This window comes from Drosophila ananassae (genome assembly GCF_017639315.1).
Source record: "Drosophila ananassae strain 14024-0371.13 chromosome 4 unlocalized genomic scaffold, ASM1763931v2 tig00000061, whole genome shotgun sequence".
In the NCBI taxonomy this organism is placed as follows: Eukaryota; Metazoa; Arthropoda; class Insecta; order Diptera; family Drosophilidae; genus Drosophila; species Drosophila ananassae.
This window is the reverse complement of record NW_025319038.1, coordinates 4,171,259-4,315,437: the sequence shown is the minus strand read 5'-3', so window position 1 is coordinate 4,315,437 and position 144,179 is coordinate 4,171,259. Positions and strand designations below refer to the sequence as shown.

Here is a 144,179-nt window from a genome sequence, read left to right as displayed (position 1 = left end):
AATAATAAACTCATGACTCATTAAATCGAAGCAAAAGCGGGCACCGTTTGAATTTATAGGATCTTTATACTATATTTTGTTTGGAGGAATGGATGTCATCTTCATCTTCGAGTTCAAATGGAAGAAAATATGAAACATTTTTTAAGCAACCAAGAAAATTTGAAAAACTTAAGCAACAAACAAACTTCCTGCTACCAATATTTTAATGAAAACTACGGAAGAAGTCAATGCATTTCAGAAGTATGAATAAAAGAATAGATAATATGACTGTAATACTGCTAGAGTTGTATTACATATACAAAGAGTCTATTAAATTCTTTATGGTAACAAAGGAATTGAGTAGTTTGATCGATGAATGCGATAAAATTCAAGCAGGCATCATAAGCCTTTTAATTGCTATTAACCATGGAAGTATTCTTTTTCCAATTAGAGAAGAAAATCAGTTTGATTAATTAGGAAAATCAGGAATAGTTATTCCAGCTCAAATTGACTCCGAATATTTTGTGTACAGCTTTGAAATAGATTCATACCACCTAATGACGGAGTCTACAATAAGTAAATGTCAAAAGTGGCAAAAAAACAAAAGGGTTTGTGACGGCAGCTGGCCATGAAGAAATGGCAACGATAATAGTTGTCAGCTAGGATCCCTTAAAGTCTATTTCCAATTGCTTTTACAAATCTATCTATCTATCTATCGAAAAAAGAAGTAGTTGGTTATTTAAATTTGAGGAAAACACTTAATTGAGGCTCCAATGTGGCCAATCCAAAATATTCAGATCATTGATTTGCCGGAGCAAGACATATTAACAAGTAGTTCAGAATTTAAAGCTCGGACCGATGATAAAATTTTAATTGGTCAGCATATTATAGAAACTGAAATTCAAGAAGCATTAGCATCGGCTTATAAAGGAAAAATAAAGAAAATTCAGAGAATTTCTTGGTACCCTCTTAAACCTCCTGTTAATAATCATATAGTAGAAATGTCTCACCTGGCCAAACAAATAGAAGATTTGAAAGTACAAAATTTTAAATAAAAAAATATCGATTTTCATCATGTGTCAGGTTATAGTTCCATATTTTCGGTAATAATAACACAGGCCGACAATTTCCAACTTTTTCTTTCCTCCACGCATAATTTTTCCTGCTCCATAATCTTTAGGCTCCCCTGAACCAAAGTCCAGAACAAACATAGGTTCTATCACCCACAGTTTCCGCGGTACACCTAAGAGAAGAAATTGATCAAATTTTACCATATATTGAATTATGTAGGCCGTGTAATGGCGATGACCATCATTGTTTCTAGTACATATCATTTTTGAAATGTATGTGTACCAACTAAAATTAGAAAATGGTATCTAGCAGTTACCATATCTTTGGAATACTCATCCAAAGTTGAAATCTCAGATTTTCTACATTAATTTTTGGTCTTCTATGATTTTTCCCCAAACATTTTTATATGGAAGATTTTTATTTTCTTATTGAAATCAGTAGATCATACCATGTTTTAATTTTGGATTTAAGGAAAAACTCGAAATAATTTTATTGAATTTAATATAGGTGGTTCAACAATATTTTCTTCAATTAAATTGGAGTTTTTAATCTCATATTTTCAAAAAGTCATGGCTATCTACAACTTCTTTAGCTTTACTTTACTAAAGCTTTACTAAACAAGCTGAACCTGCAATAGATACGTTTTGAATATAGAAACAGTTTTAGATAGCCATGACTTTTTGAAAATATGAGATTAAAAACTCCAATTTAATTGGAGAAAATATTGTTGAACCACCTATATTAAATTCAATAAAATTATTTCGAGTTTTTCCTTAAATCCAAAATTAAAACATGGTATGATCTACTGATTTCAATAAGAAAATAAAAATCTTCCATATAAAAATGTTTGGGGAAAAATCATAGAAGACCAAAAATTACTGTAGAAAATCTGAGATTTCAACTTTGGATGAGTATTCCAAAGATATGGTAACTGCTAGATACCATTTTCTAATTTTAGTTGGTACACATACATTTCAAAAATGATATGTACTAGAAACAATGATGGTCATCGCCATTACACGGCCTACATAATTCAATATATGGTAAAATTTGATCAATTTCTTCTCTTAGGTGTACCGCGGAAACTGTGGGTGATAAAACCTATGTTTGTTCTGGACTTTGGTTCAGGGGAGCCTAAAGATTATGAAGCAGGAAAAATTATGCGTGGAGGAAAGAAAAAGTTGGAAATTGTCGGCCTGTGTTATTATTACCAAAAATAAGGAACTATAACCTGACACATGATGAAAATCGATATTTTTTTATTTAAAATTTTGTACTTTCAAATCTTCTATTTGTTTGGCCAGGTGAGATATTTCTACTATATGATTATTAACAGGAGGTTTAAGAGGGTACCAAGAAATTCTCTGAATTTTCTTTATTTTTCCTTTATAAGCCGATGCTAATGCTTCTTGAATTTCAGTTTCTATAATATGCTGACCAATTAAAATTTTATCATCGGTCCGAGCTTTAAATTCTGAACTACTTGTTAATATGTCTTGCTCCGGCAAATCAATGATCTGAATATTTTGGATTGGCCACATTGGAGCCTCAATTAAGTGTTTTCCTCAAATTTAAATAACCAACTACTTCTTTTTTCGATAGATAGATAGATAGATTTGTAAAAGCAATTGGAAATAGACTTTAAGGGATCCTAGCTGACAACTATTATCGTTGCCATTTCTTCATGGCCAGCTGCCGTCACAAACCCTTTTGTTTTTTTGCCACTTTTGACATTTACTTATTGTAGACTCCGTCATTAGGTGGTATGAATCTATTTCAAAGCTGTACACAAAATATTCGGAGTCAATTTGAGCTGGAATAACTATTCCTGATTTTCCTAATTAATCAAACTGATTTTCTTCTCTAATTGGAAAAAGAATACTTCCATGGTTAATAGCAATTAAAAGGCTTATGATGCCTGCTTGAATTTTATCGCATTCATCGATCAAACTACTCAATTCCTTTGTTACCATAAAGAATTTAATAGACTCTTTGTATATGTAATACAACTCTAGCAGTATTACAGTCATATTATCTATTCTTTTATTCATACTTCTGAAATGCATTGACTTCTTTCGTAGTTTTCATTAAAATATTGGTAGCAGGAAGTTTGTTTGTTGCTTAAGTTTTTCAAATTTTCTTGGTTGCTTAAAAAATGTTTCATATTTTGTTCCATTTGAACTCGAAGATGAAGATGACATCCATTCCTCCAAACAAAATATAGTATAAAGATCCTATAAATTCAAACGGTGCCCGCTTTTGCTTCGATTTAATGAGTCATGAGTTTATTATTTTCCTCCAACTCTCAAATCTGTTTGAGCGTGTTCTCTAAAATAAGGAGCACTGAACCCATGACGATTTTCATAAACTAATCTCATTTTGGTGATAATGTTTTTTTTAATAGGCTATTAAGAGCAACCAGGCTCTACTGACCGCTGAAAGCCAAAGAGGACAGTTTTGCTCACCCGCTCTGCTCACTCCGACTCCAGCGTCAGTGGAGTTCGCAGTGTAAAACTCCCCCTCCAATGGCGGAACTAAATTTCGCACCAACAACAAGCAATGCTGCAATTTCTGCAACCACAGCGACCTCTGCAACTTAAAATACCGCGACATCACTGATTACAGCGAGTACAAAAACAATAACTTCGGAAAGTACCGAAGGGCACCGGTTACACAGACTGGAATGGATCGCTACATCCAAATTAAGCGCAAGCTCAGCACGCAGAGTAATCCGACAGGCAATAAAAGAAAAATTAACCGCGTCCAGAAGATCGACAAAGAACCAGGCAGATCCAGTAGTAACAGATTTGCCCTACTGGCGGAGACCAGCGCAAGACACCGCACAAAAAGCCAAGCCTCCTCCAATCTATATCAGGGAGAAAAACTTAAGTACCCTGGTCAACCGAATTGCGGCGTTGAGCGGGAACGGTGACAACTTTCATGTTTTCCCGCTTATCAAAGGGAAAATTCATGAAACAAAGGTGCAAACCAAGACTGAAAAAATTTGGAAACTGCGGAGGCAACCAAACGGCAACTATAGGGGATGCATGGTGTACAAGGAGTTGAAGAGTCGCATGAGTCAAGCGACCGCAACGCGCAACCAAAATCCGCAAAATGTGTACATTGCATCAAAAGCTACGCCAGACGTCTTTTTCGCCAAAGCTGCGAGGTCCTCATTCGGTCCCAGAAAACACCACCACCGGCTTGTCCTATGCCGATGCTCTACGATCTGGAATGGAAAATCCAATTCAGCCTAACTCAGAAAGCGCTCAACAGGCCCTAGAACAGCCACATAGCAAAACGGAAACTATTATGCTTACCCTCCAACAAAGTATGATGGAGCTTATGCCATTCATGAAAATGACCATGCAAACACTTGTTCAAAACCATAACATAGTAATACAGCTGCTCGTTGCACAACAGTCTAAATAATCTATGCAGACTCTACGAATATGAATGTGGAACGCCAATAATGCCTTACAGCATAAACTAGAATTGTCAAGATTCTTAATCGATAACCATATTGACGTTATGCTACTGGTGGAAACGCGTCTTACAAGCCAATACAACTTTCAAATAAAAGGCTATAAAATCTACCGCATAGATCATCCAGATGGGAAAGCCCACGGCGGAACTGGAGTTCTAATCAGATCGCTGCCGTTTACTGCCCTCCTCGTTTCTCAATCTCGGAAGGACAATTTATGGACTTCTACAATTCACTTGGGGATCGCTTTATAGCCGCAGGAGACTACAACGCCAAACATACGCACAGGGGACTCCCAGAGGAAGGCAATTGTACAATGCAATTATAAATGTGAGAAACAAACTGGACTATGTTTCCCCTGGAAGTCCCACATACTGGCCAACCGACCCACGCAAGCTCCCAGACCTTATTGATTTTGCGGTGCAAAAAACGTACCTTGCACTCTAATAAGTGCCAAAGCAGTCTCGGACTTATCATCAGACCAATCGCCTGTGCTTTTAACGCTTCTTCAAAGCCCAGAAATAGCTGAACACCCCCTCAGCCTGACATCGCCAAAAACGAACCGTCTTAAATACAAAAAGTACGTGAGTGCCCTCATAGAACTCGCCCCGGAGTTTAACATTGAATCGGACATCGATTACACTACGAGCGTCCTGGAAGAAGTACTCGTTGTGGCAGCAAAAATCTCTCCACTTCAAGGGAAAGAAGTAGACCGAAACAAATACCACAAATCTAATCAGCAAATTGAACAGCTCGTGCGAGAAAAGAGGCGCACGCGTCGTGATTGGCAAAACAGCAGATCACCAGCTTCACAGAAACGCCTTAAGGAAGCAACACGATCACTCGACCAAGCACTTCACCAACAGGAAGAAAATGCACCAACAAGCACAAAGTTTCCTCTGTGGAGGGCCCACCCAAATCTCAGCGCCTCAATCGAAACGACCACCCCTATAAGCAACTCTTCGGGATGCTGGGCTCACAGCGACGAAGACCGAGCTGAAACATTCGCTACACATCTCGAAAGTGTCTTCCAGCCAAACCCTGCCTCAAATTCATTCCTCCTGCCAGTCATTCAGCCAGAGGATAGCCCTCAGTCATCTGGACCTTCATTCCGGCCGAATGAAATCGAAAAAGTCATAAGAGGGCTAAAACCAAAAAAGGGTCTCGGTGGTGATTTACTAACGCCAAAGATGCTGATCGAACTGATCGAATGAAAATGCGCTATAGAGATCGTCTTCAAACTATTTAATGGTATCTGTTTGGTCATTGACCATTTTCAATGACTTTTTTTCCTTTTTTCCAAAATAAAAAAAAAGGGAATTATCTGTTTCACAACGTTATAAAATGTTTATTTATTCGCATATGAAATAGAGTGCCAGAAAGCTCCGATTTAGAATGCGCATGCACTGAGATAGAGAGTACAAGTGGGCCCGCCTTTTAGCATAGGACGGGCGAAAGCTCGTTAACTTAATGAGAAAGATAAAATAAAGCCAAGCGGCCGAGAAGAGTCGGCTTGCGACTAACAACAGCGATGAGGAAAATGATTATATGCTAAACTATAATTATTACATTTATATATATATATGTTACATTTATATTAAATTTATGCAGTGGCTGCTGCCTGACCCGACATAATCCCCCCAGTTGAGGCCTGTCCTTTAACTTCATCCTTATGGGGCAATAGGCAAAGCTTGGTCACTGCGCGCTTGGTAGTTCCAGAAACGGTTCTAACCACCGCCACTCGAGGCACTCCATCCCGACCAGGGACTAGATCCAGAATTCTAGCCAACGGCCACTTCATGGGGAGTAGGTTCTCGTCCTTGACTAGCACCACATCGTTCATCGCCAAGGCAGGGCCGGACGCACACCTTTTGGAGCGCTGCTGAAGAAGGCTTAAATACTCCTCCTTCCATTGGGCACAGAAAGACTGCTGCAGGATAGACACACGCTGCTAGCTGTCCATACGGTTGAAATTCAGCTTTGTGACATCAGGCTCGATAAAGCTGACTGACGGGTCACCAGTTAAAAAATGGGATGGCGTTAGAACATCAAGGTCTGCAGGTCTCTGAAAGAAACAATAAAGGCCGTGAGTTTATGACAGGACCAGTGTGACAGTGTGTGCGAACTCTGCGCAGCTCATCAAATCCAAGAACTGAGGATCCAACGGCCCGGTAAAAATGATGCTTTGCGGTTTTGACAGCCGCTTCCCAGAGTCCACCAAAATGCGGAGACCGAGGAGGAATAAAATGCCACTCGATGGACTCAATCGCGCAAAACTCCAGAAGCGCTCGTTGATGCTCATCGCTTATGAAGAGTTGGAATAGCTTCTTTAGCTCGTTTTAAGCTCCAACAAAATTGGTCGCATTGTCAGACCAAATGCATTTTAAAGCAGATGTGGATAGATCCTTTACAAGCTCTAAGTGCACGGCTTTAGTAGCATCTGATACTCTTGTGCAATGCCTTCGTCACCGTTTTCCTCCCCCCGATCGGCCAGTATTGGGATCGAATAATAGCCAGCAGAGCACGAGGCCCCGTGTGTAGATTACGCTCATGGAAATCAACAATTATAGCCCGAGTAACTGGATGGCTTCTTGGCAATAAAATTGGATGACGACTATCAAAATCCAACGAAGATTAGCAGAACTCTTGCCCTTAGCTCCAGAGTGGATTTTTCAGGTAGCACCGCTGCTGGCTACTGGTCTTGAAGTCCAAGAAGAAACGCAGGACCATGGGAGCACAGGTTGTCAGTAACTAACTCCTTGATTTTTGAAACTGGATTGGCGACGAAAACATTAAAACGAGCGGGCTCCTCCCGAATCCAGGACAGCGCCACAGCAGAATCTCACCAGCAGAAATAACTCCCATCGTAGACCTTCAACTGAGCTACTTCCGACATAAGCCGAGCCAGCAACTCTGCTCCAGATAACTCCAGTTTTGGTACCGTAACTGTTTTTAGAGGAGCGACTCGGGACTTTGAGCAGAGTAAATGACTTTCTGACCTTGTACCCTCCATAAGCCTCGATGCTGGCGTCACAAAATCCATGAATCTCCACTTCAGACTGTGATGATAGTGACCATCTAGGGAATTCAGCACGCTGCGTCATGGCGAAGCTGGAACAAATCATGTCCCGATCGGAGTGAAGAGCTTGAGGTAGACTTTCATCCCAGGACAACTTCTCACGGCATAGCTTCTGAAGAAAAATCTTCGCCTTTGTAATAACAGGTCCAACAAGCCCTATCGAATCATAAAGGCAGGCGATTGAGGAGAGGATGGTGCGCCTAGTGGACTTCGAGGGTGACTGAAGCCCTTCAACCGAAAATAGCAAGCGATCAGTAGAAGGATCCCAAGCTAGACTTCGTAAAGTCAAACCTTAGGAACGACTCTCGATCCTCTTCCGATACGCCAGAGAGCACTTCAGAAAAATTGGAGCACCACTTTCTCAACCGAAATTGGCCCATGGCAAGGATCGCCGATGTTTGCTGCATTATGTTGGTAGCCTCCTATATGGAGTCACCTCCGGAAATTAGATCATCAACATAAAAATCGCGACGCAGAATTTCGGCACCCTTTGGAAACATAGACTGCTCATCCTCTGCCAACTGATGCATTGATCGAATTGTTTAAAATGAGGCCGGCTTTGTCTCATAAGCGATCCTTTAATTGAGGCTGACGGCAAAGCTTCCTTTTGAGTGAGAGAAATCGCCGCACGGCTCGTGAGTACGATTCACCCAGCAACTCAGGGCTGACCTTCAACGGCAGCTTCACCGAGTAGGCGCCTGACTCGAGCCGAACAGAATTCTGCACGAAATGCGTCTCGCAATCCAATTCCTCCTTCGTCCACTTCACAATGGGCTGTGGCTACGAACGACTTTCTCTCCAGATGTGAACCACCGCCACACACAACCCATCCAAGCCGGGTTTACTGCAGCACCGGTAGGCCAGCTGAGAGCTGGATTTGACCAACACACAGCAGATCATAGAACAGATTGGCTCCGATAAGTAAATCGATCCGCTGCGGTCGAAAGAACTTTGGGATCAGCCAAAGTGAGGTTTGACGGAATATTCCAGCTGGACACATCCAAGCTAAAACTAGGCTGGAGGTCCGTGATGTTGGTGGCGATTACAGCGTGGACGACGAATCCGTCTGTCTCGAAGCCAGTGTCGCCAGTGCCCGACACTGCCACGTACGATTTGCGTCTGCGAAGCTGCAGCTGACTAGCCAGTCGGGACGTAATCACGTGCACCTGCGATCCAGAATCCAAAAGAGCCCGGCATGGAACAAAAACCCCAGAACGACTCCGAATGAGAATGTTCGCTGTGGCCAGTAAGGCTATCTCACCGCTGCGACCCTGGGCGACTAGTGCATTAGCCGCGGATGGCGAAGCGCCTATTGGCTCGGCGCATTCGGCTGCGGCTGATGTAGACGGCACAGGAGAAGGCTGGCTGCTGGAAGACTGTAACTCCAAAAAATGCAACAGAGTGTGATGCCTCCTTCCACAACTGCGACAATTATCAGCGAGGCACTCACGCAGGTGATGGCCAGTTTGAAGACATTTCCGACATAGACCTAGTCGCCTAGCCTCGCCAAGGCGGCTCTCAGGGGGCAATGACAAAAATCTTGGGCATGCAGAAACTACATGGGACCACCCACCGCCTAATATACAAGCAGAGGCAGGTGAATTAGTAATAATAAAGGAGGCTCTACTGTTATCTGCGACTCTACGTCTTCCCACCTGAGTGCCTGGCGCGTAAGCGGCCAAGGCCACATCCATAGCCTCCAAAGTCCTGCAACGCTCTTCCAAAAACTCTGCCATCGACTCCCAAGTAGGGATGAGATCCGAGTTCGAGGCATTTTGACCTTCCTCCCACTTGGCCTGAGTAGCTGGATCCAACCTTTGAAGAAGTACCTGGACAATGATGCAGCCGGCGATCTGAACTGTCGTCCTCTAATTTTTTAAGGCTCGCATATGGGCATTGAACTTATCGGACAGCCGTCGAAACGGTGCCACTGAGTCACCTTCCAATAGATTGAGGCCCAAAATCTCGTTCACATGAGCCTGAAATATCAACCGACGGTTATTAAATCGAATTTCCAAAAGCTGCGACATCATAATTCTCCTCGGAGATTTCCAAGAAACGGACTGCCTCTAAAGCGGAGTCCCGAAGACAAGATCGCAACCTCTGAAACTTTTCCACCTTACTTATATAAGGATTGCAGCCTACGATCGTCGAAAAGACCGAATGAAACTCAGCCCACTCTGAATATCCTCCGCTGAAAGTAGGAAGAGGAAGAGAAGGCAAGGCTTGAAAACTCCGACTGAGCGCTGGTTCCACCTGGACACTGGAAACTCCGCTGGCAAGGGTGGAATGGGCAGCAATTCGAGCAGAGCGCAACGACGTCTCGTGCTCGATTTCGGCATGCATCGTAGCTACAAGCTCAGAAACTGTCCATCGCAAGTCGCTGCTTATTATATTTGATTATATTTGAGCGCTGCGAACACGATTTATCCCACTGTGCGCTCAGAACCGTACACTGAGTTGTGGAATGTATATATATATGAACGCTTGTGTGCGTCGAATGCACTTGCAAGTGGAACGTATGTATGTATGTATGTATGTTGGCGGAACGGATAACAATTGTATGTATTGTATTTATTTATATTATTAAATGATTTATGTATAAATACAAAATAATTGTTTCACTGATGCACTGTGAGCCGTTTATGTTCAAAAATGCACATATGTACATATGTTAATACACCGCAAAAACTGAAACGGGTATGTTCGCACTGTTTTATGCTCGTGGAATTCTTTTCGGGGGTCACTTTTCGGGCCGACGTCGGGGTCACCAAAGTTTGGTCATTGAGCCTTTTCAATGACTTTTTTCCTTTTTTCCAAAATAACAAAAAAGGGAATTATCTGTTTCACAACGTTATAAAATGTTTATTTATTCGCATATGAAATGGAGTGCCAGAAAGCTCCGATTCAGAATGCGTATGCACTGAGATAGAGAGTACAAGTGGGCCCGCCTTTTAGCATAGAACGGGCGAAAGCTCGTTAACTTAATGAGAAAGATAAAATAAAGCCAAGCGGCCGAGAAGAGTCGGCTTGCGACTAACAACAGCGATGAGAAAAATGATTATATGCTAAACTATAATTATTAAATTTTTAAATGTATCCGTATAAATGTATGAATATGCGATTTTAGATTTAAATTTATAGATTGGCTTTGTTCTCCACGGGGAATTACGAGAATAAAAAAGGAGTAATGGATAGCTAAAAAATACAAGTTTACTATTGGACACACAATACAAAAAAATTAAAAATTACAAATGTAAGCATCCATCGTATAACTTTGCCGTAAAACAGCATTTTTCTTTTCGTCCCTACGTATGCATATTTTTTGTTAATATGCACCCTCTCGGTTCGTCCGTTGTCATGCGGGTGTTCCTATATCGATTTTAATATTTGGTTTGGTTATTTCCAATATACTCGAGTTCAGTTTCCCTTCATTCTACTTAGCTTTATATATATATTATAACATTTATATATATATGTTCATTTATATTGAATTTATGCAGTGGCTGCTGCCTGACCCGACAGTATCATTAATCTTGGCTATTTCCCAAAAAGGTGGAAGAAATCTATCATAATAATGATACCGAAGCCTGAAAAAGACCAATAAGCCTTCTATCTTGTTTGTCTAAATTGTTTGAAAAATGCTTTCTAACTCGAATAACACCACATCTGGAAGCTTGCAAAATTATTCCGGCACACCAATTTGGCTTCCGAAGAAACCACGGAACGTATTTAAAACGTATTTGCCAACATACACCCACAAGCTACTGGAATCATACCTCTACAATAGGGTATTCTCAGTGAGATGCAACGCAGCTACTTCGAGCGACTACATCATCGAAGCTGGAGTTCCACAAGGAAGCGCACTAGGCCTGTGTCTATATGTTTTGTATACTGCGAATATTCCTACAAGCACACAACTAACAACGTCAATGTTCGCCGACGATACCGCTATCCTTAGTCGCTCCAGATGCCCAACGCAAACAACAAACCAACTGGCTAATCATCTAATAGTAGTGGAAAGTTCGCTGTCCGACTGGCGCATAAAAATAAACGAACAAAAGTGTAAACATGCAACGTTTACTCTTAATAGAGAAACATTCACTCCGTTTTCACTAAACTGCATGCAGATCCCTCAAGCTAACGAAGTAACGTACCTTGGCGTCCACCTTGACAGACGACTAACCTGGCATAAGCACATCGAATGCAAGAAGATGCACCTAAAACTGAAAGCCAGCAGCGTCCACTGGATCATAAACTCACGATCGCCACTGTGCCTGGACTACAAGCTACTACTCTACAATTCAGTCCCAAAGCCAATCTGTATGGCTCCCAGATGTGGGGAAACGCGAGCAGCAACGCGCACAATCAAAATCTTGAGAACTATCACTGGGGCACCTTGGTATGTTCGCAACGAAAATATCCACCGGGACCTGGGCATCCTCGCAGTGATAGACGAAATCCAGAAGTAAAAAGAGTCCTACAAAGAAAAACTGTGTTCGCACCCAAATTTCCTCGCTTGGGGATTGGCTCAGGTTAGTCTCGCAAAGAGAAGATTCAAGAAATAAAAGCAACGTTTAAAAAAAAAACTGTAGAATATAGTCGACCGATCCCGGCCGCTCCGACCTATATAGGGCCTGCAAATAAAAAGGAATGTGTGCAATGTTTCAAGTCGAAAGCTTTAAAACATGCATGCTTATAGCATGCTTATATCGACTCTGGAGTTGATTCTGATCAAGAATATATGTACTTTATAGGGTCCGAGATGTCTCCTTCACTGCGTTGCATACTTTTGATACCCCTTTTAGTCACTTTTGACCAAAATTATAATATCCTCTCCAGAGGTATAAATTTTAAATAACTCATTAAAAATACTGTTAACTTGGGAGAGACCCATATAAAGATATTAGCTGTCCCGGCAGACTTCGTACTGCCAGCTGTTGTTTTTTTTGTTGCGTTCAGAATCTTCTTTTGTGACAAAATTTAAAATTTTTCAAACTTAAAAAAATTATCTGATACAGTAAGAACTGAATATAGCTAAAATTAAGTTTCGCGGAGCTATCATTTTAATCATTTTCAATCCCAAAAATTAAAGAGTACCCTCTTATTTTATTCAACTTCATTTATTGAATAAAACCATGAAGTTTTATTATTATTTTCGATACATCATGTTGCTTACTTACAAAACGGAGTTTTCCTGAAAGACTGGCTATTTATAAGATTTAAATTTGATATTTGACACACACTGTCTCTATCTCTGTCTCTGTCTCTGTCTCTGTCTCTGTCTCTGTCTCTGTCTCTGTCTCTGTCTCTGTCTCTACCTCTGTCTCTGTCTCTGTCTCTGTCTCTGTCTCTAGCAGTTTTTATAGCCAACAGAGACAGAGACAGCCGATTTTCTATCCGTTTTTATTGATATATTAGAGATGATTTTCTAGCCGTAATAATTGATAAATTAGAGATAATTTTGAAGCGGTTTTTATCGCTAAATTAGCGATGATTTTCTAGCGGTTGTTATTGTCAACGTTACTACTACACTTGATGCATAAACAATAATGATGGCCGACAACTGTGTAGGGAGTGAAAAAGAAAGGGGACCGGCTTCGTTCTCATCCCTACTCCTTGCTGTTTACTGGGTCAGAAGTGACACCTGTAGACATCTGGCGGGGATAACTAATTAAATGACGATTGATCAGTTTTCGACCGGAGAGGAAAAATGATTAAATTACTAAAATGGCTATTAAAAAATAAGGGTTGATCGTAGAAGGGTGAAAATTGAGGATTGTATGTATTTTTGTATGTTGTATCATAAAAAAAGAAAAATTAAAAATTTTGTCTAAAAAATAAAAATAAAAATTTAAGGGTGGACTACCCCTAACATTTCGGGGGATGAAAAATAGATGTTGGCCGATTCTCATAGATACCGGATAAGCACAAAAAATTTCATCAAAATCGGTCAAGCCGTTTCGGAGGAGTATGGTAACGAAAACTGTGACACGAGAATTTTATATATTAGATCATCCTAGACCAGCATTCAATAGAATTGATGAACATTGCTGGGTAACATGCAAAGTGACTCCGAGTCTTGAGACCAAGCAAACGAGCTCAAGTCGAAGTCGCCAGCTAACAGCAAAGACCTAGAGTCCTCCGTTCTAGCACAGACACTGGCGATGTTTTCCATATGTGCATGATAGGTACTGAATGCACAGTATTTCGGTCTTCCCGAAATACTTGATACAAGCTGGGCTCAAAGAACTATGAGGAACAAAAGTTGCTATTTAGTAGTAGCCACGTTTCCACAAAAACGATTACATCAAAATCGCAGACGGAAGAATTCGAGAGCACCAAGTGGGACTTGCTCCTCATTCCCGATATATTTTGGAATAAAACTTGTAAGCTCGTATCAGATCCCAAGGCGACAAGAAGGTCCACAGTAAAAGTTTGGTGGCTGGGCGGTAATGGTACCAAGGGCCACAGTAGACGAAGATGAACAAACTGGTTACTGGAGTTCCACAAGCGAAGAAAAGATGTAAACAGCCCACCTAGGAATCAGAATAAATACCGGAGCAGAATATCGGGAGGAATAGCCGGGAGGTCAATAAAAGGTTCTCTAAGACCAAAATGAGCTGGGTACAGCTGGGTGCATTTGTTAAGGTTATTCCGCTTCTTTCGCGGGACAGACGCAATTGATGCATTAGGAGCTTGGCAAGATATAGTCTCTTTATTTCCAGCACTAGTAGAATTAATATTAATCTCTATTTATTAAATATTAAACTTCATCTCTGCTCTCAGTATAAACGAGAGGCGATACGAGCAGAATCCGAACGTCCGTACGCAAAGAAAGCAGACTAACCGTTGTCGAATGTTAATTTTTATTTGTAATTTTTTTTTTTAATTTTTCTCTCTTTGTACAAATTGTGCAATAAACCGATTTCATCGCCCCAGACGAACATTTTTTATTTTGTTTTGACACGAAACGTGTTTGTCGTGTCAAGTAGCCGCCGGAAGGAAGTTTGGCCGGCAATAATTTATTGAATTCGTGACGTCATTTTCTTTTATATTTATGTTCGCGTCGCCCGCTCTGCCGTCATGCTCTAGCTTTTGTCTCGCTCTCTCGCGATATCTCTCGGTTGCTCCGCAGCATCAAGCGTTGAGCCGCCCTCCCGCATCTTAATCTAATTCGGTCTTCAACCCCTTCGCAGTGACATATGTACATTTGTCATTTTTATAAACCCAAACAAATAAATAAATTTTATTAATACCTATAAATGGAACTGTGCTTGTTTTTATTAAAGCCAATATTTAGATCATTAAATAAAGCTCCCGAAAACGCTCGGTACCTGAACATTTGGTGAACCCCGACGTGATTGTGCTTAGGGAAATAATTTAACAATATAATTTATTAAATTATTTTCCATTGAAAATTTGAGCTGCGCGGCTTAAAATATATAAACAGAAACAAATTAAACATTAAAAACCATTATTCGGTTCGTGATTTTTGCGCGCAATATTTGCATCTGTTGACATACATACATACGCTGTTTGCAGAGTGTTTCAATCGCTCATACAAATTTTACCTCGTTACATAGAAGTTGCACAGTGGGTCGTGAGCTGACAATAAATAAACAAACTAAAATAATATTTTTGTTGCGAAAATGAATCCGTTTTTCGATTGTGCCTCTCCTGTACGGAAAGAATTCCTGAGCCAAAGTGCAGTTGTCCTTTTTGAGGACCTTCAAGGATTGCTGTCCTCCTTGAAAGAAGTGGAAAAATTTCCGGAGGCGATGATAAATGTGCGGCTTAGCGAATTGGAAGGCATCGACGCGGATTTCAAGAGCACACACATGGAGCTGTCCGAGCTGAATTTTTCAGAACTCAGGAGCGATCTGCGCGTCAACTTTAATGATGCGGCGAGGGAGGTACGACTCATCCTGGACCAGGAGATTATGCGGCGCTCCAGTTTGTTGCCGGCGAGTTCGATGCTGATCAACGCTACTTGTGCCATCAATTTTGATGCGTCGTTCGGCAGAACTTTTCAGGCTTTGCCGCCACTGTCACTTCCTACTTTTAGTGGAGGTTATGCGGAGTGGCATGAATTTCGGTCACTATTCTCAACCATGGTGGACACAAACGCATTCATAAGTCGGGTGGAAAAGCTTCAACGGTTACGGTCCTGCCTTCGTGAATCTGCCTTGGATACTGTTCGATCGTTGGAGCTCACGGACAAAAATTATGACGTCGCATTAGAGCTTCTAAACAAAAAGTTTAGTAATCGCAGGCGTATTTTTCAGATATTTTTCAGAAGCAGATTGCTAGCTGTTAAGAGGAGCCCCTTAAATAATCGTGTTGCTCCAATAAGTTCCGTTTAAAAACTGTTTTTATTTCTTACAATTCTCTTACAAGAAACATCCATGAAAATCTTAAATCTATTTAAAACTACTTATCAACGGACTGCACGCTGACATGGTATGTGACCCTTTCTTAAGTGCTTTAAGTGCACCACATAAATATTTGGTTAGACTGCAGGAGATCGTCTTTCGAACCATGCTGTTGGTTACTTATTCCCATGAGTCCGATCTCTTACATTCTATGTTTGGAATTCTTATCGTGCTTCAAGTGCACCACATAAATATTTGGTTAGACAGCAGGAGATCGTCTTTCGAACCATGCTGTTGATTACTTATTCCCATGGGTCCGATCTCTTACATTCTATGTTTGGAATTCTTATCGTGTTCAATGCTTGAACATTCTGCAAAGGGCCACAAAAAAGGTGTACATTTTATATATTTTAAATTCATTATATTGTCCTTTGATAACGCTAGATAGCGGACTATATATGTATATTCTGCTTTTATGTATATGTGTATTTCTGCTTTTGTATTAAATTTATAATTTTCTTTTTTCAATATTAGAAAATATTATTATTATGATTCTTCGATAACAATATGTTGTTAATTATATCATTCTATTACATATTTTTAAATATTTTAACATTGTTTAAGTTATTTTATTAGCTCCCATGTTCAACTTAATATTTGAACATCCTGCAAGGGGCCACAAAAGTTCTTGACTTGTGTTTACATTTTTAAATGAATTATTATTTTTGTTCGATTTTTTAGTGGACTGTAATATATATTTTTTTAATTTTTGTTTTTAGTGGACATCTTGAAAACTTTATTTATTCGATTTTTTAGTGGACTGTAATTTTTACTTATTTTGTTCCTTATTATTCTTTAGATATAGCTTACCTTTTTTTTATTTGCTTGATTACTTAATTATATGTATAAAACTATTACATTATACAATAAACATTGTTTTTTAAACAACATTCGGCATTGGGGTTGGCAATGCTATAGCCATCAATTGTCTTCTCGACTTTAATTTTCTTAAATAGGATATAATAAGTACAGTTATGATTATCATTACCAAAATTAAGGAGCTATGACCTGACACATGATGAAAGTCGTTCAAAGTTCAATTCTAAATTTTGTGCTTTCAAATCTTCTATTTTTTTAGCCAGGTGAGCTATTTCCGCTTTATGATTCATAACAGGAGGCTTTAGAGGGTCCCAAGCAATTCTTGGAATCTCGTTTATTTCTCCTATATAAGCCGAAGCTAATGCTTCTTGACTTTCCTAGAGGCCACCTCGCTGGATGGCAACTATCATCTTTTAATATAACTATTTGACCTTTGTATATTCGAAGAATTTCTTTTCCATTTGTATCTTTGTTGCAAATTATTTAAATAGTCATCCGGATCTTTTTTAGTAACTTTTTTAAAATTCGTTTCACCTATTTCTGTTTTTATGTCATTACTATCCTCTTCTTCTACCTTCCAATATCGGTCCATTTGTTTGAGCACGATACTGGTTGCTACGATTGAATTACTACCCCTGGATTTCGTCGTGGATAAAAATCCGCACCAATTACCAGATCAATTCGACCAGGTTTGTCGAAATTGCGATCCGCTAAATAGAATCCTTTCCAATCCGACTTATTTATAAAAATTTCATTTGTGGGAAGACTTTTCATTAATTTTGGCAAAACAATTGCGTTTGTGGTCACTTCTTTTGAATATTTGGAATTATTCCTGATTGTCAATTTTAATTTGTGATTTGAAACACAGGCACCTGTTGCTGATACTCCGCTTATTTCAGTGTGCGCTTTTATTTTTGGCAACTTAAGTTTTTGTGCCGCTTCTTCAGAAATTAGAGTGCTTTGCGACCCATTGTCAATCAATGCTCTAAATTTCCCGAATTTACCATCTTGACCGTTAATCTGAACATACGCCGTGGCCAACAACGCTGGTTCAGAGGTCATGCATGCACTAGCGTAGATAGGGGGGGGATCAGGGGGATCAATCCCCCCCCTTGGGTCTGAGAATTATAAGATGATATAATCTCAAAATTGAAAAAGAAACACATTTTTACGCGATGACTGTGCAGTACAGCATTATTATTATTATTATCGCAGATTGCGGATTATTATCGCAGTGTAACATAACACTTACAAAAAAACATGATATTATTCTGAGTCATATTTCAATTTTTTAACCATATTCGTTTTTTCTTGAGGACTTAATGGTTTAAATTTATAGCAAAAAATTAATTGATGCCCGGGCATTTTGCACATCGGGCTTGCTTGGTTATTTGTGTAATTATTTTGTATTATTTTTCGAGGTGGTAACTCATTTCCAACTGATGTCAACGAACTAAGCCGTTGATCTAAAAATTCTATGTCATCTTTCAAGTTTTGAATGTCATTTGACTGTTTTACTTGGCCCTCATATTGTTGCAGAGCCTCAATATTAAATTTCTTTATAATAATATGCGCAAAAATGCAACCTGATTCTTCGGTCAGATTTGCTTTGTGACGCATCATATAAATTGATTCATTTATAGAATGAAAGGGGGCCCCGTAGCCTAGTGGGTAATGTAACTGCTCGCTAAGCGTGGGGTCGTGGGTTCGAGCCCCACTCATGGAAACTTTTCATGACCTGCTTATCTTTCGGCATAATATGTTTAATGGAATTTTTCTGGTCCCATTACACATACCATGTTGGAAAGACGGCATTCCCGGACGTCGTCAGATGGCAGCCCCATCTCTGGGATAGGTCGCACCCGGCTAATCACCGGATCGACTGAAAATAAATGATTACAGAAACAAATACAAGGAATGAAGAAAATAACCACCCCCCCAACCCGATGACGACCATTCGCATTATGAAACGGACACGAATTGGACAATGGAACGTGAGGACTTTAATGGAACCAACCAGACTGGCGCAGTTTGAAGGAGAAATGGATAAAATGCAGATCGCAATTGCAGGCATCAGTGAAATGAGATGGAGAGGGAATGGCACAACAACAACATCAACTGGCAACCTAGTGATGCACAGCGGGAGCAATGATGGTGGCAGGAATGGAGTAGGAATTTACGTGTCCAAACAGTTCAAGCAGACACTAATCTCCTGGAGCCCAATATCCGACAGAATCATCAGTGCCAGATTCCGATGCAATGCTAGGCACATCACCATCGTACAGTGCTATGCCCCAACAGAAGACGCCAGCGATGACATCAAAGATGACTTCTACAACGCCCTCACATCTTCACTCACCAGGATTGGAAGAGGAGACGTCAAAATACTCATGGGAGACTTCAACGCAAAAATTGGCCCCAACAACAATGGACTAGAAACAATAATGGGAAAACATGGTGTTGGCTCACGCAGCAACAACGGTGATAGACTTATCGACTTGTGCCAAACATTCCAACTGGTCATTGGTGGCACAGTATTTCCACACAAGGAAGTCCATAAATACACATGGACATCTCCAAATGGGTATACACGCAACCAAATTGACCACATCTGCATAAGTAAGAAATGGAGACGCTCACTAATGGATGTAAGAAATAGGAGAGGCGCGTCAATCGACAGTGACCACGAGTTGGTAGTCGGAGAGCTCATCATCAAGCTCATACGAAACCACAACACTGGCACCAGGAACACAAGAAGACCGCCTCCTCTTAACCTACATCGACTTGGCGACTCCACTCTATCTACCAGAATGGCAACAACGCTACGTGAGCAACTAGGGCCGCAGCAGGAGGAGCACTCATGGGAGTTGACATGCAAAATACTGAGAAGCACAGCGGAGGAGGTGCTTGGCACCCGACAACGCAGACAAGTGGAGTGGATATCGACACACACATGGGACCTTATCAACAGACGGAACAGCCTCAAATCTAGAGCGGATCACGACTGCAGAGTTCGAGGTGAATACAACGAGCTATGCAAGTTGGTGAAAAAATCTGCTAGAAATGATAAGAGGAAATTACTGGACAGGCTTGCTGAAAACGCAGAAAGCGCAGCAAACGCAAACAATATGCGTGCACTGTACCAGATAATTGGACAACTATCCGGAAAATGTCAAAGGCAAACCCATCCAGTGCGAGATTCAACCGGAAAACTCCTTACAGAAGAGGAGGCACAAATCCAAAGATGGCGACAACACTTCATGGAGATCAGTTGCACAGAACAACCAAGCAGCATACAAGAAGACTCCTTAAGTGGCATGTCAAGCAATAACATCAGGATATCACCCACCGCACCATCAGTTAGAGAAATCAAGGAAGCAATCAGGAAACTTAAAAACAACAAGGCGGCTGGAGATGACGGCATATCGGCCGAGCTTCTCCAGATAGACTCGCAACTAATGGCCGAAACATTGCATCCACATTTCACCAACATATGGGAAAGTGAGCGAATCCCAGCATCCTGGAAAAAAGGAATCATCGTCAAGCTACCGAAGAAAGGAGACCTCAGCGACTGCAACAATTGGCGAGGAATTACCCTGTTGAACACAAGCTACAAAATACTTGCCACCCTATTAAACGAACGTCTTCAGGAAAAAATCGAGACAACACTGCGAGATGAGCAAGGAGGATTCAGACCACACAGGAGTTGCGTAGATCAGGCAAACACACTACGCGCAATTACCGAACAAGCTGTGGAATGGCGATCACCCTTGTATCTCCTGTTCATCGACTTCCAAAAGGCATTCGATTCAATAGACAGAGCAGCGATATGGCGAGCACTTGCAAGGAAGGGAGTGCCAGTGAAGATCATCAGCATAATAAAAGCTATGTACGATGATGCGGATCTGGCCGTACTGCACAACGGAAAAATAAGTGCACCCTTTCAGACAAACACTGGAGTAAAGCAAGGATGCCCCCTATCACCACTTCTGTTCAATTTGGTAATTGACGAAACTATGAGAGAAGTATGCAGACCCAGGCGCGGAATCACATGGAGCTTCACCCGACAGCTTGAAGATCTGGACTACGCGGATGACATCTGCCTTCTCGCTCATAAATTCGAAGATATCCAAGCTAAAGCAAATGACCTCGAGACCCGAGCCAACTCAGTCGGACTAACAATCAACGCATCAAAAACAAAGGCGATGCGCATCAATAATTCCAGCCAAAGCAACATAACCATTGGAGGAAAAACTATCGATTTCGTCGACAGTTTTAACTACCTGGGATGTGTCATAGCAGCCAATGGTGGAGTGGAAAGAGATGTAGACAGTCGACTGAGCAAAGCAAGATCTGCATTTGGAAGACTACACCGAGTATGGAGAAACCAGCAAATAAATAGAAAAACAAAGCTACGCATCTTCAACTCGTGTGTTAAATCCATACTACTGTACGGATCGGAGACGTGGCTGACCACACAAAGAATGCTGATGAAAATACAATCATTCATCAATAAGTGCCTAAGAATAATATGTGGTATATTCTGGCCTACCAGAATATCCAATGAAGACTTGTGGCACTGCACAGGTGAGGTCCCAATCCACCAACAGTTAAAGAAAAGAAAATGGAAGTGGATTGGCCACGCACTCAGAAAGGAACCAGGAAGTATCGTCAGGATGGCGCTAGAATGGAACCCACAGGGAAGTAGAAGAGTGGGACGCTCCAAGATGACCTGGCGCCGTACAGCACTCCGCGAACTGTCCTTAGGAAGAATTACATGGGACACAGCAAAGCAAACAGCACCAAATAGAGTCCGGTGGAAAGCCCTTGTAGAAGCCCTAAGCTCCCAGGAGGAGTAAATAAGGAAAAAAAAAAAAAAAAAAAAAAAAAAATTTATAGAATCAACTGTATTTTTTAAATGCCTATATGAGTCCAAATTAATTTTTGGAAGCTCAATCAGGCGGTTCAATTGGTCTGAAAATATTTTTATCGGAAAGGTTTCAGCTTTCCTTTCCTGGATTTCTATATAAGTTTGCTCGAGGTAATCCTCGAGATTCTTTATGGCACCCTCAAGCCTAGAAAATAGCTCATCCTGGCCAATAATTCTTTTAATTTTTTCCTTAGCGGACTTTAATTTTGATAGCATGCTATCGAAATGATTTTTAGTAAAATATTCGTGCTCTACAGCACCAAGTTGAACCAAATGATTATGATTCGTACAGGCTCTAAGCTCCATGTTTTTAAGTGATTCCCTATCCTCTTCTAAATAAGAATTTTTTGCGAGAAGCGCACCTACTTGCCGGGTGAGACGCACCTGGTCTTCTATAATCGCGATTTTTTCTTTAGACATATTGGTTTTTTTTTAATTTAAAAAAATTTTTTTTTTTTTATTAAATTTTTGTAGATTTTTTTTTTTTTTAAGTTTGTTTGTCCACAATCAAGTAATAACAATTACTTCTTCTTTTTAACTTTTCCAATGTAGGCCTCGGATACGCCAACACACAAGTTTAATTTTTTATATATTTTAATATATATATTTTTTTATTATTCCGGTAGGATAGAAGGAAACAAAATTATTTATTTATTTTTGTTTTTCCTTTTTATTCAATTATGCTCATTGGCATTTATATTATTTTATTCTCTGTGTTCCTTACCTCTTGGGGGGAAACAACAGAGGACTACGATATTTAAACTGGGCTCTTTTTTACCCAGATCGCAGCCTTATTTTTTTTGCTACCCTGGGCTGAGAATTTTAATTTTTTCTACGGCCACTTATAGGTGCCAGTTTTTTAAACCTTGAGTCTCTTACCACAGGGGGGAAAACGTCAGGGTGTCTCGATGGGCCAAATGTTAAGAGGAGCCCCTTAAATAATCGTGATACTCCAATGAGTTCCTTTTTAAAACTGTTTTTATTTCTTACAATTCTCTTACAAGAAACATACATGAAAATCTTAAATCTATTTAAAACTACTTATCAACGGACTGCTCGCTGACATGGTATGTGACCCTTTCTTAAGTGCTTCAAGTGCCGCACATAAATATTTGGTTAGACTGCAGGAGATCGTCTTTCAAATTATGCTGTTGATTACTTATTCCCATGGGTCCGATCTCTTACATTCTATGTTTGGCATTCTTATCGTGTTCAATGCTTGAACATGCTGCAAAGGGCCACAAAAAAAGTGTACATTTTATATATTTTAAATTTATTATATTGTCCTTTGATAACGCTAGATAGCGGACTATATATGTATGTATATGTGTATTTCTGCGTTTGTATTTAATTTATAAATTTCTTTTTTCAATATTAGAAAATATTATTATTATGATTCTTCGATAACAATATGTTGTTAATTATATCATTCTATTACATATTTTTAAATATTTTAACATTGTTTAAGTTATTTTATTAGCTATTATTTTCATTCGATTCTTTAGTGGACTGTAATATTATATATATTTTTTTAATTTTTTGTTTTTAGTGGACATCTTGAAAACTTTTTTCATTCGATTTTTTAGTGGACTGTAATTTTTACTTATTTTGTTTCTTATTATTTTTTAGATATAGCTTTTCTTTTTTTATTTGATTGATTACTTAATTATCTGTAACATTCGTCATTGGGGTTGTCAATGCTATAGCCATCAATTGTCTTCTCGACTTTAATTTTCTTAAATAGGATATAATAAGTACAGTTATGATTATCATTACCAAAATTAAGGAGCTATGACCTGACACATGATGAAAGTCGATATTTTTCAATTCTAAATTTTTTGCTTTCAAATCTTCTATTTGTTTGGCCAGGTGAGCTATTTCTGCTGTATGATTCATAACATGAGGCTTTAGAGGGTCCCAAGCTATTCTCGGAATCTCTTTTATTTCTCCTATATAAGCCGAAGCTAACGCTTCTTGACTTTCCTAGAGGCCACCTCGCTGGATGGCAACTATCATCTTTTTTAGTAAATTTTTTAAAATTAGTTTTACTTATTTCTGTTTTTATGTCATTGCTATCCTCTTCTTCTACCTTCCAATATCGGTCCATTTGTTTCAGCACGATACTGGTTGCTACGATTGAATTACTACCCCTGGATTTCGTGCATCCTGACACTGTCCATCCAAAGATAGTTTTTTGCCCAAGAAGCATACCCTTTTTGGTTATCTGCGGCAAAATTTGTGGATATAAATCCGCACCAATCACCAGATCAATTCGACCAGGTTTGTCGAAATTGCGATCCGCTAAATAGAATCCTTTCCAATTCGACTTATTTATAAAAATTTTATTTGTGGGAAGACTTTTCATTAATTTCGGCAAAACAATTGCGTTTGTGCTCACTTCTTTTGAATATTTAGAATTATTCCTGATTGTCAATTTTAATTTGTGATTTGAAACACAGGCACCTGTTCCACTTATTTCAGTGTGCGCTTTTATTTTTGGCAATTTTTGTGCCGCTTCTTCTGATATTAGAGTGCTTTGTGACCCATTGTCAATCAATGCTCTAAATTTCCTGAATTTACCATCTTGACCTTTAATCTGAACATATGCCGTGGCCAACAACGCTGGTTCAGAGGTCATGCATGCACTAGCGTAGATAGGGGGGGGGATCAGGGGGATCAATCCCCCCCCTTGGGTCTGAGAATTATAAGATGATATAATCTCAAAATTGAAAAAGAAACACATTTTTACGCGATGACTGTGCAGTACAGCATTATTATTATTATTATCGCAGATTGCGGATTATTATCGCAGTGTAACATAACACTTACAAAAAAACAGGATATTATTCTGAGTCATATTTCAATTTTTTAACCATATTCGTTTTTTCTTGAGGACTTAATGCTTTAAATTTATAGCAAAAAATTAATTGATGCCCGGGCATTTTGCACATCGGGCATGCTTGGTTATTTGTGTAATTATTTTGTATTATTTTTCGAGGTGGTAACTCATTTCCAACTGATGTCAACGAACTAAGCCGTTGATCTAAAAATTCTATGTCATCTTTCAAGTTTTGAATGTCATTTGACTGTTTTACTTGGCCCTCATATTGTTGCAGAGCCTCAATATTAAATTTCTTTATAATAATATGCGCAAAAATGCAATCTGATTCTTCGGTCAGATTTGCTTTGAGACGCATCATATAAATTGATTCATTTATAGAATCAATTGTATTTTTTAAATGCCTATATGAGTCCAAATTTATTTTTGGAAGATCAATCAGGCGATTCAATTGGTCTGAAAATATTTTTCTATTATTCTCATACCTTTTTATGAGCAACTCCCAGGCTGCATCATAATTATTGCCTGAGCCAAGCAATAAATGGGAGACCACATTTCGTGCTTCCCCTTTTAGAGCACTTTTAAGGTAGCTTAGCTTCAAGGATGGGCTTAAATCCATTCTTGAATGCACAAGCTCCTTGAATAATTCATAAAAATGGTCCCAATCTTTGGAGTTTCCAAAGAAACTGGGAACCTCAATTTTTGGTAGGGTAGGTAGTTCGTCCATTTTAGGATTACTACCTTCTACCTTTTCTAATCGACCCACTTCGATTTTATTATTCATGTGTATTTGTGAGTAGATGTAAGCTCAATGTGTATTTCCACATCTTCTCTGAGCTCTTTTATTTTTGGCATATATTTATTATTAAGCCCTTCAATATTTATTAGATCGGACACCGTTTCTACTCTGCTGAGAAACATTTTTAATTTTTTAACTCTTATCGGAAAGGTTTCAGCTTTCCTTTCCTGGATTTCTATATACGTTTGCTCGAGGTAATCCTCGAGATTCTTTATGGCACCCTCGAGCCTAGAAAATAGCTCATCCTGGCCAATAATTTTTTAAATTTTTTCCTTAGCGGACTTGAATTTTGATAGCATGCTATCGAAATGATTTTTTGTAAAATATTCGTGCTCTACAGCACCAAGTTGAACCAAATGATTATGGTTCGTACAGGCTCTAAGCTCCATGTTTTTAAGTGATTCCTTATCCTCTTCTAAATAAGATTTTTTTGCGAGAAGCGCATCTATTTGCCGGGTGAGACGCACCTGGTCTTCTATAATCGCGATTTTTTCTTTTGTCGACATATTGGATTTTTTTTTTTTTAATTAAAATTATATTTAAGTTATAAAACTAAAAAGTTATAAAACTAAAATACCAAACTTGCCGATGAATATAGTTTCTGCTGTTGGTTTGGTGATTTTGTTGTCGCTGCGCTGTTGATGCTGCTTCTCCTTGGGATGTTGTCACTGTTGCTGGCTGATGTTGCTGTTGAACTTGGTGTCGCTGCGGATGTTGCTTCTGCGTCACTGGTGCTGTTGCTTCGGCTGATATTGCTCCTGATGTGCTCCTGCTTGGGGTGTTCACTGCTGCTGTGACTGATGTTGCTTCTCCTTGGGATGTTGTCACTGTTGCTGGCTGATGTTGCTGTTGAACTTGGTGTCGCTGCGGATGTTGCTTCTGCGTCACTGGTGCTGTTGCTTCGGCTGATATTGCTCCTGATGTGCTCCTGCTTGGGGTGTTCACTGCTGCTGTGACTGATGTTTCCTCTGCTAGTCACGGCTGATGCTGATACTGATGCTGATGTTGTTTTTTTTTTTTTTTTTTGATGTTTTCCGATTTAATAATTATATTTATATTTTTTATATAATATATAGTTTTTCATTTAATTTTTGTAGATTGTTTTTTTTTTTAAGTTCGGTTGTATTGTAAGTATTCACAATTACTTTTTAACTTTTCCGATGTAGGCCTCGGATACGCCAACACACAAATTTTATTTTTTATATATATTTTAATATATATATTTTTTATTATTCCGGTGTCGTTTCGGAACAAACACGATAGAAGGAAACAAAAATATTTATTAATTTTTGTTTTTCCTTTCTATTTAATTTTATTCTCTGTGTTCCTTACCTCTTGGGGGGAAACAACTGAGGACTACGATATTTAAACTGAGCTCTTTTTTACCCAGATCGCAGCCTTATTTTTTAGCTACCCTGGGCTGAGAATTTTAATTTTTTCTACTGCCACTTATAGGTGCCAGTTTTTTAAACCTGAGTCTCTTACCACAGGGGGGAAAACGTCAGGGTGTCTCGATGGACCAAATGTTAAGAGGAGCCCCGTAAATATTCGTGATACTCCAATGAGTTCCTTTTTAAAACTGTTTTTATTTCTTACAATTCTCTTACAAGAAACATACATGAAAATCTTAAATCTATTTAAAACTACTTATCAACAGACTGCACGCTGACATGGTATGTGACCCTTTCTTAAGTGCTTCAAGTGCACCACATAAATATTTGGTTAGACTGCAGGAGATCGTCTTTCAAACCATGCTGTTGATTACTTATTCCCATGGGTCCGATCTCTTACATTCTATGTTTGGAATTCTTATCGTGTTCAATGCTTGAACACTAGCTGCATCATAATAATAAGTGCTGTTTCAGAAGGTTGATGATGCCACGCAGTCTAAGTGGAAGGAAATGCAAGCTGACGCGGATTCCTTGGATTCCATTCCAACGTGGGAGTCCATAGCCAGTTTTCTTGAACAAAGGTGCCGGACTTTGGAGAGCATGGATGTGCCGACGACATCCTTGCGGTAGGACGGCGTAGACCTTTTCATCCAGGTAACTCCGCATTTGTGATTACCCACTCATCCGCATGCATGATCTGGACGCAGGCATCATAGTCTGCTGCATTTTGGTAGCAATTCGCCAGCTCAAGGCCAACACCCCTCTCCCGAGGTTTCCGCATCTAGCGACGCTGTTTCTCGTTCAGCGTCCGCCGCCGTCAATTCTCTCGTCGTCAAGGATCGTTTTGGTGATGTGGTGCTGCTAGCCACTGCCAAAATTCTGGTCAGGAACCGCTTCAGAGTTCTACTGCCCTCACGAGCGCTGCTCGAACTGGCGCCGGCGAACCAGCTGCAGCTGCGAAAGATAAGATCCCGGTGTCTGTATCCGGTAAACGTGACGCAGGCGTTTTCTGTGCAAGTCAGCTTGCAATCCCAATGCTCTGACTACTCGGCGCAAGTAACTGCGATCGTAGCCTCCAACATCACTGACCTTCAGCCCAATTTTGCTTTTTACGTCAGCTCGTGGAAAATTCCCGCCAATTTAAAGCTAACAGATCCTCATTTTCACCAGCCTCAGCGAGTTGATTTGCTAATTGGGGCTGGATTATTTTACGAGATGCTTTGTGTGGGGCAAATTCATCTGTCTCCTGGTTTGCCCTCAATCCAAAAATCTTTCGTTCTTTCGGAGATTTCGTTCGCATCCAGTAGCGCCAACTGGCGACATTTGTAAGATGTACCGTTGTGTGAGGATGGCTTCGTCCGAAAACTACTTGCAGTGCATTTTGGATGCACTGCCTTTCCATATGTAACAGTTTCCAATTTATATGTTTGCAGCTCTTCCAGACGGGAGGTTACATATGGAACAAAGCCGGCGTATCTATCTGTGCGAGCGTTGTACCAATTGGTTAACGAAGAGGTTAAAGACTTTCCAGTGGGATTCGAAATCTCGCTTCGAGATTTTTACGTCGATGATCTTATTTCTGGTGGCAGCTCCAAGGAGGAGGTTTCTGGCATTTTAGGACATATTTCAGCGCTTTTGCCCAAGGGCGAATTTCAGCTACGAAAATGGTGCTCCAATATCCCTAGCATGTTGGACGGCGTGCCTAAAGACGATCGGGAGCCTTATGTAACTTTTGATGACGGCTGCCACTTTACTAAATCGTTAGGATTGGCTTGGGATCCTTCTGATCCACTGATCAGCACTGTCCTATCATCAATAGCGCGGTATACGTTCCTCTGGGCCTTGTTGGTCCAGTTGTTCCTAAGGCAAAAATATTCTTGCAGAAGCTGTGCCGAGAGCATCTTGGAGAGCATCGTGGAGATTCGTGGATTTTGTGACGCCAGCATTGAAGCCTTCGGAGTATGTGTCTACATAGTTTCCAGGTCGACAGGGGCTGAAAGCCATCTTCTATGTGCGAACTCTCGAGTATCGCCTCTTTTGACCTTAACTGTTCCGAAGTTAGAGCTGGCTGGAGCTGAGTTGTTGGCGAGAATGATGGCAGAGGTTCGCAGTCTATGCGCTTACAAAGGGAAGTATTTTTGTTGGTGCGACTCTTAAGTTGTGTTATCCTGGATTCGGGATGAGCCTGCCAGAATTAACGTCGCCAGAATTAATTTTGTCGCTAATTGCGTGTCAACCATCCAAAATCTAAAGAGTTTCATGGAGTGGCGTTATGTGCTACGTCGAAAAATCCAGCTTAAAAATCTTATCTTGTGGAGCCCTTCCTGCTGAGTTGAGCGGATCTAGTTTATGGTGTCAGGTGCTTATCTTTCTATCTTTTAAAAACACAGGAGCACTGGCCTGCGCTTACAAAGGGAAGTATTTTTGTTGGTGCGACTCTTCAGTTTTCTTATTCTGGATTCGAAATGAGCCTGCCAGGATTAACGTTTTTGTCGCTAACCGCGTGTCAACCATCCAAAATCTTACGAGTTCCATGGAGTTGCGTTATGTGCCTTCATCAAAAAATCTAGCTGATATCTTATCTCGTGGAGCCCTTCCTACTGAGTTGCTCGGATCCAGCTTATGGTGTCAGGTGCCTATTTTTCTATAAAGACACAGGATCTATTTTAAAGACACAGGAGCACTGGCCTGCGTCGATAATAATCGAGAAGCCACATGTGGCGACATGCAAATATGCTAACTCCTTTCCAGCTCTTCAGCGAGTGTTTGCGTACGTCTATAAGTTTGGCAGACGCGTTCGGCATTAAGGAATTACCGTTCATAATCTCAAGGCGGGGACTTGCATGCTTTTGCGGGCAGTTCAGCGCGCTCATTTGGGTGATGAAATAAGGACGTTGCAGACAAAGGGAATGGTTGCCGACTCCAGTTCTCTGACTTCGTTATCCCCCTTTTTAGATCAGTTTGTATTGCTTCAAGAAGACGGGCGTCTCAAGAATTAATCTTTGGACTACGATGTTCGTCACCCAGTAATTTTTCCCAGGAGCCATCCGGTAACGCGAAGCATAATTCTTAGCTTTCATTCTCCATTGAAGTGGCCCCTGGCGAGGATGACAGATATGGTCGTCGGGGCCATCGGATACACGGAGTGTGCCATTTATACCTATAAATTGAACTGTGCTTGTTTTTATCAAAGCCAATATTTAGAACGTTAAATAAAGCTCTCGATAACGCTCGGTGTTTCATATGCCAAAAAAGCTGGTATTACTGTATCTGATTTCGGTTCCCGCCGAGTTGGTCTTCATTATTGTTGCAGTGTTCCTTTATGCGACAGACGACAGATCGTTGGTTGGTTGTACCATTTGACCCGCTCATATTCTTTCGCACCCCAAGTTCAGGAACGGTAAAAAAAAATTCGGCTCCCTAATTTTTCGTTGGTAAGTAAAACTTACTTCGGTCCAAAGAGTTTGTGAGATGACTCCTAGGATGCCTAGCCTAGAAAGGGTCGAAGCTTGCGGATAGCTAATGGCCTTTTTAGTTAAGGTTAGCTGTGAATAAAGCAAAGGATCCCATAGGTCGAGCCTCCTCGGGGATTCTCGCAAATAACCAGCCCCGAACCCACCCGTCCGGCTAAGCAAGCTAGGCAGGGTCCAGACGGACCCCGCCCCAAACTCGATGTGGCCAACGGAAAGCCACCCACTACCGGCCCAAGTACCCTTATGCCTCCTGCGGGTGCGATAAAGGTCCCAAAGCGGCTGGCAAAAACAAGCATACATACGCCACGTTAGGGTCAAATCTGAGGAAACAACATGGCAAGACGCTAAGACCCCCAGCTCCCCAGGAGCCACAGCCGCATCCCAAAAGAGAGAGATCCTAAGATGTGCCGGGAGGAGCAATAGAAAAAACGTCAAAGTGGCACAGCCAAAGCGGTCCTTCGCAGAAATCGCGAATAGCCGCATTCTTCTTGGGGTTATCGACAGGGGTTACCCCGACGGTAAAGTCCCAAGGGGAAGGTTGAAATGGGTAGAAGCAGCCCTAGCAGCAAAATGCTTTGAACTCCTGGCCCGAAAACGAGGCATCCTGTCTGAAAAGACGTGCGGTGGTTCCAGGGCAGCGTCAAGGTGATAGCCGGAGTGTTTCTGGACTAGTGACCAGGGAGAACAAGCTACTAGTAGCTAACACTGAAGGTAAAATCAGGGCCTGCATATTACCAAGGAGTCCCAGGTGACTCCCATCCGGGTACTGTCGTCCTACATGGCCTATAAAAGGCCGGAACCTCCCGACGAGCTAGTGGAAAATCTAGCACAGGACAGCGAAAGTCTCAACATAGGTAACCTTATAGGGTGGGACTCCAACGCAGTTCCCCACGGAACTCATCACTCACTATAGGTGAGCTCCAACACAAACGACCGCGGTGAGTCTCTTTTCAATTTTATTCTTAGATCGAACCCCGGGGAGATGACCCAAGGGAGATGTTCTCACGCTTGTGACACGAAAACAGATACGAAACCCTTTAGAAGGGCCTAGAAAAAAACTCTTTCTCCGACCACAAGTACATAGAAACATCCTTTAATTTCAAAATTGCAGAATCAGCGGTTTTTCAAAACCGTAAAAAAAACCGACTGGGCCAAGTATTACGAAATCCTCTCAAGCACCATTGCACAAAAGCCTCCAGACTTACCCCAAGCCGTGGAAAGTTTTAACAATCTGGCACAAGAATTTGAGCCTGTCACATTGCCCTCAGAAGAGCATGTCCAAGAACTAAACCAAAAAAACGAAATGAGCCACCCTGGTGATCTACAGAGCTAGCAACTCTCCAGACGGAAAGCAGAACCCTGTTCAATAGGGCTAAAGTCGGTAACGAGGAGACACTCTGGAGTGATTACAAGGCCTCTTTATTCTCCAAAAGGTCATCCGTAAAGCAAAGCGCTCCTCATGGAGTCCAAGCTGCGAGGTTTAGGAAAATTCCATCCCAATCAGCCACAATAAGCTATCTCAAAAAAGCAGATGGCTCTTGGCGCCAAATACAAGTGAGGAAACTCTAGCTAAGCTGTAGAAACCCATTTTTCAGGTTGAAACCCGGAAGCGAAGGCTTCCCCTAAATACCCCCCAATACACCTCCCACAAACTTACAAGAGAATATTGACCAGAAAACCCTATACTGGGCAATTTACATGTTCAAGCCCTATAAATCGGCCGGTCCAGCCATTATCTCGACCTGCCCAAAAAAGAGAAGGCCTTTTCTCAGACGGAATATGCCCTGGTAGCCTTTCTGGACATTGAAGGAGCCTTTAATAATGTTCTCCCGAACACCATAACCAGCACCCTGAGAACTCTTGGAATAGATAATCACCAACCACCAAATCTCCAACCCTCGCCCCCCCAGACTAAATAACCAAAGGCTCTCCTACAGCAATAGCAAATATCTTGGGCTTGTTCTGGATAGGAAGGTAAACGGGAACTTCAACATTGAAGAAAGGTCAAAAAAGGCTGCTGTAGCCCTCTTTACCTAGCCATAAAAAGCCATAGGAATCAAATGGGGCCCCTATATTGTAAGCTGGATCTCCACTGCCATAGTCAGACCCTTACTACTATATGAAGTGCTGGTATGATGCCCAGACTTCAAAAAGAAGAACGTCCTTCAGAAAATGGAAAAAAATCCAGCAAGCAGCAGCACTATATATCAGTGAAGCACTACGATCCACCCCAAACGAAGGCCTAAATGACATACTCAGCATACCAAATCCAGGCCTAGGTGGAAAAGAACTAGCGAAAGTAGCAACAATCAGGCTAAGAGAAACCCAGCAATGGAGCACCATTAACATGGGCCACTCCACCATTCTACTAAATGACCCACTCAATCCCAGTAGTACAGACAAATGCACTCCCAGGGAGTATCCACAATCTCCTTTCCAGACCCTCATTCCAAATAGAGGGAAATGGGGAGACCAAATCCCAGGCCCAGAGCTTTAATACCGACGGCTCCAAACTAGATAATAGAGTTGGAGGTTGGAATATACTCCCAACAATTGGGCATCAGAGCCTCTTTTAGACTACCCAACCACTGCAGCGTATTTCAAGCCGAAGTGATAGCTATGAGGGAAGGACTAAAATACATAAACATACACAACTCCACACAAAGAGGAGTCTACATATAGAGTGATCCAATAAGAAAGAAAACCAACTCAGCTGGGATACCGTCCTCAACTGTCGGCTGGCCCGCCAACTCTGGCCCAAAATCTCTAAAAAATTACCATCACAACTACTAAGGATGGGGCACTGGCTAGTGGAACCACATGCTAGGCGAATGAATTCACCCCACAACGACTACTGCTACTTTTTTACTACCGAAGAAAAGGAAGACACTGACGAGCATCTTCTATGCCACTGCCCAGCCGTGCAATCTCTCAGACATCAGCATCTGGGTGATAGATTCCTCAATAACATCTCAATAATGTCAGAAATAGATCCCAACAGGATAGATAGATTCACCAAAAAATCAGGATGGGGGAACTGCTAGACCATAAGCCCTTTCTCTGCACAAGGGAACGAATACAGTCTAAATGTGGCGGTGGCCTCTACAAGAGGTGACCGCCAGCCGTCTAACCTGATCCAGATTGATCATCACCCTTTCCAGAACTTTGGCCATTTAAAACGCAAAGGATCCATATCACCCCAAACTTAAGGTTTCAATCGAAACAATAAGATTTCTCTCTTTGGGTCTCTGCAAGCGTCTCTTTGAGTTTCTGACTTTGACAAAATTAACTTATTTATTAGTTTCGATCGAGAGCCTTAGATAAATTATATTTTTCATTTTTGCCAAACGGAAGCTTTTTTTTTATTTGTAAACAAGATTTATTAAACAAGATTCTTTTATTTGTAAATAAAAGAAGTGCAAGCTATAAACATCAACACACAGTGGGCGAAAAGACGCTTAGTGCGATGAACTTCGTACATTTTGTGTAAATAAACAAGAAGAAAATCCAAAACATTAAGCTATGAGTGAATTCGACACTCATTCGGTGCTCCAACGTCAGCACGACGAGCGTCGGCTCTCTCTGCAACGAAACAGCGCATACCACTCATTCGTGTCGACCCAAGACAACGCAACCGCTAACCCAACAAAAACTACCCAACGGCGATCAATAACTCCAAGCCCGAGTAATCAACTTAATCCAACATCGCTAGGCAGGGCGCGCTCTTGCTCTCCAACGCTCTTGTTGAACAAAACCTCATACCCCTCCCTCATGCCAACCTGCTTAGCCACGGTCACCAGTACAGTGACGCCACGGTCACCAGTACAGTGACGTCACTAGCAACTGCAACGGCTACTTCTACAACAACTACAATAGTATCGACTGCTCGCGCAATACCATCTACTGCAACAACGAAATCTGCTGTGCAAGCAAAAAAATGCAGCACCTTACACCAACGCGCTCTCCTCTAAACAACGTTCGGCCGTACACTGGCCTGGATCGGTACATACAAATAAAACTCTAGGCTTGGTAATTCTGCGAAAATAACTCGCGGCACCTAAAAACAATCCACATCAGAGAAGCCCATAGAAGCAAACAGATTTGCTATTTTGGCAAATAAATCCGATGAAATACCCCCTGAACACATCGTAGGGGACAATAAAAAGCCCAAGCCGCCGCCGATTTACATTAGAGAAAAAAGTTCTAATGCTCTCGTAAGCTAATCTAAATCTAAATCTAATCGGACCAGACAATTTCCACATAATTCCACTAACAAAGGGAAATATTCACGAAACAAAAGTGTAGGCTAATACGGAAGTAAATTACAAAATTTTGTCGAAGTAAACGACAACAATAAAAACTTCTACACGTACTAATTAAAAAGCAGTAAAGGCCAGTAAGTAGTACTTAAAGGTATTGAACCGGAAGTAACACCAGCCGAAGTTACAGGCGCACTAAAGGAAAAAGGTTTTAATGTTAAAAATGTTACTAACATTTTGAATAGAGAAAGAAAGCCTCAACCTCTGTTCAAGGTAAAACTTGAACCCGAAACCAAATCCAAGCCTCTGAAAAAAATGAAGTGCATCCAATTTTTACTCTCCAGTTTCTACATCACCGCAGAATAAACGCATAGAAGAACCGCATAAGAGAAATGGGCCGGTGTAGTGTAATAATTGTCAGGAATACGACCACACAAGGACTTACTGCACGCTCCGTCCAGTATGCGTTGTTTGTGGAGAACTTCATGACTCCCACAAATGCTCAAAAAACAAAGAGGATCCCAGCAGCAAAAAGGGTGGAAACTGTGGAGGCAACCATACGGCTAACGACAGGGGCTGTCCAGTATACAAGGAACTGAAAAGTCGTACACACCAAAGGGTGACCACTGCTCGCTCACACATTACACCTATGAAATCAACGCGTGATGTCTTCGCCCCTACAGCCGTGAAACCTTAAGCTTATAATGAGTTCACCGACAAACCCGAAAGCTTTGCAGCTGCTCTAAAAATGGGCCTGAAAAGCACCGCCCCCACTAAGCCACGATCATCAGTTTCCCCTCACCAATCAGGAGAACTACCAGGAGTCTACGAACAAATTTGAAGCAATGATATGTAATCTTCAACAAAGTATGATGGATTTCATGTCATTCATGCAGACAACTATACAAGATCTTGTGCGAAACCAGAACGTTTTGATTGAGCTCACAGGGACCTTGACATACCACTCGTCAGAGAAGAGATAGCACAAATTACAACAAAGTACTACAACAGGCTATCAATACATCCAAATCATCTCGCGAGAGCCCTCACGCGAATTTCTAGCAGTTCCCGCCTACACCGCAACGACCTTCCAATCCAGCGCTAATTATTAGGACCATGTAGTCTCTATTCAGTTAAATTAAACTGTTAGTTAACGTATTATTTTAAGATTTGCAACATTATTGTTAGACTCATAAAGAGAAGATCCAATAAATAAAATCAAGCTTAAAAAAAAAACAAAAAAAAAATGTGTAAACTCTTTGAAAATAACATTTTATTTTTGTAAAATAAAGTGTGCTAAGGTTTTCAGCATACGTTTACCAGAGCGTCATTCGTGAGATCTGGGTGCAAATATTTTTTGAAGTGATTTTTAAAGTTTTTTCTTCTATTTTATAAGAAATATAGTCGATCGATACGGATAAATCTACATGATATAGTTGTCCGACCTAAAACATTTTCAATTAATTAATTTAATAGTCGCCGAGTAAAAATGTGAATAGACAGACAGTCGTGACAGACTTTTTATCAACTCGTCGTTAATAAAATTTGATAAGATTTTGAAAATAAAGGTTTATGACTTTTGCATCCCACAACAACTACTGCCGCAGCTGTAGGAACGCAGAAGAGGAAGAAACTGACAATCTCTTATGCCACTGCCCAGCCCCGCAGTCTCTCAGACGTTCAATAATCTCTCTCAATAACATCTCAATGATGTGAGAAATAGATCCCAACAGGATAGTCGTGCCAAAGGATTGATTCACCCAACAGGATTGATTCACCAAAGTTTCAGGGTCAGGGTAATCTAATGTAATCTGCTAGACCATAAGATTTTCAGACCATTAAAAGTTTTTTTTCTAAATAAGTAAAGTTTACAGTTTTACGCTTACACTAGAAAACAACTATTATCAAATAAAATTACCTCTTGGTAATTTCTTGGTAACAAAGGACACGTGGCATGTAAGAATATTTCCTAAAGCGTATTTTTGTATACTTATATAACACATTTTCGTCACCAAATCTGACTTCAGCAATGTAGGTTATTGTGGATAAAGTCTACCGACTCGGCCACAGAAGCCTTAGTGTAACTACAACAGCCACCTCTCGTGAACAATCAAACTATCAATATTAACGGTAAAAATAATTGTTCGTCCGTAGAGTGTTATGCGGCCACTACGTTGGTTACAACGATGGTTACATATTGGCAGGCTCTACTGGCGGTCTACATGAGGTAGGTTAGGTATAGTGCCACGAGTATCAACTCGTATCAACCGAGATTTCATATAGGTATATCCTACTGACGGTCTGTTTCACGGGAGCATCACTCTAAGTACTAAGCACTCTAAGATACTGAGTAACGAACCGATTCACTCTGTATTCGCAACTGTCTTTATTATGGACCAGGTGATCTTTTATAAGATCAGAGAATTACATATTTTGTGGCTTACGCACACTAAGGTCAATGTTAAAGAAAATACGAGCTAAAAGGTAAATGTTAAAGAATTTATGTGCTAAGTACTAGTTCTGGGTGTGCTGACTCTGATCGCTTGGTACTGGGTTTCTGCACAGCTCGCTGGTTTTGCTTGCTCCGGTCATTCTTTCCGCTGATATTGCTGATTTCTGTTTCTGGCGCCATCTATTAGAGCTGGGTTATTAGATCTTGGCGCTGGTGCCAACAAAAATTAAAAAGTGTATCCACAAATTTAATAGGCATAATTTTATTTTTTTAATTTTTAAAGTGAAGTGGTTATTATTTTGGCAACGCAGTGAAAGAGACATATCCGACCATGTAAAGTATATACAGGGTGCACCACATCGAGCTTCAGTATGATCCCTGGGCGGGGTCAAATCCGGCGAACACGGCGGGCAGTCGATATCGCCTCTTTTTTATACAACGCTCCCAGGAAATTCTTGCTGCAAAAACTCCATGGTTTCGTTTGCTGTGTGTCATGACGCATCGGCCGATATGCTCGAGAAAGTCATGGAAAGTACCCGAAAAAGGACACTTTTCTACGTGGAGTTGCGTCTTACACCTCGGGTGCTGTGACATAGATCAGAAGAGCTTATAGATACTCTTCGCTTCTTATCCAAATGTTGCCCAGCAAGCACATATTCGAAAGGTACCAGGCTGGTCGCTATATACGAGGGCAGTCCGATAAGTACTGAGTCTCAACGCCCGATGGCGTCACTATCGCAGGAGATATTTACTATCGTCTAGAAAATTCTCGTAGATGGCTACTGTCGAAATTTCAGCAGAATCGAACTCTTAGTTTTGTTTTGACTGCGTGTGGAGTTGGACGCAGTTTTTTGAAAGGGAAATCGCACAGCGAAATTAAAGAGCGCTTAGACGCTCCGTCAAAAATAGGTTCAACGAGTTTCAACGTGGTCGCAAGTCGGTTTTTAATGAGCCACGCCCAGGTGCTCCGAAAACAGCTATAACGGAGGAAAACGTGACAAAAATCCACGATATCGTATTGACAGACCGTCGATTGAAGATGCCCGAGATAGCTGAGACAGTAGGCATCTCAAAAGACCGCGTGGGCCCTGCATGAAATTTTTGGCATGAGAAAGCTGTTGGCGTGATGGGTGCCGCGTTTGCTCACTTCAGACCACTTCGAAGCTTCTACTTTCTGTGTAGTTTCGTGACCGTCGACGATACATGGGTCCAGTGGTACACACAAAAGACCAACTCGAAACAGAGGACTTCACCCAACGTACCTGCTCCGAAGAGGCGAAGACTGTCCCATCGGCCAGAAATGTGATATCCACCGTTTTTTGAGATTCACAAGGGGTGATCTACATTGACCACCTGGAGAAGGGCAAAACGGTCACAGGGCTGTACAATGCCAAATTATTGTGCCGATTAGCCGCCGAATGGCAGAAAATACGGCCCCAATTGGTTTGCTTATAAGCAGACGGACGGACGGACAGACATGCTTATATCGACTCAGGAGGTGATCCCGATCAAGAATATACACTTTATAGGCTCGGAGGAGTCTTCTTCACTGCGTGCCACACTTTTGACCAATATTACAATACCCTCTGCAAGAGTATAACGACCCGCACTATTGTTACAACACAAAAACAAAAATTCGAAAAAATATTTTTTCTTTCTTGAAGTTTGGTATTATCAAAAAATTAATTACGAATTTTTACATATATTTTGTCTCTGAACATGTTGACCGCCATGATGTATGGGAGTATTTTACGTAAATACATATACATATGTATGTACATATGTATAAGCAAACTATTGCATGCATTAAGCTTTAAGCTCTAGTGTTGTTCAGTCTTCGTTCGGTAGTGATTTTCTCTTGCCTGTTTTGTTCAATTCCTAAAAAAAGAATTACAAATATTTGAATCTGTAATGGTTTTCATTCCACAATATGAAATTAAATATGAACAACATGAATTGTTGATATTAGACATCAGAAATTGTTAAAGTTTATTATTATTTACACATTAAAAAATTGTGTGTGTACATACATATGTATGTAGAAAAGTACTTGCAATTGTAAGTGCGATGGAAGTCTAAAAAATATATAAATGATGTATACATATATGTATGTGTGTATGTACATATACATACGTATATATGTATGTAAATGCACTTCATGTTAAATTCAAAGTAAACGATAAGGCGCATGTAAAATGACTATATATTTAAATACAATTGCTTTAATAAATGCATAAGTGTGTTAATCTAACCCAATTTAAAGTACACACGTATGTAATATTAATTAGAACAGGCAAGAACGGTATGGCGTTAAAACATAAGAACGTGATAAGCTTCCAAATTGTGTGTACTTTAAGAATACTACACAAAGAAAGTCTAAGATGAATTTTGAGCCTCAGTCGAGAATGTTTGATCTCAAAAAGTAGTATTTTTGGTATTTTCTTTATTTTTTTTACTTATTCTAAAAAGTAAAATTTACGACCATACACATGTACATATATTTGCCATATTTCAATATATGTACATACATATATGCTAAAACATTTAAACAAATTTTGTTGTTTTTGGGATAAGTGGGAAACTTTCCTTCCAATACCAATATCAAAATCATTATAAATAATAAGAATAAAACAAAAATTATATTTTTAGCATGCCAAATTTTATTTCGCTTAACTTTTGCGTTGTGTTTCTCCTGATAAGAATGCATGCAAATAATGATTTTTTTACGTGGAATAAGTATTTTGACAGCATCTTTAAGGGTTTAGGTGGGTTTGCAGGGCCAAAAAATGGCCTATTTTCACAAATTTTTTTTTTATATAAAGAATGAAATATTTTATTGGAACTTTTAGGTTTCTAAAATATACATATTTTAAAAAGAATTTCTGAAATTTTTAGAAAAAAAAATTTGACAGTTAGCCATTGAGACGTAATTTTCCATGACTCCTGGCAAAAAAGGTGCTTTCGCGTTGACAGCACAATTACTGACAGAATCATCTGAAATGAAAAAACCATATATTTTCCTTTTGTACAGACCTAAAACTAAAAACTGAACGAAGGAAAAACAAGAAAGGAAAGCTAACTTCGGGCGGAGCCGAAGTTTATATACCCTTGCAGTTGAGTCGCAGTCCGCTAGGTGGCGCCACGTATCGTATATTATTAGATATATAGCGGATCGTATATAGTTGGCCGATCCTTATGAAATTTGGCATATCGAATTATTTTGCCCAAAGAGGAGCCCCCATTGAAACTCCCATCCTTCTAACATGAAAAACAACGAAGTTATAGCATTTCCGATCAATCAGTTGTATGGCAGCTATAGGATATAGTCGGCCGATCCTTATGAAATTCTACAAATCGTATTGTTTTTCCCAAAATAGAATCTGTACCAAATCCCATCTTTCTAATTTAAAAAACACCAAAGTTATGCCAATTTCGATCGTTCTATGACAGCTATAGGATTTAGTCGGCCGATCCTTATGAAATTATTGTACATAACATATTTTGGTCAAATACAACATGTGTGGAAAGTCCCAACCCTCTACCTTAAAAAACACCAAAGTTATGGCATTTCCGATCAATCAGTTATATGGCAGCTATAGAATATAGTCGACCGATCCCGGCCGTTCCGACCGATACTGCCTGCACAGGAAAGAAGGGTGTGTGCAAAGTTTCAACTTGATAGCTTTAAAACTGAGAGACTAGTTTGCGTAGAAACGGACAGACGGCCTGACGGACAGACGGACATGCTTATATCGACTCAGGAGGTGATCCTGATCAAGAATATATATACTTTATAGGGTCGGAGATGTCTCCTTCACTGCGTTGCACACTTTTGACCAAAATTATAATACCCTCTGCAAGGGTATAAAAAATCAAGTGAAAATTTTATTTTTGGGACACTTTTTTGCAAAAAAATTAAATTTTGGTGAAATTAAAAAAAATTTTTTTTTATTTTAATTAGTTGTAATCAACGAAAAAAATTCCTTCGTTCAAGTTCTAGATAATCGTATCTCGAAAGCCTGTGCAAAATTTTATCAAGATCGGTTGAGTAGTTTCCGAGAAATCTTGACAAACGACTTCGAAAACACAGTTTTGAAAAAAACGCGCCTAAAGTTTGCGCTCTGCCTATATCTGACCTCGAGCGTCCACCTTTTCAGGTCTGTATCTCCGAAAGTCTTATTCGAATCGACTTGAATCGACTTTGTGGGAATATTCTTAAGACTCTGTAGTATTTACTAAAAAAATAAAAAAAAAAGTATTTTTTTTTTTTTGTTGCCAAACCCACCTAACCCCTCAAGGAAATATTTTCATATTTTTAAGCACGCGAGACGAACTACATGCCTTGGCGGGCGCGAGAAGACTCCATACATAGCCGAAGAATTAAAAATTTTTTGTATGCATCCGATCTGAATAAATAATATACCAAAGGTATTGTTGTAATTAAATAATTTTTGTTCAAGCAATTTCCAATACTCATTTTGTTTGGGTAAAAACTTTTGAATCACTAAATTGGGGCTGGTGGGGACATTTTTGTCCCCAGATAGAATATTTATTTGCATTCTACTCCTAAATACGCTTTGATTGGTACCCCAACCGACCCGACCAGAAGTTATTCAAGAAATTTGATTTTTACATTTCTGTTTGTCTGATGACACTATTTTATTCATGACAATCCTGAAAAAAATTGGAAATGTTCGTTACTAAAATATTAGCCACTTTTTTTCTACAGTTTTTTAAAACGCCTGGGGTTTACGTTAAAAAATTAAAAATAATTTGTTTATTTAACAAAGTTATAACTTCATAATCAATGAAGTTATTAAAATTTGCACCAAATTTGAAGATATTTAAATTTGCTCATTTGATCTTATTTATGTTGCACGGGGAGATAGCCCTTGAGATGACGCAATTTTTAATATATGGCTTATATCTGGCAAAATTTGTTAACTCAATATACGAGGATTGCTTTATATGTACATTGTATATTTCTGGCCTAAGTGTTGCCTGGCGCCATCTGACGTTTTCATTGGGAAGTTTGATATGTTTTAGTAGAAACGTGCTCAGAACATTTTGACGTACGGCCATAATTTGTGACTTGAAAAAATCAATTTGGCAGAAAATAATTTTCTAACGGCCATAATTTGTGTTGTTTACAGTGACTTGAAAAAATCGATTTGGCAGAAAATGGAATTAACCCGTGAACATTTTCGCGCAATCATTCTTCACGGCTTTCGACGTGAATTAACAAGACAAGAGTGCATCGATGAACTTAAATCTTTGTATGGCGATGGAGCACCATCTTATAGCACTGTGAAAAACTGGTATAATAATTTCAATCGTGGCCGACGCTCGCTTCAACGACGAAGGTCGTGAAGGTCGTCCAAAAACAGTCGTTGTTCCAGAGAACATTGACGCCGAGCATGAACTGATTATGCAAGATCGTCATGTTACATACCGTGAGATACAGGCATCCTTGGGCATTTCTTCCATCAGCATACATTCGATATTGCATGAACAGTTTGCCGTAAAAAAAAGTTGTTCTCGTTGGATCCCGCACAATTTAAAAATCGCTCAAAAAAAGGCTCGTGTGGATTGGTGTAAAAAAATACAATCGCGGTGTTTCAAAAGACGTTTATAAGATCGTCACAGGTGACAAATTAAGGATATATGCTTATGAGCCCGACAAAAAACACCAATCGACCGTGTGGGTCTTCGAATTCAGAGTGGTACACCACAATTTGTTTGCCTGAAATCTTCGGAGAAATTAGAAAAACGAACAAGAGAAGTCGGATCATTCTGCTCCATGACAATGCGAGCTCTCACACATCAGCTCAAACCAGCTCCTTTTTGACCGGCCAAAATGTCGAATTGATGCGTCATCCGCCATACAGCCCTGACTTGGCACCCAATGACTTCCTTTTTTCCCGCACATCAATAGAAAAATGCGTGGTCAACGATTTTCGACGCCAGAAGATGCTATTGAAGCGTTCAAATACCATGTTTTGGAGGTGTCTCAATCGGATTGGACAAAGAGCTTCGACAATTGGTTTGAGCGCATGCAAAAATGTATAAGTTTTTCTGGAGAATACTTGAAAAACAATAAAACCATTTTTAATTATAAATATTCGCATTTTCATTATTAGGCATTATTAGACTCAGACTTCGCATTTTCATTATTATACATAGCATTCTAAAAGTTTTTTAATTTCTTCTCTTAAATAATAATATAATATAATAATATAATAATAAATGATACAACAGTATCTGTATTCAGTCGATTTTCAGTTTTTAAATTCTTAAGAACACTAAATTTGAGCTCGACCGATGCATTTGAAAAAGGCAGTATCGGCAACAACGAAATAACAATTTTTTATATTTGGAAACAGGTATTCTCCCGCAGCGTTTTTCAGACGAAACACATTACCCCAGTAACATTCAGCATCAATGTTATTTTGAACTTTGCGCATTGCATTGCGTGAGCTCGCCATTCATCGTCTAATTTTTGTGCTGTCACAGAGATGTGCTATTCATAATATTTTTAAAAAAAGGTCGATGTCGTGTCGATATTGAATGATGAAATATTTACCAACGAGAATAAGATGTCAAAAAATGTAAAAATCCCGCATTTTCCCCACATAATGCCAATACCCAATAAATCCAAAATCTACTTAAAATTCCCCGCACTTTGGGGAATTTAACACAAATTGGCAATGCTGATACACATACATATGTATGTACATTCATTGATGTGTATATTTTATTAAGAATTTTTTTTTCGTTTTACCAATGCCTACTTTATAACTACAAAACATAATTCGGTCAAATAGGAAAAATTTTTTAATATTAGTTAAAAAAAAAAATGATAATTGAATCGAACTAAAAAGTTTTTAAGTTTTAGAGCAATTTCCGGAAATAAAAAATTTAAAATTTTAAATAAATTGGAGCTATTATTGGGAACATTGGCGTCTGATTTCTTTTGATTAAATTTACTAATCACTAATCCTAATTCTCTTGAATACGAGTCGATTGATAATTGAACTACCCAGTCGGAAGTGGGGCGTGCGTTCTCGTTGAAAGCGTCCTGAATTGGCGGCCGCCTTTGCCTCCCAACATAGGAAAAGTATCATTCCAATTACATTAGCGTGGCCGTGAAATCGCTAGCGCCTCGCGGCTGAATAAGATTCATACAGGATGCACCCCATAAGCAGCCCGCTTTCGAAAAAGCGACCTTTAGTCGACAGGGAAATTTTTAGCAAAGAAAATAATTTTATTGATTTTTGCTAATGTTTTTCTTTTTATTCTAAGGTAGAATTAAAAAAATAACTAAAGATAGGTTAGGTTAGGTTAGGGCGGTGATGCTAGTGGGACTTAGAAGACCCCCCGCTTCCACTTGAGCCACTAGGGCTCCTTGTGCTACCGCTAGGGCAAGGGTTTCACCGAAGTGAAGCCGATTCTCGCCGATCTTTTCTGAGAGCGTGTCGGCCAGATCAGAAGTGAAATTCTTTAGGTCTGGAGATTACTCCATTTCCTATTTGCTGCCAGGTCAAAAAACTCCCTGCACTTTATCCTCCAAGTAGCCAAGGGAATGCCTACAAGTTCTTTCTCCGGTTGGAGAGGGTTGGTAGTTGGTAGCCGTAAATTTTGAAAACTTCATCAAGCAAGCAGTTCGAAATCCTAGGAAGGCAAACTGGGAGCTCTATAAAATGATACTATGATTATCGAGACTTACGAGGGGCTCAACGCCATGGTAGATAAGCTTACTGCGACGAGCGCAAAAGCATACCACAGGGCCTGCCCCAAGAAAAGAATAGGTAGCAGCAGATCGAAGAAGCCCCCATGGTGGACCTCGTCGTTAGCCCCTTCAAGAAAAATGCACTTAGGGCCTTTAACCACGCGCACCGTACCAACACAGACGAGGCGTGGGAGGCCTATAAAGCTGAACTCAGGCCTGGGCCAATTTCTGCACCAACATCCCGGAGACATCAGAGGCCGCCCGCCTAAGAAAGAACGGATTGGCGGTGGACGACTCAAGCCAGGAATCCCTGGAGACCCTGGGTTGCTCATCGGAAGGAACAACCCAGGTGATACGTAGCCAGGGCCACCAGGGCTCACTCAACTACCTACTTAGTGGCAGAAATCCTTAATGGTCAATAGATAGTTTTAAACCCTTCAAATCTCAGGGCCCAGACGGTATACGGTTATACCGGCTCAGTTATTCAGGGCCGGTTTCAACCTAAGGAAATGGATCAAGAAAATATTCAGTACAGTCTTCACTACTGGTATGGTACTACTGGTATGGTTAAGACTATGGAAAGACTCTTGAGTCTCCATCTCCAACTAGCCATTAACCCAAGGGACATCTCATGCTCTCAGCATGCTTACAAAAGGGGCCGATCAACAGAAACAGCCCCGCACGAAATCACTATGATCGCCGAGCGAGCGATCAACTTTAAGGAATACGCACTTGTTGCTTTTCTAGACATAGAAGGGGCCTTGAACATCATCTTGCCGTTCTCAATAATTGATGCACTGACGGGACTTGGAATAGACGATCGATCAATTCACCTAATACGGCAGATCCTGGTCAACAGGAGTGTCGAGGTTACTCTTGGAGGTTCGACTATTCGAAGATACGTCAAGAGAGGCACCCCGCAAGGAGATGTACTCTCACCACTACTCTGAAACGTGGCGGTTAACAGCCTTCTGCGATCCTTAGAGGGTGGCGGTTGTAAGATCATTGCGTACGCGGATGATGTTGCTATTGCCTTCGTAGGGAAATTCCCACAAACACTATACGACCTAATGACAGGGAAGCTCGAAGTTCTGACGGCCTGGGCGCAAAGGAACGGGCTGGGAGTCAATCCGTCCAAGCTCGTGCTGTTTACCAGGAAGTACAAAATACCAAATCTAAGGCTTCCGAAGCTCCTAGGGGAAACACTTGTTCTTAGTGATAGTGCAAAATACCTAGGTATACGACTGGAAGCTGAACACCGCAGATAGGACTAAGAAAGCGGCAATAGCACTCTATACCTGCCGCAAGGCGGTAGGCCTGAAATGGGGAATGTCCCCCAAAATAGTCAGATGGTTATACACAGCGATCATCAGACCAATCTTATTCTATGGAGTTGTGGTCTGGTGGCCAGCCCTTGACAACTCCTTATGCAGGGAGAGGTTCAAGAAGACGCAGCGTATGGCGGAAGTCTGTATAACAAGTAGTCTACGCACTACGCCTAGCGACGCTCTAGATATCATCCTTGACCTACTACCAGTAGAGCTGATGGGGGTAAAGATAGCCACAATAAGACTGCGAGAGGCGAATCTATGGAGTAAGAATAGTTTTGGCCACACCAGGCTGGCCTGCATCACTTCATGCCTGAGGGGGGTACGAACTACTGCTTGCCCGTCGACCAACCCACCACTAATTACAAAATCATCATCCCCTCGAGGGAGGAATGGAATGCCCGGACACCGGGACCGGAGGGCTCCATTCATATCTACACAGATGGATCAAAACTTAACGGCCAGGTGTGAGGCGGTTACTTTTGTGAGCATTTGAGCCTAAAGGAGTCCTTCAGACTCAATGACCCCTGCAGTGTTTTCCAGGCTGAAGTAGTAGCAACATGTATCTTCTCAGATAGTCAGGCAGCGCTCAAGGCACTTGACGGGCTCTCGTCCAATTCCAGTCAGTCAATGATTATCGCAGATCTCTCAACGAGATGGCTGAACAGCATGACATCTACCTCATTTGGGTTCCCGGTCACAGGGATCACGAGGGAAACTGCGCTGCAGATGAACTAGCTGGGGTGATCTGAAAAGGAGTGTTTGTCTAGGACTCTCCAGCTGGTGATTGCATCAGCCAGGGAGTGCGAGAATAATGTAATGTCAAGAACCTCTCTCCTGTTCTTGACGACGAAGGTGGGTTCTGAACCTCTTTTACCCACTAGAAGCTTAGAGCTGAGGATATTTCGAAATCGAAGATTGACTTACCCCTCTCATTTGTGTCAGTGCTTTCCCACTGACTGTGATCAGCGTTGGCAACGCATCCTATTAGTAGGTTGCTTTTCTTCCTATAGCTGTCTTCCCCAAGCCGCCTGAGTAGCGGTGGAGGTCCTAAGTGTCATGACCCATATACGCCGAGCATATTCTTAGATGGCCGCCTGAGCCTTCTATCGATGCGGCTACATGATCTTCATTGCTGAAATTTGGTAGCAAGAAAATATTAAGGCTCTTTTTTGCGAGTATGCATGCTCGCTTTTTACCTGTTACATCGGCTGTGCACAGCCTGAAATCCGACGCCCCCAAACGGAGAATCCTGTCTCCATGGATCCAGGGTTCTTGGATGAGGGCCACGTCAGCTCCACTCTCTGCGAGATGGAGCAGGAGGGCGACTGATGCCACCTTACTGTGATGGAGGATTATCTGCAGGAATGTAAGGGACATCCCTTAGATTTTCCACCACAGTAACCTCAGCCTCGGTGTCGGAGCCTAGCAGTGAGTCCTCCTCCATATCGACGCCTCCAAGAGCCCTTGCCAAGTCACTCTCCTCTGAGGTCCGTCCCGTCCGCCGGCTTCTCTGTCAGCCATACACGGGACCTCGGTTTGCTGGGGATCTTGTCCCAGTCCACCGCCTCCAGACTGGCTCCTGGGAAAACCTCTCCAAACGACGCAATCATGCGCTTGTAGAGGCTTACAGACCTCGCATCTTGGCACGCTATCACATTGATGCTACCCTGGTACCACCCTGCGTCTTTGCAGACCGGTGGAGGTCCTCCGCTCTTGAGCATCTCCTCCATGAAGCGCCCATGCAGCTCATTTACCACCCTCCGCCAAAGCTCCTTGGGGATCAGGCCATCTTTGGAGCCGTTGTCAACAACCCCAATGATGGTCCTACTCTTAGTAACCTCGGCGAAGGATCTGTTGCTCTGTTGCGTCTGCACCTTCTTCTTCTTCGCTAGGGGCGCTCCACCGTCAGTCGACCTCTGCCTCTTCGCACTTTGTGCGCTATCCTTGGCAGAGTCGCCTACTCCTGTCGGCTTCTTCGGATCCAGTCTCAATCCCGCTTTTGCTGGCTGAAAGTCAGTCAGCATTTCCCTCGCCCACTTCATTATCTGAGCCTGATCGGGGTTGGATTCCGCCGATGGGTCTGCCCTCATCAGAATGAAGGCCGCTCTCCTCCTATCCTTATAGGATGGAAGGAGCCCTCATGACATAGCCCGCTTATCATGATAAGCCTGATTGAAACTGAGGGGTCGGCCGGTCCCCCAGAGTCCGCATATTAACGTCCGTGCACCCCCCGGACATGCATCCCTCGGCATATGCTGTTCCACCTTGGATTGGGGTGATTTCAGGAAGGGAGTGTTCTTCTCCCCGCCCGACTACGATTCGCCAGCGTCCTCGGCAGAAACATGACCTTACCGGGACCTGTTACCAGCCGCCCTCACGTGGAGAGTATAGTCGCACTACCAGCGGTGTACACAGTTACGGCACATGAACTCATGCGTTTCTCCCCCTGTAGTGCCCGTTGGCTGACGGCCATATCTAAGAATAAAGTAACTAAAACTGAAAAGATAAAAAAAATTATTTAATAAAAGCTGAAAATAAATAAAAAAAAAATAAAAATAAAAAATATATAATATTAATTTTAGTGACGAAATGCTATATAGGTGTACAAAATTGCAATTATTTTGCGCTTGGCATTCAAATTCGTCACCGGTATTTTATATGATATTAAACGTTGTTATAAAATATAAATTATAATTATTAAAAATTATTCAATAGCTTGGGTAAAACGTTGCACAGTGCTCGATTTGGCCTTTCTAGCAGAACAAAACTATTTACAAAAGAGTGGTACGCTTATTTTTTATGAAAATATTTACTGAGGGGTTCTTGGGCCCGCTGATAACGAATCTGGAGTTAGATTTTAAAAATTAATAATGGCGGATCCAATATGGCGGACATTATATTGAAAAATTTGATGGATTTTGATGAAACATTGTATCTAGGAGTTATTCGAGTCGATGATACCAAAGCTGAAGTTGGTTTTTTAAAATTCAAAATGGCGGATCCAATATGATGGATGCAACCTCGAAAAGTAAATGGGTTTTGATGAAACATCGTATTACCTTGTGTTCATCATTATTGAAGTCTTTTTTATTCAGAATGTTTCCAAACGCATGATTTTTTACCGCTAACAATTTGCGACACTTTTTTTTTTCTTCGTACCACACCAAAAAAACTTCCCGTTTGGTCACAGACCAAACGTTCGTTCCTGAAAAGTACTTCAATATTTTAAGTTGCACAAAGTTGCAGACTTGTTTTGTCAATTCTAGGGGGCAACAATCTATACTTACGTAATCAACAAAGAGTAGATCGGGCGAAGTTAGGCGTTAAAAGTTTAGATCTGAGAAAAGTTAGTCTCTGCGTCATAAAAACGTATATAATATTAATATGTTATATATTGAATTCCAAGTACAACAAATAAGCACAGGTCACAAACACATTTTTTTGGTCAAGTACACACCTTTGTTCACAATATAAAACACTTTATTTGATATAATATGTTTTTTTGAAAATAATAGTTAGTTCACTTCAGTGTAAGAAATGGCAGGGAATCGGAACACGTTCGATACACTGTTCGTTAACAATGTTCGATAGATTACTGCAGCTCGATTATCGATAGAAAATAAAAATAATTTATATCGATATTATCAGTGAACTACTGGAAGCAAAAATTTATCATAGAGGACACTTTATCGAAACATTGAAAATTGAATTAAACGATGCTAGATATGCCAAATCGACCACAGTGCATCGGAGCGAGTTAACCAGATCTTCAATGGTAGCACAATTTAACCCTGGAGCAGCAGTCAAATACATTGCCAATAAGTTTAAGGTGTCTCGGCAAACTGTGCACTACCAAATTAAAAAGTTTGAAATGCATAATGACATGCGGCATTTAAGAAGATCAGGTGCTAAGCGAAAAACAGTGAAGCTCAGTGAAGTCCGAGTCCTTGTACTGGAATTAAAAAAAAAACTTTCTGAAGCCTCAATCTGCAGCAGATCAATTTGATTTGACTTAGCAAACAGTCCGTTGGCAATTAAAAAAATGTGATTTTAAGACTTTAAAAGCCAAGAACGTACCATATATAACAAAACCTCATAAGACTGTCTTCAAAGACTACAAAACAAACTTAAAAGACTGTCTTCTGCAAAGAAACATCTTCATAAGCCAAAGGAGTTCTGGAGAAGCATACTACGAACAGATGAAAGCTCCTTCGAGTACAATTCATCAAAAAATAAATTACCATACAAAAATACATACAAAAAATTCACAGAGTCGTCTGGTTAGTATTGTCACTAACCATACAACATATAGACTTCTCATTCCATACAACGAAAATGGACGCAAAAATTTCTTGCGACAGGCCCCCGGAGGCCCCAGAGAGAATCTTACTCTCATTCTTACGCTCATTTTTACGCTCATAATCTCATTTAACTTTTTTGGTTGTTCAGTCGCAGAGAGGCGCATCATCAAGAAGGTTCTTCTCCGGTTAAACCGATCTTTATATGAATGCGTGCTCACACATTCACACACACGGTTTTATGTGTGCGTTGGATTTCGTTTTGAAACCATGGTTGCTGCAGCTAAAATTTTTGATTTTTGTAACTTTACAGGCATGCTACCCTAAGAAAATGGGAGTTATCATTATTATATACCTGTGAAAAAATTTTATTATATTTTATATTATATATTTTTATATATCATACTTTTTATACATATTTAGGAATACGATTAGATGGCAGCAGTAAAATGCTTCACATATATATTTACGAAATTACGTATTTATATATTTACGAACAATTAAAAATCATTGTACTTAGATAGAAACAGGGTATCTTTCAGTCGCTTTTATTTAAAACCCAAATTTCACTGTTGTTATTTTCAAACGGATGGTTCTTGCATACCCTACTGATGCCCACGGAAACAAAAAATCAGCTGTTTTTGTTTATTCTCACTCCACAAAAATCATCTATCAGAAGGGTATGGAACACCATCCGCTGGCAGAACTACAAACGACTTAAAAGCAATCGACTGAAATATACCCTGTTTCTACCTTAATATATAAATTTTAATGCATTCGTTGACATATGCATATATATATGTGAAAAACATTTTACAGCAACCACTTAATCGTATTCCATAACAAATATAAAATATAGGTTGAAATATTAATATGTAAAACATATTTTTTTCATCATTAGCGTATAATGTATACCCCAATTTTCTTAGGGTAGCATGCCTGTAAAGTTACAAAAATCAAAAATTTTAGCTGCAGCAACCATGGTTTCCAAACGAAATCCAACGCACACATGAAACCGTGTGTGTGAATGTGTGAGCACGCATACATATAAAGATCGGTTTAACCGGAGAAGAACCTTCTTGATGATGCGCCTCTCTGCGACTGAACAACCAAAAAAGTTAAATGAGATTATGAGCGTAAAAATGAGCGTAAGAATGAGAGTAAGATTCTCTCTGGGGCCTCCGGGGGCCTGTCGCAAGAAATTTTTGCGTCCATTTTCGTTGTATGAAATGAGAAGTCTATATGTTGTATGGTTAGTGGTATTGTTTAGTATTGTACAGTATTGTTTAATAAAGCCAGAGATGAGACAATTTGGGAGATCGTTTCCATTTGAAAAGGGATATTTTCAGAGATCATCCAAAAATTAATCGATTCAGTACTTCGACGCCTTCAAAAAGTTATTGAAACCAAAGGAAATTATACATTTTACTAAAATTTTTTTCATTTACTTTTTTTTACGTATTAACTTTGTTATTCAAAAAATAATTTTATTGAAAGACTACCAATGGTTCAAAGGCTGTCCATTAAAAGGTACTGTCAAAATACTTACCCCACCACTTTTATTTCTTCAAGTTCATATGCAAAAATGTTAAATTCGTTATTTTTAACTTTGCATTAGCGCATAAGTAAAACAGAAAAAAACTTATTTAGTAATATCAAAGCATTAATAAAACCTGGCAACATTTGTTTTTCGTGCATTGCTTCAATTGCATTCTATTTAAATATAATATATGCGTCGATTTTTTACTTTTAATTTTTAAATTAAGCCAAATAAAAAAAATTATCCGATTTTTTACTTTTATTATCATTTTTTGTTGTTGTTTTATTCCACTATTTTGTATTCCCTAGTTCTAAGAAAATAAGGTATGTTTGTTTTAAATATTTTGTTTCCCATAAATGTTTTTGTAAAATTTATTTGAATTATTTTTAACGTTCAGAAAGGTAGGACGGATGTTGTATAATTCCTTTATGTAGATTTCAATTCTATACTTTGTAAAACAGGGTCCCATTGCTCTCAGGTGGAACCTCCATTCTTGTTGGATTGATCTGTTATATGGGTAGAACAAAGTCATTTACGTGTGTTGCTCCTGGCATAGGCAAGGCACATTACAATAAGAATTTTGCATAGCTTTACAACACATAATTTAGTTTCAACACTTTTCGATCTAGTGCGAAGGCATTGTTGGACTGGAAATAAAAAAAACTATCGCACATATGTATGTGTGATTTTTTGCTAAGGTATTGAATTTTGCCCTGTCATAAGCAGTGCGGGCACCCCTGCTTCAAATCATATAAGTAGTAACAACAAAGTGAACTAAAATGTTTTTCCTAAAAAATTGGACCCTTGGGTGGGTAATTTAAGCGACTTTCTATGCATGGGAGGATGGGACTTTCTATGCATTCTAATTTGAGCAAACTTATCCGATCTGCCAAGTTTCATAAAGATCGGCCGTCTATAACCTATAGTTACCATATAACTGATTGATCGGAAATGTCATATCTTGGTTGTTTTTCAAGTTAGAAGGATGGGAGTTTCAATGGATTCCTCTTTGGGCAAAATAATTCGATATGCCAAATTTCATAAGGATCGGCCAATTATATACAATCCGCTATATATGTAATAATATAACTGCTAATATAACTGGATTGCGACTCAGCTGCAAGGGTGTATAAACTTCGGCTCCGCCCGAAATTAGCTTTCCTTTCTTGTTATACCCTTGCAGAGGGTATTATAATTTTGGTCAAAAGTGTGCAACGCAGTGAAGGAGACATCTCCGACCCTATAAAGTATATATATTCTTGATCAGGATCACCTCCTGAGTCGATATGAGCATGTCCGTCTGTCCGTCTGTCCGTCGGTCCGTCTGTCCGTCTGTCTGTTTCTACGCAAACTAGTCTCTCAGTTTTAAAGCTATCGAGTTGAAACTTTGCACACACCCTTCTTTCCTTTGCAGGCAGTATATAAGTCGGAACGGCCGGGATCGGTCGACTATATCCTATAGCTGCCATATAACTGATTGATCGGAAATGCCATAACTTTGGTGTTTTTTAGGTTAGAGGGTTGGGAGTTTCTACACATGCTATATTTGACCAAAATATCTTATGTACAAAATTTCGTAAGGATCGGCCGACTATATCCTATAGCTGTCATAGAACGATCGAAATTGGCATAACTTTGGTGTTTTTTAAGTTAGAAAGATGGGATTTGGTAGAGATTCTATTTTGGGAAAAACAATCTGATTTGTCGAATTTCATAAGGATCGGCCAACTATATCCTATAGCTGCCATATAACTGATTGATCGGAAATGCTATAACTTCGTTGTTTTTCAAGTTAGAAGGATGGGACTTTCTGTGCATTCTAATTTGGGCCAACTTATATGATCTGCTAAATGTCATCAGGATCGGCCGTCTATATCCTATAGCTGTCATATAACTGATTGATCGGAAATGCTATAACTTCGTTGTTTTTCAAGTTAGAAGGATGGGAGTTTCAATGGATTCCTCTTTTGGCAAAATAATTCGATTTTCCAAGTTTCATAAGGATCGGCCAACTATATACGATCCGCTATATATCTAATAATATAAGATGCGTGGCGCCACCTAGCGGACTGCGACTCAACTGCAAGGGTATATAAACTTCGGCTCCGCCCGAAGTTAGCTTTCCTTCTAACTTGAAAAACAACGAAGCTATGCCATTGCCGATCAATCATTTATATGGCAGCTATAGGATATAGTCGGCCGATCCCGGCCGTTCCGACTTATGTACTGCCTGCAAAGGAAAGAAGGATGTGTGCAAAGTTCAACTTGATAGCTTTAAAACTCAGAGACTAGTTTGCGTAGAAACAGACAGACACACAGACAGACAGACAGAGAGACAGACAGACGGATAGACGGACAGACGGACATGCTCATATCGACTCAGGAGGTGATCCTGATCAAGAAGATATATACTTTATGGGGTCAGAGATGTCTCCTTCACTGCGTTGCACACTTTTGACCAAAATTATAATACCCTCTGCAAGGGTATAATATTGGTTTTTCTCTGAGTGAGACTTTTAACTTAAAAACCGAATCTAAAGATTTTTTACTGACAGTTTGTTCAAACGGTCCATAATTGAGACTTATTTTTCGACAAGTATAAACGGTTAACTGTTATTAGCAAGCTCTTTCTGATATAACTGAACTCCCCTTTAGGCACACAATACAAAATGTTAGTTACTATATAGATCTCGACCCGTAGCTTTAGGAATTCCATAAGGAAGCCACTTCATCACTCGGCTAGGTTCTTCAGCAACAGGCAGCAAAAGGCATAGCTACTGAATCCTTTGTAGAAAGCTCACCCAAATCTAAGAGCTATGATGGAAACAACCCCCTACTAAGAAACCTTTCATGATGCTGGAGCCGCATCCAAATCCAGCATAATCCTGCACCAAGTTTATTTTTCTTGCCACCGTTTCAGCCACATAGGCTTCACATTAGTCTTCAATCAATCGAAATCTATGTTGAACTTCCAAGCTACGCTATTGAGGTCGTCTGAAAACTATTCGAATCATTAATCTTAGCTATTTCCCAAAGAAGTGGAAGAAGTCTATCGTTATAATGATACCGAAGCATGTAAAAGACCACAAAATTCCGTTATAATACAGATCAGTCCTACTACTGTGATATATATTAAACATTGAGAATACTGGAGCCCTATTTTCTTCGACGTTTTTCAAGCCTTCGACCGTGTCTGCCTTATTGGACTCAAAATGCACTCGCCTACATATACCACAAGCTAAACGAGTTGTACCTCTACAATAGGGTATTCTCAGAGAGGTAACGCAGCAATATCAAGCGACTACATCATTGAAGCTGGTGCTCCACAAATAAGCGACCTTGGACGTTCTCTATATGTCATAAACACTGCGGATATTCCTACGAACAGGCTCCTAACAAAATACGATGCGAAAATATGACGAAAAGAGTTACATACGTACTTATTAGGTACGCATTTTACCTACCAGGAGCTTTGAAGTAGCGATAAAACCTAAAACGAACTCATCCTTTGGTTTGTACCCCGTGCTTTCATCATTGATGATGATGAGCATCGCTTTCCTCAGGGGCGTACCTCTCCAAGTTCTCTTCGTGTTCATTAGACCAAATCTTTACCGCTACGTTCAACTCTTCCACATTACTGCACCAACAGGTGCGCTCATTATCGAATGGGAGACCGTTTTTTTTCACCATTTCTTCACCTTCCACGAACTTTCCATTAAGGTTTAGGTCTTACTCCACAAGTCTTTGTCGAAAACACCGAATAGATAACCCTAGTTACCTTGGCAAAAGTTTTAAATGACTCCGGTACTACCTTTTTACTGAGATCTTGGAACTTTATCTGCGACAGACGACTTTTTGGGTTTCCGACATTGTCACCCTTGTTTGGCTATAAATCCGGCTGTCATTTCATAATGGCGGCCTGATCGGAGCTGGGTTTCGCTGATGGATCTCTCCTTATAAGGATGAAAACCGATCTTCTTCGGTTTTTAATAGGAATTTCCCTTTTCAAAGTGTTCACCTTCCAGATACTTACTTCCGACTCCTTCCTTATTCCTTTAGGTTTTGAGCCTGAACTAAGGGTCCACGCTCGGGTCGGAGGATTCAAGGGAAGCCCCGCTTTGGAAGTCGACGGCTTGTCATCCTCTTGCGCCGCCAACCTGGGAGTGGCAGGATAAGAGAGTTTTTTCTCTCTACCCTTCTCCAATATCCATCTCCATATAGATCTTGTTAATATGGAAAGCGTTTTAGATTGGTTTATTTAATAAGAAAAAGCGAGGCGGATGTTATTTTCAATATTTTATTTGGGTCTGATTTAACCTGAAAAACCGCATGCGAAACTGGGAGAAACACAAAAATAGTTTCTTCCGAAACGGTCGTGGTGCCTGACGAAGGGGGATCATAATCGAGCTCTTCCTTAGTAGCCTGAACGATCGGTGTAGTGCAGACTTCCAAGTTCCAGAATTGACGAAGAAGACAATTGGGACGATCTTCAAGGGTGTTCTTAAAGTCAGCAGGAGTCACCTGACATGAAGCCGTAAAGGGAAAAGGAATTTGCCAGGTGGAGACGACTGAAGTACCTCTCTGCTCCTTCAATTCCTCCTGGAGCGTTGTGAACCGTGCAGAACCGCGGAATCTCTATTCCGCACTACAACCTTCGCCTTATGATACAGGGCCTCCATTTCCTGACAGATCACCTCATTTGTTCTCCGCAGCATTCTTTCCCTTTTGAAAATTCGGATTCAGAATCTATTAGAAGTGCTGACTGGGATGTTTACTTGGATTTTAGTGTTCCTCTATCTGGTATTTTGGCAAATATATTATTTTTAATAGTTGTTTATATAAGGATCCAATGCCGTCATTACATTAAAAAAATATATAAGGGTTCAAATTTGAAATTAAAGTATAATGCAGTCGAATTAGAGGGGCTTGTAGTAAGATTTTGTGTATTCGGTTTGAAATCGGATGTTTCAGTCACAGCTAACAAAATTTTAAGAGCACCACTTCAAATAGTAAATTAATTGGGCTAAACATGAAATCATGATTTCAGTTATGTTAATCATGTATTCTCATTTCTTTAAAGTATTATAAAAAATGAAATATTTTAATGAAACTTTTTATTAAGAAAAAGATACATATTTAATAAACATTTTTTGAAATTATCAAAAAAAATTATCAAAATGGCGGTCATTACGACAGGCGACGTTTTTATAAAAAAATTCAAATTTCGATGAAAATTTCTTGACATTTTTTTTTAAATAGTTGTAATATAACAAAAATTGTATAATACCTTGTAAATGATATCTCGGAGACCAGAGTCAAATTTCAATAGAGTCGGTTGAGTAGACGCGAGAAATCTTGAAAATCTTGTAAAAATTTGAAAAAAACTCTGTTTGTATTTTTTTCATTAAAATAATTATTGAATATAATACTTTACATATAGACTGTAAAACAAAAAAGTAAAAAAATATATATCATTATGCAGCGTTCTTTGCTGGAAATTGAACTCACGACCTTTACAGGTAGACATCTTAACCATCGATCCATGAGTTTCCATATTTGGAGTGCCTAAAAAAATGTTAGAGATTTATATCGAAAAAACGGAAGCTTGAGGCGAACTTCAGTTGCAGTAGCTTTTAATCCATTGTTGTTTTTATTTTTCAAACGAAATGTTTTTTTATTCACGGGGGCACTAAAACACTAAATATAATTAACTCAAATGTTGCCATCAAACAAAAAAGTGCTTGGCTAGAGTGAAGAGCGTTTTGCTTTCTGACACGCAAAGCCAGATTTTAAAATCCTATTTAAGACAATTGTTTTTCTTGTTTTGTTTCAATCTTTATACCCTTGCAGAGGATATTTGCGTAGAAACAGACAGACGGACATGCTTATATCGACTCAGAGGTGATCCTGATCAAGAATATATATACTTTATAGGGTCGGAGATGTCTCCTTCACTGCGTTGCACACTTTCGACCAAAATTATAATAGCCTCTGCAAGGGTATAACAATTGGCAATTTAATATGCATAGACAAGTTTCTCCGGCAGCTGCACAAAATGTGTTGCTCCCACTTATAGAACCTCGAGGTTGGTCCGATTAGTACTTAACCTCCAAAAGAAAAACGAAAATTTTGGAATAGTGGCGATTTTTTTCTCAACATAATCTCCTTTTAGCCAATGCACTTGACCCAAAGACGCTCCAACTTCTTTAACCCGTCTGAAAAATACGTTTTCTCGAGGCCTGCAAAATAGGTCTCTGTCAGCGAGTGACTTTTTTAAGTTTGGAAACAATTAGAAGTCACACGGGTCCAAATCTGGAGAATATGGTGGATGGGGTAGCAGTTCGTCGTGATGGGTTCGCGTTTGCTCATTCCGGACAACAAACGCCGTGAGACCACTTTAAAGCAGTGTTTGACGCTGTTTAAGTGCAATCCGAAGGAGTTTCTGCCTTGTTACGTGACCGTCGACGATACATGAATCCAGTGGTAATAAACACACTGAAGACTTTTTTGGCCACTCTGAAAAAATCCTCGAGCGACTAAACGACAAAACAAGAAAAATGAGTGTTAACAAGAACATATGCGCCACATTGTAAGTTTGCCATTCATGTTGCCACATCTTAAAACATGAAATTGAACAAAACTTACAAGACAACTTCGACGTTGACCCAGTCGTCCTACAAACATTCCGCTCGGCGTCGATGCTTAACCAAATCGTACTATTTGGACGCATAAATTGACAGATACTGTCGAAATCGAATTGAGGAACTGGACATCTAATCCTCTGAAGTGCTGTAACATCGAGGAAGCGAAACATTTACTAATCAATGCTCAAGACATGTCAAAAAAACAAAACGTGCTATCCACATAGAAAAAGCATACATCATCAAAATGAATATTTTCGGAGAAAATTTAAGGACGCAGAAAAATTTGACATGGATAAGTTAATAAAAGAAGTTTTTTACACCTCGATGAAATCAATTAGAGATTCAATTTGCCGCTACTCTTATGAGTGGAGCATAGGAGCGCCTGATTCGATCCCTTTAAACTGTGCTGAAGGCGGTTTGCCCACATGCCAAATTCAACGAAGAAACCCTTCGCAATACACTAATGAGTGCCGAATACATTTATAACTCTCGGCCTCTAATATTTGTGTCTCTGGATAATGAAGATGACGATTTCCTTACTGGATATCAGAGACGTCGTTTTAATGGTTGGTGAAAAACTATCAAGGTAAAGGAAAGATTATCGAGGTGACCACTGCCAAGGATAACCAGGTTCCTTCAGCAAGGACTCCACATGGGATTATGAACCGACCAATAATAAAGATAGCATTACTGCACGTCGTATTGCGACCGTGGATTTTATGAATTCACACCGCCCCCTCTTTTTGGTGGAAAACCCCTCCAAACTGAAACCTGGAATCCCAAATTATATCTTTAAAATCAGCGAGGTTGTGTCATTTCCGATTATTCAGTTATATGGCAGCTGATCAGTCGATCATTTTAATTTATCTTTTTAATTTAAACAATACCAAAGTTGTGACGTTTCCGATAGTTAAGTTTTATGAAAGCAGTAAATAGTATATGGTGGGTCGATCCTTATGAAATTTGAAAGCACATATGGAAAACATCGCCGGAGCTTTGCATCAACGGAGGACCCTAGTGTTTTGATGATAGCTGGCGACTTAAACTTGGGCTCTATTGTTTGGTCTCGAGACCCAGAGTCCCGAGGCTGTATGTTCCCAAGTCCCAGCAATGTGTGCCAATAAAATAGTGCTCTTGGATGATACCTTTAATATGGCTTTCTCCCAACCAAAAACTCTTTTTAATGATTTATATAAAATTTTTGATCTTATATTTTTAAATAATGTCGTTAATAGTAAAGTATAATTATGCAATGTACCATTAAGTCTGTGTGATATGCACCATATGCCATTTTTGATACATGTTGAATTTTATAGTTTTTTGCCGCTTCTACCCATTCCGCTTCTTCCGCTTTACCCATTTCTGATTATCACTTGAATGAATCTAACCTTTTAGTGATAAATGCCTCTTTTGCATATTTTGATGGGGTATCCTGTTTTCGGATGACTCAATTGACGATTGTTACACTAAGTTTATTAATATCAATAATATTGAAAACAATGCAATGAATTGAGCTTCCCTGGAACTCAGAAGGGTTAAAAAAAGGGTCAAGTTTTTATTTACCCTCTTAGGCTATTCAACTACTCATAAAAATTCCAAATTTAATGTGGCAATGTGATAGCTGCGTCATTGGAAACCACTCGGGCTCGAAAATTCAAAAAAACTTCAAAAAGGGTCTCAATATTAATATTAATTCTACTAGTGCTGGAAATAAAAAGACTATATCTTACCAAGCTCCTACTGCATCAATTGCGTCTGTCCCGCGAAAGAGACGGAACAACCGTAACAGGCGCATTGTGGAAAAATCTGATATTTTTCGCTGATAAGCTACGACAATATTATTGCCAACTTCGTGTGTTTCAAATTGGGAGTTCCAGATCAACATTTCTCCGCCGCAAGTGGCCGCATATCCCAATCGCATTGCTTCCCAGATAGCCATTATTTTCCTTAATCTCCACAATGGACCTGTGAATGCGGTTCCAGTGACAGGTAAATATATAGAGGGATTACTGTCTGAAGCGTCGCCGCGAAGCAATGCGTTCTACGTTCAAGTCCAAAACGTTACGAAACATTTGCCAAAAAGTGAGCTCGAGCTGTCAGCCTCCCATTAAACGCCCCGTCGAAAAAAAGTAAGAAGATAAACAAAGAGGCTCTCCCAACATCACGATTTGGAACCACAAGCGATGATAAGATGTAAATAGCCCTCCTTTCAATCAGTTTTTAGCAAATTATGCAGCGATGAATACCGAAGCAGAATATTGGAGGAAGTGAAAAAAGCGTCACCTGTGACCAATAGTGACAGTGTCAGCGCACCCGATTATTGGGGGTTTTTGACGTTCCAGGGTTTCCTCCCGTCCAACCGACCTAGAGACTCTGCCGCATAACGTACCGCTTGAATCGCGGGGATAGATCCGAGATAGTTTAAGAGAAGAAAAGGAGTAAGATATCACGAGAAAGAGTGTCACACAGATAAGGCGTTTGGTATAAGGGATTAAAGATTGTTAGTGAGATGTGGTAGAGACCATTGAAGCCCGAACATAATACCCTGAACGGATCGTGTTGGCTTTATGTCGAACTACAATGGCTGAGGAGTAGAGAACGAAAGTTTCTAGTCCTTCTACTAGGAACGTTAAAATTTACGCGTGGTAGTAAATAGCTGTCTACATTATCATAAATAATATTATATAGAAACACGACATCGTTCTACGGTTTGTTAATGATGGTAAGCTGATTAATAAAAGTCTACTATGATAAGAGGGGAAGACTCCAAACACACGATTCATTCTCAAGAATAGGACGGACCAATGATGTATATAATGTTTTAAATATGTACGGGACATTAAATGCTTTTAACCATCTTATAATAAAACCAAGCACGCCCATAGCTTTATTAACCATGGTATATATATGGTCGGTAAATTTAAGTTTCAAATCTAATAAGACACCGAGATTGTTAACCTCAGTTTATGGTTCTAAGGCGTTTATGGAGGTTCATAGAGAAAGTACATGGTGAGGACTAGATCGATAAAATGACATGAGTTTACATTTCGATCCATTAAGCTTTAGGTTAGTTGCTAAACACCAATTTTGAAATTTATCGGATTGAAACCAAATCGGATTGAAGTCTAGATTGGGTGCTAGTGAATTAATACTGAAGACAAAGCTTAACAATGTAAATGACGTCTCTTTATAAGCCATTCCGCAACCCATCCGTGACAAAAGATGTTAGCTTCAAGAAGTTGGTAGTGGTGGAGCGGCGCTTTATGAAGCCCTCTAGTATTCTGATAGGTAATTGTTAGTAAGGACATTAGTTTTTTCAAGCCGTGGAAGATGAGGTGAAAGGTTGGTCAGTGGCTGTAACATGTGGGAGTTTTACTCACACACTCACTCAGGTTTGGTCATTTTTTTCTTCGCAGTACTTGGGTGATATTCTTGGCCGAAATTGTTCTCTGGCTAAAAGTTGGCAGAACAAATCGTCTTGAACGTCTGCAAGGGTATTTTAAAAGATTCACGTGTGCCTGGTGAATAAATATTTAAATTTTGTAATATCCACCACCTTTATGTCGGCTTTTGTTTTGACTTTGATGTAAGATAGCAAAGACTAGAGATAAGAATCTCTATTGAGCAAGAATAAAAGAAACAAGAAAACGATGAAGAAGCAGAGCAGGGCTATGTTTGGAAAAAAATTTATCAAATTATTATTTTACCTCCAAATATATCACTGCACACGCGAAGCGATATGGATGTTTTAAATTCCAAAGTTTGTTTAAATAAATGTTAATTAATGAAAATAAAGACCGGAATGTTTAAAGTTAACTAATAAAAGATTTTATAAAAACGCAGTGCGCACAAAAAAAAACACGTCCGTCCGCTTTAAGATAAAGAGAGGAAGAGATAGAGGGAGTCTTGATAGAGGGTTTTGATAGAGGGTGTCAATCTTGCCGGGGTGTCAATACCCTTAAAAGGCTCCCTAAGACAAAAAAAAATGATTTTTATCAACATGGGCCAAAAGTCACCTTTAAAGTCCAGGCCTTTACCATTACTGCCCAGCTACCAAATTTTTACTATGGACCCGTAGTCCCGTATTCGCTCTTGAATTCTTCCGTCTCCTATTTTGATGTAATCGTTCTTGTGGAAACATGGCTCAATAGCAACTTTAGTTGCCTTCAGTACCTATTTTGCACATATGGAAAACATCGTCAGTGTCTGTGCTAGAACGGAGGACCCTAGGTCTTTGATAGCTGGCGATATCAACTTGAGCTCGTTTGCTTGGTCTCATGACCCGGAGTTATTCTGCATGTTACCCAGCAATGTTCACCAATCCCATTAAATGGTGGTCTAGGATGATATCTTTGTATGGGCATCTCAAAAGTTAATATTATTTTTAATGATTTATCAAAAATTCTATATCTTATATTTTCATAATCATGAAAATAATTTATCCTTTAGATAACATCATTAAGAAGACTAAAAAGATACCACATACTAGATCTCCTCGATAGATAAATTCAATTTACAGAAACGATGTTGTATATAATAGCGAGGTTCACTGGAAAACTGTTCTTCCTGTTATTTAATATTAATTATAAAATTTACTTATTGTTTATAAAAAACAGATTGTAAATAAATGAAGAGTTAAAAACAAAAAAAAAAAATCTTATATTTATACCTCTTTAGAGAGTCTTAGAATTTTCAACTCAGTGCAGGAGACATCTCAAATAAAGACAAATAAAGTAAATGTTTATTGCACACACTAGCTAAAAAAAAATATTCCCCATCAAATATACATATTCATGTATGTACATGTGTATGTATGTGTACGTAACACCAAGATTCACAAGTGGCTGCACAATATTAGTAGCTGCACTTATATGACTATATCTTGAGTTAACGAATTTTGCCAGAAATCATATATGCGATTTATCAAAAGTTGAGTCATCTCAAGGGCTATCTCCACGTGCAATATAAATAAGATAAAATGACCCAATTTAGAAAAAAAATGTTTTTCTTTAAAAATAAAATTTATTTTTAGTGTATTTTTTTTTTGTTTACTATTAAGACGTTTGGTCTTAAAGAAACTGAAATTGATATTTATAAAAATTTTTAACGGTGAAAAACACGTTTTGATATTTTATGAAACAGAAACAGATATCAAACAGACCAGACAAACTGCCTTCATTTGAAAAATGCTTGATCTCTTGAATAACTTCTGAAAGAAATGTCGACTTGGGTCGGTTGAATGTGAATATATAAATCTGGGTATATATAATATATATCTGGGAATATATAAATCTAAATGTCTTCACCAGTCCCAATTTAGTGATTTAAATTTTTTTTACTTTCACCCTAATTTCTCCCAAGCTAAACGGCTTTTTGAAAATTTTTGGATTTTTGTCTAAAATAAAGTCGGTACAAAGTTTCATCTATCTATCTAGCTTAATAGACAACAAAGTTATGCCAATTCCGATCATTCTATGACATCTGTAGGTTATAGTCGGTCGATCCGTATGAACGTATGTAAGATATTTTGGCCAAATATAACATTTGTGGAAAGTCCCAAACTGTCTATAATGTGTGCAAAGTTTCAAATCGATAGCTTTAAAACTGAAACACTAGTTTGCGTAGAAACAGACAGACAGACCGACACGTTTCTATTGATTCAGGAGGTGATCCTGATGAAGAATATATATTTTTAATGGGTCAGTGATGTCTCCTTCATTGCTTTATCGTTGTTAAGAGGAGCCCCGTAAATATTCGTGATACTCCAATGAGTTCCTTTTTAAAACTGTTTTTATTTCTTACAATTCTCTTACAAGAAACATACATGAAAATCTTAAATCTATTTAAAACTACTTATCAACGGACTGCTCGCTGACATGCTATGTGACCCTTTCTTAAGTGCTTCAAGTGCAGCACATAAACATTTGGTTAGACTGCAGGAGATCGTCTTTCAGGTCTCTGCGTTTGTATTTAATTTATAAATTTCTTTTTTCAATATTAGAAAATATTATTATTATGATTCTTCGATAACAATATGTTGTTAATTATATCATTCTATTACATATTTTTAAATATTTTAACATTGTTTAAGTTATTTTATTAGCTATTATTTTCATTCGATTCTTTAGTGGACTGTAATTTTTACTTATTTTGTTTCTTATTATTTTTTAGATATAGCTTTTCTTTTTTTATTTGATTGATTACTTAATTATCTGTAACATTCGTCATTGGGGTTGTCAATGCTATAGCCATCAATTGTCTTCTCGACTTTAATTTTCTTAAATAGGATATAATAAGTACAGTTATGATTATCATTACCAAAATTAAGGAGCTATGACCTGACACATGATGAAAGTCGATATTTTTCAATTCTAAATTTTTTGCTTTCAAATCTTCTATTTGTTTGGCCAGGTGAGCTATTTCTGCTGTATGATTCATAACATGAGGCTTTAGAGGGTCCCAAGCTATTCTCGGAATCTCTTTTATTTCTCCTATATAAGCCGAAGCTAATGCTTCTTGACTTTCCTAGAGGCCACCTCGCTGGATGGCAACTATCATCTTTTTTAGTAAATTTTTTAAAATTAGTTTTACTTATTTCTGTTTTTATGTCATTGCTATCCTCTTCTTCTACCTTCCAATATCGGTCCATTTGTTTCAGCACGATACTGGTTGCTACGATTGAATTACTACCCCTGGATTTCGTGCATCCTGACACTGTCCATCCAAAGATAGTTTTTTGCCCAAGAAGCATACCCTTTTTGGTTATCTGCGGCAAAATTTGTGGATATAAATCCGCACCAATCACCAGATCAATTCGACCAGGTTTGTCGAAATTGCGATCCGCTAAATAGAATCCTTTCCAATTCGACTTATTTATAAAAATTTCATTTGTGGGAACACTTTTCATTAATTTCGGCAAAACAATTGCGTTTGTGCTCACTTCTTTTGAATATTTAGAATTATTCCTGATTGTCAATTTTAATTTGTGATTTGAAACACAGGCACCTGTTCCACTTATTTCAGTGTGCGCTTTTATTTTTGGCAATTTTTGTGCCGCTTCTTCTGATATTAGAGTGCTTTGTGACCCATTGTCAATCAATGCTCTAAATTTCCTGAATTTACCATCTGGCCCTTTAATCTGAACATATGCCGTGGCCAACAACGCTGGTTCAGAGGTCATGCATGCACTAGCGTAGATAGAGAGGGGATCAGGGGGATCAATCCCCCCCCTTGGGTCTGAGAATTTTAAGATGATATAATCTCAAAATTGAAAAAGAAACACATTTTTACGCGATGACTGTGCAGTACAGCATTATTATTATTATTATCGCAGATTGCGGATTATTATCGCAGTGTAACATAAAACTTACAAAAAAACAGGATATTATTCTGAGTCATATTTCAATTTTTTAACCATATTCGTTTTTTCTTGAGGACTTAATGCTTTAAATTTATAGCAAAAAATTAATTGATGCCCGGGCATTTTGCACATCGGGCATGCTTGGTTATTTGTGTGATTATTTTGTATTATTTTTCTAGGTGGTAACTCATTTCCAACTGATGTCAACGAACTAAGCCGTTGATCTAAAAATTCTATGTCATCTTTCAAGTTTTGAATGTCATTTGACTGTTTTACTTGGCCCTCATATTGTTGCAGAGCCTCAATATTAAATTTCTTTATAATAATATGCGCAAGAATGCAATCTGATTCTTCGGTCAGATTTGCTTTGAGACGCATCATATAAATTGATTCATTTATAGAATCAATTGTATTTTTTAAATGCCTATATGAGTCCAAATTTATTTTTGGAAGATCAATCAGGCGATTCAATTGGTCTGAAAATATTTTGCTATTATTCTCATACCTTTTTATGAGCAACTCCCAGGCTGCATCATAATTATTGCCTGAGCCAAGCAATAAATGGGAGACCACATTTCGTGCTTCCCCTTTTAGAGCACTTTTAAGGTAGCTTAGCTTCAAGGATGGGCTTAAATCCATTCTTGAATGCACAAGCTCCTTGAATAATTCATAAAAATGGTCCCAATCTTTGGAGTTTCCAAAGAAACTGGGAACCTCAATTTTTGGTAGGGTAGGTAGTTCGTCCATTTTAGGATTACTACCTTCTACCTTTTCTAATCGACCCACTTCGATTTTATTATTCATGTGTATTTGTGAGTAGATGTAAGCTCAATGTGTATTTCCACATCTTCTCTGAGCTCTTTTATTTTTGGCATATATTTATTATTAAGCCCTTCAATATTTATTAGATCGGACACCGTTTCTACTCTGCTGAGAAACATTTTTAATTTTTTAACTCTTATCGGAAAGGTTTCAGCTTTCCTTTCCTGGATTTCTATATACGTTTGCTCGAGGTAATCCTCGAGATTCTTTATGGCACCCTCAAGCCTAGAAAATAGCTCATCCTGGCCAATAATTTTTTTAATTTTTTCCTTAGCGGACTTGAATTTTGATAGCATGCTATCGAAATGATTTTTTGTAAAATATTCGTGCTCTACAGCACCAAGTTGAACCAAAAGATTACACTAGTTTACAAATTTAAATGTAATCGAGTGAACCTTAAAATTGATGATTGCTTTATAGTAATTTGGGGTCGGAGAACACGAAAATGACATCTCTGAGCTCTTTTATTTTTGGCATATATTTATTATTAAGCCCTTCAATATTTATTAGATCGGACACCGTTTCTACTCTGCTGAGAAACATTTTTAATTTTTTAACTCTTATCGGAAAGGTTTCAGCTTTCCTTTCCTGGATTTCTATATACGTTTGCTCGAGGTAATCCTCGAGTTTATTTTTCTTAAGAACCGTTTTTGAGATATTTTTGAAAATCGTGTTTTTGAGGTCCTTTTTCAGTTTTTTGGTAATATCTCATGAAAAAAACTGTTTACAAACAAAAAAAGGATATTGATTGACAGGTATTGAAGTAACGTTTACGTGGATATATAATATGTGCAGATTGAATCAAATCTCTGTAATGCACAAGCGAACAAAGTACAAAAATAGTGTCATTTTCGACCAATTTTGAAAATTTCAATTTTTCAATTGGTCAATTCAAATTTTGAAAATTTCAATTTTTCAATTGGTCGAAAATGACACTATTTTTGTACTTTGTTCGCTTGTGCATTACAGAGATTTGATTCAATCTGCACATATTATATATCCACGTAAACGTTACTTCAATACCTGTCAATCAATATCCTTTTTTTGTTTGTAAACAGTTTTTTTCATGAGATATTACCAAAAAACTGAAAAAGGACCTCAAAAACACGATTTTCAAAAATATCTCAAAAACGGTTCTTAAGAAAAATAAACGGATGTCATTTTCGTGTTCTCCGACCCCAAATTACTATAAAAAACACTTTTTTATGGAGGTTCATTTTTGGTGTAAACTAGTGTTATGGTTCGTACAGGCTCTAAGCTCCATGTTTTTAAGTGATTCCCTATCCTCTTCTAAATAAGATTTTTTTGCGAGGAGCGCATCTATTTGCCGGGTGAGACGCACCTGGTCTTCTATAATCGCGATTTTTTCTTTTGTCGACATATTGGATTTTTTTTTTTTTTAATTAAAATTATATTTAAGTTATAAAACTAAAAAGTTATAAAACTAAAATACCAAACTTGCCGATGAATATAGTTTCTGCTGTTGGTTTGGTGATTTTGTTGTCGCTGCGCTGTTGATGCTGCTTCTCCTTGGGATGTTGTCACTGTTGCTGGCTGATGTTGCTGTTGAACTTGGTGTCGCTGCGGATGTTGCTTCTGCGTCACTGGTGCTGTTGCTTCGGCTGATATTGCTCCTGATGTGCTCCTGCTTGGGGTGTTCACTGCTGCTGTGACTGATGTTTCCTCTGCTAGTCACGGCTGATGCTGATACTGATGCTGATGTTGTTTTTTTTTTTTTTTTGATGTTTTCCGATTTAATAATTATATTTATATTTTTTATATAATATATATTTTTTCATTTAATTTTTGTAGATTTTTTTTTTTTTAAAGTTCGGTTGTATTGTAAGTATTTACAATTACTTTTTAAATTTTCCGATGTAGGCCTCGGATACGCCAACACACAAATTGTATTTTTTATATATATTTTAATATATATATTTTTTATTATTCCGGTTTCGTTTCGGAACAAACACGATAGAAGGAAACAAAAATATTTATTAATTTTTGTTTTTCCTTTCTATTTAATTATGCTCATTGGCATTTATATTATTTTATTCTCTGTGTTCCTTACCTCTTGGGGGGAAACAACAGAGGACTACGATATTTAAACTGAGCTCTTTTTTACCCAGATCGCAGCCTTATTTTTTAGCTACCCTGGGCTGAGAATTTTAATTTTTTCTACAGCCACTTATAGGTGCCAGTTTTTTAAACCTGAGTCTCTTACCACAGGGGGGAAAACGTCAGGGTGTCTCGATGGACCAAATGTTAAGAGGAGCCCCGTAAATATTCGTGATACTCCAATGAGTTCCTTTTTAAAACTGTTTTTATTTCTTACAATTCTCTTACAAGAAACATACATGAAAATCTTAAATCTATTTAAAACTACTTATCAACGGACTGCTCGCTGACATGCTATGTGACCCTTTCTTAAGTGCTTCAAGTGCAGCACATAAATATTTGGTTAGACTGCAGGAGATCGTCTTTCAAACCATGCTGTTAATCACTTATTCACATGGGTCCGATCTCCTACATTCTATGTTTGGAATTCTATCGTGTTCAATGCTTGAACAATCGTTAAGCAATTCTATTTTTCAATTAAATATATTTGTTATTACCAAACAATATTTGAAATTTATAGTTTCATTTAATTTAGTCAAGTTTCAGCTATTTTTTCTTACATTTTTGTAATCTAATCCACAAATATGTAGTTCAGATTAGTTAATGCTATCAAATGGATTTTTTATACTTCCTGCTTAGTATTTGCCTTGAACTACTGTTTAGAAAGCTTTAGATAGATAAAAATGTATAATATACCAAAATAATAATAATGAAATTTGCAATGTATACATATAAATATATATATATATATATAAATATACATTCGGATGTACGCTCAGCAGCTTTTAATATATTTTTAATGACTAATTTTAAATGTACCTTGAACCATACATAGTTATGACGTCACATCGAAGTTTGCGTTTCAGACAGTGGTACCGGCTAATTTAATTCACTCGTAATCAACCATTCATATCATATCAATAAAAAATATTTCAGATTATAGCTTTATAAACATGAAACTGAAGCCTTTGTAGAATAGTTATATTTCAGAGCGGAACGAAATTTCAGCGCTAAGAGGTTTGTCTGTAGTTTTCGAACTTGTTTCCATATTTAAAGTTAAAGGTTTCTATGAATGTAAATATTTACATACATACCGTACATTAGAAGTTTTTACTAATTCAATCAATATTATATTCAAGGTTTGATTTTGATGAACATTTTTATACCCTTTTGTATCTGAATCACCTCCTGAGTCGATATAAGCATGACTGTCAGTTTTAATCCTATAGCTGCCATATAACCGGGAATATAATCGGGAATGACCTAATTTTGCACGGTCATAAACTATTTCTTCATTGTGGATTCAATTACTTGAATCTCTATCTTTTCATAATAGTCATTTATGTATATATATAAAATTGAATTGCTGTTCGTTCGTGTCGCTAAAAGTCAAGAACGACTTAAAAGATTTATCTTATCTTAGTCTTGAAATGTTCATGGTTGTCTAGGAAAGGTTTGAAAGGCGAAAATAAATAGAATAATTGCCGGCAAAAGCCCTAAAAACAGACCTTTTCTATTTCCCATACAAACGTTATATAAATAAAATGTAGAGTAAATTTGAACTTTATTGTTATTTAATTAAGTTCATATTCAATTATAATCACACACTGTTGTCTAAACAATTTAGATGTGTTCCTAACGTGAAAGAGTCAATTTATTACCGCTCCACAAAGTTCAAATTCAATCATATCTATCAAAATAGTCTTTGCGTGCGTTTTGGGGGATCTAATGTCGCGTTAGAAATTAAACAAAACTGAATCGCAAACGCAAAAAAAATGTTATTGTCACAAAATGTGATTTTGTGGGTATTGACTATTTATAAATACATCTATTATTGTTGTGTTGAATAACTTGAAAACATTTACATTACATTTAGTCAGCGTCTTGTGAAGTTTATAGCAGAGCCGGTCAAGAAATGCCCACGCTGAAAATACATGTGCTTTGCACTGAGAAAATAGTAGTCTGGAATTTTTCGAGTCTTTTTTCATTTCAAAAGTTTTCGTTGAAAATAATTTGGACAATGGGATAAATTTATATATAATGTGTTATAATACGTTTGTTGGCGTTTATATAGTCGCCCGATCCCGGCCGTTCCGACTTATATACTGCCTGCAAACAAAAATGTGTGCAAAGTTTCAATTCGATAGCTTTACGACTGAGAGACTAATTTGTGTAGAAACAGACAGCGGGCATGCTCATGTCGACTCAGGAGGTTATCCTGACAAGAACATATATAATACCCTTTGCAAGGGTATAAAAACCAAGTCTGTTGAATTCGAACTCCCATAACCTGCCAAATCGTCCTCTTCTTCTAAATCTAACTAGCTCTGTTTTTACTTTAAGGGGGCAGGATGGTTTCAGAGGCTGAAAAAACAGATTTTTGCGATTTTTTATTTCATTTCTGAGTGAATATAATTATTCAATTTTTTTACACGATACATGGCTATATTTGGAGAGTATCTAGGAATTTTTTTGTTAAGAAATAATTATTATTTATCCCGTGATGGGCAGTCGGCCGAAGTCGCTTCAAAAAATTATTATCTTGCGGTGCGTAAAGTCTGTGTCCTTACAGTGTTATCGGAAATAAAACAAGAAATGAAAGGTAACTTCGGGCGATGCCGAAGTTGATATACCCTTGCAGTTGTGCCATTTCCGATCGTTCAGTTATATCGGGGCTATTGGATATAGTTGGCCGATCCCTATATGATCCCTATATCCCTCAAATATGATTATTTTGTCCCAAATAGAATCTGTACCAAGCCCCATCTTTCTAACTTAGAAAATAGCAAAGTTATGCCAATTCCGATCGTTCAGTTATATGGCAGCTATAGTCGGCCGATCCTTATGAAATTTGGCAAATCAGATTATTTTGTCCAAAATAGAATCTGTACCAAGTTCCATTATTCTAACTGCAGATCCTTTGTCGGCAGATCCTTATAAAATTTTGTAAATAAGATATTTTGGTCAAATATAACATGTGTGGAAAGTCCCTCTAACTTAAAAAACACCAAAGTTATGGCATTTCCGATCAATCAGTTATATGGCAGCTATAGGATATAGTCGACCGATCGCGGCCGTTCCGACTTATGTACTACCTGCAAGGAAAAGAAGGATGTGTGCAAAGTTTCAACTCGATAGCTCTAAAACTGAGAGACTAGTTTGCGTAGAAAACGGAAGGAAAGACGGACAGACGGACATGCTTATATCGACTCAGGAGGTGATCCTGATCAAGAATATATATACTTTATAGGGTCGGAGATGTCTCCTTCACTGCGTTGCACACTTTTGACCAAAATTATAATACCCTCTGCAAGGGTATAAAAATTGAATTGATTTACTTAAAATATTAGTTTCTTGTGCGGATGAACGAAACCATTTTGAACAAGAAAGGAAAGCTAACTTCGGGCGGAGCCGAAGTTTATATACCCTTGCAGTTGAGTCGCAGTCCGCTATATAGCGGATCGTATATAGTTCACCGATCCTTATGAAATTTGGCATATCGAATTATTTTGCCCAAAGAGGAACCCCCATTGAAACTTCTAACTTGAAAAACAACGAAGTTATAGCATTTCCAATCAATCAGTTATATGGCAGCTATAGGATATAGTCGACCGATCCCGGCCGTTCCGACTTATATACTCCCTGCAAGGAAAAAAGGATGTGTGCAAAGTTTCAACTCGATAGCTCCAAAACTGAGAGACTAGTTTGCGTAGAAACCGACAGACAGACAGACAGACAGAGAGACAGACGGACATGCTCATATCGACTCAGGAGGTCGGAGATGTCTCCTTCACTGCGTTGCACACTTTTGACCAAAATTATAATACCATCTGCAAGGGTATAAAAAACGTTCGTTACGCACCGACTTGAAAAAGTTGTTTTGAGAAAAGTTTGAGAAAAGTTGTTTTGAGTTGTTTTGAGACTTGAAAAAGTTGTTTTGAGAAAAACGCGCCTAAAGTTTTCAAAGCAATTGAAAGTATTTGGATAGAAAAAAACTAGAAAATCGGTATCTCAGCAAGTTTTAGTCCGATCGACATGAAACTTTCACAGGATATTCCTGAGATAATGCTCTATTATATAAAAAATTTCTGAAAAAAATTTTTTTAAGTCTCAAACCATCCTGCTTCCTTAGTTGTAGGGGTTAACGTATTTAATCTAAACTCGGCTTTTATTAAAACATAAATAAAAAATTGGCTAAAGTGTTGAATTTTTAAGCTAATAAAAGCCACCGTGCATATCGTAGAATGTTATAGGAGATTTATTCGTCCTGGAACAGTTTTCTTAGGATCCGAAGCAGTTTTATAATTTTGTTAACACCAAGCTTAAACATGTTTTGCATCATCATTGGCTTACTTTTGAAAACTCATCGGCAAGTTTTGATCTGTTTTAGAAAAAGTTTTAAAGTTTTGACGATCTACCATTTATTCACCTCCTAATATTTCAGATTACGCATAGCCATACGCATATCACAGCGGACGGCACGCATGCCCTAGCTTGTAGCTAGCGCGTAAAGACACTATATGCAGCCGCAGAATTACAAACTTTCTGTGTTCGTTCAATCTAAATAAGTGTTATACCAAATGAAAGGTATTGTTTTCATTTGATGGATTTTAGCCAATCATATGCCAAAATTACTTTGGCTTCGGAGAAATTTGCGTAAATGTAAAACACTTTTGATTCACAAAATTGGAGATGGTATAAACAAGAAAGGAAAGCTAACTTCGGGCGGAGCCGAAGTTGATATACCCTTGCAGTTAAGGTTGTTCCATTTCCGATCGTTCAGTTCTATGTCGTCTTTAGGATATAGTCGGCCGATCCTTATGAAATTTGGCAGGTCAAATTATATTGCCCAAAATAGAATCCGTAGAAAGTCCCATCATTAGCTTAAAAAACACCAAAGTTATGCCAATTGCGATCGTTCAGTTATATGGCAGTTATAGGATATAGTCAGCCGATCCTTAAGAAATTTAGCAAGTCGGATTATTTTGCCCAAAATAGAATCTGTGCCAAGTCCCATATTTCTAACATTAAAAACACCAAAGTTAATCCAATTCCGATCGTTCTAAGACAGCTATAGGATATAGTCGGCCGATCCTTTTAAAACTTTGCAGATAACATAGATATCTTGGACAAATTTAACATGTGTGCAAAGTCCCAACCCTCTAGCGCACAAAACACCAAAGTTATCACATTTCCGATCAATTAGTTATATGGCAGCTATAGGATATAGTCGACCGATCCCGGCCGTTTCGACTTATATACTACCTGTAAGGAAAAGAATGTATGCAAAGTTTCAACTCGATAGCTCGAAGACTGAGAGACTAGTTTGCGTAGAAACCGACAGACAGACGGACAGACGGACATGCTCATATCAACTCAGGAGGTGATCCTGATCAAGATTATATATACTTTATAGGGTCGGAGATGTCTCCTTCACTGCGTTGCACACTTTTGACCAAAATTATAAGGGTATAAAAATTACACATAACAAACCATAAGAATGGCAAGTAAGAATATTTTATATATGTAATTTTTTATACTCATTATTTTTTATTAGTTGTTATACCCTTGCAGAGGGTATTATAATTTTGGTCAAAAGTGTGCAACGCAGTGAAGGAGACATCTCCGACCCTATAAAGTATATATATTCTTGATCAGGATCACCTCCTGAGTTGATATGAGCATGTCCGTCTGTCCGTCTGTCCGTCTGTCCGTCTGTCCGTCTGTCTGTCTGTCTGTCTGTCTGTCTGTCTGTCTGTCTGTCGGTTTCTACGCAAACTAGTCTCTCAGTTTTTGAGCTATCGAGTTGAAACTTTGCACACACCCTTCTTTCCTTTGCAGGTAGTATATAAGTCGGAACGGCCGGGATCGGTCGACTATATCCTATAGCTGCCATATAACTGATTGATCCGAAATGCCATAACTTTGGTGTTTTTTAAGTTAGAGGGTTGGGACTTTCCACACATTTTATATTTGACCAAAATATCTTATGTACTAAATTTCATAAGGATCGGCCGACTATATCCTATAGCTGTCATAGAACGGTCGAAATTGGCATAACTTTGGTGTTTTTTAAGTTAGAAAGATGGGACTTGGTACAGATTACTCTTTGGGCAAAATAATTTAATATGCCAAATTTCATAAGGATCGGCCGACTATATACGATCCGCTATATATTTAATAATATAAGATGCGTGGCGCCACCTAGCGGACTGCGACTGAACTGCAAGGGTATATCAACTTCGGCTCCGCCCGAAGTTAGCTTTCCTTTCTTGTTTTTTTATTAATCTTCAATGAGTTAAACCCATTATTTCGTTAGACCCCGTTGGAGTACCAGTCTGTGTGCGATAAATGCGCCAGGGCTCTGGACAAACCTCTACAGATTTTCCTCTACAGGAAAATTAGATTTGTCCCTCTACGCGGAAGGAATCTTGTATAACTCCTTTGCATTTTATATCTATAGAGTTATTTCTTAATTGTCAGCAATTCCAAAAACATTAAAAAAAAACATTACTCCCCATTTTAATACCTTTAAAGATCAATTATTTTACCATACCAGCATGGTTTCGTTAAGCGTCGCCACAACTCTACCAACGTATTGGAATTGATTGATGTTATTTTTGTTAATTCTCTTTTAAATCTTTAGCTGCTTAAGGAAGAACATAATAAGTTATTTTTTAAAATGAATATTCTCGCTTAGTCCATGCCAAGTTTGTAGTCCCTCAAGAAATCCAGCAGTCCGTTACTCTTTTATTAATGACTTGCCCCCAAATTTAAGAAACTTGCTGGTACGCATGCAATTTTAAGCTTTGCCTTTAGTATAAATCCTCTTCTGCCCAATGTAAGCTTCAGTTTTATTTGAATAATTTTCAAAGTTGGTGTTCAGCTAATAATTTAAAGCTTAATGGATCAAACTTGTGTAATTTTAACGATCGAGCCCTCACCAGGCTACGTACTTTCTTTATGGGATTGCTTCAGAAAGATTAACTCCGACCTTAAATTTTCCGCCCGCATCTCGTCAATGGTTCATAAAGCTAATGGTGAGCTTGGTTTTATTAAAAAATGGTCAAATTAATTGAATGTTGCAACTCCGTAATTCTTCTATGCCACTCCGTCTGATTCTGAGTACGATTTATGCGTCTGGTCATTAAAAGTCATTAAATCCGTACAAAATCATGTCTTATTGTTTGATCTTAAGGTACTCAACTGAGATGCGATTCTTACCCCTCCTTTTTATCATAGTAGACCGTACGTCGATCAGCAGTGCCCCTCGGTCGGTTGGGTTGTACGTAAAAATGATAAAAAAATGAAGTCGTGAAAAATAAAGTCTAATAAAAGAAAGAGTCTTGCCTCCTAATAAAGAAGAATGAGTGCAAAGGTTTGTGTGCGATATCTTTAAAACACTAGAGAGACTAGTGCGAGACAGAAACAGAGAGACAGACGGACATGCTCTAATAAATAAATGAGTCTTGCCTCCTAATAAAGAAGAATGAGTGCAAAGGTTTGTGTGCGGTATCTTTAAAACACTAGAGAGACTAACACAGAGAAACAGAGAGACAGAAATAGGGAAACAGAGATCGTTAAAATATCGACTTAAGAGTCGATACTTCACTTCCTCTCTTTATCTTAAAGCGGACGGACGTGTTTTTTTTGTGCGCACTACGTTTTTGTAAAATTTGCAATAAGCTTTCTATAAAAAATCGGTGTTTATTTCTTTAAAGATATAAAAACAAATTGCAATTTTTTAGATCCGCATCGCTTCGCGTGTGCAGTGATATATTTGGAGGTAAAATAATTATTTATTTAATTTACTTTCCAAACATAGCCCTGCTCTGCTTCTTCATCTCCTACGGTGTTGTTGCTATTCTTTTGCTTCTACTCTCGCTCAATAGAGATTCTTATCTCTATTTCTTTAAATCTTACTAACTTGCACTAACTGCTCTCTTTAATCTCCCCTTCTCGTTTCCTTGGTACAGTGGTTCAAGGTTCCTCATTAATAAAATCAAATAATATTTTTAAATTAATTATTAATTTTTTTAATAATTTTTAATAAATTAATTATTTAATTTTTAATAATTTTTAATAAATTAATTATTTAATTTTAAATAATTTTTAATAAATTAATTATTTAAATTTTTAATAATTATGGATTTTAAATTGGTCTGTGCTTTAAAGTCTTGCAATAAGACAATCTCGTCTTCCCAGCCTACCATCCATTGCTGGCTCTGTGAAAACGTTGTACACGCTAAGTGTGCCGGGTTCACGGCCTCAGTTTCGGATGCAATCTCGCGTAGGTCTGGTCTCCACTTTTGCTGTGATGGTTGTCGTGCTGTTCAGGACGAAATGAGGTCGTTCATGAGGCAGACTAAAAGCGGTTTCAAGGAGTTGATTAGTGGTTTTCGAAAAATCAATGACCAACTCTGTGCGCTTGATACAAAGTTTAGTAGCCTTCAACTACTAAATGAGTCTCCAAAGCGTAAGAAATCCGCTTTTAGTGATGTGCTCGGGTCGAATAATCTTCAGACTGCTCAGCCGACAACTATGCAGCCGCTTATATCTCTGGCCACCCCAAGGGCCGGACCTGAGAAAAATTCGGCTTCCGAATGTCTCGGAATCAATGAGCAATTGTCCGATATGTCCTCTGTGGCATCGCTTCAAGTGATCCCAGACCCAATAATTCAAACTCCTGTAACAGTCACCAAACAGGGTAATAAACGGTCCGGACCCCCGGTACGCACTGATGCCGCAGTATTAGCTACGGCGGCACCAAAACCCTTGCAGGTGATCCCACCATCGAAACACATTTTTGTCTCCCGGCTTGCCCCTGATACTTCGGAGATTGATCTCTCGGCTTACATCAAAGCCAAAGCAAAAGCCGACATAAAGGTGGTGGATATTACAAAATTCAAAAATTCTTACACCAGGCACACGTCATCTTTCAAAATACGTGTGCCCTTGCAGATGTTCAAGACGATTTGTTCCGCCAGCTTTTGGCCAGAGAACATTTTCGTCCAAGAACATCAGCCAAGTAAGGTGAAAAAAAAGATAACCAAACCTGTGGGTGTAAAACTCCCACATGTTAAGGCCACTGATCAACCTTCCACCTCATCTTCCTCAATCTCAAAAAACTAATGTCTTCATTAACACTTACCTATCAGAATACAAGAGGGTTACGTAGTAAACTTCCCAAACTGTATTCTGATAGTTCTTTTTTTGCATCCCACATTATAGTATTTACAGAAACTTGGTTAAAGCCGGAGATCTTAAGCTCCGAAGTTTTTCCTAGTAGGTACACCACTTTTAGATGTGATAGAATTTGCGAAGGGGAGGAGGAGTGCTAATTTCTGTAGACTCCAAATTCGCTTCTGAAGAGGTAAAATCACAAGAGATTGGTGACATTGAATTTCTTTGCATCAAAATCACTTTGTCTGATCAATCTTTGTATGTTACCTGTTCGTACATTCCACCTTCGTCCGAACCGCCAACATACTGGCAACATTTGTCCGCTATTCGTTTGGTTTTCGATCGTCTGTCTGATGGTGACCAGCTGATAGCTCTGGGTGACTTTAATATCCCAGAACTTATGTGGTCAAATGTTGATAATTCACCGTCTTTACAGCTTAACTCCCACCATGACTTCCCTGAGGGCATGTTCGACATGTCACTCGGGAAAATTAACCACGTTAGAAATTCTTTAGGTCGGCTGTTGGACTTATGTTTCGTTTCTGATCCTGATGGAATTACTCTTTCCAGAACTTTGCCCCTTTCTAACCCTGAGGATCCATATCATCCTACTCTTGAGGTTTCAATCGAAAATAATTACTTTTTTGACCTTAAGTCTACAGTTAAATCTCAGAAAGTTCGTTTCTTTCGTAAGGCTGACTTTACGAAATTAAATAAGTTAATTTTGGAATTTGATTGGTCTGATTTACTGGCATGCGATGATATAAACATCGCATTACAAAAATTTTATTACACTTTGAACATATTTTTCGACGCTTGCGTGCCGTGGAAATATCCGTCCGCTTCAACGAATCCGCCTTGGTATACAAGGCACCTTATAAATTTAAAGAATAGTATGAGTAGACTTTTAAACAAACATAGATTATCTGGCTGTACAGTTAGTTATTCAAGATACTTAGTAGCTCGGTCCAATTTCACTGTGCATAACGCAGAATGTTATAGGAGTTATATTCGCCGTTGCAGGATTCAGTTTACTCAGGATCCGAAGCAGTTTTATAACTTTGTAAACACTAAGCGTAAACATGTATCTTTTCCCCCACTGCTTACGTTTGAGAACTCTTATGCGAACACCGATCAGGCAATGGCCGATCTCTTTGCACAGTTTTTTCAAACTACCTATTCACCTAGCAGCAGTTTAGCTCAGCCTTACACTTATAATATCCAATCAGCCAACCTTATATTTTGCCCATCTTTCGATCAAAAAGGTGTGTTATCGGATCTTCTTAAGGTTAAGCCCGTGTATTCGCCAGGCCCTGATGGAGTACCAGGCTGTGTTCTGAAGTACTGCGCCGAGGCACTGTGCAAACCGCTTGTTAAACTCTTTAATATATCGCTGGAAACTTCGATCTTTCCCCTTATGTGGAAGGAATCCTTCATTATTCCGCTGCATAAAAAGGGGAAAAAATCCGACGCTGCTAATTATAGAGGCATCTCTAAATTGTCAGTAATTCCAAAGCTTTTGGAAAAACTTATCACTCCACATTTGCAACACCTATGTAGTTCAATAATAACTCCGTGCCAGCATGGCTTCATGAAGCGCCGCTCCACCACTACCAACTTATTGGAGCTAACATCTTTTATCACGGATGGCTTCCGGAACGGCTTACAAACAGACGTCATATACACTGACTTCAGTAAAGCATTTGACTCTGTTAACCATTCGCTTCTTATAAGTAAACTCAGTCTTTTGGGATTCCCAACTGATCTTCTTATGTGGATTTCGAGCTACTTATCAGGGAGAACCCAACGTGTTTTCTTTAAAGATGTTACCTAGCGTTTAGTCCGCGCCACATCGGGGGTGCCCCAAGGAAGCCATCTTGGACCCCTACTTTTTACTCTTTTTATTAACGACTTGCCCCTTGCCTTAACTAATTCACTTGTACTTATGTACGCTGATGACGTTAAGCTATGCCTTCAGTATAAATTCACTAGCGCCCAGTCTAGACTTCAATCCGATTTGGATAAACTTCAAAATTGGTGTTTAGCAAATAACCTAAAGCTTAATGGATCGAAATGTAAACTTATGTCTTTTTACCGATCTAGTCCTCACCAGGCTATGTACTTTCTCTATGGGAACGCCTTAGAACGATTAACTCAGGTTAACGATCTAGGTATCCTTTTAGATTTGAAACTTAAATTTACCGACCATGTATCTACCATGGTTAATAAAGCTATGGGTGTGCTTGGTTTTATGAAAAGATGGTCAAAAGAATTTAATGACCCGTACATAACTAAAATGTCATATACATCACTGGTCCGTCCGATTCTTGAGTATGGATCGTGTGTCTGGAGTCCTCAATATGGAGTACACCAAGACCACATTGAATCTGTACAAAAAAACTTCCTTACTTTTGCGCTTAGGGGACTTAATTGGGATGCAAATCTTTACCTCCCCTCTTATCATATTAGACTTTTACTAATCAACTTACCATCATTAACAAATCGTAGAACGATGTTGGGTGTCATGTTTTTATATAATCTTATTTATGGAAATATAGACAGTCAGCATTTACTAACACGCTTAAATTTTAACATTCCTAGTAGAAGGACCAGAAACTTTCGTCCTCTGCTCCTCAGCCATTGTAGTTCGACATATGCCCAACACGATCCGTTCAGGGTATTATGTTCGGACTACAATGGTCTCTACCACATCTTGTCACCTTGCTCTACTAACAATCACCCTAATTTCTCCCAAACCAAATAACTTTTGGAATATGTTTCAACAAATATTATCTAATTGAAACAATACCTTTCGATTGGTATATCATTCATTTAGATCGGTTGCCTACAGAAAATTTTTAATTCTTCGGCTATATATAGAGTTTCCTCGCGCACGCCTAGGCATGCAGGTCGTCACCTCGTGGACTTCCGTCCACAGTGATCTTATATCGCTTATATTAACCGCCTTATCTATGCAACACTCTTCCTCGTAATATCTTTCTCCTAATCCTCGCTTATCTATCTCGGATCTATTCCCGCGATTCGAGCCGTACGTTACGTGGCAGCGTCCCTCGGTCGGTTGGACCGGAGGTGGGCCGTACGTATGCAGTGGGAACCGCGCAAAAAAAAAAAAAAAAAAAAAAAAAAAAGAGGTGATTCTGATCTAGGGTCTATCACTGTGGACTGCAGTCCGCAAGGTGGCAAACCGCAACATTGGAATCAAAAATTTTCTGTGTGCGACCGATCTAAATCAATCATATTTATTCAAGCATTCATTTTAATAATAATATCATATTACCGATATTATATGCAGATTCGTTGGAATCTTATTTCACAACGGAATTTTATCCCGTCAAGAGGTTTTTAGCTAACATACCTTATCTACAAAATGGAAAAACCTTGGTACCTTGGAGTTATGGAGAATTTTTCATAAGGATCGGCTATCTATATACGATTCGATATATATATATATATTAATATACATTAGGGCGGTTCGATTTGTAGGAGGTCAAAAAAATCGCCTAGACACATATGATTTTCGGATTCTAGGGATTAAAATAAGAAACTTTGCTCAAGAAAGGTCGACCCACCCATACAAGTGGTACCCCCCTGGGACCCCCCTAGGGATTCTCCCTTACAAAAATATCACAAAATCACAGCACCTAAAAAGTATGCTATGAAAATGTAACCCAAAACCTGTTGCTCCGCCCACCGCCTTTTCTCCTCCTGTTCGTCCCTTGGGGGCCCCAGGGGGGTACCACTTGTATGGGTGGGTCGACCATCCAAAGTTAGTGGGTCGTTCATACATTTGGACTCGATTGGGGCACTCTAAATGGGTCAAAACAGGATTTTTCCTGCACGTTAAAACAAGGGGCATCAGAATTCATTTTAGAGGTATGGTCTCTTGAGCAAAGTTTCCTATTTTGATCCCTAGAATCCGAAAATCATATGTGCCTAAGCGATTTTTGAATCGACCCACCCTAATATACATATAAGCTGCTACTTAAATGCAAGGATATATCAACTTCGGCTCCACTCGAAGCTTTCCTTTCTTCTTTTATTTAATATAACTTCAACACACCATAGAATGCGATTAGGTAGCTTACAAGTACAGAAAGTTTACAACCTCTACTTCTCTATAGTGAAATAGTCGAAAAGTGTATAACAATGAAGCAAAAAAAGTTTTTATTCTCATATTATTATCTTTCTTCTACAAAAATAAAGGAATTACGTGAGAACATTGTTTTAAAATATTTGTTGCTATTGCTAGAGATTGCAGAGTAAATTTACTTAACTGTAAATATTACTGGGCTAAAACTTATTTGAAAAATATGATTTCTGATCCTCTTGTATTGATATTCTGATCCGAAAAAATCTTTCGAAAAAAAATTCGGAAAAACCTTAAGAAGTTAATTTTTATTGTCCTTATTATAGATAAATTCACACGGCTAGATCTGCTTTGAATAACGAAATGACTGTACTATCAAAATATTTTGACCGTATTGCGGGCACATGTGAACAAAATGGAATAACAAAGCAAACGTTTAGCTACGCTTTAGTTACTAGCGCATTGGTGGCTCTTACCATTAAAGTCACTATTCCTTATGTAAAAAATACACAATCGCAACTCTTACAAAAAGGAAAAGAAGATATTAACGATGGCACCTTTACGCCGCCGGAAATGAATAGTTGCGATGAAGATTTAAAACTTGCAGAGGCAGAAAAGTTATTAGTTGCTCAACAACAAAAAAAAAAACCAAATTCTATTGAGCCTGGGTTGAACCATGAGTTTTTTAAACAACTTGAAATATTGGGAAAAATAATGATTCCCCAGACACTATGCTACGAAACTGGATTACTTACGGTACACACCATTTGCTTATTTTCTCGGACATTTTTAAGTATCTACGTAGCGGCGTTGGAAGGTGCTCTTGTAAAATTTATAGTTCGAAAGGATGTTAAACAATTTTCCTATGTTTTACTTAAATGGTTTGGAATTGCCATCCCTGCCACATTTGTAAACTCAATGATACGATTTTTGGAATGTAAATTGGCTCTTGCTTTCAGGTAAGCTTATGAATATTTGACACGCAGCCAACATTTTTCTTACTGTTATATATTTTATTTAGAACCAGACTAGTGCGGCATTCCTATCGACTATATTTTAAAAATCAAAACTACTATAGAGTTTCGAATTTAGATGGACGCATTGAAAACGCAGATCATAGGTAAGTTAAAATATATGTACAAGTAATACCATTTCCAAGCTGAAAACACCTTAAAATCTTCCATTCAAAACAAACAAAAAGATTAAAATTCACCCCCGCCAAACAAAAATTAATATTTTGGCAACTCTCTGAAAGTAATTATTTTGTAAAATACAGATTTTGCAACAGTTATCGCGCAGAGAAAAATGTTTTTTTTTTGGGGATTCTTCATATACACGAAGAGGATATGCCATCTTCTACAATTCCCCCACTACAATGGAAAAATAAAACGCGGAAATAACATAGTATCCTCCAAAATAAAAGACCACCGACTTTTAATTTAATATTAGTTCTATACATATTCGACATGAAAGTTTTGTATGTAGATGCGACGAAGCCAGGATTTAAAAGAAAGAGTGTTTTTTTCAGCAGCAGTTTGATGGAGATACCATAGGAAGCTGGTTTCGAAGACTCCGGCTAAGGAAGCCATTTCTATTTGAAGCATTTCTACTGTCACCTGGGAGGGGGTGGTTTTCTTAGTGGACTTGTTTTATTTATGTGTGGATGTGTTAGATGTAATGTGTTTTACATAATAACGATCCGGTCTTAACTTATGCGTCGTTTCTGCTTTATCTCTTGCTGAAGACTCACTATCGACTGGTTCAGTTTCTAGTCTCGTTCTTCTATTCTATGCTATAGCCTCTGTTAGCCTACATTTGATTGTAGATCAGATGATTACATTCGGCCTTTCCTGATAAATTCTCAGCGTCCCTGCGAGATTATCAGATTGGGTGGTCCTTCCAGTAATCGTAGTCATCTTGGTCATCTTCTGGAAGTTCACACCAGCGCTTTATCTTAACGGACGCATAACTGGATATCTTTGACAAGATATCTGTCGTTTGGCAACACCTTGTTGACAATAAAAGGTCATTTATAGCGGGCTCCAATTTTCTTGAAATACCCGTGCTGCTCGCCTCGATCTCCACTAACACAATATCTCCTAACTTATATCGGGTTGGAGAAGCGTGCTTGCGTCAAAACGTATCTTGGCTGAAGCTCTTTGTTCATTGACTATAGTTGCAGCGTCTGCTCGTAGCTTCTAGATCTCGACATCTGTCATCAAGCTCTGCTCTTGACTCTGGATCACTCTCGTCAGGGTGTTCTTTAGAATATCTTTTGGATCGTATCTATAAAGAAGCTAAAACCTTTAGTTGTACTAGTTACCATTTCATCCTATCGCTTTCGTTATCATTCCAAGGCAGTAGCAATGACAAAAAAATTCGGTTCCTTCGCTCTGCATTACCGTTTGCTCTCGGTATCCTTACAACCTTAAGGGTGTGTTTGATGTTGATCGACTTGCAATAATCTTCGAAATCGTTTGAAGAAAAGGCGGTACCTCGATCGGCAAGGATTCGTCCTGGCATTCCCAAGTAGCTCGTAACATATTGCAGGATATCCAAGACAAGTTTAGTGTAGTACACTTCGTAAAAACGGAAGCTAAAAAAATAATTAACATATTCTAGTTATTGTCGAATATTGTCGAATAACTAGAATATGTTAATTCCTCTTTGAACTCTTTGGAAAAGGTCCTGGTAATCCATGTGTATAGTAGGAAATGGGATACGTTTGATGTCATCGTAATGATTCTCTCTTTCACGGCACCCACCTGGTATTTTGTTTAGGGCGCAACCTATTCATGACTTTTTATAACTCTGGACAAAATTTCGCATTCGGGGAAACCAAAACAGAATCCAATAACTCGTCAATCCTCCTTCAATAACTCGTCCAACATCCTGGCGGCAGCTTCCTTCTTTGGCGCGGGAATTCGGTATGGTGGCTGGGAAATTACTTGGTTGCTCTCAACAGGCTTGGATGATGTTTGTTTTCCCCATTCCTTACAATCTTGTAGACAAACAGCTTCAAACTTGTTCAGCAAGTGACGCAGTTGACTTTTTTCTTAGAGGTTTATGGGTGCCACCTTCGCTTGCAATGGTTTCTGGTTGCTGCACCGCTCGCTTGACATCGGCGTCGTCTAGCACAAACTTTAGGGATAACTGGGCGCTTATAATGACATCCTGTCCCAACAGAAGTTCTTCTTGCAAAAGCTCGTCGCCTGTTACGTATAGCTTGGCATCAATGGTCTTCCCTTCAACGTCCATCTGTATTACCACCTCTTCGGTAAACATACACGATCCTCCACATATTCCTCTAATCTTCATAGAGCACTCAAGCCGATCTACGTTTTATTCTTTGGCAACCGACTGTCGAACGATATTAGTTTGGCTACCAATATTAATACGTTATAGCTGCTTGAATTGATGCGGATTATTCTGGTGAACAATTTGTCTTGAATCGATGCACCTAATTGAATCACCTTTGCAGTTTGCAGTTCACATTTGGCACAGCGGGACTTCTCCTTCTTACTTGGGCACGAATCGGGAAAGTTTCCCAACTCTGCTCACTTGAAACACGTCTTAAAATCCATTGATCGAGATTGTTGGATTTCGACACGAACTTTTTCTTGTTATTGCCCGACCTCTGTTTACAAAACAAGATTCGGCTGCATCTCTAAGCTGCTTTATTATTGAAAAATGTATTGTACTGCTGTTTTGCAACTCTCGATGCTATAAACCTGCGTGAATATATCTTATAACCGCTCCTTCGCTGAGACTCAACCTCACTCCTGGGCTGACATCCGCAAAAAAAGTCTCCTTTACTGTTTCTTTAGCTCATCTGGGTGCATTAGCCAAGTGCTTGCGCGTCATAGCTTGCGCGCCATTCCATCTTGTGTGCACCACTTGCAAAGAAGTGAACCACATTGATCTTCGTATAAATTGCGAGTAATAAAAACGTCTCATCCCAACGATACGCACCAACCACTTTGTTAATACGATCGATGAACTGTTTCACTAATATAGCGTTCTCGTCTCCTGCATCAAAGTGTGGCAAAGTGTCTGCGATTTCCCTTACCGATGCTTGTCTTGTAGATTAGGAATATCGTCTCCTGTGATATTCCTCCTGATTTCCTCTGTGGGTTTCTGCACATTAACTCCATCATCTGCATTTGGCCTCTGCATGCTCACTAACTGCTCCATCATATTCTTCAGCTCGGTCATTTTATTTTGCATTTGTAAAATTGCTGCCGCTGGTGACGTCACAGTTTCTTCTCTTTGACTCACATTTCCACTTGCTTGAGGCATCTCCACGTCTTTCGATTTCTCAAATTCAACTAGTCGTTGTACTAATTCTGCTCTGAATCCCGCAGCTGCAACATTTCGTTCTTTTAGTCTATTATACCTCTTTCGCTCTCAGTCTACTATAAATCGCATAACAGCCTCTGTTATCCTACAGTTGATTGTTGCTCAGCTGTTTATAAAATTTATATATAATATAAACATTATTATTTAGCTATACTATTTTTAAAGTACGTATGCGCCAAGAATTGAAAGGAGGCAATATTCCAGCACAAGACGGATTTTAATTTCTCTTTTGTCGATTTTTCTCGAAAATACCTGCGGTTCCTAGATGCAGGTGCAGAGCATGGGGATGACGATGAATCCAGCTAGTTTCGACAACCTGAGGGGGTATTTGATTATTTTCGGAATTTGAAGAAGATAATAGCACATGCTTTTTTCCACTGCTAAATCAATAAGATCAGGGAACTATCGGTGGTCTTCTGTCCAGTTTTTAGGGATCCGACATAACCCAATTTGTTGCTAAAATATAATATATAATTTAATAGCAGAACTATGATTCACATTCAGCCCAACTTTACAACCGATTTCAGAAAGATTCGCTCGTAAAGTTTTTTTTATTTTTTCGCCGGTGCTTTTTAGCTTAGCTTATTTTTAAATTCTACTATTTTTTTGACAAGTTGAAATAGTTGACTTTTTTTTATGCCCTGCCAGTTAATTATCATAATATTATGTTCTATGATGATAAGGTTATTGGGTTCTGTTATTCGCAGAAATCAACAGGAAAATCCATTCGATAAAAAGCTATTTCGTTCCAGATGCCACGTAGTTTGGCTAGATCACTCTCTTTAAACACCATCTTTGTAACGAATAGTTGCAGTGCTGAGGTGGCATCGTTGGAGATATCGGATGAGAGGAAGGGTTGCATGCGGTGTCCGGCCAGATCTCGTCGGCTAATGGGTGGGTTCTGAAACACCCCTTCTCTCCCCTTGATGCTGCCTCGGAAATCATAAACTATTTCAACATTGATGCGTGCGCGACCTCACGAACCGCGTAGGTCAAACATGAGCTTTTCAGAACGGTGGGCACTATCCCTTGGGTGTCCTTCAGAAAGTCCATGGCATGGCTGGCGGCAGGTCGGTGGCAAATTAAACGAGGCGAATTATATTTTCTCACTCCATTAAAATTTCCATATTTATTCCTTAAAGAAACTCCTTATATCTCTAAATAACATCTCTTTTCTAGCATCCTAAATATCCTAATAATTCAATATATATTCTTTCTTACTACTCTTAATGGTAGCTTATCACTAAAGATTTATGAACTTAATATATATTTAATTCGACAGGGTATGTGGACGTGTGCTTAATCTCATTATACAAAATTTTAACTGTTAAAAGAGCTCCACTGCAAAGTCCGCGTACGGAAGTGGGCCATATACGATTTTCATTCTCGTTGGTTGACTATCTAACTGGTGAAACCTCTTGGGCCAGAATTCGAAGAACGCGGAAAAGTATTGATAAGAGAATTCCGCATCACTTCAGCTAGCTTGGCATAGATTAAAGATTACTCACTTTTTATATCCGCGACGAGCCGTTGAAGCGCTTCTACTGCTCGAGGCTGAAAAAGAAAATATTCATATCGGGAGAACTTTCGTCTACCCCGTCAGCAGAGCCAACACAAAACACTCAGCCAGCAACACTACTTCCTCTTTCCCGTTTTCGGCACCGTTAGGCCATCAGTCGGATGAACCTCTCAGCTCCCTTAAACGACGAAGCGCTTCTTGAAAGCACCGTTAAGCGCCGCTAGCGCCACGTCCCTGCTTCCTGTCCTACGACTGTCGACTACTCCACGGAGCGCTTCTTGAAAGCGCCGCAAACGCTCCGTTCATGCTTCCGCTCCTACAGGACGGCGCCTACTTCACGACGAATCCTAAGAGGTTAGGGCCGAACCCAATACGAATCCACAGCGGAGCGCCCCTTAAAGCGTCGCGAACGCTCCGGCTGCTTGCCACTTCTTCAGCTCCAGTCGAGCTCACTCTGCTCCTAGCTCCAAACTAGTCGACGTCCCTTCTCCGCCCCGCCGCACGGGCGCTCTCTGCCTCCTCTGCGCGCCACTAAGGATCTAGCTTGTACGCCAAGACCCTTGACCTAATGAATCGAAAACATCTACGTCAGGCTCACACGACCATGACCTAATCTCATGACTCACCTCGCTTCTGCGATCCGCGTCCTGCCTCAACTTAACTCCGCGTACGCCGGCAAACTACCGCTTGTGGCCTTTTCATTATGCCGGTCCTGCGTCAGCTCCTCAAACGCGATGTTCCCTCAGCGGGTAAATCTTCGCTACAGTACTTTTTTGAATTTCTCGATGCCTTTCACTAATCGGCTGATGTTTCCCACTCAGTGGTTAAAACGCCAAAGAAAGCTGCTACCACGCGGTTTTCTAACCTACGCTTTAAGCTTGTTGCCAGATCGTCAGAACCCCCCATTAAATTGTAAATAGGGTCCTACTAAGCAATAGGGCTGCATAGGCCGCTTCAGCGCACTAGCGATAACAAGCATGCATTTTAATAACGTAACAAACACAGTGATTCATTAGGAATTTTCAATTTGTGATTATACTGTGCTAGAAAATTTAATGAAAAATTGTCATATTTGTTAAGCTCTAATAAACTTATTTGCCTTTTCAAAAGAATGATAAATCACTTCAGAGTTTTGAAGCTGATTTTGATTAACCTTTGCCGTTATTTAGCTTATATTATTATATACATATATATATATATGTCACATTGTATATAGTTGTCCAATCCTTATGAGAATTTTACCATTAAATCAATTTTCTAATAAAAAATTTGGAAACAGCCCCAAGAATCTTTAAAAATGGTAAGGTTGTGCCTTTTTCGATCGTTCGATAGCCGATAAAATTTGGCAGATCGGATTATATTGCCCAAAATGCAATCTGTACCAAGTATCACCATTGCCGAGGGTATGATAATTTTGGTCAAAAGTGTGCAAAGTAGTGAAGGAGACATCTCCGACCCTATAAAGTAGTCGTCCTGAGTCGATATGAGCATGTCCGTTTGTCCCTCTGTCTGCCTGCTTCTACGCAAACTAATCTCTCAGCTTTAAATCTATCGACTTGAAACTTTGCACACATTTGGCAAAGATCGGTCGAATATATCCTATAGCTGCTTTAACTCATTGAAATGCCATAACTTTCGTGTTTTTTAAGTTAGGGGCTTGGTATAGATTGGAAGTAGCACAACCGTGCAGCCTTTAAATTTTTTGAATATTTTTGGGGTTGTTTAAAAAATATTTGTTTGTTGGTGAAATTCTAATAAGGATTGGTAAATTATTTACGATCCGACATATGTATATATAAATATATATATAAGCTGCTACTTCACTGCAAGGGTATATCAACATCGGAACCGCCTGAAGTTAGCCTTCCTTTCTTGTTTAATAAAATTTGCTTCCATGTAAAGGGAAAAATCGACGTTTCCAGAGATAAGTTAAAAAGTTAATGTTGAAGATCCGATGAATAACTATTTTAATACAAGAAAGGAAAGCTAACATAATTTCTGGCGGAGCCGAAGTTGATGTACCCTTGCAGCTAAAAAGCATCTTATATTTTTACGAGGGTTGCTATATGTATTTCTGGCCTAATAATGAAAATGCGAATATTTATGATTAAAAATAGTTTTATTTTTTCAAAGTATTCTGGCGTCGCAAATCGTTGACCACGCATTGAAAATCGTTGACCACCACGAAAAAAGAAGTCATTGGGTGACAAGTCAGGGCTGTATGGCGGATGACCCATCAATTCGACATTTTGGCCGGTCATAAAGGCGTTGGTTTGAGCTGATGTGTGAGAGCTCGCATTGTCATGGAGCATAATGATCCGTCTTCTCTTGTTCGTTTTTCGAATTTCTCCGAAGATTTCAGGCAAACAAATTGCGGTGTACCACTCAGAATTGACCTTCCTATTTTACCGAAGAAACAGGCCACCATTTTCTTCAAGTGCTCTTCCACGAACAACTTTCGTTGGATTTGGCTCAGGTTAATTAAGTCATCTAAGGGCGGAAATTAGGAACTCCGAATTGAGGACTCCAGACACCCGATCTATACTTAAGTATCGGACGGACCAAAGAAATAAAGTTATTGTTATATAGGGATCACAAATTATTGAAGTAAAACTTCTTATAGGACGCCGGAAAATGTTGCGTTAAACGTTTAACGCAACTCGGAAGGAGAAGAGGAAAAGAGAAAGATAGAGTGCGAGAGAGAGAGAGAGTGAATGAGAGTAGAGGTGGGCATGGGCTGAATTTTTCGACACGGCCCAACACGACACGACAGCTTAGTTTTTTTAGCACGCACGCACACGCACGGCCAAAAATTTTGCCAACACGGCCCAACACGGCCCAACACGAAAAATAATATTTACATTACAAAAAATTTTTTTTTTCTCGAAATTTCTAGAAAATACAAAATTTTTAATGCTTCGTGTTTTGTCGTGTTTTGGAAGGTCGGCACGAAAACGTGAGTGCATCAAGCGTCCTATGTGTCGAAAATTCTTTTTCTTATTCTTATCTCGTATTTTGTTATTAAAGTGTTTCCCATAATTAATTCGTGTTCTATATAATATTGACGCACTACTTGTAGTATTAGTACAGCGAATAGTGATTCAAACAAACAATAAAATGAGTGACAGTGAAAATACGCATAACACAGCGTATTCCAGGTTATGTGGTGGTACGTTTCTCTTGAATATTTCAATTGTCCATAACAGATGCACCTTGTGGATCATATCATCTTAAAATTAATATCAATTGGATTGGCAAAAATTTTAATGGTTTGATTTTGAATTGATTTTACAGCGGAAAAAGACAGTGCAGCCGGTGTTTTAAGAGGAGGGAACAGAGCACAATATTATCGTGAATACCGAGCACGAAAGAAAGCAGAACTTGGACTTTGCTTTATAATAAATTTATAAAATGTGAATTGAAGAAAGTGTTGGTCACTCCACCTTATTTTTATCCTTTCCCTCCCGCTATTTTTCTTTTATACGAAATAATTTGCATTTTTTGGAATATCGCTAAGAAGTTTCACTTCTTTCGCGCGTAGGGACTCCACGCACACAATTTTTTTTTAAGCATCTTTCAATAAAACCAAGCCCACCCATTGTTTTATTACTATGGTGCATATATATTGTCGAAAAATTTAAGCTTAAAATCGTTAATCTATGTTAACCTTCCTAAAGTGCACCCACAAAAAAAGTACCCTGAAGAGGGCTAGATCGATAAAGAGTTTACATACATATTGAGCTTTAGGTAATTTGCTATACATCAAGTTACAAATTTATCCATATCGTAAAGAAGTCAAGATTAGGCCTTTGCAAATCAATACTGAATGCAAAGCATAACGTCATCTCCGTACATAAGAACATGAGAATTAGTTAAGGCAAATGGCAAGTCTTTAATAAACAATGTAAAACAAAACCCAAGAGGGATTCCGTCGAAGTTTCCAGAAATTGAAGGAGTTTAAGGAGAGGTTTGCACAATGCCTCCGCCCATTACTTCAGAACACAGTCTGGTCCATCGGGGCCCTATACTAGAGTAACCTTTATAAGATTCGATAATAAAAGACTTTTATTAAAGGATGGGTAAAATATAAAAATGGCTAAGAGGAGGTAAAGATACATGTTTAGGCTAAGTGGTTAGAAAATTTAGACTTAATAATGGGTTAGGAGGTACATATATATGTATGTAAACGTCGTGTTTCTTTATGAATTATGAAAAACCTTTTATTTTTTATTACCCACTAATTAATTTTCTTTTTAGGCTTACTGAAGACATTTCTGTCTTTGCTAGTTCTGTAGCTCATTTATATAGTAGCTTGACGAAGCCTTGTTTTGATCTAATGCTGATAGGATTTGCATTAATGCGCTCTTCTAGAAAAATGAAAGCTAACATTATTACAGGTAAACAAAAAAAAACCAATAAATTTTTGCAATAAAATCTATAAACGCCTACTTGAATTCGCAGGTCCAGCTTTGTCAGTTAGTGTGATTTTACTAACAGCCCATATATTGCGACTTGTCTCCCCGAAATTCGGACAGTTGGTATCTGAAGAAGCTAACCGTTATGGTTACCTTAGGCATATTCACTCCCGTATAATCACTAATGCCGAGGAAATAGCTTTTTATGGAGGACATAAGGTAAGAAACTCAAAGTTGTAATGTAATTTTTGTACCCTTGCAGAGAGTATTATAATTTTGGTCATAAGTGTGCAACGCAGTGAATGAGACATAATCGACTCTATAAAGTATAAATATTCTTAATCAGGATCACCTCCTGAGTCGATATGAGCATGTCCCTCTGTCCGTCTATATTGAGACTTTTCTCAAATCTTCAAACAAGCAGATCGAGACAAGCAGATCCTTTTTGCTAATATTCGACAGGTAGTTGCATGTAAATCTTTTCATCCATATCGCCGTATAAAAAAACAATAAACTTACATGCATGATAGTTTTTTCGAATCTCTAAAGAGCCTATTCAAGTTTTAAATTTTATTTTGATGTAAGAAATCAATTTCCCTTGCAAGAATCCAAAGAATCCAATTTACCTTTTTCCACTCAATGTTAGTCTTAATGTCTTCATAGAAGGAATCTAGACTCAAGGACAGGACTTGACTTTTGCAATATGTCTTCGTCTAAACTCTACTATAAAATTACATATATTTCGTCCTTGTCTTCTACGACGCATAATAGCTCCATTATAGCTCTAAAGAAGCACCTTCGCTATCCGACAATATATCCGACGCTATAACTCAAATACATTTTTTCTTCAAAATTGAACTTTTAAATCGTTTTTCCAAAAAGTACAAAACAATTCCAAAAAATTGTCAGTTTGGTTTGACCTACACGTAAATCGCTTCTTAGTGAGTGGTTAGAGGTATTCCCACCCGTCGTGTCGCTAGGGGTGCTTGTGTAACCGCAATTTAATGAATGATATTTCTCGCTTCCTTCTCGGGTCACTGGTTTGTGGCCCAACCAGGCTTGAAAGCTACTAGTCACTGAAAAGAGATTTCAATGAGATCTGTCGGTGATAAGGTAGCACCCTGAACACCCATGTGAGTACTGCTGCAAACAGAAAGAATCGTATGCGTTCTAGGGCTTTACAGTGGCACTATAGGTTCACAACTGCCTTCTCTTATTCCGCGTCTCTGCATCTCTCTCTTTTATCATTATTTGTCACTGATAATCTAGCCGTACGCGTACCTATCAGCGTGTGCTCTATGATCTAGCCTCAATTGCTAGACTGCAATCTTACCTGTAAAGGAAGATTAGCTTGAGATTTCTTCATTTCCTGAGGGCTAACAGGTCAGAGTTATTCCTGCATCTGAGACAGTAAGTGTATTTGACCCTGTAAGGACTCACCATTCAACTTCGAGCCATCTGAAGGCCATGAAGGCGTGTAGGGAACCAACTGGTCCCTGTAATTGGGTATTCCACTCGTCTCTTGAGGGGATGGTAAGGTTTGATTATGGGGGAAAGTGGTGTTAGTACGGCGAAAATTGGTGGTTCAGGTGGTGTGAAGTGGTGTAAGTCTAGCTAACTAGGTGTATGGCTGGTTCTACTTCATAGACTCGCCTCTCGTAACTTAACTGGTGATAGTGTAGCCACCTGAACACCCCTTATCTCAAGTAATAGTAAGTCAAGGATAATGTCTAGGGCATCGCTGGGTGTAGTTCGCAGGCTACCTGTTATACAATCCTCTCCAATGCGCTGCGTTTTTCTAATCGTTTCCCTGACGGAGGAATTCACATGCACTGGCCAACATACCATAACCTCATAAAACAGAATTGGTCTGTTGATTGGCGTGTATAAATTATCGGAAGTCTTATCATCCCACGCTGCTAATGAATATGTTGACTGCGACCAGTGTGCCGGTGATTGCCGCTGGCTTGCTACTTTTTTACAAAGTACGGTGGGGAAAACTATTCCTGTTACTATTGGCTCTTAAGGCACGTTAGTCAATTAATTAAATGACGGCAAAGCCGGAGACTTGTTTTTGAGCTATGTGCTCTTTATTGCATATCAATTTTAACTGAACTAAAAGCTAACAAAAAAGTAACAAAAACCGCTGACCAAGCACAAATTGCAAGAATCATACTATCCCTGGCCATCAATAAGACAAAGGCACGGCACTTAGCGGTGCTCTACAAAATCTGTAAAGTTTTACTGAACCTGCTGAAACAGCAAGAGATTTTTTTGAACATAGAAACAGTTCTAAATAGCCATGACTTTTTGAAAATATGAGATTAAAAACTCCTATTTAATTGAAGAAAATATTATTACTATCTATGATAAATTCAATAAAACTATTTCGAGTTTTTCCTTAAATCCAAAATTAAAACATGGTATGATATACTGATATTGATATCAGATATCAAAAAAAAGATATCAACAAAAAATCTTCCATAGGAAAATGTGAATGAATCACAAAAATAAATGTAAAAAATCGGAGATTTCACCTTTGGATGAGTATTCCAAAGATATGGTGCAATTTTTTTATTTTAGTTGGTAAACATACATTTTAAAAATGATGTGTACTAAAAACAATGATGGCAACGCAATTACATGGCCTACATAATTCAATATATGGTAAAATTTGATCAATCTCTTAGGTGCCCCGCGGAAACTGTGGGTGATGGATCCTATGTTTGTTCTCGACTTTTGTTCAGAGGAGCATAAAGGTTTTTCTGTTGGCTTGTGTAATCACAAAAATTAACGCGTATCAAATCGAAAAACTAAAAATTAATCTCATATTTTTAAAAAGTCATGGCTATATACGTTTCTATGTTCAAAACGTATCTATTGAAGGTTCAGCTTGTTTCGTAAAGCTTTACAGAAGTTGTAGATAGCCATGACTTTTTGAAAAAAGGAGATTAAAAACTCCAATTTAATTGAAGAAAATATTGTTTAACAACCTATAATAAATTCAATAAAATTATTTCGCGTTTTTCCTTAAGCCCCAAATTAAAACATAGTATGATCTACTGATTTCAATAATAAAATAAAAAGCTTCCATAGAAAAATTTTTGGGGAAAAATCATAGAAGACCAAAAATTAATGTAGAAAATCTGAGATTTCAACTTTGGATGAGTATTCCAAAGATATGGTAACTGCTAAATACAATTTTTTAATTTTAGTTGGTACACATACATTTCAAAAATGATATGTACTAGAAACAATGATGGTCATCGCCATAACACGGCCTACATAATTAAATATATGGTAAAATTTGATCGATTTCTTCTCTTAGGTGTACCGCGGAAACTGTGGGTGATAGAACCTATGTTTGTTTTGGACTTTGATTCAGGGGAGCCTAAAGGTTATGGAGCAGGTAAAATTATGCGTGGAGGAAAAAAAAAGTTGGAAATTGTCGGCCTGTGTTATTGCTTGCTATTGCTGCTGAAAAAAATGTACTGCTTCATCAAATGGATTGTGGACTGAAACAATCAGGCAAAGCCTGGAATAGCAATCTCGACGACGCATTAAAAAGTTCTGGATTTGTTGCTACAAAAGGAAAGCCGTGCCTATACCAAAAAACCGACCAAAGATCGTATAACCTAATAGTTATATACGTGTATGATATCCTCACAGCTTGTTCGAGACAAGGCGACTTAGATGACATCAAAAGTAAATAAAAAAACGATTTGACATACAAGACGGCGGTCCCTTGCATCAGTCCTTGGGAACGGAAATCGAGCGTAAGGCGATCAAAACAGGCGTCAAAAACGCAACATAACCAATTTACTGTGTCCATAACGCAACATAACCATTTAATTGTTAACAAATTTGTTAAATTATTTTCCGTTGAAAATTTGAGCTGCGCGGCTTAAAAAATACAAACATAAACAAATAAACAAATTAAAAAACATTATTCGGTTGTGATTTGTGCGTTATTATATTAGCATCTGTTGACATACATACATACGCTGTTTGCAGTCACATAGAAGTTACACAGTGGTTCGTGAGCTGACAATAAATAAACGAAGTAAAATAATATTTTTGTTGCGAAAATGAATCCATTTTTCGATTGTGCTTCTCCTGGAAGGAAAGAATTCCTGAGCCAAAGTGCAGTTGTCCTTTTTGAGGATCTTCAAGGATTGCTGTCCTCCTTGAAAGAAGTGGAGAAATTTCAAGAGGCGATGATAAATGTGCGGCTTAGCGAATTGGAAGGCATCGTCGCGGATTTCAAGAGCGCACACAAGGAAAAATTGTGACGGCGCATTGGAGCTTCTAAACAAAAGGTTTAGTAATCGCAGGCTTATTTTTCAAGTTCATGTTAATGAGATAATGCATCTGGGGGCCGTAGAAGTTGCATCGGCAATGAAGCTTCGCGAGATTTCGGATAAATTTAATTCGCATATGCGAGCTTTGTCAAGCATGGGCACAGCGAAGCAGCTTGCCAGATCGAAGTGCTGTTGCAGACGGTCGATGATGCCACGCAGTCTATGTGGAAGGAAATGCAAGCTGACTCGGATTCTTTGAATTCCTTACCAAAGTGGGAGTCCATCGGCAGTTTTCTTGAGCAAAGATGCCGGACTTTAGAGAACATGGATTTGCCGACGACATCCCATGCACCAAACTTTGCGGTAGGACGACGTAGACCATTTCATCCAGGTAACTCTGCATTTGTGATCACAAACTCTTCCGCATACATGATTTGTGATGGCCATTCTCACGTGATAAACTCCTGCCCAAGGTTTTTAAGCTTGTCGCCTGAGGATCGTTTAGGCGAAGTTAGGCGATTGGATTTATGCCGTGCCTTGGATCTGGGCACTTGTCTCGCCAATGCAATACCTCAAGCTGCCGTGCGTGTGGACGCGGACATCATTGACTGCTGCATTTTGGTGGCAATTCGCCAGCTCAAGGCCAACACCCCTCTCCCGAGGTTTCCACATCTAGCGACGCTGTTTCTGTTGCAGCGTCCGCCGCCGTCAATTCTCTCGTCGCTAAGGATCGTTTTGGTGATGTGGTGCTGCTAGCCACTGACAAAATTCTGGTCAGGAACCGCTTCGGAGTTCTACTGCCCTCACGAGCGCTGCTCGAACTGGTGCCGGCGAACCAGCTGCAGCTGCGAAAGATAAGATCCCGGTGTCTGTATCCGGTATAGGTGACGCAGGGTTCTCTACTGATGGGCTTTCTGTGCAAGTCAGCTTGCAATCCCAATGCTCTGACTACTCTGCGCAATTAACCGCAATCGTAGCCTCCAACATCACTGACCTTCAGCCCAATTTTGCATTGGACGTCAGCTCTTGGAAAATTCCCTCCAATATAGAGCTAGCGGATCCTCATTTTCACCAGCCTCAGCCAGTTGATTTGCTTATTGGAGCTGGATTATTTTACGAGCTGCTTTGTGTGGGGCAAATTCATCTGTCTCCTGGTTTGCCCTCCATCCAAAAAACTCGGTTGGATTGTTTGTGGATGTCATATGTTACCCAAAGTGGATGTGAAGCCGCTCTTGGACTTTGGCAGCGAAATGGCTACCGAGATGACATCGCCCAGCTGCAGTAACAGCGAGGATGAAGACGATGGTGACGGAGTGTGTCGGGTGCGCTGCTGAGCGCTCCGTCCTTGCTTCCGGTCCTGCGTCTGCCGCCTACTGCACGACTACTCCCGACAGGTTAGGGCCGAATCCTATCCGAATCCACAGCGGAGCGCCCCTTAAAGCACCGCGAACGCTCCATCTGTTTGCCGCTGCTTCTGCTTCAGACGAGCTCACTCTGCTCCTAGCTCAATTCTAGTCGATGTCCCCTCTCCGCCTTGCCGCGTGGGCAGCCAAATGGCGAGAATCGCTTCGCTTCTGAGACTCGCTCTTCTTCTGAGATTCGCTCTGTTTCTTCTGGCCGCATGCCGCAATTCTCTGCTTCCTCTGCGCGCGCCGCTCAAAACCCGCTTTGTTGCCACTAAGGATCTAACTTGTTCGCCAAGACCCTCGACCTAATATATCAAAAACATCTACGCCAGGCTCACACGACCATGACCTACCCTAACCGACTCCCCTCGCCTCTGCGATCCGTGACCTGACTCAACTTGACTTAGCGTACGCCAGCAAGTCAATTCCTTAAAGCGCGATTTGAATTTCTTTTTCCCTGTTACTAATCGGCTAAACTTCCTCGCTCCAGGGTTAAAAGGCCAAAGAAAGCTGTAGCTACGCGGTTTTCTAACTATGGTTTATGTTTATTGCCAAATCGTCAGAACCCGCAACGAAATAGCTAAATAGGGTACTACTATGCAATAGGCCTGCCACGTAGGCCACTTTACCGCCGCTCCGGGTTGCCACCCCGGCCGAAGGACGAAGCATATTGACATAAAATATCATCACATCCGAGAAGTTATCGCTAATAAAGAGATTTTAATAACGTTATAGATTTGTTTACTAAAAACTTACAAATGGAAAAACACTGTAAATTTAATGCTATAAATTAAAAGGTGCTAAGGCTAAAGAATTAGAAATAAATATTTACGAAGCAATTTTTCTTGAGAAGAAGTGTTGAAAATAGCAAGATAAATAGTTTTCCTACGCAACTTTGAAGCGAATCTCTAGAGTTATGTTATCGATAAGCTAGAACCCCTGTTTAAAAAAAAAAAAAACCATCGAGTAAAACATCGATGTTTCCAAAAATATTTATTCAAATTTAAAAAAATTTAGAATTTATATAAGCGTACATTACTGACTTTAAAAGGTTTTTAAAAGGGAAATTAAACAAGTTACGTATTAGTGGCTAGAAGTAAAACTATGTGTAATTTATAACAATACTTACGGCTTAAGAAATTATCCATGGCTTTAAGGGGTTATATACATTACGGTCGATGAAAAAATCGAAAATTTTTTTATTCTTTTATCTTTAAGTATATGTTACAAAGAATGTTTTTCCAAATTTTACAGCGAAGCAAAGTTACAGCGTTTTTCATCTTGGTCCGTTACAAAGGCCTGAAGCGTCAAGTTGAAACTTTAAACGCGATTATCTCGAAATGACGTTTTTCCAAAAACGTCGTTGCGGTGACTTGGATTACGGAAAGAGTTTTCGGCCGATTTTACTGTTTTTTTTTTTAAATTGTTAATAAATTATTTGCCGTGTCCTTGAACGATTCAATTTTTTCGTATAAACATTCATCTCAATGTTATGAATTTTTTAATAAATTTGTTCACTCGAAAAAAAAGCTTTTTTCGTAAAAAATCGTCCCAGTTTAGAAAAAAAAATTTTTCCAATCGTATGAATCGTTCAAGGAAACCACGAGTGGCTATACTAATGAAATTGGCTTGGTTTTATGATTTCAGCTGAGCAGTTGGATCGGCATCGTAGTCACCGCAAGCCTCTTCGAAAAAAAAGCGTTTTGCGCCGATTGCAATAACTTCGTTAATTGTTAATATTTTTTCATGAGCTCAAGCTGATTTAACACATGACATATTGTATTACTCAAAATAAATAACAAGAATTTCATATAAAATAGGCTAAATACTTTTACAAAAATCCAAACTTTTCCCCATTTTCCCGCACCGCAATGTATATAACCCCTTAAGTATGCGCCGTCGTTCCCTGCACCACCAGTTCTGTAAAAATCTGTAAAAATTTAAGTATTTGAATTTCTGTCTCTGAGGTATAGGGAAGTAATAAACTTCTTTAAGAACTTCTCTGACTCCTGAACAGTTAAGTTCTCCTTCATTGACACTAATTAATTCTCTGAAAACCATGTGTTGTAATGTGACTTCTTTGACCCCTATCTTCTACTTGACTATGTATCCGTTTCGAAATTTCTTAAAATGATCTTTAAAAGCTACAAGGTCTTACAAAGCTACCTTTTCTTTTGGAAGGAATCGTCAAATGGGCCAAAACTGAAAACAGTTACTCTTTTATTTGGAGAAAAACCCATATATTACTGAATGAAAGAATACCAATTTTTTCATGTTTTAGTTTTGATTGTGGACAAGATTTCCAAGGACTGCTCTGATATTAATTTTCTGGCTTCGTCACTGTAGTCCTCGTTCCGAAATGTCGATGTGCCTTTTCATTGAACATTCCGAAGTTGCGACGATGGCATTTTTCTAATTCGGTCGTCAACCCTACTCAGTCACATATGTGAATATATCATTTGTAGAAACGACAAAACAATTAAATAAATTGTATCAATATCTATAAATCGAACTGTTCTTGTTTTTATTAAAGGCAATGTTTAGAACACAAAAAATAAAGCTACCGAAAACTCTTAGTAATTAAACATACTGAAAAGGTACAAAATGGAATTATGTCGCTCAGTCTTAACACCACTAGACTCAGGATTCCAAATTGCCTGTACAAATAAAGAGTGCAAAAAGGTAGACACCACAAGTAATCAATCTATCATTAATGTACTTAGCTATGTCTACACGTCCAGACACCATACACTCAATAAGCAAATTAGCACAAAAGAATAGGGATCCACACGTGGAGCTTGAATCTGGAGCAAAGCTCCAAATTTTTTTATTAAAGCTTACTTTTATTTATAGGATTTTTTCTTTATAAGTCTAACAATAAGGTTGGAAATCTTAAAATAATACATTATCTAACAATTTAATTTTAACTGAATGAGACTACATGGTCTAAATAATTAGCGGTGGATTGGAAGGTCGTTGCGGCGATAACGAGAACTACTGGAAATTCATGTGAGGGCTCTCGTGAGATGACTTGGATGTAATGATAGCCTGTTGTAGTACTTTGTTGTGATTTGTGCTATCTCTTGTCCATGTGAATGTTTACATTCCGAACGTATCACGGTGCTCCGGTGATGGTTCTGATAATTTTTGATTGAGTTCTTTGCATTATATCCACACTCCTGTTACTGGCATTCCTCCACAACTGAGAGCCGTACATCCAGATTGGTTTCAAAACGGCGTTGTATAGGGGTTGCTAAGGGGGAGCGGCTATTGATCAGCCAGTGGAGGCTGCTGGCTTTTTAAATGTGTTATTTTGGCTTCAATGTGGCTGCGCCAAGTAAGACGTCTATCGAGGTGTACGCCAAGACACGTTACTTCATTTACTATCGGAACCACTGTACTGTTTAGAGTAAGTTGAGGGCAGTCTTGCCTGTTAAGTGAGAACGTTACGTGTTTGCATTTTTGTTCGTTAACTTTGATTCGCCAGTCAGATAGCCATTTCTCCACTGCCACCAGGTGTTTAGCAAGTTTCGCAGTTGCTTGCTTGGGGCATCTCGAGCGGCTTCGGATCGCTATGTCATCAGCAAAAGTGGATGTGGTTAGTTGCATGCTCGTTGGGATGTCCTCAGTGTAGATAAGGTAAAGTATTGGGTTAACAACACGCTGCCTTGAGGAACTCCGGCTCTGCTGATGTAATGATCGGACATGGCAGCATTACATCTTACTGAGAATTTCCTGTTGTCAAGGTATGACTTCAGAAGCTTGTGAGTGTTGGTTGAAAGCATTTCTGTTATTTTGTGCATTAAACCTTCTAAACATACTCTGTGGGGTCCACGAGCCCATGGAATAGGCCAGCGGCAGGGCGGTGGCAAATTAAACGATGCGAATTATCTCTTCTTACTTCATTATAATTCCCATATTTGTTCCTTAAAGAAAGTCCTTATATCTCTAAATAACATGTTTTTCTAGTTTCCTAAATATCCCAATAATCCAATATATATTCTCTCTTGCTATGATTAACGATAACTTATCACTATAGATTTATAAACTTGATGTGTACTTAATTTGCAGGGTGTGCTGAAGTGCGATTAACCTTATCATTTAAAACTCTAATAGCTAAAAGACCTCCACTGCAAAGTCCGTGAACGGAAGTATATTCTAACTTCATTCAGAAAGCGTCTTCTTCACTTGCTCTATAATGCGAGGTCGTTCGCGCCAATTCCGCACGCTAATACCACAGACTCAATCCTACAGTGGCTAAATGATATCGCGTAAGCTATTTTCTTTTGTATTGGCAATGGAGAGTCGACTCATCATCGCAACAAGACTCGATAACATTCAAAAGCGCGAACCAAAAGTTAGGGCAACGCTTCCCGTTCTCGTGGCAAACGTAGCAAAGTATTGATCGGAGAATTCCGCATCATTTCAGCTGGCTTGGCATGGATCAAAGATCACTTACTTTTTTTATATCCGCGACGAGTTGTCGAAGCGCTTCCACGTGCTCGAGGCTGAAAAAGGAAAAAATATATCGGGAGGACTCTCGCCTATCCCGTAAACAATGCCAACGAAAACCACTTTGCCAGCAGCAGTGCTCTATTCCGAATGTCTCCGGACACCACTTTCTCTTTCCCGTTCTCGGCACCATTAGGCCATCAGTCAGATGAGCCCCACAGCTCCCTTGAACAACGGAGCGCTCCTTGAAAGCGCCGCAAGCGCTCCGTCCTTGCTTCCGGTCCTGCCGGTTAGGGCCGAATCCTATCCGAATCCACAGCGGAGCGCCCTTTAAAGCGCCAAGACCCTCGACCTAATAAATCAAAAACATCTACGCCAGGCTCACACGACCATGACCTACCCTAACCGGATCCCCTCGCCTCTGCGATCCGCGACCTGACTCAACTTGGCTTAGCGTACGCCAGCAAGTCAATTCCTTAAAGCGCGATTTGAATTTCTTTTTGCCTGTTACTAATCGGCTAAACTTCCTCGCTCCAGGGTTAAAAGGCCAAAAAAAGCTGTAACCACGCGGTTTTCTAACTATGGTTTATGTTTATTGCCAGATCGTCAGAACCCGCAACGAAATAGCTAAATAGGGTACTACTATGCAATAGGCCTGCCACGTAGGCCACTTTACCGCCGCTCCGGGTTGCCACCCCGACCGAACTATCGCCGACGTTACAAGTGCATTATAAGAGGACGAAGCATATTGACATAAAATATCATCACATCCGAGAAGTTATCTAATAAAGCTAATAAAGAGCTAATAAAGTTAGCTAATAAAGAGATTTTAATAACGTTGTAGATTTGTTTACTAAAAACTTACAAATGGAAAAACACTGTAAATTTAATGCTATAAATTAAAAGATGCTAGGGCTAAAGAATTAGAAATAAATATTTACGAAGCAATTTTTCTTTAGAAGAAGTGTTGAAAATAGCACCTTTGAAGTGAATCTCTAGAGTTATGTTATCGATAAGCTAAAACCCCTGTTAAAAAAAAAAAAAAAACCATCGAGTAAAACATCGATGTTTCCAAAAATATTTATTCAAATTTTAAAAAATTTAGAATTTATATAAGCGTACATTACTGACTTTAAAAGGTTTTTAAAAGGCAAATTAAACAATTTACGTATTAGTGGCTAGAAGTAAAACTATGTGTAATTTATAATAATACTTACGGCTTAAGAAATTATCCATGGCTTTAAGTATGCGCCGTCGTTCCCTGCACCACCAGTTCTGTAAAAATCTGTAAAAATTTAAGTATTTGAATTTCTGTCTCTGAGGTATAGGGAAGTAATAAACTTCTTTAAGAACTTCTCTGACTCCTGAACAGTTAAGTTCTCCTTCATTGACACTAATTAATTCTCTGAAAACCATGTGTTGTAATGTGACTTCTTTGACCCCTATCTTCTACTTGACTATGTATCCGTTTCGAAATTTCTTAAAATGATCTTTAAGGGGGCATGCGCACTTGTAATTTTCAAAAAATCGAATTTTTTTTTTGCATTTTCTTAAAGTATATACATTTAGAAATGTGTCCACAAAATTTTGAAATGATCCGGAGAAAATACACTGAGCTACACATGTTGAAAGGGAGGGGCCTCCGGTAAGTGTAATGGTGAGTTGAAACTTTAAACACGTTTTTCTCAAAACTACGTTTTTGAAGTCGGTGACCACTCTTACTCGAAAACTAGTGACCCGATTGTCTTGAAATTTAGCATGCTCTTTTATTACATAATAATCTAGTACCTAATCGAAGGATTGATTTTTTTATGCAAAACTTTTTTTTTTACAGCTGAAAAACTACCGCTTTTTTGAACGAAAAACGATTTTTCAACTTTGAAAGGTCGCCATTTTGTCAAATATTTTTTTTTTTAATATCCTTCGATTAAGTACTAGATAAACTTTTAATAAATGTAAATCCGTTTCATTTTTTGATTTCAAACGATCCAGATTTTCACAGTGTTGGTCACCGCAACTCGTCTTTTTCGGACGGACCTCACTTCGACGGGGCATAACTTTGAAACCCCTTAATATTTTCTACTTTTTTTTCAAATTTAAGTTAAAATAATGTACTTTCACATAAAAAAACGACATTTCAAAAAAATTCAATAGTTTACGAGAAAAAAATTCGGAAAAAATGCCTATTTTTTGGCCCTCCAACTGCGCATGCCCCTTAAAAGCTACAAGGTCTTACAAAGCTACCTTTACTTTTGGAAGGAATCGTCAAATGGGCCAAAACTGAAAACAGTTACTCTTTTATTTGGAGAAAAAACCCATATATTACTGAATAAAAGAATACCAATTTTTTCATAAGTTTTAGTTTTGATTGTGGACATGATTTCCAAGGACTGCTCTGACATTAATTTTCTGGCTTCGTCACTGTTGTCCTCGTTCCGAAATGTCGATGTGCCTTTTCATTGAACTTTCCGAAGTTGCGACGGCGTTGACGTTTCTCCTTGAATAAATGGGCTCAATCGAAATTCAAAGTAGAAAAAATGGTTTCATATCCTAAACACCTGCAGGATATGCAGTTTTTTTAACTTATTCTACAAGGAATCCATGTCCTTGACTGGGGCATGTCCGTCTATCTGTTTCTACCCGGACAGGTCTGTTTGTTTTGAAGCTATCTTCAAACTTTTCACACATAACTCTTTCTTTTGCACTCAGTATATAAGTCGCCACTGCCGGGATCGGTCGACTGCCATATAACTAATTGATCTGAAAAGACATCACTTAAGTGCATTACAGATTCTGTTTTTGGCTAAGTCATCAGATCTACCAAATTTCATAAGGATCGACCGACTTTATCCTATATCAGCCATATGAACGATCGGAACGAACGGAAATGACAATGTCATTTGCATGACACAAATGTCACAAAACCTTTTAAAGATAACATAATATCTTTAAAACAGATTTAGCAGATTAAAACAGATAATAGCAGCTAAAACAGGTTTGGGGCAAACTAATCCGGTCTACTAAAATTTCAAAAGGATCGGCCGACGGCTTCCTATAGCTTCCATATACATTATCTAAAATGACCGAAAATGATATAACGATTTTAAATATGGGACGTTTCCAACATTTTTTTAGCGGAAAATAGTTTTTTTTTATTTTTTATTACTATCAACAATTATTTTTTATTTTAGATTAATATAATTAAAAGAAAAACTAAAATAAACTATAGAGATACAATCATTTTAAATAGAATTACATCTAGGGATAATTCAGGGGATAATAAATGAGCAAATATGTTGTAATTTTTCCAAATAGTACGAAAACAGCCGAAGGCCAAAGGCACCGGAAGGACCTGTCCAGTTTTTTTTCCAGCAGTATTTTTGAATCCAGTAGACCAAGAATCAGGATGAAAGCTTATCTCAGGGTTTTTGCACTGAGTGGCAGGAGATCTGCCGGAGCTTCAGTCACATCCACCGTGCAGAATTTCCTCGGCTGGCGCTTACGTCTGGATTACCCGTGGAGATTCATGAATTTTTTGATGCCAGCATAGAATTCTACGGAGCATGTGTCTACTTAGTTTCCAGGTCGCCAGGGGCTGAGAGCCGCCTTCTATGTGCGAAGCCTCGTGTATCGCCTCTTGAGACGTTAACTGTGCCGAAGTTAGAGCTGGCTTGAGCTGAGTTGGTGGCGAGAATGATGGTAGAGGTTCACAGTCTAGGCGCTTACAAAGGGAAGTATTTTTGTTGGTGCGACTTTTCAGTTGTGTCATCCTGGATTCGAGATGAGCCTGCCAGGTTTAACGTTTTTGTCGCTAACCGCGTGTCAACCATCCAAAATCTGACGAGTTCCATGAAGTGGCGTTATGTGCCTACGTCGAAAAATCCGGCTGATATCTTATCTCGTGGAGCCCTTCCTACTGAGTTGATCGGATCTAGTTTATGGTGTCAGGTGCTTATCTTTCTATCTTTTAAATACACAGGAGCACTGGTCTGCGCTTACAAAGGGAAGTATTTTTGTTGGTGCGACTCTTCAGTTGTGTCATCCTGGATTCGAAATGAGACTGCCAGGATTAACGTTTCATGACCTCAAGGCGGGGACTTGCGTACTTTTGTGGTCAGTTTAGCGCGCTCATTTGGGTGATGAAATACGGACGTTGCAGACAAAGGTTGCCGACTCCAGTTCGCTGGCTTCGTTATCCCCCTTTTTGGATCAGTTTGGATTGCTTCGAGTAGACGGGCGTCTTAAGAATTAAGAAGACACCCAGTAATTTTGCCCAGGAGCCACCTGGTAACGCGAAGCATAATCCTTAGCTTTCATGAGCACAACCTTCACGCTGGACATCGATCGTCATTGGCGATGATACGTTCTCAGTATTGGCCGATTGGGGGAAGATAAACCGAAATATGTCGGAGTTTCGCAACAAGGCTCCCATAAAATGTTACATCACCGTCTTCATTTGTTTCATGACAAAGGCCGTCCATTTAGAGCTGGTGAGGGATCTGTCCACCGATCTGTCGACAGATATGGTCCGACAACGCCACCAATTTCGTTGGAGCCAAAAATCAGTTGACCGAATTAAAGAGACTATTTCTTAGCGACGAGCACCAGAGAGCTATCTTGGATTTTTGCCTTCTAGAGTCCATTGAATGGAAGTTTATCCCTACCCGTTCTCCCCACTTTGGCCAAGTATCATTTTACTGTACTAAAAGCCGACGATTTGCAGACGCTGGAATACGATATTGCTGCAGTGATTAATTCGAGGCCATTAGTCCCTCTCTCTGAAAACCCCGCTGATTTGGATGTCCTGATTCCTAATCATTTTCTGCACGGAGGGCTTCCTTCTAGTTTCAGTGAGCCAGACCTGACAAAACTCAGCAGAAATCGGCTAGATGCTTGGCAACGCGTTGACTTTCTGGTCCAGATGGAAGGAGGAGTATTTAACCCTGTTGCAGCGACAATCCAAATGGCGCATTCCTGGTCAAGGTATAGCAGTAAATGACATCGTCTTGCGTCCAATGAAGTGGTCCCTGGCGAGGGTGACGGAAATGGTCGTCGGAGATGACGGAGTGTGTCGGGAGGCGCTGCTGAGGAGGGCGTCCGAAGCCTAAAAGCGGGCAGTCAATAAATTGTGCCTGCTGCCTCTTCATGATGCTATTGAAAGCCCATCTTCCAAGGGGGGGAGTATGTCGGGTAAAGCAGCCGCCGGAAAGAAGTTTGGCCGGCAATAATTTATTGAATTCGTGACGTCACTTTCTTTATATTTATGTTCGCGTCGTCCGCTCTATTCTCGTTGCCGGCAATAATTTATTGAATTCGTGACGTCACTTTCTTTATATTTATGTTCGCGTCGTCCGCTCTATTCTCGTCGCCCGCTCTCGTGCATTCGATTGGCCACCTGCATCTGCCGTCATGCGCTAGCGTTTGTCTCGCTCTATCGCGGGATATCTCGGTCGCTTCGCAGCATCAAACGTTGAGCCGCGCCCCCGCCAAGCTCAGGGGGCTTGGATTATTCTAATTATTATTAATCATTATTTCTAATTCGGTCGTCGACCCTACTCAGTCACATATGTACATATATCATTTGTAAAAACCACAAAAAATTTAAATAAATTGCAAAAATAAAGCCAACACAAAAATAAAGCTCCCGAAAACGCACGGTAACTAAACAGTGGGTCCTTCAGATGAAACCGTTGCTGGCCTTTAATCTTGAGGTCTAAAACGAATTGCAGGACCATGAGACCACATGTTATCATTAATTAACTCCTTGTGAAGAGCACCACGCGACAGGATGTCTGCCGGGTTCAAAGACTTAGAAAAATATCGCTATTTCTTTGTTCTGGTCAACTCATGGATTGTCGAAACCCGATTGGCGACGAAAACATTTGAGCGAGCGAGCTTTCCCCGGATCCAGGACAGTGCCACAGCAGAGTCGCACCAGCAGAAATACTTATCAGCGTAGACCTTCAACTGAGCTACTTCCGACATAAACCGAGCCAGCAACTCTGCATTATGTTGATAGCCTTATCTATAGGACCACCACCGGAAATTAGATAATCAACATAAAAATCGCGACCCAGACCTCCGTCCTCGCCCAACTTACGCATTGCTAGAACTGATTAAAATTTGTCATAAGTCCCATAAATGTATCCAGTTTGAAATCATGCAACTCATTCTGGGTGGAATTTCGGAAAAAAATATAGCTGTCCTCAGGGAAAACTCTGACGCATCGGCGAATTTTAGAGATGTCACCTGTAGCCAACCAATGGAAACAACATCTTAAAAAGATGTGCATCCATTTTGGCTGGATAGCCGGTCCAGACATCAACACGTCATTTAACGAATACCGAGAGCTTGTGGCAGCAGATCCTAGAAAAAAGGCCCTGAGCTTAGTTGTTGAACTGTTCTCTTTCAAAACACAGTGATGTGGGAGGAAATACTGGCTGGTGAGGTATGCACTTGCCTGGACTGGAGACATATACCCCAACTCCAAATACTTCCTGATGAACGCAGCATACTGATTCTTCAATTGAAGCTGACGACATGGCATTCTTTCGAAGGAGAAAAATCGCCGTAGTAAGATTCAACTGGCAAATTAGAGCTGCATTTCAACGGAAGCCTTAAAGAGAAGGCGCCTTACTCGAGCCGAAAAGAATGTTGCTCGAAATGCGCCTCGCAATCCAACTCTTCCTTCGTCCACTTCACAAAAGTGTCAACAGATTTCAATTTCACAAAATTTACGGAATGGATACTCTAAGCTCTCATCTAGTTGGCTGGGGGTCTTCACAACGTCCTTGCAGGATTTGGCCACGAACGACCTTCTCTCCAGACGTGAAACGCCCCTATTTTGAAGTCGTGTTTTCTGCAAAAACTAAGAAGCTGCATTTTTCCAATACACAACAGCTCATAGAAAAGACTGCGTCCGGTAAGTAAATTGATACGGTGTGGCTCGATAAACTTTTGATCAGCTAAAATGGGTTTGGACAGAATATTCCAACGGGAAAAATACAAGCTAAAATTATGCTGAAGGTCGGTGATGTTGGTGGCGATGGCAGCATTGACAAGGGCCGAATATTCGGAGCAATAGAATCATCGAAAGAGAATTCGTCTGTCGCGAAGTGTCGGCAGTGTCGGCAATTCCGAACACTGCCAAGTGAGATTTGTATCTCCGAAGCTGCAGCTGACTAGCAGTAGCAACGTTATTACGTGCACCTGTATTCATGAATCCAATAGAGCTTGGCAAGGAGCAAAGGCTTCAGCGCGACTCCGCAGGATAATGTTCGCTGTAGACACCAAAGTTATATCACCGCTACGACCTTGGGCAACTAGTGCATTAGCCGTGGATAGTAAAGCGATTACTGGTTCGGTACACTCAGCTGTGGCGGATGTAGACGAAACAACTGAAGGCTGGATGCTGAACCCAAAGATGTCTCCACCCAAAACTTTAGCAGCAAGGCACTAACGCAGCTGATTGCCAGTGTGGAGACATTCCCGACAAAGTCCAAGTCGGCTAGCCTTGCCAACGCGGGTCTAATTGGGCATTAACAGAAATCTGGGGCATTCAGACACTACACCGCATAATATATAGGCAGAGGAACCGACTCGACGTCTTCCCACCTGTGTGGGCGCCGAACAGCCGAGAATAGCGATAAGATAAAAACAAGAAAGGAAAGCTAACTTCGGGCGGAGTCGAAGTTGATATACCCTTGCAGTTCAGTCGCAGTCCGCTAGGTGGCGCCACGCATCTTATATTATTAGATATATAGCGGATCGTATATAGTCGGTCGATCCTTATGAAATTTGGCATATTGAATTATTTTTCCCAAAGAGTAATCTGTACCAAGTCCCATCTTTCTAACTTAAAAAACACCAAAGTTATGCCAATTCCGATCGTTCTATGACAGCTATAGGATATAGTCGGCCGATCCTTATGAAATTTGGTACATACGATATTTTGGCCAAATATAACATGTGTGGAAAGTCCCAACTCTCTAACTTAAAAAACACCAAAGTTATGGCATTTCCGATCAATCAGTTATATGGCAGCTATAGGATATAGTCGACCGATCCCGGCCGTTCCGACTTATATACTGCCTGCAAAGGAAAGAAGGATGTGTGCAAAGTTTCAACTCGATAGCTCCAAAACTGAGAGACTAGTTTGCGTAGAAACCGACAGACAGACAGACGGACCGACGGACAGAGGGACATGCTCATATCGACTCAGGAGGTGATCCTGATCACGATCTCCTTCACTGCGTTGCACACTTTTGACCAAAATTATAATACCCTCTGCAAGGGTATAAAAAGATAAGAAACTAAACATATTTTATTTTAATGATAAATCTATGCTGTAGCTGCTGACTAGACAATATTCTTATACTTTATTTATTTATTTATCTTAAACGTCATAAATAATTAAGAAAGAACTGCTAATTTAATTATATTAGGGATAACTATGCTAATAGAAATTCAAAATTTTTTAAATTTATATGTAAGGATAATTCTGGTTATAGGAAATAGTTGATTATAATTTGTACATAGAATACGAATCGGATCAAGCTCAGCGTAATTATATTTTCGGATTGGTAGCCGCAGGAGTCGAAAGGACCTGGTTATTCTGTTTGGTACCGTAAAGTGCTATTGATGCAAAAGATTTTAAGTCAACCAGACTATGTACCAATATATACCAACAAATATCTACGATCCTGGTTCGTAACCTTTCTTTTTGAGCAGTTCAGGAAAAGTAGATTTTTGGAGCACCATGAGTACAGTTCACCAAGGTCAATTTATAAAGGGAAAATCATTATTTTACATCATACGCGTACAAAAGTGTAAAAGCATACCTATTAGGAGACAATCTACTTTAGAATATTGAGTGGAAAACCCAATGACAGCTTTTGTAGGAAAAGGCTATTATTCACGGAGTCAAAAGCTTTGCGAAAATCTGTGTAAATTACATCAGTTTGCAGACGGTTCAGACAATGAACATTGGAGAAGAATTCCAACAAATTAGAAGTTTTAAAGCCATGTTGAGAGGGCAAATAATACTTTTGCAGATATTTTTAAGCTGGGAAGTAATCAATTTCTCCAGAAGTTTTGGTATAACGAAAAGGTTTTCAATACCACGGTAGATCTAACATTATCTTTTTAATAAAACTCATCCCACCTCCCGGGTAAGGTCCCAGGAAAAGTGAGTAGTATACTAAGGGGCTCACAATACTTTAGTATGCAGCTCGGTACATAGGTTCCGCTAAAAATAAACATTTAGGTAATAATGGAGCAACTAATACTTTGTTGGAATAATATTGGAAACAGCCCCAAACATCTTTAAAAATAGCAAGACTAGTTTAGGTACAAATAGACAGACGGACAGATGGAGTCATAACTTCGACGGACTGATTTCGACTCAGGAAGTGATAATGCTCAAAAATACTATATACAAAAATATTTATAAAAATGTACTTTATAGGGTCGGAGATGCCTTCTTCCGCTCTCCCTGCGTTGCACGTTTTTGAAAAAATTATGATACCCTCTGTTAAAAACGCGAAAAGACTATTATTTTTATACCCTTGCAGAAGGTATTATAATTTTGGTCAAAAGTGTGCAACGCAGTGAAGGAGACATCTCCGACCCTATAAAGTATATATATTCTTGATCAGGATCACCTCCTAAGTCGATATGAGCATGTCCGTCTGTCCGTCTGTCTGTTTCTACGCAAACTAGTCTCTCAGTTTAAGAGCTATCGAGTTGAAACTTTGCAAACATCCTTCTTTTGTTTGCAGGCAGTATATAAGTCGGAACGGCCAGGATCGGTCGACTGTATCCTATAGCTGCCATATAACTGATTGATCGGAAATGCCATAACTTTGGTGTTTTTTAAGTTTGAGGGTTGGGATTTTCCACACATGATATATTTGGCCAAGATATGTACAAAATTTCATAAGGATCGATCGACTATATCCTATAGCTGCCATATAACAGAACGATCGGAATTTGCATAATCTTGGTGTCTTTTAAGCTAGAATGATGGGACTTTCTACGGATTCCATTTTGGGCAATCTTATTTGTTCTGCCAAATTTCATAAAGGCCGATCCTATATCCGATAGCCGCCATATAACTGAACTCAACTTCGGCTCCGTCCTTTCTTGTGTTTTTTTAAATTTGTTGGTAAAAATTATTTTTTAGATAGGACGCACACAGAAAATTTTCAATTCTTTGGTTCTTTGTTTGTGATTTTATTTTTAGTTACTATCTTTTCTCGCTAAAAATATATTGAAATTAACATTTTATATTTAAACTGTAATATTAAAAAATAAACATAATAAAACAAGTCTGGAAGGCTATATTCGAGTTTCCCGACTTTATTTATTTAACCAAAGTTTATTTAACCTTTCAAAGTATAAAGTCCCCAATTAAAATGTAGCATACTTTTATATTTTTTAAAATAAACAACCCAAGGAATCCAGTAGCGAAGCAGAGTAAAAAGTATGTTCCGCACTAAAAATTGACTTTTTTGTAGTTATAAATGATGCATTGGAGTTTGGCATTAAAAATTTTGCACGCAACTTTTCTGAGCTGTAGCTACAAGATTATATTTTTGGTGACGTGGCTAAATTTTGACACAAACGTTGGTATCGTAGGAGTTTAAGTGTCAAATCTGATAGATCAATCTCAAATAGTCTCTGAATCCGCGCGTTCAAAAATTCTGCAAGCCAATTTAGGGAATCAGAATACCTAAAATTTCTATAACTCCTATAATGATTCCAATGTCAAAGATTTGATTTTATTTATTCAAATAAACTGAAAGATTCAAATAGTACTCGATATTTACTAGTTTATTGCACACATGTGTGGATAAAAATGATCCAATAAAAACTATATTTTTCTTTTGGTATATCATATGAAATTCATGGTCTATGGTAAATGTGCTGGTAATCGTTGGCTTGGTGGACCATAATTGGCTGGTTACGTTGTCCAATCATATTTAATTGCTTGATTCTTTCTGACAAATCAGTTTTATATGCCGACAATAGGGAGTTGATGAAGGTCGCGTGTTTTTGCCACAAAATTGTAGAACCAAGTTAAACTTATATGGGTAGGTCCTCCAATACTTGGCATTGACCTAAAATTATACAAAATACTTTGGCATTATAATTGCCAGACTTCCATTTCTTAGTAAACTTAGACGCATCTGGCTTCTCAGCATGTCAGCAAGTTTGGTAAACGATGACGACCTCTCGGATGAAGAGGAGGCTGAAATTACGATGGTGGAAGGGACTCTTGCAGATGTCCCTACGGATTCTGCAAATAAACCGCCACCATTGTAAAGCAACCTCAGATGCGCTATTGCACCATCTGGCTGAAAATGGAGTCTCTGACCCTACAAAGTATATATACTATACTTGATCAGTATAACCTCCTGATCACATCACAACAGAAAGAATCTGAATTACAGAAACAACAGAATCTTAAGTAAATCACAACCTTTTATCTTTAAAAACAACAAAAGTTGTATTATTACCATAACTATTGTGTTTTCTAAGTTAAAATGATGGGACTTGGTACAGATTTCACTTTGGGAAACCTAATCCGCCAAATTTTCGCCAAATATATTTGACCATTTTGGGTTTTTCCATAACGCACAAAGCTAGCCGGTGCCACCAATGTAGTCAATGAAGTTACTTTTTCTTTCCTTTCTTCGTGTATTGCACTGCGCTAAGGTGTCCACTTAATTTTTTTGTTCTAAACACTGAATCATTATTTACAAGCAGTGCTTGGCACAGCCCCGACTCGCTTTCAGAAATTTTGTCTACCCAGCATTTGACGGTACCATTACAGTATAAGTCAATTCAAGTATTCGGTATTTATTAATCGTTTATGTGTGATTCTGCTATTTTGTTTGTATGAAAACCTAACGTTATGGTAACTATCTAAGAATGCATTTTAGAAAAGGAACTAAAAAATTATATTGGGAGCTGCCCAATAAAATTGGGAAAAATACAATTGGAAGTATGAAAGTAAGAAAAATAATAATAAAAAAAAAGTCCTCAATCGAAAAATTGGTTGCTCCGACGTTGTCTATGTGTCTATGTATTTTTTTTTGTCATGCATAACTCAAGCCCAAATTTATTAGTAACTACATTTTATTATTCCCAGGTGGAGATGCAGCAGCTACGACATGCATATAACCGACTTATAAGTCAAATGAATAATATATATAGTCAAAGACTTTGGTTTATAATGCTTGAACAATTTTTCATGAAGTACGTTTGGTCTGGTACTGGAATGGTTATGGTGTCGCTTCCAATTTTGACAGGCAATGATAGTAAAACTTTGACAGGTCATGATTCTGGAAATAAGGAATCACACGTCAGTGAACGCACTCAATATTTAACAACAGCCAGAAATTTACTTATTTCTGCGGCGGACGCTATTGAGAGATTAATGTCCTCTTATAAAGAGATAGTGGCTCTTGCTGGTTACACTTCCCGGGTTGCTGGTATGATGGATGTGTTTAGGGAAACCGCACAAGGAGTTTATTGCAAAGCAACTGTGGCAAACAATGATGATAAGAATGCATTTATTGAGTTTCGTAATGGGAAACCAATTGCAAAGGGTCGAATAGTTTATACAAATGATCCAAACAATATGTCAATTACCCTTAGAGAAGTCCCAGTAGTCACACCTAACTGTGATATAGTTGTACCCAACCTGACATTATGTATACAGCCTGGTGTGCATTTGTTAATAACTGGCCCAAATGGATGCGGAAAGTCAAGTTTATTCCGAATATTAAGTGGACTTTGGCCAATATATGCAGGCGAATTACACATGCCTCGGCCAGAGGAAGATGTCCCCTGCATGTTTTACATTCCACAACGACCATATATGTCAATTGGAAGTTTATGCGACCAAATAATATATCCTGATACACGGGATGATATGAATCGTAAAAAAATAACTGTTAAAGAGCTAAATAATATTTTGAAAATGGTTAGCCTTGAACACATTGTCCAACGGTGAGGAATATGAGCTGCCGTGTGAGTGTTTTTATAAATGTATATTATTGCTTATTCCAGTGATGGATTTGACGTTGTCCGTGATTGGAAGGATATATTATCAGGAGGGGAAAAACAACGAATGGCTGTTGCTCGCCTTTTCTATCATAAGTAAAATTATATTTTATTTATATTCTATTTATTTACATTCTATTTATATAATATTTTAATTATTATTTTACAATTAAATAATTTATTTAGGCCACGATATGCCCTTCTTGATGAATGCACAAGTGCAGTATCAATTGACGTTGAGAGTTCAATATATGAAATTGCCAAAGACATGGGAATTACTCTATTAACAATTACACATAGGCCGACGTTATGGTAAGAAAAATAACGTGTTGTAGAATTTTTTTTTATTAAATTTGTTCTTTAATAGGAAATATCATACTCATATTCTTGAATTCGATGGTTTAGGAAACTGGTGTTTCAGAAGAATGGATGAGAACGAGCAGCAAAACGAAAAGTTCCTTCAATGATTCACTGAATATGCTTCATTTTACCTTAAGCAAGCATAAAAATTTTTATATTTTTATTTGGTCTATTAATCATATGGTATTACATACCAAATATTTTTGTGATTTTCTGTCAACTGAATATTTGAATTGATATTTTTGTAATAAACGTACTTTTTCATAAAAACTTTCATAAAAGCTTCTCCCATTCTCCACACTATATTCTTTTTGTTTTATTTTGTTTAAACTATGTTCTTCGATTGAATATTCTCTAGACCTTAAGATAATAAAAATTAATTTTAATCTATTAATTAATTATATTAGTTAACTGGTACAAAATCGCTTGTTTCCCTATAAAGATAGCTTAGCTGGATAGTCTAGTCAATTTCCTTCTTTGCGGGTGTTAGATGGATGGGGATGAATGTTTGAGTTGTTTGAATGTTTTGAGGATGAATGTTTTGAGCCGTAGATCTAGATCGATGTTAAATACGGATCAGAGTTGTAAATTAGAACCCTGTCCAAACAAGGACTTACTAGCACATTACTAGTTTACTAGTTACTAGTTTTTATTGATGTCTTTTCTAAATGGGTGAAACTAGTCCCTTTGAAAAAAGCCACCTCGGCGACCCAGATGCGGGCCTTCCGCGAAAGGATTCTAGGTCACTTTGGTTTAAAGTTTTCCGCAACCTCGTGAAATCCGACCCTACTTTCCACGATAAAACTGTAGAGAGCGAGCCAATCGGACCATTAAAACCATGATAGCCCAGTGCGTCGGCAATCAACAAAACACATTGGATACCGATCAACTCCAGCGTATCTGAGCCGACCGGACACAGCACCGCCTTCGTCCTAAAAGGTTACGAGCTACGGACTACGCACACACAGCGGGACCGCAGCTGACGCCAACCAAACATTCCAAACAGATACGGTATATCTATCAGACGATCCACGATACATGTAGCCAACCAGGAGCAAGGACGACGGTAAAACCGTGCGGAGAAGGATACCTTAAGATCCTTTGTTCTTGTATTCCATGACCATCTATCCAAGGCCTCCGAGGTGTACGACCCAGCAAGCCCCAAAATTCGAAGGCCCATTTAAAAATAGACGAAAACCCAGAAGACAACGAAGATGTCACCGAAAATGAGACATTTAAAGCTAACCATAACCTTACCCGTAACATAATTAACCCTTGATTTACTCACAATCAATGACCGAGTAGTACTAATCTTGAAAATTGATAAAAGACCTAAGTTAATTGTGGGCCCAGCAGCCACCAACAAAACCATTTAAAAACAAGAATGAAAAGCTAACTTCGGACGGTGTCGAAGCTGATGTACCCTTGCAGTTAAAGTTGTGCCATTTCCTATCGTTCAGTTATATGGCAGCAATAGGACATTGTCGGATGACAAAAGAAGGATGTGGTCAAAATTTCAGCTCGATAGCTTTAAAACTGAAAGACTAGTTTGCGTAGAAAAAGACAGACAGACGGATAGATGGACATGCTCATATCGACTTATAGGGTCGGAGATGTCTCCTTCACTGCGTTGCACACTTTTGATCAAAATTATAATACCTTTTTTTTGGGAGCTTTTTGAAAGCGGTTGCGGTTTTAGGGCTAAATTTAACCCCAACATAAAATATTGAAAATTTTAACTAAAAATCGTCTACTTATTCGGCTGCTATTAGAAACTATAAATAGCAAGACCTAGACGCCAGCCTAGGAACGACTCCGCTCTGAGGCAGCTTACGACGCCGCTCAACCCAACCACACCGTAGCATGGCCACCCCCGCGCCACACCCGAGCCAACGATGGATACCGTACCAAAGCCACGTGACGCCGTGGGGAAAAGATCTCCTCGATATCGGTATGCTTCGGAATACACACCCCCGGGATACAACCTCGACAGCAGCTAGGACGACGGAGGAAACGGAGCTGTGTTCGAGATAGGGGACGGCGTTGAGGATTTCAGGTATGACTACATAACAGGTAGAAAAGCGACGTGGTCTTCGCCTTTAAGTTGGACGAGACGATCCAAATCATGCGGAACAGTAACAGTGGATTATATTCTCAATTGCTTATTTCCAAATGTCCGATCACAAGAAAATCTTTCTATCTATACATGTTAGCGTGCAATGAGTTAATAAAATTTAAATAGATTCAACATTTTCATGTAAATTTCTTATAAGAACTCACTTAAAAAATAACTTTGGGTACTGTTTTTGTACTTTTATTCTTTATTGGTACTGCTACTAGATAGAACCTGTTTGATATTAGTCAAGTCCCAGTTAAAATTACCTTGATCATTGCCATTATTACTATATTCATTGCCTTGATAAGATAAGGATAGTGGACCGATCGTATTACACTGTCAAAAGCAATTTCTGCGGTTTGGTTATTGTTAATGTGGTCTTGATAGGTTTAGTCCTTTTCTGACTTAAGCTTTTCTTTCTCAAGCTAAACTAAGCATACTACTTAAAAAATGCCTAACCAGTAAGCTGTTACGGATAACCTAGAGCTGATGCTAGTCCTGACTGAGCGTTGCACGCATTTGTAATTCGGCTCTGTCTCGTCGGCAAGTGTAGTGGTGTGCGATGAGCTGCAGTCTTGGGGTGCTCTTAGAATCCTAAATATTCGAAATATGCGTGTGATATAAGTTAGCCATTCTGGCCGGAAAAAAGAGATAAGCTCAACACAGTAAAATTGAAAGGCGTTAAGAGACAGATAAAGAATCAAAAAAAAGAAACAATCTTACATCCTTGCACAATTAGTAATTTGATCCAATCAATATGCATCACCATGTTGCAATATACAAACCCACTAACCTATTAGCAATAAGCACAAAACAATATCCAACCTAATAAGCCAGCACTAGTAGACGGCGCCAGAAGCAGAAATTAGCACTATCATCGGGAAGAATGACCGACTGACCGATGAAAGCAAAAACCAGCTAGCTAAGCCGAAATGCATGTACAAGCAGTACATGAACAAACAATCTGAGTCAGCAGACTCAAAGGTGGGAGACCCTGGCATTAACATTAGTTTTAGCACGTCCAGATTTCCTTAGATTTAATTATGTATAATTTAGCATCTTATGTAAGAATTGTTCTTCTAAAATAAAGATAGTTTCGAAATCAGAGTGAATCGTCTCGTTACTCAGTGTCTGAACTACGGCACTTAAAATCAACCTACTCGAGTGATCCTGTATAAAACGGTTCACAAGTGGGACTCTCTGAAGGCTATCTACTTCGCGTGGCTCCAGTGTAAGCGGACCACTAGTAGAACTTTCATCATCGAATCTACTTCGAGTGGCTCCTGTGTAAACGGACCACAAGTAGGACCGGCCGATAAGGAATCAGCCGAACCACCATACCATCTGTACTAGAGGAAAACCAGCCAAGGACTTCAAGTACCCCACATCCACTCCAGCCTGATCACAGCAAGCATCTGGTCAACCCGATCAGTCCCTTGCAGAATCCAGGTACCTTTATTCAGTACCTTTATATGATCTTTTGACTGCGACTCCGGCATCTACGGGTTTGCCCGCGAGTTCAAATTCGACGTAGTGGCCGCATAACGCTCTACGAACGAACATATACAAACTACCTTAAGAAATACGTGGGTAAAAATTGTGGTTTGGTTTTCAAGGGTTTTCTTATCCATACATGTCAATTTTATAGGTCAGGGGTATATCGAGAAATCGTTTTAATAAACTCGAACTGAACATTTCATTAAGTATAGCAAGTTAACAGTGTTTATCAATAATTGATTCACAATAATTTTTCAAGCTGAATTTCAAAAGAGAACAAAGATTATTAATATAGGAATTTAACTTTAACTTCAGATCGTGTTTACTTTAAATGAATATCATTGTGTTTGTTGTTAAAATATCAAATGGTATTAAGATACCTTCCATATAAACGCATATAAAAGTAGCTTCATTGTTGAGCTAACACTCACCAAAACATTATTTAGCGTTATAATCGCTCACCTGCTGATCCACCGATAAAAGCGCTTCCATGAGTGACGCAGCTAAAAACTTAGGTATAGGGGAAGAGCACAAAAACATATCTTAATGTTATCTTGCTTATCGTTACTACTGAATTAAAAAAAAAAGTCTCTTCTACGTTAATTCTTCTACTTCTCTTCTACGTTGTAGGTTAGTTCTCTTGTTGGTAAATTCTCATGTTAAGCTCTTCTCTTAATGATTCATTGACATTTACGCGATCTTATAATATAATTTCTTCTCTTATTATTCTGCATGAGAGCTTTTCCTTTTACTGGACCTTTCAAGAATTTTACCTTCTACATACTTCTTAACAGATACGTTGGGTTTTTTACAACAGAATTAAGGTAACATTTAATTACATTCTCAGTTCATACTTCTTGGTATTCAAAATAAATTCAGTTAATAGTTAATTTTTCATTTTTTTTTTTTTTTGTTTTTTTTCTAACTCGAGACAATTCAAGTGAGTCTTCTCGACTGAATGCTACTCCTCTATCCTGCAAAACCTCAAGCGACCTTAACAAAGCATAATTACCACCTAATGTTACCATATGTTGGCCAAATACTATATAATAGGCCGACCAATTTCCGAATGCGTGGCTGACCTTAAAGCACAGCAAATAGCTGGCATAAACATAAGATCGATTTGCCGTATTAATGATCGGTTAACGCGATCTTGTGGCGAATGGATAGCAGTCAGCTTGTGAGTAATCCTATGTTCCCTCAGAAGCTTTTGAAATTGTTCTGATCTGCACTGTGAACCAATATCAGATACATCTGTTTCTGGAACCCCACAAAGGTGAAACAACTCTTCTTTCCGGTACTTCATCACGACTGCTTCTTCCAGTTTCTTAACGACTTTGAAAAATACAAATTTTGAAAAGTGGTCTAAGACTATAAAGATACCTATATTCCCACTCCTTGAAAAAGGATATAGACCCAGGAAATCAATATAAATCCGTTAAAAGAATCTTTCAGACTCTGGAGCCTTACCCATCGGAGGTCTTAAAGGAATGTTGGGTGCCTTAGAGGTCTTACAAGCTACCTTCACACCCGCCAATATACGCCTTAACGTCTTCCACCAAGCCGGGCCATTAATAATAGCGTCTTACTCGCTCAAGCGTGTTACTCGCTCAAGCGTCTTGTGAACTCCGCCGTGAGATGCAAGCGGATGAACATGCGCATTCTTGAAAACATCACGTACCAGTTGTACGGGTACCCACAGCTTCCAAATGTATACGTCGTGGAGTGGCTCACCTGTTGCATGTTCTGCGCACCTATATACTAATCCGTCCACAACTTTTACGTCAGGGAATTTCGCACCATTGGCTTTAAGACTGTCTATCAGACTCATATACTCGGGACTTCTAAAATATTCAGAGGCGGTATCTATTAACAACCCATGAGAGGCATCTATGCTTACAAATTCGTCCTCATTTACTTTCGACAGTGCATCCGGAACGACATTCAGCGACCCTTTACGATGCTCAATGGTAAACCTAAACGACTGTAACTTGAGGGCCCATCTCGCGATGAGCGATGCATGATCGGTTCCGATAGTAAAGTCGTGGCCTTCTACGTAAGGACGAAAGCGTTTAACACTTATTATTGCCGCAAGACACTCCTGTTATGTTACAGAGTAATTTCGCTGGGCTTTGTTAAGCTTTTTAGACACATAAGCGATATGGTACTCGTCTCCATCCTTTGTCTTTTGGACCAAAACGCCTCCTATGCTTAGTCGTTCCAACCGCTGTCTTAAGTATGGCTACACGGTTCACTCCGTCACGCCCAAGGACCAGCACCAGCTAGATTCTCATCCTTCATCATGACTATGTCCCCAACAGAAATTACAGGGCCAGGGGTGCGCCATTTGGAACGCTGCTGCAACAGCGTGAGATACTCCTCCTTCCAACGGGCCCAGAAAACTTGCTGCAAGAAGGAGACTCTCTGCCACCCATCCAGACGATTGAAGTTTAGGGCAGTAAAGTCCGGTTCGATGAGCGTTGAAGGCGGTCCGCCATTTAGAAAATGAGCCGGAGTTAGAGTATCTAGGTCCGCACGATTTTCTGAAATGGACTCAAGGAGTCTAGAATTAATGATTGAGGCAATGCGGCACAACAAAGTCCTCAATTTCGCCGTCTTAATTCTGCTTCCGACAGACCGCCAAAATGGGGAGACCACTCGATAGACTCCGACAGGCAAAAATCGAGCAGGGAAGCCTGGTGATCCTGGCTGAGGAATCTTCGCTTCAACTCTGTTGAGCTATCAGCGTTTTGATAGCGGCCGAATTAATAGACCAGGTTCAATTTTACAAATCAATTTATTATGGGTCAATTTAACCCCAAAACAAATTCCGCGACCGGTCCAAAACAATGCCGAATTACAAGTCATAAAAACCTAAGAGCTTGCGCAGAAGCTCAACCAAAGCTCCCCAAAGCGCATACGCTACAAATAACAATAAAGCGCATGCGAAACTGGGAGACAAAACAGAGACGAAAACATGCTGATAACAACAGCTGCAGCTTAGCATTTTATGATTATTTTAAATGCACCTTTTGGTGGCTGCTTGGCCCAACATCCTCCCCCCATTGAAGGGTGGGCCTTCAATAACACTGTTGGAAGGGGCAGCAGTCACATCATTCCAGTGGGTATTCCTTGGGTTGTCTTTCCTAGCATAGAGCGACGACACATCCCGTGATAGTTCACCGCGTCCAGAAATCACCCAGCCAAATCGCGTATTCTGGGCCATGGGAAGCCCGTGACCTAATTGGATTTGACCAGCCGACAATAGGTCAAAGAATAAGCTGGCTCCAATCAACAGGTCCACTCGCTGCGTTTTGTAGAAGTTAGGGTCAGCTAGATCCAAATTGCCAGGAATCTTCCAGTGCGAAGCATCTATGTCCTGGCTAGGTTGATAGTCCGTTATATGTGAAGCTACAACAGCCTCAATTTCCACTGAGTACGTGCTAAGGCGGGACTTCAAGCACACATTGACGGATGCTCCATCCGTATCAAACCCAGCGCCGCCGAAACCTGCCACCGTAGTGGAGCATTTGGAACGGCCAAGCTGAAGTTCATTCGCCAGCCGCGACGAGATGAGGTGCACTTGTGAGCCGGAATCCAATAAAACTCGGCAAGGCAAGAAGGCTCCAGATCGACCACGAACGAGTACATTGGCTGTTGGCAGGAGCACTAGCTCAGCATTGCGATCCTTGTTCATAACAGGGTTGATTGAGCGGGATGGGTGCGCAACAGTAACGGCACCGATGGGACGGGAGACTCGTGCGGGTGAAATCTGCCCGCGAGGGTGCAACAAAATATTATGACGGTGATTGCACGTCGAGCAGCGGGAAGCTGAGCATCCACGAGCGAGATGGCCATCCTCCAGACAAACAAAACATCGAGCCAGACGCCGCACTTCGTCGTACCGTTCCTCAATTGTCAAAGCACTAAATTTTGAACAAGAAGGAAGCTCGTGCTCCGAAATGCCACACAGGGCGCATAGAGCAGGACGGGCGTTAATAACCATGCACGAAGATCGGTTATTCCAAGATCTACCTCGGCCCACTTGGTTAGCTGGGGGAGACGCCGCCAAAGAAAACTCGACGCATTCAAGAGTCCGGCACCTTTGCTCCAAGAATCGTGCCATGGACTCCCAAGACGGAATGCTGTCGTTGCTTCCGGCGAGAGTGTCTTCCCACTTGGCCCTTGTGGCTGGATCCAACTTCTGCAGGATAATCTGGATAAGCAAACATCCTTGGATCTCGGCAGCTGATCCGGAACTCATAAGAGCCCGCATATGCCCATTGAACCGATCCGATAGCTCCCGCAAAGTAGTAACAGATCCTGGCTCGACCACACGAAGCTGCAGGATCTCATTAATGTGAGACTGAAATATTAAACGCCGATTACTAAAACGATTGCGCAATAGGTCAAGGGCCACATCGTAGTTCGCGTCATTAATTTCCAGAGCTCTCACCGTATCCAAGGCTGACTCGCGCAGGCATGAAATGAGCCACCGGAGCTTTTCCATTTTCGTTAGGTGAGGATGGCTGTCGATCGTGGTCTTAAAAAGGGCGCAGAAATCCGGCCACTCGGCATAGCCGCCGCTGAATGTTGGCATCGGCAACGGTGGCAAGGAGGGGGCTTGCTTGTTTGGCATTGGCGATACACTGGCACCGTCGAGAAGTGTGGAGTGGGCAGCGATTCTAATGGAGCGCTTGGCAACCTCCAACTGAATTTCCACTTCCACATCAGTCGCCAGCTGCGAGAATCTCCAATACAGATCACTCCCGATCTCGCTAAAATTAAGCTCCTCCAACTCTTCTTGAAGCGCGGTGAACCGCTCACGCAAACGCTTCTCCACCGACTCCAGCGCCATAATGGAAGAATCCTCAGTCCGCGCCGCAGCCTTCACCTTATGATGCAGCGCCTCCATTTCTTGGCAGGCCACCTCTGCTCTTCTCCGCAGCATCCTTTCCCGGTTTGCGGCAGCAGCTCCAATAATCTCAGATCCAGACTCCATTCTTCAATTAAAATGCAACTTGTAGCAACAACAACAAGGGCGTTTTCTTGGCACTTTTAATGCTGATAACAATAATAAACCGGGATGAAATCACGTCGGGGTCACAAATGTTGAGCTATCAGCGTTTTGATAGCGGCCGAATTAATAGACCAGGTTCAATTTTACAAATCAATTTATTATGGGTCAATTTAACCCCAAAACAAATTCCGCGACCGGTCCAAAACAATGCCGAATTACAAGTCATAAAAACCTAAGAGCTTGCGCAGAAGCTCAACCAAAGCTCCCCAAAGCGCATACGCTACAAATAACAATAAAGCGCATGCGAAACTGGGAGACAAAACAGAGACGAAAACATGCTGATAACAACAGCTGCAGCTTAGCATTTTATGATTATTTTAAATGCACCTTTTGGTGGCTGCTTGGCCCAACAAACTCCATATGCTCATTCTTGGCACCCACAAAAATCTGTCTGGGTTTACGTCGCGTACAAATAAACCGTGGGAGGGCGTTTAGAAACGAAGCGGTGGAAAGGTCCTTGACTAACTCCAAATGGATTGCCTTCGTACTGAAGCAGATGAATACGCTCACTTAACATTTAATAAGGCCCTTATTCCGAGTCTTTGCCTTGTAGAAAAAAGGTCCGCAAAAATCCACACCTGCGACATCAAAACTTTGGAATCCTTCAACTCTCGCGGTCGGAAGATCACCCATGACATGGCTCCAGTAGCCGAGGCTTTGCGCGAAAACAGCGAATGCATTTGTTCAAAACCCTTGAAACGGTCTTTCTCCCCCCAATGGGCCAGTATTGAGAACGAATTATCGCAATTAGTGCCCGAGGGCCAGAGTGCAAGTTCATCTCGTGAAAGTGAGTCACTATAGCCGAAGTGACGGGATGGCCTCTGGGAAGAATGATCGGATGACGTCCATCAAAATCCAGCGCAGAGTTCCGCAATCGCCCGTCAACACCAAGCAAATCAGCATCATCTACAAAAGGAGCAAGCGAGGCAAGCGGGCTTGAGGGCGGAACCAATCTGCGCGATTTTAGTAAGTTTATCTCTTTCTTAAACTCGGTAAGCTGGACGACGCGCCACAGCAGATGGGTTCCTCCTTTGAGATCCTGGACAGAAATCCCTTCGTGACGGATGCGGCGGAAAAATTAGTAAATGCAGGCTAACACTCTCTGTAGGGAGAGAAACGAGTTGGGAAACTTTCACAATGCTACGATATCCCTAGGTGGAGCCGTAGCCAATAAAGTCCTGTCGCGAAGTTCGATGGTTTCGGCCACAATAGCGATGGGCCAATCATCTTTGGAACCACGAAGAAATGGAGGGCTTTGGGACCAAAGCTGGGAGTTTAATAGCCCAGCGGGAAGAGAACCTCTATACAGTAGATCGGCTGGGTTAAAAGCAGTAGGAACATAACGCCATTTTATTGCCTTGGTGAGCTCATGTATGGAAGAGACCCGATTAGAAACAAACAAGTTAAAGCGAGCAGGTTCATCTTGAATTCAAGAAAGGGCAACCGAGGAGTCACACCAACAATTATAATCTCCCTTATCTGTTTCAAGATCAGCAACTTCAGCCATCAGTCTTGATAGTAACTCAGCTCCAGATAGTTCTAGCTTCGGTATTGTCTGAGTTTTAATAAGTGCCACTTGACTCTTTGAGCATAACAGCCGACAATCAGACCCTGACAATACATATAAGCAAGCTCCATACGCATCCAAGCTAGCGTCGCAGAATCCGTGGACCTCCAGCCTTTCTTGGCAGGGAATGACTAAACGAGGAAATTTAATTCGCTGAGTTTGGTCATAACTGGAACAGAATTCCAACCACTCCAAGTGGTTGGTTTGGCGGTGGGCTAAAGAGCTTCAAAGGAAAACAGCAGTAGGTCAGCAGAAGGATCCCATGCTAATCCAAGAGTCTTTGTGAATGGACTGCCATCGTCAAATTTTAAGTATGACTCTATATCACCTTCGGGTACGCCTTCCAAAACCTCTGGGAGGTTGGAGCACCATTTCCTTAATTGAAACTGACCCTTGTTCAACAAGCTCGATGTCTGAGCAATTATCTCAATCGCTTCAGTCTTCGTTGGGGCACCAGATACGAGGTCGTCCACATAAAAATCCTGGAGGGCAACACGAGAGCCAACAGGAAAACCGGCACCTTCATCCTTAGCCAGCTGGTGCATTGAGGGAACAGATAGAAAAGACGCAGGTTTTGTTCCGGTGTATGTCACGGTATCGAGCTTAAAAACCTTCACGTCAACATGGAAAGAATCTCTCCAGAGAATGCACTGCAGCAAACTATTATTCGGAAAGTCCTTTACGCAATAGTACATCTTGCAAATGTCTCCAGTCCAAGCAACAAGGTGAGACCGAAACTGAAGCAAAGTATGAAAAAGCTTCGGTTGAATCGCGGGGCCGGACATCAGGACATCATTGAGGGAATAACCAGAGGATGTAGCAGCCGAACCATCGAACACAACTCGTAGCTTAGTGGTGGAACTGTCTTCCTTCAGGACGCAGTGATGGGGAAGGAAATACTGACACTTACCTCGCAATTCCAGCGAAACCAGAGACATGTGACCCAGATCTAAGTATTCCTTTATGAAAGACTTATATTGGGTCCTTAAATTCGGATGACGATCCAGCTTGCGCTCAAGTGAATGGAACCGCCGCAAAGCCTGTGCGTAGGATTCCCCTAACAGCTCCACACTGTGCTTCATTGGAAGGCGAACTGAATAAGTGACGAAGTGGCCCCCGCAATCGAGCTCCTCCTTAGTAGCATGAACGATAGGCGCGGTGCAGGCATTCAATTCCCAGAATTGGTGGAGAAGATAATCGAGGCGATCGTCAAAAGGGTTTGCGGAGTCAGCAGGAATCATCTTACATGAGGCGCCCAAACGTGGTTTTCCTGGGGTGCCACCTCCTCCAGAAACTACCCATCCAAAACGTGTCTTCTGCACCAGAGGCAGACCGTGTCCTAGCTGGATTTGCCCAACTGAGAGCAGATCAAAAAACAGGCTAGCTCCAATCAGCAGATCCACACGCTGAGGGTCCAGCTTTTGGAAGATGAGATGGGTGAGGAGGCATCCCGACGTCCCGGAACTCATAGGGCCCGTATACGTCCATTGAATCGGTCGGCTAACTCCCGAAGAGTAGCAACGGATCCCGGCTCAACCACCCTTAGCGGCACGATCTCGTTGATGTGAGCCTGGAAGATTAACCGTCGGTTGCTGAAACGGTTGCGCAAAAGGTCAAGGGCAACATCATAGTTAGCGTCGGTAAGCTCAAGCGCCCTCACAGTCTCCAGGGCTGAGTCCCGCAGACAGGAAATGAGCCACATGAGCTTCTCCATCTTGGTCAAGTGCGGGTGACTGTCAATGGTTGTCCTAAATAGCCGGCGCTAAATGTTGGCATTGGCAACGGGGGCAATGACGGAGTAGGCCTGTATGGAGCGGTTGAAATCCCAGTACCACTGGTAGTCTATGGTATATGGTCTATGGTAAATGTGCTGGTAATCGTTGGCTTGGTGGACCATAATTGGCTGGTTACGTTGTCCAATCATATTTAATTGCTTGATTCTTTCTGACAAATCAGTTTTATATGCCGACAATAGGGAGTTGATGAAGGTCGCGTGTTTTTGCCACAAAATTGTAGAACCAAGTTAAACTTATATGGGTAGGTCCTCCAATACTTGGCATTGACCTAAAATTATACAAAATACTTTGGCATTATAATTGCCAGACTTCCATTTCTTAGTAAACTTAGACGCATCTGGCTTCTCAGCATATCAGCAAGTTTGGTAAACGATGACGACCTCTCGGATGAAGAGGAGGCTGAAATTACGATGGTGGAAGGGACTCTTGCAGATGTCCCTACGGATTCTGCAAATAAACCGCCACCATTGTAAAGCAACCTCAGATGCGCTATTGCACCATCTGGCTGAAAATGGAGTCTCTGACCCTACAAAGTATATATACTCTTGATCAGTATAACCTCCTGATCACATCACAACAGAAAGAATCTGAATTACAGAAACAACAGAATCTTAAGTAAATCACAACCTTTTATCTTTAAAAACAACAAAAGTTGTATTATTACCATAACTATTGTGTTTTCTAAGTTAAAATGATGGGACTTGGTACAGATTTCACTTTGGGAAACCTAATCCGCCAAATTTTCGCCAAATATATTTGACCATTTTGGGTTTTTCCATAACGCACAAAGCTAGCCGGTGCCACCAATGTAGTCAATGAAGTTACTTTTTCTTTCCTTTCTTCGTGTATTGCACTGCGCTAAGGTGTCCACTTAAATTTTTTGTTCTAAACACTGAATCATTATTTACAAGCAGTGCTTGGCACAGCCCCGACTCGCTTTCAGAAATTTTGTCTACCCAGCATTTGACGGTACCATTACAGTATAAGTCAATTCAAGTATTCGGTATTTATTAATCGTTTATGTGTGATTCTGCTATTTTGTTTGTATGAAAACCTAACGTTATGGTAACTATCTAAGAATGCATTTTAGAAAAGGAACTAAAAAATAATATTGGGAGCTGCCCAATAAAATTGGGAAAAATACAATTGGAAGTATGAAAGTAAGAAAAATAATAATAAAAAAAAAGTCCTCAATCGAAAAATTGGTTGCTCCGACGTTGTCTATGTGTCTTTGTATTTTTTTTTTGTCATGCATAACTCAAGCCCAAAATTATTAGTAACTACATTTTATTATTCCCAGGTGGAGATGCAGCAGCTACGACATGCATACAACCGACTTATAAGTCAAATGAATAATATATATAGTCAAAGACTTTGGTTTATAATGCTTGAACAATTTTTCATGAAGTACGTTTGGTCTGGTACTGGAATGGTTATGGTGTCGCTTCCAATTTTGACAGGCAATGATAGTAAAACTTTGACAGGTCATGATTCTGGAAATAAGGAATCACACGTCAGTGAACGCACTCAATATTAACAACAGCCAGAAATTTACTTATTTCTGCGGCGGACGCTATTGAGAGATTAATGTCCTCTTATAAAGAGATAGTGGCTCTTGCTGGTTACACTTCCCGGGTTGCTGGTATGATGGATGTGTTTAGGGAAACCGCACAAGGAGTTTATTGCAAAGCAACTGTGGCAAACAATGATGATAAGAATGCATTTATTGAGTTTCGTAATGGGAAACCAATTGCAAAGGGTCGAATAGTTTATACAAATGATCCAAAAAATATGTCAATTACCCTAAGAGAAGTCCCAGTAGTGACACCTAACTGTGATATAGTTGTACCCAACCTGACATTATGTATACAGCCTGGTGTGCATTTGTTAATAACTGGCCCAAATGGATGCGGAAAGTCAAGTTTATTCCGAATATTAAGTGGACTTTGGCCAATATATGCAGGCGAATTACACATGCCTCGGCCAGAGGAAGATGTCCCCTGCATGTTTTACATTCCACAACGACCATATATGTCAATTGGAAGTTTATGCGACCAAATAATATATCCTGATACACGGGATGATATGAATCGTAAAAAAATAACTGTTAAAGAGCTAAATAATATTTTGAAAATGGTTAGCCTTGAACACATTGTCCAACGGTGAGGAATATGAGCTGCCGTGTGAGTGTTTTTATAAATGTATATTATTGCTTATTCCAGTGATGGATTTGACGTTGTCCGTGATTGGAAGGATATATTATCAGGAGGGGAAAAACAACGAATGGCTGTTGCTCGCCTTTTCTATCATAAGTAAAATTATATTTTATTTATATTCTATTTATTTACATTCTATTTATATAATATTTTAATTAGTATTTTACAATTAAATAATTTATTTAGGCCACGATATGCCCTTCTTGATGAATGCACAAGTGCAGTATCAATTGACGTTGAGAGTTCAATATATGAAATTGCCAAAGACATGGGAATTACTCTATTAACAATTACACATAGGCCGACGTTATGGTAAGAAAAATAACGTGTTGTAGAATTTTTCTTTATTAAATTTGTTCTTTAATAGGAAATATCATACTCATATTCTTGAATTCGATGGTTTAGGAAACTGGTGTTTCAGAAGAATGGATGAGAACGAGCAGCAAAACGAAAAGTTCCTTCAATAATTCACTGAATATGCTTCATTTTACCTTAAGCAGGCATAAAAATTTTTATATTTTTATTTGGTCTATTAATCATATATTTTTGTGATTTTCTGTCAACTGAATATTTGAATTGATATTTTTGTAATAAACGTACTTTTTCATAAAAACTTTCATAAAAGCTTCTCCCATTCTCCACACTATATTCTTTTTGTTTTATTTTGTTTAAACTATGTTCTTCGATTGAATATTCTCTAGACCTTAAGATAATAAAAATTAATTTTAATCTATTAATTAATTATATTAGTTAACTGGTACAAAATCGCTTGTTTCCCTATAAAGATAGCTTAGCTGGATAGTCTAGTCAATTTCCTTCTTTGCGGGTGTTAGATGGATGGGGATGAATGTTTGAGTTGCGGATGTAGCAGGGGTCTCCAGTTGTTGTTTTCAGGATCTTTGATTGTACATGTTGAATAATTTCTATGTTGTTGCAGCTTGAATTTCTTCAGAGTTTTGAGCCATAGATCTAGATCGATGTTAAATACGGATCAGAGTTGTAAATTAGAACCCTGTCCAAACAAGGACTTACTAGCACATTACTAGTTTACTAGTTACTAGTTTTTATTGATGTCTTTTCTAAATGGGTGAAACTAGTCCCTTTGAAAAAAGCCACCTCGGCCACCCAGATGCGGGCCTTCCGCGAAAGGATTCTAGGTCACTTTGGTTTAAAGTGTTCCGCAACCTCGTGAAATCCGACCCTACTTTCCACGATAAAACTGTAGAGAGCGAGCCAATCGGACCATTAAAACCATGATAGCCCAGTGCGTCGGCAATCAACAAAACACATTGGATACCGATCAACTCCAGCGTATCTGAGACGACCGGACACAGCACCGCCTTCGTCCTAAAAGGTTACGAGCTACGGACTACGCACACACAGCGGGACCACAGCTGACGCCAACCAAACATTCCAAACAGATACGGTATATCTATCAGACGATCCACGATACATGTAGCCAACCAGGAGCAAGGACGACGGTAAAACCGTGCGGAGAAGGATACCTTAAGATCCTTTGTTCTTGTATTCCATGACCATCTATCCAAGGCCTCCGAGGTGTACGACCCAGCAAGCCCCAAAATTCGAAGGCCCATTTAAAAATAGACGAAAACCCAGAAGACAACGAAGATGTCACCGAAAATGAGACATTTAAAGCTAACCATAACCTTACCCGTAACATAATTAACCCTTGATTTACTCACAATCAATGACCGAGTAGTACTAATCTTGAAAATTGATAAAAGACCTAAGTTAATTGTGGGCCCAGCAGCCACCAACAAAACCATTTAAAAACAAGAATGAAAAGCTAACTTCGGACGGTGTCGAAGCTGATGTACCCTTGCAGTTAAAGTTGTGCCATTTCCTATCGTTCAGTTATATGGCAGCAATAGGACATTGTCGGATGACAAAAGAAGGATGTGGTCAAAGTTTCAGCTCGATAGCTTTAAAACTGAAAGACTAGTTTGCGTAGAAAAAGACAGACAGACGGATAGATGGACATGCTCATATCGACTTATAGGGTCGGAGATGTCTCCTTCACTGCGTTGCACACTTTTGATCAAAATTATAATACCTTTTTTTTTGGGAGCTTTTTGAAAGCGGTTGCGGTTTTAGGGTTAAATTTAACCCCAACATAAAATATTGAAAATTTTAACTAAAACTCGTCTACTTATTCGGCTGCTATTAGAAACTATAAATAGCAAGACCTAGACGCCAGCCTAGGAACGACTCCGCTCTGAGGCAGCTTACGACGCCGCTCAACCCAACCACACCGTAGCATGGCCACCCCCGCGCCACACCCGAGCCAACGATGGATACCGTACCAAAGCCACGTGACGCCGTGGGGAAAAGATCTCCTCGATATCGGTATGCTTCGGAATACACACCCCCGGGATACAACCTCGACAGCAGCTAGGACGACGGAGGAAACGGAGCTGTGTTCGAGATAGGGGACGGCGTTGAGTATTTCAGGTATGACTACATAACAGGTAGAAAAGCGACGTGGTCTTCGCCTTTAAGTTGGACGAGACGATCCAAATCATGCGGAACAGTAACAGTGGATTATATTCTCAATTGCTTATTTCCAAATGTCCGATCACAAGAAAATCTTTCTATCTATACATGTTAGCGTGCAATGAGTTAATAAAATTTAAATAGATTCAACATTTTCATGTAAATTTCTTATAAGAACTCACTTAAAAAATAACTTTGGGTACTGTTTTTGTACTTTTATTCTTTATTGGTACTGCTACTAGATAGAACCTGTTTGATATTAGTCAAGTCCCAGTTAAAATTACCTTGATCATTGCCATTATTACTATATTCATTGCCTTGATAAGATAAGGATAGTGGACCGATCGTATTACACTGTCAAAAGCAATTTCTGCGGTTTGGTTATTGTTAATGTGGTCTTGATAGGTTTAGTCCTTTTCTGACTTAAGCTTTACTTTCTCAAGCTAAACTAAGCATACTACTTAAAAAATGCCTAACCAGTAAGCTGTTACGGATAACCTAGAGCTGATGCTAGTCCTGACTGAGCGTTGCACGCATTTGTAATTCGGCTCTGTCTCGTCGGCAAGTGTAGTGGTGTGCGATGAGCTGCAGTCTTGGGGTGCTCTTAGAATCCTAAATATTCGAAATATGCGTGTGATATAAGTTAGCCATTCTGGCCGGAAAAAAGAGATAAGCTCAACACAGTAAAATTGAAAGGGGTTAAGAGACAGATAAAGAATCAAAAAAAAGAAACAATCTTACATCCTTGCACAATTAGTAATTTGATCCAATCAATATGCATCACCATGTTGCAATATACAAACCCACTAACCTATTAGCAATAAGCACAAAACAATATCCAACCTAATAAGCCAGCACTAGTAGACGGCGCCAGAAGCAGAAATTAGCACTATCATCGGGAAGAATGACCGACTGACCGATGAAAGCAAAAACCAGCTAGCTAAGCCGAAATGCATGTACAAGCAGTACATGAACAAACAATCTGAGTCAGCAGACTCAAAGGTGGGAGACCCTGGCATTAACATTAGTTTTAGCACGTCCAGATTTCCTTAGATTTAATTATGTATAATTTAGCATCTTATGTAAGAATTGTTCTTCTAAAATAAAGATAGTTTCGAAATCAGAGTGAATCGTCTCGTTACTCAGTGTCTGAACTACGGCACTTAAAATCAACCTACTCGAGTGATCCTGTGTAAAACGGTTCACAAGTGGGACTCTCTGAAGGCTATCTACTTCGCGTGGCTCCAGTGTAAGCGGACCACTAGTAGAACTTTCATCATCGAATCTACTTCGAGTGGCTCCTGTGTAAACGGACCACAAGTAGGACCGGCCGATAAGGAATCAGCCGAACCACCATACCATCTGTACTAGAGGAAAACCAGCCAAGGACTTCAAGTACCCCACATCCACTCCAGCCTGATCACAGCAAGCATCTGGTCAACCCGATCAGTCCCTTGCAGAATCCAGGTACCTTTATTCAGTACCTTTATATGATCTTTTGACTGCGACTCCGGCATCTACGGGTTTGCCCGCGAGTTCAAATTCGACGTAGTGGCCGCATAACGCTCTACGAACGAACATATACAAACTACCTTAAGAAATACGTGGGTAAAAATTGTGGTTTGGTTTTCAAGGGTTTTCTTATCCATACATGTCAATTTTATAGGTCAGGGGTATATCGAGAAATCGTTTTAATAAACTCGAACTGAACATTTCATTAAGTATAGCAAGTTAACAGTGTTTATCAATAATTGATTCACAATAATTTTTCAAGCTGAATTTCAAAAGAGAACAAAGATTATTAATATAGGAATTTAACTTTAACTTCAGATCGTGTTTACTTTAAATGAATATCATTGTGTTTGTTGTTAAAATATCAAATGGTATTAAGATACCTTCCATATAAACGCATATAAAAGTAGCTTCATTGTTGAGCTAACACTCACCAAAACATTATTTAGCGTTATAATCGCTCACCTGCTGATCCACCGATAAAAGCGCTTCCATGAGTGACGCAGCTAAAAACTTAGGTATAGGGGAAGAGCACAAAAACATATCTTAATGTTATCTTGCTTATCGTTACTACTGAATTAAAAAAAAAAAGTCTCTTCTACGTTAATTCTTCTACTTCTCTTCTACGTTGTAGGTTAGTTCTCTTGTTGGTAAATTCTCATGTTAAGCTCTTCTCTTAATGATTCATTGACATTTACGCGATCTTATAATATAATTTCTTCTCTTATTATTCTGCATGAGAGCTTTTCCTTTTACTGGACCTTTCAAGAATTTTACCTTCTACATACTTCTTAACAGATACGTTGGGTTTTTTACAACAGAATTAAGGTAACATTTAATTACATTCTCAGTTCATACTTCTTGGTATTCAAAATAAATTCAGTTAATAGTTAATTTTTCATTTTTTTTTTTTTCTTGTTTTTTTTCTAACTCGAGACAATTCAAGTGAGTCTTCTCGACTGAATGCTACTCCTCTATCCTGCAAAACCTCAAGCGACCTTAACAAAGCATAATTACCACCTAATGTTACCATATGTTGGCCAAATACTATATAATAGGCCGACCAATTTCCGAATGCGTGGCTGACCTTAAAGCACAGCAAATAGCTGGCATAAACATAAGATCGATTTGCCGTATTAATGATCGGTTAACGCGATCTTGTGGCGAATGGATAGCAGTCAGCTTGTGAGTAATCCTATGTTCCCTCAGAAGCTTTTGAAATTGTTCTGATCTGCACTGTGAACCAATATCAGATACATCTGTTTCTGGAACCCCGCAAAGGTGAAACAACTCTTCTTTTCGGTACTTAATCACGACTGCTTCTTCCAGTTTCTTAACGACTTTGACAAATACAAATTTTGAAAAGTGGTCTAAGACTATAAAGATACCTATATTCCCACTCCTTGAAAGAGGATATAGACCCAGGAAATCAATATAAATCCGTTAAAAGAATCTTTCAGACTCTGGAGCCTTACCCATCGGAGGTCTTAAAGGAATGTTGGGTGCCTTAGAGGTCTTACAAGCTACCTTCACACCCGCCAATATACGCCTTAACGTCTCCCACCAAGCCGGGCCATTAATAATAGCGTCTTACTCGCTCAAGCGTGTTACTCGCTCAAGCGTGTTACTCGCTCAAGCGTCTTGTGAACTCCGCCGTGAGATGCAAGCGGATGAACATGCGCATTCTTGAAAACATCACGTACCAGTTGTACGGGTACCCACAGCTTCCAAATGTATACGTCGTGGAGTGGCTCACCTGTTGCATGTTCTGCGCACCTATATACTAATCCGTCCACAACTTTTACGTCAGGGAATTTCGCACCATTGGCTTTAAGACTGTCTATCAGACTCATATACTCGGGACTTCTAAAATATTCAGAGGCGGTATCTATTAACAACCCATGAGAGGCATCTATGCTTACAAATTCGTCCTCATTTACTTTCGACAGTGCATCCGGAACGACATTCAGCGACCCTTTACGATGCTCAATGGTAAACCTAAACGACTGTAACTTGAGGGCCCATCTCGCGATGAGCGATGCATGATCGGTTCCGATAGTAAAGTCGTGGCCTTCTACGTAAGGACGAAAGCGTTTAACACTTATTATTGCCGCAAGACACTCCTGTTATGTTACAGAGTAATTTCGCTGGGCTTTGTTAAGCTTTTCCACTCCTTCCTCCTTTGTCTTTTGGACCAAAACGCCTCCTATGCTTAGTCGTTCCAACCGCTGTCTTAAGTATGGCTACACGGTTCACTCCGTCACGCCCAAGGACCAGCACCAGCTAGATTCTCATCCTTCATCAGGACTATGTCCCCAACAGAAATTACAGGGCCAGGGGTGCGCCATTTGGAACGCTGCTGCAACAGCGTGAGATACTCCTCCTTCCAACGGGCCCAGAAAACTTGCTGCAAGAAGGAGACTCTCTGCCACCCATCCAGACGATTGAAGTTTAGGGCAGTAAAGTCCGGTTCGATGAGCGTTGAAGGCGGTCCGCCATTTAGAAAATGAGCCGGAGTTAGAGTATCTAGGTCCGCACGATTTTCTGAAATGGACTCAAGGGGTCTAGAATTAATGATTGAGGCAATGCGGCACAACAAAGTCCTCAATTTCGCCGTCTTAATTCTGCTTCCGACAGACCGCCAAAATGGGGAGACCACTCGATAGACTCCGTCAGGCAAAAATCGAGCAGGGAAGCCTGGTGATCCTGGCTGAGGAATCTTCGCTTCAAATCCATATGCTCATTCTTGGCACCCACAAAAATCTGTCTGGGTTTACGTCGCGTACAAATAAACCGTGGGAGGGCGTTCAGAAACGAAGCGGTGGAAAGGTCCTTGACTAACTCCAAATGGATTGCCTTCGTACTGAAGCAGATGAATACGCTCACTTAACATTTAATAAGGCCCTTATTCCGAGTCTTTGCCTTGTAGAAAAAAGGTCCGCAAAAATCCACACCTGCGACATCAAAACTTTGGAATCCTTCAACTCTCGCGGTCGGAAGATCACCCATGACATGGCTCCAGTAGCCGAGGCTTTGCGCGAAAACAGCGAATGCATTTGTTCAAAACCCTTGAAACGGTCTTTCTCCCCCCAATGGGCCAGTATTGAGAACGAATTATCGCAATTAATGCCCGAGGGCCAGAGTGCAAGTTCATCTCGTGAAAGTGAGTCACTATAGCCGAAGTGACGGGATGGCCTCTGGGAAGAATGATCGGATGACGTCCATCAAAATCCAGCGCAGAGTTCCGCAATCGCCCGTCAACACCAAGCAAATCAGCATCATCTACAAAAGGAGCAAGCGAGGCAAGCGGGCTTGAGGGCAGAACCAATCTGCGCGATTTTAGTAAGTTTATCTCTTTCTTAAACTCGGTAAGCTGGACGACGCGCCACAGCAGATGGGTTCCTCCTTTGAGATCCTGGACAGAAATCCCTTCGTGACGGATGCGGCGGAAAAATTAGTAAATGCAGGCTAACACTCTCTGTAGGGAGAGAAACGAGTTGGGAAACTTTCACAATGCTACGATATCCCTAGGTGGAGCCGTAGCTAATAAAGTCCTGTCGCGAAGTTCGATGGTTTCGGCCACAATAGCTATGGGCCAATCATCTTTGGAACCACGAAGAAATGGAGGGCTTTGGGACCCAAGCTGGGAGTTTAATAGCCCAGCGGGAAGAGAACCTCTATACAGTAGATCGGCTGGGTTAAAAGCTTGGTGAGCTCATGTATGGAAGAGACCCGATTAGAAACAAACAAGTTAAAGCGAGCAGGTTCATCTTGAATTCAAGAAAGGGCAACCGAGGAGTCACACCAACAATTATAATCTCCCTTATCTGTTTCAAGATCAGCAACTTCAGCCATCAGTCTTGATAGTAACTCAGCTCCAGATAGTTCTAGCTTCGGTATTGTCTGAGTTTTAATAAGTGCCACTTGACTCTTTGAGCATAACAGCCGACAATCAGACCTTGACAATACATATAAGCAAGCTCCATACGCATCCAAGCTAGCGTCGCAGAATCCGTGGACCTCCAGCCTTTCTTCGCAGGGAATGACTAAGCGAGGAAATTTAATTCGCTGAGTTTGGTCATAACTGGAACAGAATTCCAACCACTCCAAGTGGTTGGTTTGGCGGTGGGCTAAAGAGCTTCAAAGGAAAACAGCAGTAGGTCAGCAGAAGGATCCCATGCTAATCCAAGAGTCTTTGTGAATGGACTGCCATCGTCAAATTTTAAGTATGACTCTCTATCACCTTCGGGTACGCCTTCCAAAACCTCTGGGAGGTTGGAGCACCATTTCCTTAATTGAAACTGACCCTTGTTCAACAAGCTCGATGTCTGAGCAATTATCTCAATCGCTTCAGTCTTCGTTGGGGCACCAGATACGAGGTCGTCCACATAAAAATCCTGGAGGGCAACACGAGAGCCAACAGGAAAACCGGCACCTTCATCTTTAGCCAGCTGGTGCATTGAGGGAACAGATAGAAAAGACGCAGGTTTTGTTCCGGTGTATGTCACGGTATCGAGCTTAAAAACCTTCACGTCAACATGGAAAGAATCTCTCCAGAGAATGCACTGCAGCAAACTATTATTCGGAAAGTCCTTTACGCAATAGTACATCTTGCAAATGTCTCCAGTCCAAGCAACAAGGTGAGACCGAAACTGAAGCAAAGTATGAAAAAGCTTCGGTTGAATCGCGGGGCCGGACATCAGGACATCATTGAGGGAATAACCAGAGGATGTAGCAGCCGAACCATCGAACACAACTCGTAGCTTAGTGGTGGAACTGTCTTCCTTCAGGACGCAGTGATGGGGAAGGAAATACTGACACTTACCTCGCAATTCCAGCGAAACCAGAGACATGTGACCCAGATCTAAGTATTCCTTGATGAAAGACTTATATTGGGTCCTTAAATTCGGATGACGATCCAGCTTGCGCTCAAGTGAATGGAACCGCCGCAAAGCCTGTGCGTAGGATTCCCCTAACAGCTCCACACTGTGCTTCATTGGAAGGCGAACTGAATAAGTGACGAAGTGGCCCCCGCAATCGAGCTCCTCCTTAGTAGCATGAACGATAGGCGCAGTGCAGGCATCCAATTCCCAGAATTGGTGGAGAAGATAATCGAGGCGATCGTCAAAAGGGTTTGCGGAGTCAGCAGGAATCATCTTACATGAGGCGCCCAAACGTGGTTTTCCTGGGGTGCCACCTCCTCCAGAAACTACCCATCCAAAACGTGTCTTCTGCACCAGAGGCAGACCGTGTCCTAGCTGGATTTGCCCAACTGAGAGCAGATCAAAAAACAGGCTTGCTCCAATCAGCAGATCCACACGCTGAGGGTCCAGCTTTTGGAAGATGAGATGGGTGAGGAGGCATCCCGACGTCCCGGAACTCATAGGGCCCGTATACGTCCATTGAATCGGTCGGCTAACTCCCGAAGAGTAGCAACGGATCCCGGCTCAACCACCCTTAGCGGCACGATCTCGTTGATGTGAGCCTGGAAGATTAACCGTCGGTTGCTGAAACGGTTGCGCAAAAGGTCAAGGGCAACATCATAGTTAGCGTCGGTAAGCTCAAGCGCCCTCACAGTCTCCAGGGCTGAGTCCCGCAGACAGGAAATGAGCCACATGAGCTTCTCCATCTTGGTCAAGTGCGGGTGACTGTCAATGGTTGTCCTAAATAGCCGGCGCTAAATGTTGGCATTGGCAACGGGGGCAATGACGGAGCAGGCCTGTATGGAGCGGTTGAAATCCCAGTACCACTGGTAGCATCCAAAAGCGTAGAGTAACTCTCATGGAACGCTTGGCCACCTCCACCTGGATGTCAACGTACACGTCCGTAGCCAGGTGAGAGAACCGCCAATATAAATCGCTTCCGATCCAGTTGTAGTATAGCTCCTCCAATTCCTCCTGCAGCGTGGCGAAGCGATCGCGCAGACGCTTCTCCATAGACTCGAGGGTCAGAATAGTAGAATCGTCGGTCCGCAGCCTTGACCTTCCGATGCAGTACCTCCATACCTCCATTCATGTTTCCTCTGCGCGTCTGCGCAGCATCCTTTCAAGGCTTGACGTAGCAGATGCAGTAGCTTCAGATCCCGATTCCATTGTGCAATTAAATTAAAATGCAACTTTGTGACAACAAAAACTACGGTGTTTTAGTGGCACTCTTAATGCTGATCGCGATAATGAAACGGGATGAAATCACGTCGGGGTCACCAAAAATGTTGAGCTATTAATATTTTTTAATAGCGGCCAAATAAATAAATGATTCGACAATTCAATTTCAATCAAAGTTCAATGTTTTTATTCGATGGTTGAATCTAACCAATCTAACAGGTAGGAAACCAAATTTGCAGCCGCTTAAGATAGTGCCAAAAATACAAGTAAATCAAAGCTTAGCAATAGAAACTCAGAACAATGCATTTGTTTATAATTTCGCTGGCAATAGGCGAGGTGTGGGAACGCACACAAATGCAAGATATGCTAGTGTGTAGCAGCTCTACAAAAAAGCTCCCCAGAGCTCATGCGCTGAAAAAACCAACAAAGCGCATGCGAACGGGGGAGAAATAAACAAAAACTAAATATAAATAATTTTACATAGTTTCGCCTTTGGCTGCTTGGCTCAACACACACTTTTGACAAAAATTATAATACCCTCTGCAAGGTTATAATAATCATATTCATTTAGCTGCAGCTGTTGTTATCACTATATATTCTTGTCTGTCTGTCTCCCAGTTTCGCATGCTCCTTGTTGTTATTTGTAGCGCATGCGCTTTGGGCAACACACCGCCGGGATACAACCTCGACACCAGCTAGGACGACGGTGGAAACGGAGCTGTATTAGAGATAGGGGACGGAGTTGAGGATTTCAGGTATGACTACATAACAGGTAGGAAAGCGACGTGGTCTTCGCCTTCAAGTTGGACGAGACGATCCAAATCTTGCGGAACCACGATAACAATGGATTATATCAGAGCTTGCAAATAACTGTCAACCGTTTCTCGTTGTCTGCAAATAAATGTCTTTCTCTGACTCTTTACGAAAAGACTTAGAGTGCAACAGTTTCATGGGTTCTTGAACTAGCTCGCTCGCGCTCAGAGCGAAACCCTTTTTTTCTATTCTGTTTTGTTTCGGTTGTTCCAAGACCGTTTTGTCGTGTTCGGTGCAGCAAAAAGTCTTTTGCGTATGTATTGGTTTACATTCACACGCATAGGTAAGCAAATCGTTAAACGTTTAATTGCAATCGTGAATTGAGTGTGTGAAGGTGCAAAATAATTGGTATTGTAAAATGGGAAGAGAAATGAATAAAAATGTGCACCAATTCTTTAAGTTTAATTTGGACGAGAACAAATCAATTTGTAATGTTTGCGGTATGAAATTGTCCGGTAATCATTCGAAAAATTTAAGACGGCACTTAACAACCAAGCATAAGGACATTTTCAATGAGTGGATTAATGTTGAATATACAAAGTTAACACAATGCGAAGAAAAACGAAGAATATCGTATCAAACGAGTGAAAAAGCAATTGTTTCTTCCTTGATCAAAATGGTAGCCACAGACGGAAAACCATTCAAGTTTCTAGATAGTGAAGGGTTCAGGGAAATAATGGATCCAAGCAGAGCAGTTTGTCAAAGAAAATATAAGGACACTTGCGAAGGGAAAACTAGTGTCGCTGAAAATCGATGTTGCCACCAGAATGGATAAAACCATCTTAGGAATCAATTTGCAAATGATACATGCAAGCCTGGCAAAAATTGAGATAGTTGTGAAGACCTTGGGCATGATTGAATTCGTGCAATCTCACACTGGAATATATATAAACAGCAAAATTCTAGAAATCTTAGATGATTATGGCATATCACTTGATCAGACCGACAGGTAAGAATTGAATTACATACAATTTTTAAAATATTTGATTTTTTTTTTACAAAATTTTAATTTGATGTACACAGCATTACGTCTGATAATGGGCGAAACATGATAAAAGCCGTCCAGGTATTAAATGATGCGACAGAGGAATCCCTCTTTGAAGAAGACATAGAAAGTGAGAAAGTTCTGAATGTACTGGATTCTATTGAACTGACTAATATACACCTTGTGAGATGTGCAGCACACACTCTGCAACTGTGCGTATTTGATGTGAACAAAACCAAGGAGATCGCCGATAAAATAAGTGCCTGTCGCACATTATGTAAATCGCTGCGCACTGAAACATATAGGTAAGTTATAAGTTATAAAAATTTATTTATATATATGTATATATAAATATATATATATTATATATACATTATATATTTATAAAATCTATGCAGACGTGTCTTAATTGAGAATGAAAAAACATACCATCGCTCGACGTTGCTACAAGGTGGAATTCAATGTATATAATGCTAAAGAAATTATTGGACTTAAAGGATTTTTTGGCAATGCAGTCTAATATTTGTGTAGAGGCCGATTGGGATTGGATCGAGACGTACATTGACGCTTTTAGTGACACATATCAGGCAACCCTAAAGCTACAACTAAAGATAAATATTTAGTTTATAGTGAGTTCTTCCTAGTATGGATGGAACTAAAATTAAAATGCGCGAATAGCTACAATTTAATTTAAAAAAAACTAGCGGCACAGATAAAAATAAGAGAGACAAAATTGTTAGAAAATGATGCGTTGTTGGCAGCGATTTACATGGATCCTCGGGTAAATTGTATGTTGAAGAACTATCAGAAATCGTTAGCAAAAGCTAATTTTAAAAGAACAGCATATCACTGTGGACGGAAGTTCACGAGGTGACGACCTGCATGCCTAGGCGTGCGCGAGGAATATCTATATATAGCCGAAGAATTAAAAATTTGCTGTAGGCAACCGATCTAAATGATATACCAATCGAAAGGTATTGTTTCAATTAGATAATTTTTGTTGAAACATATTCCAAAAGTTATTTGGTTTTTGAGAAATTAGGGTGAAAGTAAAAAAATTTTTAATCACTAAAATGGGACTGGTGGACACATTTTAGTCCCCAGATAGAATATATGTTCGCATTCTAGAGCTAAATACGCGTCGATTTGTACCTCAATCGACCCGATCCGACATTTCATTCAGAAGTTATTCGAAAAATTCGATTTTTTCTTCTTCTTCAAAATGAAGCCAGTTGTCGGTTTGTCGGTTTGTCTGTTTGCACTATTTTTTTCTTAAAAATCCTGAAAATATGAGCAACTATTGTTCTACAACTTTTTGAAATACCTTAAGCTTACGTCAAAAAATTAAAAAAACTTTGTTAATGAAAAAATTCATCACTTTATAATTAAGAAAGATATTAAAAAGAGCTTTACACCGTTGGTTTGGTTTTTTAAATATCAATTTCACTTTCTTTGAGACCAAACGTCTATATAGTACACAAAAGAAAATACACTGAAAATTAACTTTTTTTTTAAATTAACTTTTTTTTTAAGAAAAAAAATTATTTTTTCAATTAACTTTTTTTTTAAGAAAAAAAATTATTTTTTAAATTAACTTTTTTTTAAGAAAAAAAATTATTTTTTAAATTAACTTTTTTTTTAAGAAAAAAAATTATTTTTCAAAATTTGGTCGACTGGAGGTTTTGGTTTTTCAAAATTTGGAGATAGCTTTTGAGATGACGCAACTTTTGATATATCGCTCATATCTGGCAAAATCCGTTAACTCAAGATATAGTTCTGTAAGTGCAGCTACCCATTTTGTGCAGCCTCCTGTGAAGCTTGCATTTACTTATACATGTGTGTGTATTTGATTGGCAACTTTGTTTTTTGCATGTATTTGGTCTATACCCTAAAAAATATGGAGTATATCTTTTCAGATTTTAGTTTATTTATTTAAAAATAAAATCCATATAA

At 39.7% G+C, this 144,179-nt stretch overlaps 2 protein-coding genes across 3 annotated transcripts; both read left to right on the top strand.

Moving 5' to 3' along the window:
* The first annotated feature begins 38,801 nt into the window (after window positions 1-38,801).
* Window positions 38,802-116,296, top strand: LOC6506044 (ATP-binding cassette sub-family D member). Of its 2 annotated transcripts, none has more exons than XM_044717743.1 (9): window positions 38,802-39,068; window positions 82,470-83,102; window positions 83,165-83,263; window positions 92,279-92,418; window positions 92,483-92,655; window positions 114,750-115,612; window positions 115,673-115,762; window positions 115,853-115,978; window positions 116,034-116,296. In XM_044717743.1, the coding sequence occupies exons 2-9, from the start codon at window positions 82,507-82,509 to the stop codon at window positions 116,131-116,133; spliced, it is 2,187 nt and encodes a 728-aa protein (XP_044573678.1). In that variant the 5' UTR covers window positions 38,802-39,068; window positions 82,470-82,506; the 3' UTR covers window positions 116,134-116,296. The 2 variants fall into 2 exon arrangements, with proteins under 2 accessions (XP_044573678.1, XP_001966628.1); XM_001966592.4 differs by lacking the exon at window positions 38,802-39,068 and adding an exon at window positions 69,738-69,869.
* Window positions 116,297-129,424: 13,128 nt separating this feature from the next.
* Window positions 129,425-130,946, top strand: LOC26515067 (ATP-binding cassette sub-family D member-like). Its single transcript, XM_032455815.2, has 4 exons — window positions 129,425-130,244; window positions 130,305-130,394; window positions 130,485-130,610; window positions 130,666-130,946. Exons 1-4 carry the CDS (start codon window positions 129,670-129,672, stop codon window positions 130,763-130,765), a joined length of 891 nt encoding a protein of 296 aa, XP_032311706.1. The 5' UTR covers window positions 129,425-129,669; the 3' UTR covers window positions 130,766-130,946.
* Window positions 130,947-144,179: the final 13,233 nt, after the last annotated feature.

What these genes read in the sequence shown, in the direction of transcription:
- LOC26515067 (XM_032455815.2), top strand. Translation starts at nt 129,670, where the DNA reads ATGTCCTCTTATAAAGAGATAGTGGCTCTTGCTGGTTACACTTCCCGG. An exon ending in GCTCGCCTTTTCTATCATAA is followed by an intron (nt 130,395 to 130,484) that starts GTAAAATTATAT and finishes TAATTTATTTAG; the next exon opens with GCCACGATATGCCCTTCTTG. An exon ending in ACACATAGGCCGACGTTATG is followed by an intron (nt 130,611 to 130,665) that starts GTAAGAAAAATA and finishes GTTCTTTAATAG; the next exon opens with GAAATATCATACTCATATTC.
- LOC6506044 (XM_044717743.1), top strand. Translation starts at nt 82,507, where the DNA reads ATGACTGTACTATCAAAATATTTTGACCGTATTGCGGGCACATGTGAA. An exon ending in CTTGAACACATTGTCCAACG is followed by an intron (nt 115,613 to 115,672) that starts GTGAGGAATATG and finishes TGCTTATTCCAG; the next exon opens with TGATGGATTTGACGTTGTCC. An exon ending in ACACATAGGCCGACGTTATG is followed by an intron (nt 115,979 to 116,033) that starts GTAAGAAAAATA and finishes GTTCTTTAATAG; the next exon opens with GAAATATCATACTCATATTC.